Source organism: Myotis nattereri (assembly GCF_964212035.1).
Source record: "Myotis nattereri genome assembly, chromosome: 16".
In the NCBI taxonomy this organism is placed as follows: Eukaryota; Metazoa; Chordata; class Mammalia; order Chiroptera; family Vespertilionidae; genus Myotis; species Myotis nattereri.
Window position 1 is genome coordinate 34,412,973 of NC_138091.1, and position 144,179 is coordinate 34,557,151.

Consider the following 144,179-nt stretch of genomic DNA (forward strand, 5'->3'; position numbering starts at 1 on the left):
GAAAAAAAAGAAAAAACAAACAAAACACAACAAGCAGTTTGGAAGCATCAAAGCTACACATCCTGGAGAAAGAATGAATACCAACTGACAGTTAACTATACCTGCTACTTAGCAAACAATTCTTTCAAAAGTATGGCCAAAAGCTTCAATTATGTTTTAGGCATGTTTACTGTTGAGTATTTGCATTAGAAGGAGCAGTCAAGTGGCAACAGTTATTATTTATAAGGTTGCAGTCTCTGTACTCAATCTTCACCATGTTATGAACGCTTCCCAAACAGCCTAGGAGCAAAAGTCTTTGTCAATTTTTATTTTAAAAAATGAAAGCATATTGGGATTACTATGAAGCAACAGTGAGTTCATTCTTAAGCAGAGACAAAACTTTGATATGGTAATAAGGGTCCTAATGCTTTGAGCAAAGTCAGCTTTAGGGACCCATAAGAATAATGGTCTAAGAAACCATTTGGCTCCATTAAACTGGATGCAGAAGTGACAGACCACCTGTGTGGCACATGAGTGTTGCAGAGCTCCCTGATGCACCCAACTTGAGTAGCACCAAACTTTAGGAAAGACTGGATAAGAGAAATGAAAGTCAGAGAGGATGAGACCAAAGGCCTCTTTTTAACATTACTTTGCTGAACTTCCAGAAAAATCTTTTAAGTTGATCTAGGCTTCCTTACACACAATCCTACCACATGAGAAAATTTTGTGAGAGCTATTGGTTATTGTGAGATAAATTTTCTTTTCTTCCTTGGAGATATTTTTTTTTAAATTCTAGAAATTATGGTGACATTTACCTCTCTAACTTATTCTAAACATTCCACACTATAAATTATTAGGGTATTATTCTTCATTAGAACCATAAATAGCATATTAAGTTATATCACTAACAGAAGATGACAATCTCGTTTCACAATCTAGAGTATTTGCATTAAATCAAAGCGCTTGGATTTACAGAAAACTACATTAAAGTAGTGATAATAAGGGAAAACTGCCAATAATGATTTTTTTTTTTTTATAAAACTGGCTGCCACTTACATTATAATGCTGCGATCCTAGGTTCCTAGTATCAAGTTGCTTTACCACAGAATAATGAGCTAAATTCAGCTCAAACTGAATGAGGCCTTAAGTCATTTGCTTGATTTTATCCTAGGAAATGTTCTATGTGCACAAAACCCAAAAATATAGATTAAAAAAAAAACTTCATATGGAAACATAAGTTTCAAAATATTTATTGAAAAACAATTTACCATGACATTCCTATACCACAAACATACCACAGGACTCTAAATAAGCAACAAAAGTATACAAAGCCTATCCTGAAAATATCTTTGGAGGTATTAAATATATAGGCCCATAAGGATAGAGCTGAGTAAACTTAAAAATGTTAGTCCTTGGTCACACAGACTATTTGGTAATTAATAAAGAGGTGCCTCTTGGCATTAGATTGCAATTAACTGGGAGGGGGGAGGTGCAGGTGTGCTAATGTACTCGTTTAGAAATTAAAAAGAAAACAATTGAATACTTAGGTTTTAAAATCATGTAGATATAATCTTAGGATCTGGGCTTGCGTAATCTCATTAGGTACCTCCCCCAATCAATCCCCTCCTGGGGACTTAAAAATACTGGTTCATAACTAACAAGACTGCAAGTAACAGTTTTAAACAAGGTTATATTTGGGAAGTTCAAAAAAGTGTTTAAAATCAATTTATCGGAAATCTCCAATTAATTTTTCTGTATTGAATGTGACAGTTTAGATATTCACCCCCCCCCCCCACCTCCCACCCCAACATGCATATTAAAAGAAAACCAAAATTCAACACCCATCCACTCACCCATAGACTACCCCAGGCAGTCAGCCAGGGATAACATCTCTAACAGCCAAGTCATGGACCCCTGAAAATAGGGGGGAAAACCCTGATTCTTAACTATAGAGGCACCAAATAGGCCACTATAATAAGAACTGAGGTAACAGCAAAAGACCTTTTTGTTCCTTGGATTGCTACATGTCACACTTCTCAAATTTGAATATTAACCTCAACATTAAACAACCTGACTTATAAAAAAAGTCAAAACCCAATAAACAGAAAAAAACAAGTTAGTGAAATTAACATATTAGGGCATTTTTCCATTTGACTCTTGAATTTCAAATAAAATGACCCAGGTGCACTAATATGACCTAGCTGTACCATCTTTACCATAAAAATAAAAGATTTCTAAGACATGTTTATTTGGGGCATTCATTTTTCTATTAATCCCTACAAACCATATAGTAACCTAAAATTCTCATCCGGACAAGAGAAATTTCATGACTCTTAGCCAGTATATTTGTTAACCGCACTGATTATTAGGGTAACATTTAAAATGAGGGGGATGGATGCAGCAGGTATTATAGACTTTCTTGTGGCATTGCCATTTGTGTACCTTGACTGAAGCTATGCCACTTAAATTGCCAAGTTCGGTGTCTATTACATGAATATAATTTTTGCATTATCACTTTTCATTATACATCTAAGTGAAATCATTCTACTGATAAAGGTAAATGCAGGGGCTAAAATAATAATCTAAAGCCTCTGGTCCAAATAACCCTTTAACCCTTCCTACATTAGGCTGGTCCTTTTTAGATCATCCTGGTCCTGCTAGCAAATGTTGTAAGAGCATCTTGCATTCTTGTACCAAAAGAAAAGAAAAACCAAGAGTTAAAACTGCTGGCCTGTTAGCTTTTCTATTACTTACAGATCAACACTGGTCCAGTACAGATGAATCTGATAGCCCTTGCCTTGTAATAGAGCTCTGGAGTGGCTGTATCCACTTCTCTGGGTCAGGTGGCCAAACCCAAGTCAGGATGTCCCTCTTCTACTAGTACTTCTGTTAATTTTCTATACTGCATATAAAGATTTTCCCCATGAAATTTCTTTACAGTACAGTATTGAATACCTCCATAAGGAAGAATTATATGTTAAAAAGTTGTTAAAATCATCCTTACATAATAAGAATGCAACTCTTAAACTCTTAAATAGTTTTATTAGGGGTTCTTTTTTCCTTTCAGGCTTTCTGCAAAATTATTTAAAAAGAAAAAAAAATCCTGTTGTTTGTTCTACTAAGTTGAAAATATGGGCCAGACTACTTATACATGCGGTACATGCGGAATATAACTGAATATATGCTTATACCTACGGACACTCTGCAAGATAGGGATCACCCAAATAGGGTCAATGGACTGGACCAGTGTTTCAATGCAAATTCCAGCCCCAAAAAACAACATGGTTTTGATTTCACAGTATGAATTCCCTGGAATCTGGGAAAAGGTATATTAGTTAACTGAGGTCATGCCTCAGCAGCTCGGTCCCTCAGCATGCTGAGAAATCAGAAAGGACTGCACCACTTCTTCAGTGGACTGGGGGCTGGTATTGACGTCTTCAAGAGCATCGGTCACTGAATACTGTCGATCTCGCAACCGGTTCCAGTTAGACAGAATATTGTGATATTCAAACACTTTCTCGTAATTTCCAATGGAGTTGTAAAGTTTAATGAGACCTCGGTAATCATATTCTAGTCCACTATAGCCTTCACCAAAAAGTTTCTTCCCTGAAAGTAACAAATAAACAAACAATAACACACAAAAAGAAAAGAAAAAGCAAGTTCAAATAAGGAAATAACAGTTTCTACAAGACAACACTAGTTCAGTTCTTTAAATAGGGTGGCTTGGTTTTATTCCCTTAAAAAGAATAAATTCATTTCTTGCAGCAGTGCTTACCAACCCAGTCCTATCCAAAAGCTATCTCTGAGACTTTCAAAATTTTTTCTGCCTAAAGCAGTTGGTTTCAACAGAATAAAATTTCACAGTTTGAAAGACTGATTTGAAGAGATCTAAAAGTAAAGAATAATAGCAGTATGTTCAACGATAGAAAAATACATATGTACAAGGCTAATCACTGTAGCACGCTTTATGATTGCAAAATACTGGAAACAAATGAGCTAACCATAGTATATCCACTCAGTGTTATATTATGCATCTGTACACAAAGGAGGAAGCTCTTAGCTCTCTATGAACTGAAATGAAGCAACTTATAGGGGATATTGTTAAGTTTAAAAAGAAAAGCAAAGTACAAAAATACTTATAGTATGCTATCTTTGTGTAAGAAAGGGAAAACAAAATATTTATGTATCTGAATATTTGTGCATAAAGATACACAGAAAGGGTAAATGAGAAAATAATGAAACAGGTTACTCATAGCAAGTGGGCGAGAAGTGGGTAGAAAAATTTAGGGGGATATCACACATCTATGAACATATCTTTCTATATATAGTTCTAACTTTTAGGACATTAATATTTCACATACTCAAAAAAATTTAACAAAGTAAATAAAGATGCGGAAATGTTATACAAACATAAACAAATGAACCTAATTATGTATAAAATGAGTAACTTACACTGACTAGGTGGGGTGGGGAAGAATAATAACCCAAGTAAATTTTGAAATATTCTAATTATGCTAAAAAAAACACTAAAAAATTATTGAACTCTAATTAGGAGGTTTGTTTTTCATAGTACTAAAGGTTAACAATTCTAAAACTACTTTATGTGTATTTTAGGGCTGAGCAAGTAAAAATACTACAGATAATGGGGAATCCACACATACAGAGATACATGATTTGACAAAGGTAGCACAGCAGAGGAGAGAGGACAATCTTTTGAAAAAGTGGTCCATTGGAGTGCTGTCCAGTGCACCAGAAAGGTTGTGGGTTTGATACCCCCTAACCTAGGCTGTAGATTTGATCCCGGTCAGAGTGTGTACTGGAGGCAACCAACCTATCTCTCTCACATCAATGTCTCTCTCTCTCTCCCTTCCTCTCTAAAAAAAAGTCCTTAAAAAAAAAAAAAGGTTCTGGGTCAACTGTATATCCACATGGGGGAAGGTAAGGAAAAAATTTGATCCCTACCTCGCACAATAAAAACAAAATCAACTTCAGTACTATAGATCTAAATGTGAAAGGTAAAATGAAGTTTCCAGAAGATAATCTTCTAAATGAATATCTTCATGGCTTTGGGGTAGGAAACATTTCTTAAACAGAATACAAAAGATGTTAATCAAAAAAGAAAAAAAAAACCAATATATTCGATTACATTAAAATCTAAAACTTCTGTTCTTTGAAAGGTGTCATTAAAAAACAAGCAGTAGAGTGATCTGCAACACATATAACCAACAAAGGACTTGTTAAATCCACATTATATGAAAAAAACTTCTATAAATCAGTAAAATGACAGAGACGTCAATATAAAAATGGAGAAGTTGCCCTAGCTGGTTTGGCTCAGTAGATAGAGCATCAGCCTGCAGACTAAAGGGTCCTGGGTTTGATACCAGTCAAGGGCACATGCCGGGGTTGCAGGTTGGATCCCCAGTAAGGGGCATGCAGGAGGCAGCCAATCGATGATTCTCTCTCATCATTGCTGTTTCTATCTCTCTCTCCCTTCCTCTCTGAAATCAATAAAAATATATTTTAAAAAAAATGGAGTTCTAATAGGCACAACATTAAATGATGATCACAGTATCTTATTTTCTGATATATAAGTCCAAACTGGAAACAATTCAAATATTCTGAAAAGCCATTAACAGTAGAATGAATAAATAAATTATATACTTATCTAATAATATATTATTATAGCACTGGAAATTAACAGACAATAGTGATCTGGAACAACACAGATGATTTTCATTATTCATGTTCACCAAAAGAAGCCAGAAATGTATCTATATATACAAAAGCCTAAGCGAATTTTATAACCAGTTGCTATGACGTGCACTGACCACCAGAGGGCAGACGCTCAATGCAGGAGCTGCCCCCTGGTGGTCAGCGTGCTCCCACAGCCAACCTCCCCCTGGCTGGTCTGCTCGATCAGACCTGATAGAGACTAGGTGAGATGGGCCCCAATGGGCCCCGATCACCAGCCAGGCCGAGGGACCCCACCTGTGCATGAATTCGTGCACTGGGCCTCTAGTAAATATATATTATATTAGAGGCCCGGTGCACAAAAATTTGTGCACTGGGGGGGGGGGGTCCCCTCAGCCTGGCCTGTGCGCTCTTGCAGTCTGGGACCCCTTGGGAGATAACGACCTGCTGGCTTAGGCCTGCTCCCGGGTGGCAGAGGGCAGGCCCAATCCCTAGGTACAGCCCCTGGTCGGGCTCAGAGCAGGGCCGATTGGGGAGTTGGGGTGCCGGCCCCTGTCATGCACAGAGCAGGGCAGATCGGGAGGTTGCAATGCCACCCTCAGTCACGCTCAGGGTAGGGCTGATTGGGGGGTTGGGGCACTGCCCCGTCACACTCAAGGCAGGGTCAATGGGGAGGTTGTGGCACCACCCCCTGTCACTCACAGAGCAGGGCCCATCAGGGGGGTTGGGGCTTGGTACCCTGTCACGCACAGAGCAGGGCCAATCAGAGGGTTGAGGAGCTCCCCCCTGTCATGCACAGAGCAGGGCCCATCAGGGGGTTGAGGAGCTCCCCCCTGTCACTCACAGAGTAGGGCCAATAGGGGAGTTGGGGCACCGCCCCCTGTCACACACAGAGCAGGGCGGATCAAGGGGTTGGGGCACTACCACTGTCACACTCAGGGCAGGGCCGATGGGGAGGTTATGGCTCTACCCCATCACACACAGAGCAGGGCCCGTGGGGGGGGTGGGTTGGGGCGCCGCCCTCTATCACCCACAGAGCAGGGCCGATCAGGGGGTTGGGGCACCGCAGCCTGTCACACACAGAGCCGCAGGGCGATCAGGGGGTTGGGGAGCTCCCCTCTATCAGGAACAGAGCAGGGCCGATCGGGGGTTGGGGTGCCTTCCCCTGTCACGAACAGAGCAGGGCGGATCAGGGGGTTGGGGCACTGCACCCTGTCACACTCAGGGCAGGGCCAATGGGGAGGTTATGGCTCTACCCCGTCACACACATAGCAGGGCCCGTGGGGTGAGGGTGTTGGGGCGCCATACCCTGTCACACACAGAGCAGGGCCGATCAGGGGGTTGGGGCGCCGCAGCCTGTCACACACAGAGCTGCAGGGCGATCAGAGGTTGGGGAGCTCCCCCCTATTAGGCACAGAGCAGGGCTGATCAGGGGGTTGGGGCGCCTTCCCCTGTCACGAACAGAGCAGGGCTGATAGGGAGGTTGTGACCACTCCCCCTGTCACACACAGAGCTGCAGGGCAATCAGGGGGTTTGGGCGCTGCCCCCTGTCACGCTGATCCGGGTGCCAGGAGGCCTCTCGGCTCCACTGATCCCGGTGTTGGGAGGCCTCATGGCTCCGCTGATCCCAATACCGGGAGGCCTCGCGGCTCCACTGATCCCGGTGCTGGGAGGCATATTACCCTTTTACTATATAGGATAGACGCCTGGTGCATGGGTGGGGGCTGGCTGGTTTGCCCTGAAGGGTGTCCTGGATCAGGGTGGGGGTCCCCACTGGGGTGCCTGGCCAGCCTGGGTGAGGGGATGATGGCTGTTTGCAGCTGGTCACACACCCTTCAGGGTGGGGGTCCCCACTGGGGTGCCTAGCCAGTCTGGGTGAGGGGCTGAGGGCTGTTTTCAGGCTGGCGGGTGACTGAAGCTCCCAACCGCTCCTTTTTTTCTTTTTATTCTGGGCCAGCTTTAGCTCTGGCTCCAGCCCTGAGGCCTCTGTTGCTGAAAGCAGGTATCTGGTTTGTTTGGGTTCTATAATTGAGATACTGTATCAACTCCAGCTCTGAGATCCCGGGTGCTGAAAGCGGGTTTCTGGGGTTTTGTTTAGCTTCTATATTTGTTACAATGTTTCAAACTGCAAGCTCAGAGGCCGGCAAGGCAGACGGGGAAGGTTGCAGTCCTTCGTCACTGAAGCAAGGAAGCCTCATGTTCAGTTCAAGCTGCCTGGCTGCTGGCCACCATCTTGGCTGGCAGTTAATTTGCATATCGCCCTGATTAGCCAATGGGAAGGGTAGCGGTTGTACGCCAATTACCATGTTTCTCTTTTATTAGATAGGATGATTCCATTAATACCAAGTTAAAAAACAGGTAAACCTGATCTATCATTAAATCCAGAGAACAAAGAGGGTAATAATTACACAAATACTTTAATTTTTAAAATAACTATTTTTGCCTATAATTGACGTTGTGTCATACTTCATTCTGGTTTCAACATCAATAAATCATGTTTAGTAAAATGTTCCAGATGATTTTTGGGAGGTTTCAAGAAAAATTTGGAAGCTCTAAACTCATTTAAATCTTGGTAAAACACTTCCCTTATATAATATATAAGATATGTTGATCTCTAATCAACTGACCAAGATAATTATAAAATAACATACCAATGGCTATAGACCGTAAATAAAGTTTCTCAGCATTTTCATACTGATTCATGTCATAATTATATAAAGAAGCCAGATGTCCCACTGAAAGGGCAACTTCATAATCTTCTTGACCAAGAAGTTGCTCTTTAATCTGAATTGCTTTGATATGCATTTCTTCAGCTTCCTGGAAAAAAAAAATTAAGCCATATAAACCATTAGAGTGTGCTTTGCCTTATGTCAACAATTCTTACCCAATGAGGAAGATTCTTCTATGCTCAAGAGATTTTATGGATGTCATAAGGTAATCAGATCAGAGAATATACTACGCTATTCCAAAAGTTAATTATGGGAAGCATTAACAGTTTGGGGAAGCTCTGTACATAACCTAATGATAGTAATAGTGTTCTATGCCAAAAATAACTAGAGAAAACTTGTCCTGGTAATAAAAAGTTAGAAGAAAATACCATTAAGGCATTCTAAAATGAAAATTATTTCTTTCAGTTAACACACTCTAAAACTTAACTGAATCTTGTGAAGCTTAAAATTCCATGGTAGCATGTTAAATTTTTTAAAAAATATATTTTATTGATTTTTTAACAGAGAGGAAGGGAGAGGGATAGAGAGTTAGAAACATCAAGGAGAGAGAAACATCAACCAGCTGCCTCCTGCACACCCCCCACTGGGGATGTGCCCGCAACCGAGGTACATGCCCTTGACCAGAATCGAACCAAGGACCCTTCAATCTGCAGGCTGACGCTCTAGCCACTGAGCCAAACCGCTAGGCTATACAGAAGTACATTTTATTTTTTGGAGTTATGATAATTTTTATTATGACAAATTAAACTCAGGTTAATTGAGGAATAAACAGATTGAGTTTCAGGTAAAAAATAAATGTCTTAGGCAGGTGTTCCTATCCTTTCCTCATTGTGACCCTAAAATGGACATTTAGAATTTATAACCCAAAATTCCAAAAGGGAAATTCAGTAAATTTTATCACTATGATTAATAATACTTGCAGAGATATAAAATTACCTAACAAACTGCAGCTGGGTCAGAGAGACCCAGAACATCCAAAAGAAGGCTCAAGGCACCACAGCAGCTTGCATTGCTTCACAGCTAGGCCTCATCTGGGCACCTCCAAACCCCAAACAAGGAAGAGGAAACTGCAGATCTCTCTGTAGCTCCTGCTGGGTAGCCTCAGGCAGAGGCTAAATTAGCACCTCCTTAGAGATCCAAGAGCCTGTGTACCCAGTGGTCAGAGTGGGACCATCCAGATTATAACTCCTCAGATCCATAAGGGACACACTCAGGGGGCAGACTCAGTGAGCACCAAAGCCCCACTGAAGCAAGTCTTGCCCCATAAGGGTATCTTCAGCACAGAAGTTCTCCCACTGCAGACACAGCTGATTCTCACAGACAATTGGCCTGGAGGTCAATTCCTTCCAGTGATACCAACTACAATCAAGGCTTAACTACAACAAGACTGTGCATACAGCCCACAGAGGGGTGCACCAAGACTGTCCACCTCAGGTAATTGGGGAGGCTGAGCCACTGGGCCCTATAGGACACCTAGCACACAAAGCCACCCTATCAACACAGGGAAGCAGCCAAAATGCGAAGAAAAAAGAAACAGATCACAAATGACAGGAATGGAGGAAAGCAAACTACTGGATATAGAGTTCAAAACCACGGTTATAAGGTTTTTCAAGAAGAATAGCAAGAACCTACAACCAAGATTACTTTATCCAGCAAAGCTATCATTCAGAACTGAAGGTCAGATAAAGAGCTTCACAGATAAGAAAAAGCTAAAGGAGTTCATCACCACCAAACCAGTATTATATGAAATGCTGAAAGGTATTCTTTAAGAAGAGGAAGAAGAAAAAGGTAAAGATACAAATTATGAACAACAAATACATATCTATCAACAAGTGAATCTAAAAATCAAGTGAATAAAAAATCTGATGAACAGAGTAAACTGGTGAATATAACAGAATCAGGGGCACAGAAAGGGAATGGACTGACAATTCTCAGGGGGTGGGGGGAATGGGTGAAGGGGGTGTGGGAAGAGGCTGGACAAAAATCATATACCTATGGATGAGGACAGTGGGGGGGGGGGCAGAGGGTGGGGTGGGAACCAGGTGGAGGGGAGCTATGGGGGGAAAAAAGAGGAACAAGTGTAATAATCTGAACAATAAAGATTTATTAAAAAAAATACTTGCAATATCTGACATTTCTTGCATACCCACTATGTGCTAGGCGCTCTGCCACTTGCTGTACTCAACCTACCTAAAAACTATGTTTTAAGTAACTATAACATGCATATTAGCCTTTAGGGTTTGATATATTTCTTATTTTTCCAAGATCTGAATTTTTGAAACATTTATATTTTGACTATGTTGCTTTATACTATATTATTTTCTCAAAAATTTTCCAGTTATTTTTATTGTAGAAAGTATTGCATATATCCCCTTCCCCCATATATTTTCTCAATTTTAATGAAATATGGTATGAATAAGATAAATGTGTACTTTATTATTTAAGATTACTGAAGATATATCATTTAAGATTATGCTTTATTACTTTAGATTATTCAGAGAAAGAAAAATATAGTAAAACACATTTCTACCTTAAATTTTCTCATTGACTGATAAAGTCTTCCAAGGTTTCCATAGTGTTTTGCAGTCTGGACATTGAATTCCCCAAAAGCTTTTTTAGCTAGTTGGAGTGAAGAAAGGTGCAAATCATGAGCTTCTTGAAGCAGCCTCTGTTCAGTTTCTTTATTATGACAGTCGATTGCAATCTCCTCTAAAATAAGTGCTGAATAAGAAAGCAATGAAATTAGTGTACTTTCAAACCATCTATCAGAGCTAATCTGAGCATATAATTTAAAACTAAATGCATATGTACGTAGATACGGTTTAAAACTAGTAAGAAGAAAGTATTCCAGTCCACTGGGGGGGGGGGGGGGCGGGGGAGGGGGAGACACAGTTTGGGGAGGGTGTCATTCAAATTTAAGAAAAACAATGGTGTTTCAAATTATTTGCAGAATTAATTATTGTACTAGAATGTTATACATTGCCGGTATGAAATATATATATATATATTTTAAATGTTTAAAAATAAAATAAATGCAAACTAAGAGGGGGGAAAAAACCCCATTTCAGAATTAAGGTAAAATTTATCCAACATGCATGGAGTTACCACATGGGTGACCTAATTATGTTGGCAAAATAAATGCCTTAAATGCTTGGTAGTGATTATAGGAAAAGTTAAAATAAAAAAAGAAGGTGGTATTTGTTAAGTCTTGAAACATTAAGGATAATGTGACATGCAGCTGAAGAATCCTGCACTATAAAGCTGAAGGCATGTGAAAAACTCATCTTCGGTTTGCTATCCATGTTATTGTGCAATAATCCTTTGTGTTATACATGAATGAATGCATGTAAATGGAGGAAGAGATGGGGGTAGACATTCTCGCTTATTAACAATGCTATATGAGAGAAGCAAACAACCTTTCATTACGAATCACTGGAAATTACTTTATTTGTTGTTTTTAATCCTCACCTAAGGATATTTTTCCATTGATTTTTTTTTTTTTTAAAGAGAGAGTGGAAGAGAAAGGGAGAGACAGAGAGAAATATTGATGTGAGAGAAACACATCGATTACTTGCCTCCTGCACCTGCCCTAACCAGGGCCCAGGCCAGGGAGGAGCCTGTAACTATTAGTAAACCGAGGTATATACCCTTGACTGGAATCGAACCTGGGACCCTTTGGTCCACAGGCCGACGCTCTATTCACTGAGCCAAGCCAGATAGGGCTAGAAATGACTTTAAAACAGTGAATCTGCTATCCTAGTATATAGATACAGTCTAATCCTAAGCACTACCCCTGGAGAAATAAACAAATATCCTTATTTTGTACCATATATCATCAATTAAAAAATATCAAAGACTAGACATCAATTACAATTGACAGTTAAAGAAATCTATACAGACAGACAGACAGATAGATACTGAAGACTAAATTACAAAGGGTACCTTTCACCCTCTTTGAAGAAGCCAAAAGAAGATGATCTTCAGGTAGGATGTGGGTAATGATACCAATAGCTCTTTCTGCATGAAATCTGCAATACAGATAGATATATTCTGGCATTTCTTCCCCACCCCTGCTTCCCTTTCAGGCTTTCTTACCTCCCTCTCTCTTTCTTCAACACCAAGTCATCAAATTAAACCTTCAGAGCCCACCATTTAGACAGAAATAAGCAATACAGATAGATAAATATATTCTGGTATTTCCTTTTAGTTAAAAGTGATTTAAGCATTTTTTAAAAACACAATTTATAATACTGAGAATTTCTAACACTATCTATAGTATAGAACAATTATTTGTTTTTTTTCGGTTTAAATTTCAATCTGCTTGTGAACTGAACTTTTAACATCCAATGGATTCCCATCTCCCTCAGAATAAACTATAAAGTTATTACTACCTACAAGACTCAAAATGATCATTTACTGGGTTACCTCGCTAACCTCATCTTCCACCATTTTCAAAAACAACACTTCCAGTCAGTTTTCTGAATATGCAAATCATGTTTTTACCTAGGACTCTGAAATACTCTTCCCTTGAATATCTACATGGCTCACTCCTCATTGAAAAGCCTTTCTAGCCTATACAAAAGTCCCTAAATAATCTATAATTACTCTCTAAACTCCTAGTTTACTTTATTCTTCACAACATGCATCCTCACCTGATAGGTTTGGTTATTTGTTTATGGCCCATCTTATCAAGCAGAAGGTAAGCTATTTGTCTATCTTATCTGTTAGTTTCTTAAAAAAACTCGAAGCTTTCTATCTCCATCTTCCAAGTTATCATTATTTTCATTACATTAAATGTCTTCTAACTCACTGTCTATTTAATTGTGTCTAATACACCAGCTAACTTATCTACTGAGTTTTAATGTCAATTAGCATTTTCTAAATCTAGCTATATTTTCTTTTTTATAACAGCTCTTATATTAAGACATAATTCATACCACATAATTCACCTATTTAAAGTGTACAACTCAACAGTTTTTAGTATGTTGACAGAGTTGTGTACCCAGCACCACAATCAATTTCAGAGTATTTTCATCACCCCCAAAAGAAACTCTGTGCCATTAGCAGTAACCCTACATTTTCCTTCAACCCCTTAGCCCTATGCAACCAACCACCTTTACTTTCTGTCTCTATAAATTTGCCTATTCTGGATATTTCATATAAGCATAATCATACAAATGTTGTTCTTTGTGACTGGCTTCTTTCACTTAGTTCATGTTTTTCAAGGTTCATCCATTCTGTAGCATGTATCAGACAGATGTTTTGTTTTTAAATCTGCCTTTTTATTTCTTTTGTTTCCCCTCCAAAATATTACTGATTCCTTCTTTTATATCAGGGTCAGCAATTATTTTCTGTAAAGGGCCAGATAGTAAAGATTTTAGGTTGTGTGGACCACACATGCTGTCCCAACTACTCAACTCTGCTGTTGTAATGTGAAAGCAGTCAGAGGATACTTAAGAGAAGGAAAAATGCTATGTTCAAATAAAACTTTATTTTGCCTGCAGGCCATAGTTTGCCAACCCATTTATATCTTTAATCATTTAAGAATACTTACTTTATATAATATCAACCAAAAAGTTCTGTTAAGCAACGTTCTTAGGATCCTAATCCTGTTCATTATATCTACTGACTCTCATTCGTAAGGAAATGTTGCTCTACTTATTTTTAATTTAGAATGGTGAGTTGAGCTGAGTCTATGGAAAATCTATATGGTTTGGTTTGAGGGTTATTTCCAAGAGTTTTACATTTTCTCCTGAAAAGCATCCCAAGAGAACTAGTAGTTTCAATGCTTTTCTCAATTTGAGGGTTCCTGCATGCATGATGCCCAAACACAAGAATGCTACATGTCTGTAGCTATAAATATCCCTTTGAGGAATTCATGACAAGTTTCCTTGTAATCTCTCTTGCAAGTGGGCAAAATTTTTTTCCCAGTCTATCCTTTCTCTGAGAGTAGTAGCCTTGATCCTGGTGGCTGCAAGTGAAGATTTCATTTCCAACTCACAGCTTACTGTAGGCTAAATGCTTTGTCTCTTAAACCCAGGACTGCTGTTCAACCAAGATTACAGGAATTTGTAAGCTTTCCCACTACTCCAGAGCAGTTATACCATAGTTTGGATTTTAGTCGATTATTTAACTTTTTGGATTTTAGTGCATTATTGGCCCATGGAGACTTCCTTCTTCTCTTGCAAGATCATTTATGCATTTTAAAAAATAATTGTTTTAGTCAGTATTTCTGTGTCTTCTGAACAAGAAGTTTTTAGGTTAAGTTTGCAATTTAGCCTGAGGCTACTACTATATTACAAGCAAAATTATTGGAGAAAATAATTTATATTAAACCACAGAAACTCTAAATTGGTATGATTTTAAAGTGTCAAAGACATTTTAGGCATCATATTAAAGCTCCAGGAAGACAAATTTAATGCACAAAGTACATTAAATACTACTGTATTAGGAAAAACAAAACAAAACAATAGCAACAGCATATAATCCCTCATGAAAAGGAACATGGAACTTACAGTGCATTGTCAAATTTCCCAGAACTATATTGGTGAACATAAGAAGAATAAGCCAAGTCTTCATGAGCTGTTGCTACATGGATATTTTTGCCACCAAACACCGACTGCCGAATGTCAAGGGCTGCCTGAAAAGTCATCAAAATAATTGATAATACTGTAAATCCTTAGAAACCACTACTCAGTTAAATTAAGCATCCTAGTAATTTAAATATATATCCCATATACTTATCCCATCAGTTTTTAAGTAAAGTCCTTGCTGCCTTTAAATCACAATAGAACATAAAAGTTACCTAGGAGGCTTGATTTTCTGAAGACTGAGTCTGACTCAAAAGGCAATGGCTTGCCCTGACTGGTTTGGCTCAGTGGATAGAGCATCAGCCTGCAGACTGAAGGGTCCCGGGTTCGATTCCAGTCAAGGGCATGTACCTTGGTTGCGGGCACATCCCCAGTAGGGGGTGTGCAGGAAGCAGCTGATCAATGTTTCTCTCTAATTGATGTTTCTAACTCTCTATCCCTCTCCCTTCCTCTCTGTAAAAAAATCAATAAAATATTTAAAAAAAAAAAAGGCAATGGCTTAATAATAAAAACCATTCATATGTCTTGAGAATCATATCAGTGTGTTTTTCTATGTGTCTTCTCAGAAGTGAACTATAAAATGAAGGATACCTTGTCCAGAACCATGGCAAAAACATAATTTACCTGAGAAAGATTCAGATAAGGCCTAAAATAGCTTTGTCTCTATTGACCCTCCTTGCTATTACAAAAGCAGCTATGACTTGCCTAAATCAACAAGGACAAGCCATAATCTGGACAAATGAAATGGAAGAGTGCTCTTTAATATGAGCCCACAATCCACGACTCTTTTCCTAGACGATTCTCTTCAATTCCTAAAACATTAACTTGTAAGCTTTCTAGATATTAGTCAACTAATGGTGTGCCTAATTAAGGAGGGGCTCAGAAAGTTATTTTTTGAGAGTAGTTTATACACTGAAAACAAGTACAGGTCAGCAAGTCAATTTAGGTTGAAAGAAAAAAAGTGTAACCATTAACATACCTGATAAATTGCAACAGACTGACAGATATTATCTACATTGAGTAGGTAGAACCCATAATCTAGCAGCGTGTCAGAATATTTTGGGTGTTTGGATCCAAAATGATCCCTATAAAAAGATACAAAACTATTAGGATATCAAGTAGAGACAGATAATTTGAAGTGGTATTTTTAATAACAATCACCTACCGTGCCAAATACACTGCATGTTTAATTAACTGTTCTGCCTTCTTAAATTCACGTTTTACAACACAAGCCTAAAGATAAAGCAAAAAATTATTAAACAACTCTCAGTGTGTTAAAATAAGTATAATTTATATATTCAAACTATAATGGTCAAAAAGAAAAAGCACCTTCAAACATAAGTAGAAGTGTTCTATTTGTAATTCTTTTCTTTCCAACTTGAAAATTATATTATACACAGATCTAAATATATCCTGGAAAATTATAAAGATTAAAATTTTGATAGCCATGCCCAATACAAACCTGCTATAACAAAGCTACCTTACAAAGTTGGTATACTCCCATCCTTCCTTATTATTAAAATAAAATGATGTGGGTAGGGCTCACCATGTTATTTTCTAGGGTACTTATTTATATTCCTGCTCTAGACTAGCTTTACAACTATCTTATCATTTTCATCTGACAATTTTTATATGCAAAGAATTTTTAGTTTTCCTTTTACTTCTTAAAATATTTTGATTCATGAGGATAGGCAGTAGTTTTAAAACTCTATCATTTGTATACAGAAATAAACATCTTGAACATCTATTTCATTGTCTTTATATTAAATATATGCCCTGGCCGGGTAGTTCAGTTGGTTAGAGCATTGTCCCAAATGCCAAGGTTGAGGGTTTGATTCCCATTCAGGGCACATATAACAAACCAATCAATGCATAAGTAACTGAAACAAATCAGTCTTTCTCTCTAAAAATCAATAAAAATATATACATACATTTCACAGAAATTGTACTCTTCCAAATCTATAATTTTAGAATCTGTATTCTAATTGACAGTAAAACCAACCAAAATGTAATATTCAAAACTGAAAAACCTATGAGTATAGATTAGAGCATATTTGAAATGTACATCAATGCTTTTAAAGCCTCAGTGCACCAAAGCAGCAATTTTTGTTGTTGTTGTTAGTTTATATCTTTTATTAACCCATATACAATTACTTTTCTTCTGGTTTGTTGAAGCAATAGATCAAACAACATTGGCCACAACAGTGTCTGTCTAAGTGGCTAGCCATAAAAACTCCAGCACCACATTCATGTGAAGGGCATTCCCAATGAGGGCGACTGATTTAGCCATTCCCATTCACTTTGTAGTATTTCAGGACAGCCAGCTTAATCTTTCTCTTATACTTATTCTTCTTGGGAGTGGTGTTAAAGATTTCTTCCTTTTCTTATTAGCACCACGACCAAGTCTCAACAAAAGATGAAGAGTGGTCTTCTTTTAAATGCTGTAGTCAGACAAAGTACATCTGTCTTCCAGTTGCTTGCCAGCAAAGATCAGTCTTTGCTGATCAGTAGGAATTCCTTACCCTGGAACTTGGCCTTTACATTTTCTACTGTATCCAAGGGTTCAACCTCGAGAGTGATTGATTGGGTTTTCATAAAAATCTGCATCTTGGCAGGGATTCCACCACAGATGGTGAATGAGAAAGAAAGAGTGAAGTGCAGGCCCACAGGGTTTCCCAGTTCAAAGCAGCAATTTTAGATATTACTAACTGGCCTCAAAGAGTTAATGCATTTATTTACAGAATAAAAAGAAACTAAAGGAAAAAAATCACATATGTATTGCCCACCAGGTCAATTATAGAAAGCTGACATACTATGAGACTACAATACTACGACCAAAAGATTTAATACCTTTAGGAGAAAAGTAATCAAAGCCTATACAGCTGTGGCATAAGAGTTCAGGTTATTGTAAAGGTTAAACACACACACACACAAAATAAATTCAAGCAGAATAGCATCAAAATACTATTTCAATATGTACTTAAGAGAGCTGATTATAAAAATAAAATTTTTCGCCCTAGCCGGTTTGGCTCAGTGGATAGAGCGTCAGCCTGCAGACTCAAGGGTCCCGGGTTCAATCCTGGTCAATGGCATGTACCTTGGTTGCGGGCACATCCCCAGTAGGGGGTGTGCAGGAGGCAGCTGATCGATGTTTCTCTCTCATCAATGTTTCTGACTCTCTATCCCTCTCCCTTCCTCCCTGTAAAAAAATCAATAAAAAAATATTAAAAAAATAAAATAAAATTTTTCACAAGTTTTCTGTGAAATCAGATTTCTAAAACTGAGAAGAATGTAAACTTAGAAAATAGATTTTGTTAGTGCACAGAGTAGGCAATACCTAATTTGTTAAGTAAGTGAGTTAAGACAAATTTAAAGTTTGCTAAATCCTTTAATTAATTTAACATTATACTCACCTTAGAAGCTTGTCTTAAAACATCCACCACAACTTTGACTGGTAAGCCTGCTGTGATTTCTTTCATTGCCTCAATGCACCATTTGTATGCCTAAAGAAAAAAAATTTATAAAATTTGAAAAATTTAAAAATATTCTTTCTTCAAATTTTCAAGTACTTGAAGAAGAACACACAAAATATTTACACTTACAATTTTTTCTAAGGCTAAGTTCTTTGGATATATAACACATATTCAGGAAATCAGAGCCATGTTCTCTTCTCTTTGCATATACTATTCCCTCTGCCTTAGAATACATTCCTCTTTCCTCTTAACCCATCTAACTTATCTCTCAAGTTTCAGTCCTAGACTAGGTTTCCTGTACTTTCCTTCTCCTACTGTAATGCTTACTATTTAATTGGGGGGGGGGGGCATATATTTTGTTTTATTTTTTGTTGTATGTATTGGGATAACATTGGTTAATAAAATTATATAGGTTTCAGGTGTACAGTTCTGTAATACACCATCTGTATATTGTATTGTGTGTTCATCATCCCAAGTCAAGTCTTTCATCACCATTTATCCCCCGCTATACCCTCCCCTACTTCCTCCCACCCCCCTTTTACTCTAGTAATCACCATGCTATTATCTGTGTCTATGAGCTGGTACTATTTTATATCTTACTTGCCTATTTACTTATTTATTATTTTTTTAATATATTTTATTGATTTTTTACAGAGAGGAAGGGAGAGAGATAGAGAGTTAGAAACATCGATGAGAGAGAAACATCGATCACCTGTCTCCTGCACATCTCCTATTGGGGATGTGCCCGCAACCCAGGTATATGCCCTTGATCGGAATCGAACCTGGGACCTTTCAGTCTGCAGGCCGACGCTCTATCCACTGAGCCAAACCGGTTTCGGCCTTACTTGCCTATTTAGTTGACTGCTTCCTTTATGCCAGCTATTGTTTCAAACACTTTATGTGTACTAACACATTTAACTGACACAACAGCCCCATGAAATATGTAGCATTTCTATGGAAAACTGAAGTGCAGAAAAGTCTAGATACCTACATACTAGCCAGGCAGTGTGCTACTATCTAGGTATCTAGTGAGGAACAAAACATAAAATGACACTCCTCTCCTAGTACTTAGTGGGAGAAGGGAAAAAAAAGCAAAATAAATTATTTTGGACAGTAAGTTCAAAGAAATAAAGAGCCTGGCCGGTGTGGAACACTGGCTGAGCATTGACCTATGAACCAGCAGGTCACAGTTCGATTCCTAGTCAAAGCACACGCCCAGGTTGTGAGTTCAATCCCCAGTAGGAGGCAGCTGATCGATGATTCTCTCTCATCACTGATGTTTCTATCTCTCTCCCTCTCCCTTCCTATTTCGGAAATCATTAAAAATCAAACAAACAAATACTAGTAAATAAATGAAAAATAAAAAAATTTCCTTACTAATGCCATGACCCTTTAATACAGTTCCTCATGTTGTGGTGACCCCCAACCATAAAATTATTTTCGTTGCTACTTCATAACTGTAATTTTGCTACTGTTATGAATCGTAATGTAAATATCTGATATGCAGGATGTATTTTCATTGTTACAAATTGAACATAATTAAAGCATAGTGATTAATCACAAAAACAATATGTAATTATATATTCAATATGTGTTTTCCGATGGTCTTAGGCGACCCCTGTGAAAGGGTCATTTGACCCCCAAGGGGGTCGCGACCCACAGGTTGAGAACTGCTGTTCTAGATAGAAACTGCTTCATCACATGGAATTTTGAGCAAATGCAGACATAGTGTTAAGCAGAGCAACAGAGATTCCCCAAGACAGGCTGTAGCATGAGCATAAAATAAACTTGCATTGTTCCAATCTACTGCTATTTTAGGGTTATTATCTCAGTAGAGCCTAGCCTACTGTAACTTATATCAGGCTATGGTGATAATTCATTTCTGCTAACTTAGAAACTATATTCTCAAGATTGTGTACTTTTCTATAGTTATCACTGACAAATGTATTTATATTTAAAAAAATAAACTATCAAAATTACCCAAGAAACATCTATAAGCATTCCTCATGAAACTGCTGAGAGCTGCAAACACCATGAATAAGGCACAGTATAAAACCCCAATTAAAATACAGAAAAAAAAATTACAGTCAATTAAATGGTAACTGCCTAATAAAGAAAATGGAAACTGGTAAATAAAAGGTACTTTGTTCCACTGGCTATATTAAGATGAGCCTGTGGCTGAATATGGGAGTAAAGAATGGCATGATTTGAATCACTCTAGATAACAGAAAGAACAGAGTGCAGTTCTAGAGGGCAGTATAAAAAATAAGGATAAAAAAATGATAAAAGAGGCACCAGAGATAACTTGAGTTCCTATGTAGAAATATAAAAAATGGTGAGGCACCTGAATAGCTTTTTTTTTTTTAAAATATATTTTATTGATTTTTTTACAGAGAAGAAGGGAGAGGGATAGAGAGTTAGAAACATCGATGAGAGAGAAACATCAATCAGCTGCCTCCTGCACACCCCCCACTGGGGATGTGCCCGCAACCAAGGCACATGCCCCTGACCGGAATCAAACCCGGGACCCTCCAGTCCGCAGGCTGACGCTCCATCCACTGAGCCAAACCGGTTAGGGCCTGAATAGCTTTTAAGATAGGCACTTCTAATACTTAAACTGTTATTATTTACCCCTCTCTCATTTCCAGTAAATTAGGCTATTCACACAAAGGCGTTCTGTGAATGGATTGGTTGTAGGTGTATGAAAATCTTGGAAAGGGTCCAAATTCTATGCCTTGATTGATATTGATTGATAAGCTATGGAACAGACATTGCACACAGGGGTAGCAAAACAATCCATCAACAAAACTAATTCAGCAGATAGAGGAGAGCAGCATCAAAAATAATCAGAAGAGTATACATAAACCAGCTGAGAAATTGCAGGCATGCTGATAAGAATTTTAGATTTTTATAAATGGCTTCAGTGTCTTCTTATATAGATACTAGAGGCCCGGTGCACGACATTCGTGCACTCTGGGGCGGGAGGGAGGGGGGGGTTTCGGGTTCCCTCAGCCTGGCCTGTACCTTCTCACAGTCCACCCTCTCGGGGAATGTCTGACTGATGGCTTAGGCACCCCCCCCCACCCCCCTGCCACCGGAGCAGGCCTAAGCTGGCAGTCGGACATCCTTAGCGCTGCTGCAGAGGCGGGAGAGGCTCCTGCCACCACCACTGTGCTTGCCAGCCATGAGCCCAGCTTCTGGATGAGCAGCACTCCCCCCTGTGGGAGCACACTGACCACCAGGGGGCAGCTCCTGCATTGAGTGTCTGCCCTCTGGTGGTCAGTGTGCGAAATAGCGACCAGTTGTTCCGCCGTTCAGTCAATTTGCGTATTAGCCTTTTATTATATAGGATTACAAACAAGAGGAGCATTGGAGTTGCTTAATACCACTTTATAATTACTCTAGAATTTTCTAGTTTTACTTCTAATTGCAATTTTCCTTTAAATATGGAATATATATTTATATTAATGGGGCAAAAATCAAGATAGGAATAATTTTAAAATATAAAAGCTAACTGACAGCATGAAATTATTCTGATATTCTTCCATAAATAAAGTAACCAAGTTAATAAACAGATCACTTCTCAACTATGTATTCATTACCCCTAAAGCATTAATTTAGTAGTATAAAGCCAGGTGTGAAGCTATCTGTCTCACAAGGCAGGGGAAGGAGCAAAACAATGCAATAAAGTATAAATAAAATCTAGCTTCCCATTGAAATGAATGCCTTCAAATTATGAGAGTTCACCCAGAGTTATACATTCAATAAAAAGCATCTACTTGCCCTAACCGGTTTGGCTCAGTGGATTGAGCGTAAGCCTGGGGACTGAGGGGTCCCAGGTTCGATTCCGGTCAAGGGCATGTGCCTTGGTTGCAGGCACATCCCCAGTAGGGAGTGTGCAGGAGGCAGCTGATCGATGTTTCTCTCTCATCGATGTTTCTAACTCTCTATCCCTCTCCCTTCCTCTCTGTAAAAAATCAATAAAATATATTTAAAAAAAAAAAAAAAAAGCATCTACTTGAAGGTCTATTTAGCAGAGCATGCCCATCAAAATAACTTAGGTGAAATACATTTGATCAAAATAAAAACAAAAACAAAACAAGCCCTAAATCACACGTTTATATTGAAAACCCATCTCACAGAATTTTTAGCTGATTTAAAATATTTCATTACAAATGTGTACTGCTTTAAGTAAACCTAACATGTGAAAATGAGATCTATTAAGACAAAAATATATGATTTATCCTCTGTTTTAGAAATATTTACCAGTCACAATGAAATATACTTCAAAATACTCACCTCATCATAGTGACTTTTTGCAAACAGAAGGGCACACAGTTCTCCATAGAGTGCAGCTTTGTTTGCTTGCTGGCCATGTTTTGAGAGTTTATCCATGTATGTCTGAGCTAACTTAAATGTTTCTTCACCCAAATGATATTTACAGTTTCCATTTCGCACATGAAGCAACCTGCAAAGTACAAAAACACGCCTCTATTTTTTATATTTCCAGTATGGTTGACCTGATAACCTTTACAGATCACCAATGTAGCACCCAAATGAGTTAAAGTAACCAGATACAAGAAATGAGGCAGCATTAGAAAACAGCTGTCTGGTCCAAACTGGCATCTATTAATGAACATGAAGTATATGCTCTTCCCAGAAAGCTACCCATGATTAACCTTGTCCAACTTTGATTCCTTATATTCTCTAAATATTTTGCATGCTTTGTTTACTCAGCATGTACTAAATCTACCTACATCTAACTTCAAACTCTCTGTGTTCCAAATCTAAAAGTAATGCAGTCTCATTATAAAAAATTTAGAAGACAATGAAGAAAATAAAAATCAACATGAAATACTTTTACCTATCATTACCTTCCACGAGTCTTCTGGGAAAAATGAGCCCAAGTCCAGGATAGGCGAGACAAGCCCTCACCCAGTTGGTAGATAAGTAAAACTCAAGCATGGAATCAGTTACCTTAAGCAGAACAGGACTTTAACAGGCCTCACTTTCAAATGTTCTCTAGCTCTTCCAAGAAATACAGCACCCTCACGTTCAAACACATAGTTATCATTCAGCTGGTTATCGTGGCAGTCTGCCATCCTCCACATTTCTAGACGAGACTTTAAACCAGCGGTTCTCAACCTGTGGGTCGCGACCCCTTTGGCAGTCGAACGACCCTTTCACAGGGGTCACCTAAGACCATCCTGCATATCAGATATTTACATTACTATTCATAACAGTAGCAATATTACAGTTATGAAGTAGCAATGAAAATAATTTTATGGTTGGGTCACAACATGAGGAACTGTATTTAAAGGGCCAGAAGGTTGAGAACCACTGCATTACAACGATTCAAGAAAAAAAAAAATCCTTGAAATAAAAAGACTTGGTATTGGAAATATATATTTCACAGTTATTCAAATGGTTAAATAAGGTTAAACCCAGTCATAGGTTAATTTATAGAATAAAAAGAACAGTGTTACCTCTCATTGCTACAATACCAAGAATTGCATTTCCAGCTTTCACAGTAGGCATTTCCCCTAAGAATAAGGTTCTAGAAATTATTTAATAATTGGCACATGGTGGGGGTAGAAAACAAAAGATTTCATGCCAGAAAAGCACACCTTGGTAATTTCTCCAGTCCATGATGGTTGTCTACTGAAACAAAAGGGCAGAAACTCTTCAGGATCTGTGTGTCCATCTGGGCTTACATTAAGTAGGATGTAAAGGCCCAGGAACTTTTGAACCAACTGAGGATCTAATTTTGCCTCAACACTCAGCCTAATGAAAAGACAAGTTAAGTTCTCAAGGTCATTCAAATATGGCTCTTACTATGTAAGCACAGTATTTTGTTATTATTTTTTAAAAATTGATTTTACTTTTTAGAGCAGTTTTATATTCACAGCAAAAACTGAGCAGAAGCTACAAATATATTCAAGCGTCTATAGATATTCAAATTCAATAAAAATAGAAGATTATATATTCAGTAAATTGAGCAGACTTTAAGTAACTTAGGGAGTCAAGTTTCTATGACTTTTTTAAACTTTATTTTTATTTCCCTTTAGTTTTGTTAAAAAATTCTTGTGAAGAAAAGTCAAATTGGGGAACAGAGAGAAAACCTATATAAAAAGCGCTAAAACTAAATGTTATATGTGCAGAACAGATAAGGAGAGTAAAAAAGCAGAATTACTTCTACATATGCTTGTTTTTCCTTTAAGGACATATGTTTAAAGAATATATATTTAAAGAAAACTGTTACACCCTAGCAGGTTTGGCTTAGTGAATAGAGCGTCGGCCTGTGGACTGAAGGGTCCCGGGTTCGATTCTGGCCAAGGGCACATGCCGGTTGCAGGCTCGATCCCCAGTGTGGGGCGTGCCAGGAGGCAGCCAATCAGTGATTCTCTCTCATCATCGATGTTTCTATCTCTCTCTCCCTCTCACTTCCTCTCTGAAATCAATAAAAAAATATACTTTTTTTTTTTAAAAATAAGAAAAGTGTTACGTATAAGTAAAATACTAATCTTGTCATGGACGATTCTAGAAGTGTAAACAGAGCAAGGGTAAACAAAAATAATAACACCCAAGAAAAAAGTATATTTCTTTTCCTAGCACCCCATGCCTAGCACAGTTCCTGGTATATACTAGGCACTTAATAAATATTTGTTGAATGAATGAACAGACAAGTTCTCTGACAAAGCAAAAATATATACAGACAGTCTGGTTCATAATACTCAAATCTAAGCTAAAATAACTATAGCAAGTTAACTATATTTTGGGGATGAGAGACAGGAAGCCAGACTAGTCAAACTCTGACATATAAAAATCATGTCACAGGTTAATTCAAATAGTGATGTACGCTTAGAATCTGAGTTAAAACCATAAAAGCTACTAAATACCATGAGAGCAGGTAATTGTAGGATCTATTCCAACTTACCTCACACAACATTCTACTGCACGAAACCAATGAAGCATCTCATCATGTAGAGTACATAACTGAAGGCAGGACAGAAAAACTTTCTCAGCATCACTGTACCAGCCTGCATCAGAAAGAAAGCCACCTGAAGGACAAGAAAAACCGTTAACTCTTAGATAATTTAATAAATCACTTGATGCCCTAGCTGGTTTGGCTAAGTGGATAGAGCATCAGCCTGAAAACTGAAGGGTCCCGAGTTTAATTCCGGTCAAGGGCATATGTCCTGGTTGCAGGCTTGATCCCCAGGAGGGGGTGTGCAGAGGCATGATGATTCTCTCTCATCATTGATGTTTCTATCTCTCTCTCCTTCTCCCTTCCTCTCTGAAATCAATAAAAATATTTTTTAAAAATACTGTCAATAGTCTTAAACGGTGTCAAAGTGTCTGAGTTAAGAAAATAATATATTTTACTCATATCCATGTTTGATGTTTAATTAAAGCTACATGTAATCAAACAAATATTATTTTAATTGTAGAGAAGTATGCTTGAGAAAACTTTATGGCCCTCACCAAGTGACTGAATAACATGGTTATTATACATATTCATACTCAGCAGCCTCTACTCACCATCCACACAGATGTGTAGTGCTGCTTATTAACTACTAGAGGCCCGGTGCATGAAATTCGTGCACGGGGTGTGGGTTGGGGGTGTCCCTCAGCCCAGCCTGCACCCTCTCCAATCTGGGACCCCTTGAGGGATGTCCGACTGCCTGTGTAGGCCTGATCACAATCCAGGACTGCTGGCTCCCAACTGCTCCCCTGCTGGCCTGATTGCCCCTAATTGCCCTCCCCTGCCAGCCTGGTCTCCCCTGTCCTCCCCTGCTGGCCTGGTCCCCCCCGCCCCAACTGTCCTCCCCTGCAGGCCCAGTCACCCCTAACTGCCCTCCCTTGCCAGCCTGGTCACCCCTAACTGCTCTCCTCTTTAGGCCTGGTTCCCCCAACTGCCCTCCCCTGCAGGCCAGGCCTGGTTGCCCCCAATTGCCCTCCCCTGCAGGCCTGGTCGCCCCCAACTGCCCTCCTCTGCAGGCCTGGTTGCCCCCAACTGCCCTCCCCTGCAGGCCTGCCCTCCCCCGTCCCCCCCCCCCAGCTGCCCTCCCTGCAGGCCTGGTCCCTCCCCAATTGCCCTCCCCTGCAGGCCTGGGTCCCCCCCAAGTGTCCTCCCTTGCCGGCCATCTTTGACCACATGGGGGCGGCCATCTTGTATGTTGGAGTGATGGTCAAATTGAATATTACTTCTTTATTATATAGGATTGTCTTTCAGATTCAAATAAACCTTTTTAGATTCTGTTTTATGACACTGGAAACTAGATTTGCCAGCTGAATTCCCATAGTCTCTGTCAAAAGGATCAACTAGAGTGGTAGAGGAGGAACAAGAGACACTCCTTCCTGTTTGCTTCCAGTTTCTGTCAGCAAAGCCCCTGCTGACAGCAAAACCCCAGAGTAATGCTCTTTACTCTGGTAATGGCAATTCATTCCAATAAGCCAGTTGTAGTTACAGTTTTCTAATACTTGCAGAATTAGATTCACAGAACTCAGGTCAGAGACACCAGCACCAGCCAGTTAGGTCTGCTCCTAGTGATCTAAGTTCTAGACCCATAGGCCCCACTTCTCAGTGCTCTGAGGCACCTGTAGCCTGGCAGTATCCCAGCTCTTAAGGCACCTTATCAACCTTCTAAATTTTAATAATTCCAACCCCAGCTCTTGGTTCCCTAAGCCCTAAGTGTGGTAGTTGATTCTATTTTTAAATATGTATTTTTTATTGATTTCAACGAGAGAAAGAAACATCAATGATGAGAGACAATCATTGATTGGCTGCCTCCTGCACATCTGCATGCCCCGTTATTGAGGATCAAGCCCGAACCATGGGCATGTGCCCTGACTGGGAATAGAACCAGCAACATCCTTGTGCATAGGTCGATGCTCAACCACTAAGTAACACAGGCCGGGCTCTGGGATGAAGTTTTTTCACTGTTTTGGTCATTTTAACATTAAAACTGATCATATGGCCACACAGGCCGGGCATATATAAATGAGTTTGCTAGGACTTGGCTCTTCTCCCAAGGTAATTCTTCAACCTGGCTCACTTCAATGGCCATATTGTTAAAAGTGTTTATGGAGATAACAGAGGACCTTAATGAATACTAGCCTGCCTGCTTTTCACATTCCTTGATATTAAATTTTTCCCACACGTTTTTCCCACATGACCATCTAAGATTAAAGGAATGTCAACCTTAACATTCATCAAGATCACAAATGCTCTATTGTTAGAGACATTCTTTAGTAATAATTCTTTGTTGCAATTTAAATTCCACAGGACTATGGAAGGATAATTGCTGAGGGTTCTTCACAGAAAAGAATGTTCTGAAGTTCCTCCAGTAAACTGTCTATAATCACTACACAGAATTATTCTAAGATTGAAGGAAATGACCATGAAAATTTGCTGGCAAAGAAAGTGTATGTGCACTGTATATGTATATGTGTGTGTGAGGGGAAGGGGGAGGGGGACGACGACCATGCACTTATTAATGTGAGAAGTTAAAAATGAAAGGTATTCTGTGGTGATAGAACAGCTCAGTATCCTGATAACAGTTATAACTGCACAGAAACACATACCACACACACACACAATCATGCATGTAATACAAAAACTGGTGAAAATTAAAGAAAGTCTATAGTTGAGTTAACAGTATTAAACTAGTGTCAACTTTCTGGTTTTGATATTGTCTGTAAATCTACAATCATTTCAAAATATAAATTTTTTTTTTAAAGAAAGTAAGAAGGTATCAACAACTTTAATAATTGCCTAATGGTGAAGACCTGGGGTGGGGGTAGGGGGTCAATGGGGGGAAAAAGGAGGGACATCTGCAATACTTTCAACAATAAATATACATTAAAATTTTATTTTGCCTGAAACACTTATCTCAGATTTGCTGAACACCATGTTATACAAACATTAAACAATATTTTTTATATATAAGATGTCCCTCAAAAAATGTATACACTTTAACAGCTGACAGCTTAATTTTGAAAATGAAATGTATTTTAACAAATATTGTCCTTATAATTATTCTAAGTGTATGCATACATTATTTGGGATACTCTATATATAGCATACAAAACCTCAAAATCCTGTTTATGTTGTCAGTATAACACTCCCACGAAGATATTTAGAATTACTCTCATTTTAGAGATGGAAAAACTGAGGTCCCAAAAGAATTAAGTCCCATGACCCTGCATACAGTAAGCTGGTGAAAGAGGCTGGTGGCTGCATGACATGGTAGAAAGATATGTGCCTGGAAATCATTTAGACACAGGATTCTAGTATGTAGGTAGTCCATACAAAACATAGTACTGCCGAAACCGGTTTGGCTCAGTGGATAGAGCGTCGGCCTGCGGACTGAAAGGTCCCAGGTTCGATTCCGGTCAAGGGCATGTACCTTGGTTGCGGGCACATCCCCAGTGGGGAGTGTGCAGGAGGCAGCTGGTCGATGTTTCTCTCTCATCGATGTTTCTAACTCTCTATCCCTCTCCCTTCCTCTCTGTAAAAATCAATAAAATATATTTAAAAAAAACAAAACAAAAAAAAAAACAAAAAAACAACAACATAGTACTACTACTAGCTATGTGAATTGAGCAAGTTACTTTACATTTTTTTAGTCCGTTTCCTCATTTGTAAAATGCTATTAATACCAATACTGGAATGTCATGAGGATTTAGAAAGACAGCACTTAAATGGCTAGTATAGTGCTTGGCGCAAAGTTAATGTTCAACAAATCACTCCTACTTTTTCTGATGTTTTTCTCACAACCTCCTTTTGTAGACTTTGGGACTATCCTGGGAGAATCCTTTATTGTTAGCAGGTTTAATTATGAGTTATGTCACAGAACAAAACACTCCTCTATTTTACCATTACTTACCTAAAACAAAGCCCACTTGAATGGCTTTTTCCTTTACTGCAGCATCTGATTCTGCTATATAGGAGCACCTTCTGCTAAATGAGTAGGCTAAGACTGAAGCAACTTTCACACCATGATCCATCAAAGCCTGGAAACAATGATGAAGCAAATGTCTGAAAGAGAAGGAAAAGGTTATTTTATAAAGGTAATGTAGTTTGTCTTTTCAGAAAGTGCTAGCTTGCTTTTTAAAAATAATTGTATAATTATTTTCCAAGATGAAGTAAGAAAAAAAGGTTTTTTGCCTTAAGAATTATGAAGCCATAATTCACAATTTAGCCTAGTATCTTTAATCAGTGAATCACTCAGTGATCCTGTATGGATAAATTTATGGCAATAAAGAATAAAACTAACTTTTAACATCAGTTTTAAAAACCAAATTGGCTTCTAATATAATGATAACCCAATTTACAAAATGAGCAATGATAAGAAAAAATGAAATATTGCCTTCATGTCAACATGGATGATCTTGAGAATATCATTCTAAGCAAAATAAGACAGAAAAAGTCAAGAACCATATGATTTCACTCATATGTGGAATATAAAACTGAACGCAACAAATGAATAAGAAAAACAAACAAAAACTCAGACAACAGTATGGTGGTTGCTAGAGGAAAGGGGGATGAGGAATAGCAAAGCATAAAGGAAAGGTCAAATATATGGTGACGAAAGATTTGACTCTGGATGGTGAACATACAATGTAATATACAGATGATGTGTCATAGAATTGTATACTTGAAAACTATGTAATTTTATTAATCAATGTCACTCCAATAAATTTAATTTTTTTAAAAAGAGCAATGGATTTCAATAGTTCTCCAAAATATACAAATGGCTAATAAGCACAAGAAAAGATGTTGATCATTAGTCATTAGGGGAAAGCAAATCAAAATCATAATGATATACCACATCATATCTGCCAGAATGGCTATAATAATTTTGTTTAAAAGTAATGCTAAGCCCTGGCTGGTTTGGCTCAGTGGATAGAGCGTTGGCCTGCAGACTGAAGTCACAGGTTCAATTCCAGTTAAGGGCACATGCCCATGTTGTGGGCTCGACCCCCAGTAGGGGGCCTACAGAAGGCAGCAATGAATGATCCTCTCTCATCATTGATGTTTCTCTCTCTATGTCCCTTCCTCTGTGAAATCAATATGATACACACATATATATACCCATATATGTGTGTGTATGTATGTATATATATATGGAGTAATGCCAAGAAAAAAAAAAGTAATGGCAAGGATACAGAAAAATTAGAACCCTCATACATTGGTGATAGAAAGGAAAAATGGTATAGCTGCTGTGGAAAACAGTTTATAGGTTATTCAAAAAGTTAAACATAGGGCTGTCATATGTTTATAACTAGTTATATACAAGAGAATTAAAAACATGTCCACACCAAATCTTGTCCAGGAACATTCAATTCATAGTAGCATTATTCATAATTGCCAAAAGGGGGAAACAACCGAAATGTTCATCAGCAGATGATTAGATAAACAAATCCATATATCCATACAATGGAAATTTATTCAACTATAAAATAGAAAAAAATACCAATATAAGTAACAACATGAATGAACCTTGAAAACATTACAGGAAGTAAAAAAAGCCAGTCACAAAAGACTATATATTGTATGAAATGTGTACAATAGGTAAATCCAGATACAGAAAGTAGATTATTAACAATAGGCCAGAGACTAGGAGTAAAAGGAAATAGGAAGTGACTGTTAATAGGTATAGGATTTCTTGTGAGGTAATGAAAATGTTCTAGATAATGGAGTCACTGCTTTGCATAAAGAGGGAAAATGTCAACTATGTGCTTTTATTTTCACAAATACAGGGTGGTGCAAAAGTAGGTTTACAGTTGTGAGCATGCAAAACATAGTTTATTTTTGTATTATTTATTAATTACTAAAGGCCCAGTGCATGAAATTCCTGGTGCACTGGTGAGGGGCGGGGGGAGTCCCCTCAGCCCATCCTGTGGCCTCTTGCTGTCCAGGAGCCCTCGGGGGATGTCCAACTGATAGGCTTAAGCCAGCAATCGTTCATCCTTAGCACTGCCGCAAAGGCAGGAGAGGCTCTAGCCGCTGTGCTTGCCAGCTGTGAGCCCGGCTTCTGGCTGAGCGGCGCTCCCCTTGTGGGAGCATACTGACCACCAGGGGGCAGCTCCTATGTTGAGCGTCTGCCCCCTGGTGGTCAGTGCATGTCATAGTGACCAGTCATTCCACCATTGGGTCAATTTGCATATTATTAGCCTTTTATTATATAGGACTGTATTATTTTTCATACAAACATCTGTAAACCTGCTCTTACCCTACCCTGTATATTAAACACTTAACAAGGGATCTGGACTTGGTGAAAGATAACCTGAGAGATGGAAGAGAAATATTCCACTATGTCTTTAGAATGGCCATGTTTAAAATTGCCTATCAACATTAAAATTCCAGAAAGCTAAACTTTAGAGAATGCTTTTTTAAAAATATATTTTTATCGATTTCAGAGAGGAAGTGAGAGGGAGATAGAAACATCAATGATGAGAGAGAATCATTGATTACTGCCTCCTGCATGCCCCCCACTGGGGATTGAGCCCACAACCGGAGCATGTGTCCTGACTGAGAATTGAACTGTGACCTCCTGGTTCATAGGTATCATGATGCTCAACCACTGAATCACACCAGCTGGGCTACAACTACTGAGTAGCTCCCTTGGTTAGTGTAGTCCTGATATGTCAAAGTTGCAGGTTCAATCCTCAGTCAGTGCCATACAAGAATCAACCAATGAATGCATAAATAAGTGGAACAACAAATTGATGTTTCTCCCTCAAAATAAATAAAAATTACTTAAGTTTTTCTATAGCCTTCTTTTACCAAAATGTAGTTCTCATCTATAATTATATTTTAAACTATGTTTTTATTGAGAAAGAGGGAGAGGGAGAGAGAAACATCAATAGAGAGGAACATCTATCAGCTGCCTTCTGCATGCCCTCTACTGAGGATCAAGCCTGCAACATGGGCATGTGTCAGACCGGGAATCAAATCAGCAACCTCTTGGTACATGGTATTACACAAAATCAACTGAGCCACAACTGCCAGGGCACATGTATTATTATTATTTTTAATATATTTTATTGATTTTTTTACAGAGAGGAAGGGAGAGGGATAGAGAGTTAGAAACATCGATCAGCTGCCTCCTGCACACCCCCCAACTGGGGATGTGCCTGCGGCCAAGGTACATGCCCTTGACTGGAATTGAACCTGGGACCCTTCAGTCCGCAAGCAGATGCTCTATCCACTGAGCCAAACCGGTTAGGCTGTATTATTTTTTTATAGACTAATTTAATTAATCAACTAACCAAGAAGTTTATCTACATAGTTAACACAGAGGTTTGTATTTTAACGTTATCCTTAAAAAGTGAAATCATATGAATTATATACTTAGTCTATCATCCCTCTCTAAAATAAAAAAATCCATGAGGAAGCCCTAGCCATTGTGGCTCAGTGGTACAGCATAGGTCGAGCATTGAAAGGTTTAATGTTCAATTCTTGGTCAATGGCAGATACCTGGGTTGCAGATTCATTCCCCAGTGGGGGTGAAAGAGGGAAGCAACCAATCTGTTATTTCTCTCACATTGATCTTTCTCTCTTTCACTCTCTTCCCCTCCCTCCCTCTTTCCCTTCCACTCTCTCTAAAAAATCAATGGGAAAAATATCATCGAGTGAGGATTAACAAAAACAAAATAAAACAAAACAAAACAAACAAAATCCATGAGGAAAAGATGTCACTAGATCTTTTTCACTGCTAAAACCCCAGCATCTAGAATAGTACATGACATATGCTGAGCATTAAACAAGAATTTGCTGAACAAATGAAATAACTTCACAACTTCATATTAGAGATTAGCAGTATTTTATAAAACTATATTCTTGTTTTCCTAGAAATGTGGGTTGGGGGGAAAAAAGAAGGCATTTAAAGCAAATTTAGGGAAGAACACTAAAGAGAACAGTAAGTACAATCAAAAGCCATGTCACCTATACCTACACGTGGCTCCTACTACATGTGAATAGCCACAATGGGGAAGATGAATTTGGTCTCCCTTTTTTGAAAGCAATGGTGGTATTAATGGCTTCATAACAATGTGACTGTACTTAATGCCACTGAATTGCATACTTAAAAATAGTTACTATAGTAAAATTTAGTTTATGTACAGTTTACCACAATATATAAAAAAAAATAAGTTTACCTTTTATCCAGAGCTCTCAGTACTTTAGCAAAAACTTCCAATTCACAAAATTCACTGCCCAGTTGACATAAGCGTCCCTGTTGGTAAAGCTGAAATAAAAAAAAACAACAAGGAGATAATTAAAATTTTTTAATTTAATTTTAATCTCTACTTTAAGAATACTTATGAAGCCCTAACCGGTTTGGCTCAGTGGATAGAGCGTTGGCCTGCGGACTCAAGGGTCCCAGGTTCGATTCCGGTCAAGGGCATGTACCTTGGTTGCGGGCACATCCCCAGTAGGGGGTGTGCAGGAGGCAGCTGATCGATGTTTCTAACTCTCTATCCTTCTCCCTTCCTCTCTGTAAAAAAATCAATAAAATATATATTTTAAAAAGAATACTTACGAATATAATTTGATGAATTTAATGAATACTACTCAAAGTTGGTATGATTACATAGTAATATTGGGAAAGATGCTTGTGCTAAGAGAAAAGTAACACTAAATAAACAAATTTATACAATTCATATAAAAGCATTTTAATAGTTGTATCTGATTGTTAGAAATTAGTTATATGTATATGATATATGTAGACTCTAAAGAACAAAATATATAAACAAGACAGAAACAGACTCATTGATGCAGAGAACTATTGGTTCCAGAGGAGAAGAAGGTTGAGGGGCTGGGTGAAAAAGGTGAAAGGATTAAGAAGTACAAATTGGCCCTAGCTGGTTTGGCTCAATGCATAGAGTGTCGGCCTGCGGAGTGAAGGGTCCCAGGTTCGATTCCAGTCAAGGGCACATGCCTGGGTTGCAGGCTCGGTCCCCAGTGGGGGGTGTGCAGGAGGCAGCCGATCAATGATTCCCTATCATCAGTAATGTTTCTGTCTCTCTTCCTCTCTGAAATCAATAAAAACATATATTTTTTTAAAAAGTAGTACAAATTGGCAGTTGCAAAATAGTCATCGGGATGTAAAGTACAGCATAGGAAACATAGTCAATAATCTCTATATATAAAAGCCTAACATGCTAAGGGTCCAACAGTTTGACCATTCAACCAGTTGCTATGATGCACACTGACCACCAGGGAGCAGACACTACAACTGGTAGGTTAGCTTGCTGCTGGGGTCGGGCTGATCAGGACTGGGCGAGATGGGCCGGACATGCCCTGAAGTTCTCCCTTGGTCCCTCCTCAGCCCTGATCATGCTTCGGTGGGGTCCCTCGGCCTGGCCTGTGCCCTCTCGCAATCCAGAACCCCTTGGGGGATGTCGGAGAGCCAATTTCGGCCTGATCCCCGCAGGCCAGGCCAAGGGACCCCACTGGTGCACGAATCCATGCGCCAGCCCTCTAGTATTATAATAATTATGTATGGTGCCAGGTGGGTATATGAATTATTGGGGATCACTTTGTAAAATATATGATTATCTAACCACTACACTGTACACCTGAAACTAATATAATACTGAATGTTAACTGTAGTTGAAAAATAAAATAAAAAATTAGTATTTGTAAAACAGTATCAGGTACATGATTAAGTAATACAAAGTGTTATGTATATATTAAATAAACATTAAAACGTCTTATAGAAAACCGAAGGCAATTATTGCAAGGGCAATGCAGGAAAGCCCCAAACCCAGAGAAATAAAGATGGGGATAAAAACCTTTCCAAATCAATTCAAAATTATCACAGGCAAAAAGTGAACAGCTTAGTCTTAACATCTAATTAGCATATAAATAATTTAGACTAATTCCTCAAAACAAAAATTTATAAAACTTTAGAGAAAGATATAAAAGAAACTGAGTCCAGCTCTAGCCAGTTTCGCTCAGTGAATAGAGTGTAGGTCTGCGAACCAAAGGGTCCCGGGTTCAATTCTGGTCAAGGGCACATGCCCCGGTTACGGGCTTGACCCCCAGTGGGGGGTGTGCAGGTGACAACCGACTAATGATTCTCTCTTATCATTGATGTTTCAATCTCTCTCTCCCTTTCTCTCTGAAATCAATAAAAATACATTTTTAAGTAATAATAATAGAAAGAAAGAAAGAAAGAAAGAAAGAAAGAAAGAAAGAAAGAAAGAAAGAAAGAGAGAAAGAAAAAGGAAGGAAAGAAGGAGGGAGGGAGGGAGGGAGGGAGGGAAGGAGGGAGGATCATATACACAATCTATGAAAGTTGTGTGGCTCACTCACATTTAAAACTGTTACCTCTGAGTCATTATATAGCAAAACCTTCAGAAATGAAAAGGGGTTGTTATCAAGAAAAAATTACCATGATACATAAAACAAGTTTCAGAAAAATTTCAGTAATATAATTCCACTTTTTGTAAAATATATTTTTATTGATTTCAGAGAGGAAGGAAGAGGGAGAGAGAGAGAGAGAAACACCAATGATGAGAGGGAATTATTGACAGGTTGCTTCCTGCATGCCCTCAACTGGGGACCGAGCATGTGCCCTTAACTGGAATCGAACCTGGGACCCTTCAGTCAGCAGGTCTACGCTCTAACCACTGAGCCAAACTGGTTAGGGCAATATAATTCCACTTTTGTTTCTAAATTCTATATCTACCATTACATATGCATAAGTTTTTTTAAAAATCTGAATGATATTCAATAAAATGTACATCTATGGTATAGGATTTGTATATAAAATCTTTTATCTCCACTCTCATCTTTCATCTGGATTACAGCAAAGGTCTGGCAGAACTGCACTCTCCATTACTCCTGTTGGCCCTGTAATCAATTGTCCACACAGCAGCCAAACGATCTTTTCAAAAAAGTAAATTATTTCATGCCATTTCTTTTAAAACCTTTCAGTGGAACCCTCAAAGTGAACAAAATCCAAAATATTTAATGTGGCCTTTAAGTCTCTGAAAGTATCTGATCCTGCCTATCTTTCAAATCTCATCTTTTACCACTCTTTCTCCCTATCCCCTACATTCTTGACACATTAGCTTTCTCTTAGCTTTAGCTCACCTCATGATTTTGCACACATACTGCTGCCTCCACATAAAGCACTGGTGCCATGATTCTTTACCTGGTTAATTTGTAACTCATCCTAAAGGTCTCAACTAGGATGTCACTTAATTCCCCAATCTAAATTCTGTTCCTTGTTATACTTTCTCATGATTTTTCCTCCATAGTAAGTAGCATCAAGACATGAGTGCACACATGCACTTAAACAATAATTTGTTAAACATGTCACTCCAATACACTCTGCACTCTATGAGGTGACCGTTGTCACCACTATATTCCCAATACCTATCACAGCGTCTAGTGCTTAATATACATTGATTATTTTCTGAATGTATAATCAAAATGGGCAGAGGTCTACTTTGGATGGAACTCAGAACCTAAGGAAAAATAATCCAAGACAGTCTCTACTCTGGAGTTTATCATTATTTATTGAAATTGCCCCAATTCCTCTGATGAATCTGACACTAAGAGAAAAACCCTGATTTCACAGTTACTTACTGTCTCCCCAAGTAGACTAGACTGTAAGCACCTTAATGAGAAACATTTACTAGGCAGCCTTCTGCCCTATCTCTACAGTACTCTATATAGAACAGTGCTTATGCAATAAACTGAGAACAAATTTGAATGCAAACTTAATAACCTAGAGTCATGAAGAACATAAAGTGCCCGTTCCTAAATGAAAAAAATCAAGAACAAATTTTAAATAATAGCTGCTTAAAGTTACAGAGAAAAGCAAGTGTTTCCTATTTTTAACATCAGGTATTTTATCAAGTACCCTGGCATTTTCATTACATGAAACTCTTATCTTACTGAACCTGTTTTATCTCTGTAATTTTCACATCAAAGGCAAAATATTATAGCTAGGAACATCCTACTTATTTGTTTTTATTAACTTAATAAATATCAGGAACATTTGTGTAAAGCACTGTGCTAGGTACTGTGGATATGGTGATGACCAAGGTCACCACAGTAATACAAAGTCAGTAGGAATTGTTCTTTCATCTCAAAAATTTTAGAATCTGTCAGAGTAGAAAAACAATGTTCACAGATTATACAGTAGAGGTAGGTAGAGTATTTTAGAAACATAATAAAATGCTCACTCCAAGGATAAATTTCTGTTGAATTTTGAAGAGAGAATCATTGATTGGCTGACTTCTGCATGCCTCACACTGGGGATTGAGCCCATAACCTGGGCATGTGCCCTGACTGGAAATCGAACCGTGACCTCCTGGTTCATAGGTTAACACTCAACCACTGAGCCACGCCAGCCGGGCAAATTTCTTGCTTATTAACATTTGCATTTTAATTTCTCAGCTGCTTTACCCTCTGTCATACTTTTCTTTTTCAATACAACTGAACAACATGATTTTTCATATCTTGCAGGGCAAACTGCTTTGATTATTGGCAAATAAGCCAAAGGTTTAAGTGGACATGTTCATTTCATTAAAAAGCACAAGAAACAGTTAACTTACTAAAGTTTAAATATGCTGTAAATTTAAATATGCTGTCCACTAGATCCACCATCCATTAAATAAGAGTTTCCCCCACTTCCAATTGTAATGTGAATGAATTTATGTCCAATACCCAGATTCTTTAACTCTATTGCTCACTTGATGTGTTAATGGTTTAATTTTCAAGATAGCATGATTGTGTTAATTGTGGAAGATGCTACCATGATATAAATGTAAGGTTAAAACAAAAATCTAGTTAGATGTAAGATCTAACCAATAATGATAACCAGCCATATCCAACTCATAAGTAATCTGTAAACCTGAATAGATTTCTCAGCTTTTCTTAAAGCTTCACTACCAATGTGGTGAAAATTAGAAGTATATCCATGAGACAATAAAGGGTAGTATGGTTATAAGAAACACATTCTATATTCTAAATAATCAACTTTAAAACATTTGTTTCCTCTCATTTCAGAATTACATACATTTTTAGAAAAATTTAAAAATCTAGAAAAATTTTATTTAAAAAAAGTATTCATTTGATTTTACCATGAAGAGAAAAATCACTGTTGCCCTGGCCAGTGTTTCCCAATGGTTAGAGCTCTGGCCAGCACACAGAAGGGGGGGTGCGGGAGGCACCCAGTTAATGTGTCTCTGTCATATCAATATTTCTATCTTTATCTCTCTCCCCCCGTCTCCTCCTCCTTCCTTCCCTTCCACTCTCTGAAAACCAATGGAAAAAATATCCTCTGGTGAGAATTAACAAAAAAAGAGAGAGAGAGAGAGAGAGAGAGACAGAGACAGAGAGACAGAGAGAGAGAAAATCACTATTGCTGTGGCCCGATGGCTTGGTTGGAGCATCATTCCATACACAAAAAGGTTGAGGGTTTGATTCCCAGTCAGGGCACATACCTAGGTTGCAGGTTTGATCCCTGGTCAGGGCACGTACAGGAGGCAACAGATCAATCGATGTTTCTCTCTCCCTTCCTCTCTCTCTAAAATAAAAAATCAATTAAAAAATTATATCCTTGGGTGAGGATTAAAAAAAGAGAATAATCACTGTCAGCGTAACGACACATTTCTTTTCAGTCCTTTTTTTTCTTATTTGCAGTTTTGAGTATGTTACATAAACTTTAATCCTTTGTTATGGAAGTTAAAAACTTATTTCCCCATTACACATCTTCAAGTTATTAAACTTGGTTCCAAAACATGTTTTTGAAATTCTGATGAAGCCTACATTGAATATATAGTCAGAAAACCCTAAATTTTCCAATCTAGTAACAATATCTCTCTTCAACATTTATTAAAGACTTTTGGGTTTCTGTACATCTCCTTTTAGGATTTACTTTATTCATGCTTTCTGTTGTTATTTTAAGTAACATATATTCTTTCCTATACTGCATGTAGAAAAATTTAATTTTAATTACAAATGTGTAATCATCCCCCTCACTGAAAATCTCATTGCGATAGCTTTTCAGTTGATTTTGCTGGCTTTTTCTTTACTCTAACTGTATTTATTAGCACTTCAAGAATATTGAATATGTAGTTTACAGTTCCAGAACTAAGTCTGAAAGCCCTTACTTAAAAAAAATTTAATAATATTGATAATAGAAGTTATCTTATTATTGTACTGATTTTAATCAGAATGCTCTAAGTGTCTACAACTAAGTATTTTTGTTTAGGTATGTGTATTTAAATTACCTTTTGAGTAGATGTATATTTAGAATGTCAATGTGTATTCCTTAAGTACAATGGGAGAAAACTAAGACAGTTTTCCTCTGTCCTATTAATATGGTGAATTACAGCCCTAACTGGTTTGGCTCAGTTGATAGAGCGTCGGCCAGCGGACTGAACGGTCCCAGGTTCGATTCCGGTCAAGGGCATGTACCTTGGTTGCGGGCACATCCTCAGTAGGGAGTGTGCAGGAGGCAGCTGATTGATGTTTCTCTCTCATCGATGTTTCTTTTTTTTTTTTAAATATATTTTATTGATTTTTTACAGAGAGAAAGGGAGAGGGATAGAGAGTTAGAAACATCGATAAGAAAGAAACATCGATCAGCTGCCTCCTGCACACCCCCTTCTGGGAATGTGCCCGCAACCAAGGTACATGCCCTTGACCGGAATTGAACCCGGGACTCTTCAGTCCATAGGCCGAAGCTCTATCCACTGAGCCAAACCAGTTAGGGCTCTCATCGATGTTTCTAACTATCCCTCTCCCCTCCTCTCTGTAAAAAATCAATAAAATATATTTTAAAAAATATGGTGACTTATATGAAGAGACTTGCTGATTTGCACTTGCGATTATTTTATTTAGAACTTTTGCCTCACAATTCACGTGAGGTTTTCTAGAGACTTTCTTTTTATCTTAGGTCTAGGTATCAGTATTATGTTAACCTCTTTTACTGTTTGTTTGTTTTTTAATTGGAAAGAATTAGGTTGGTCTGGAACAAGCTAAATAAATTATCAGCAGCATCAACTGTTCTTTGAATAAACTCAAGTATCTGAAGGTGGTGGGAGTTTTTGTTTGTCTGCTGAGGCATGATCACTTTTCCCTTAGATTGTCAAATAAAAAAATGACAACAGCTAATACGATAGTCATCTGGTCTGAATAAATCAAAATTATACCTATTTTTTGGTCAGGTCAGCAAAAATTCTATTTTTTGGTTTGCTACTGAATTTAGTTTATGTGTGCCATGAGATGAAAAATGTTGAAAATTGCTGGTGTAAGGTAAAGTCATGATATCTTTTTTTCCTATATGGATACCTAATCGACTAATAACATTTATTTGATTTTCCTTTCCCCATTGAATTGCTTTTTCATAAATTAGGTGACAATATATGTGTCAGTCTAGTTCTGGACTGTTTTGTTCCACTGGTCTATTTGTCTATCATATGCCAATACCATATTATCTTATTGTTACAGCTTGATATTTGGTAGTTTTAGTCCTCCAGATTTTCTTTCTTCTTCATTACTGCTTTGGCTTGAGACTGTATTTTATTTTTTCTTAATCCTCACCTGAGGCTATTTTTCCCATTGATTTTTTTTTTTTTTTAGAGTGGAAGGAAGGGAGGAGGGTGAGGAAAGGGGAGCGGGGGGGGGGGGGGGGGAGAAACAATGATATGAGAGAGACACATTGATTGGTTGCCTCCTGCATGTGCCGATTGATGCCAGGGATTGAACCTGCAAACCAGGAACATGCTTTGACCAGGAATCAAACCCAATACCCCTCGGTTCTCATTCTAACCATTGGGCCACACCAGCCAGAGCTTGATACTGTATATTTAAAAATATATATATACATGTTTTTATTGACTATAGAGAGAAAGAGAGAAGAAGAGATGGAAACATCAATTGGCTGCCTCCTACTAGCTCCCTACTGGGGATCGAGCCCATAACCCAGGCATGTGCTCTGACCAGGAATCAAACTGGTGACTTCTTGGTGCATGGGACGACACTCAATCCATTGAGCCACTTTGGCTGGGTGATACTCAATTTTAATTTGTCTTTCAGTTGAGCATCTTTTTTTTTTTTTTTTAATATATTTTATTGATTTTTTACAGAGAGGAAGGGAAACGGATAGAGAGTCAGAAACATAGATGAGAGAGAAACATCGATTAGCCGCCTCCTGCACACCTCCCACTGAGGATATGCCCACAACCAAGGTACATGCCCTTGACCGGAATTGAACCTGGGACCCTTCAGTCCGCAGGCCGACACTCTATCCACTGAGCCAAACCGGTTAGGGCCAGTTGAGCATCTTTTGATGTTTACTGGCTATTCATATTTTTCTCTTCTATGTGCTGGCTGTTTAGGACTTCTGGAAGTATGCTGATTGTCCTTTATGTACTCATTAGTGATAGATCTTTCTGAATTAGGAAATTCACCTCTTATCTGTCATATACTGTCATTTGCATAGTTTCTTCCTAAACGTGCTTATAATTTTTTATGTACTCAAAAGTACCAATTTCTTTTTTTCCTCCTAGGTTTTGAATTCATACTTAGAAAAGCCTTCCCCATGACAAAATGGCATTCTAGTATTGGCAAGACAAAGTAACAGAGGACTTCACCTTTTATAACATTATTTATTTTTATGTTTGACATTTTAAAATTTTGTAAGTTACCTTAAAAATAATGTCTTTAAAGAAATTTCATGCCAACACCGGTTTGGCTCAGTGGATAGAGCGTCAGCCTGCGGACTGAAGGGTCCCAGGTTCGATTCCGGTCAAGGGCATGTACCTGGGTTGCGGGCACATCCCCAATAGGAGATGTGCAGGAGGCAGCTGATCGATGTTTCTCTCTCATCAATGTTTCTAACTCTCTATCTCTCTCCCTTCCTCTCTGTAAAAAATCAATAAAATATATTTAAAAAAAAAAAGAAATTTCAATCATTTCCCACTACGAGATACTGACTCAATAATTTATTCTGATTCTTTTATGATTTCATTTGCCATATTTAAGTCTTTAACCATCAGGAATTCATTTTGGTAAACAGTGTAAAGTCCAGGTCTAACTTTTCCCCCAAACACTCAGTTGCCCAAGGTATTTTTATATGTTTCCCCCACTTATTTATAATATAGCATCGTCTCATAGCTTGATCACATACTAAATTCTTAAATATCCTTTGGTTTTTATCTTGACTGTCTACTTTGTTCTTTTTTAAAAAATAAATATATATTTTTTATTGATTTCAGGGATAGGAAGGGAGAGACAGAAACACCAATGAGAATCATCAACCGCACCCCCTCCCCATGCATTCCCCCTTCGGGGACTGAGCCCGCAACCCAGAAATGTGCTTGAAGGGGAATCAACCATGACCTCTGGGTTCACAGGTCGATGCCAACCACTGAGCAACATGGGCCGGGCTAAATCTTCCCAGCAAGATATCTAATGCTCCTGTCTACTATGTTCTACAAATCAATCTATCTCTGTTTTTGTGACACTGCTACACTGTTTTAAAATATGTAGCTTTCTAATATAATTGACTGTCTTATAATGCAAATCTCTCCTAAGTATTGTGCATCTTCAAAATTTCCTTGACTCATTAATTTTCATGTAATTCTTCCGGATAAATTTTGTATTTAATCAGCTTCCTATCCTATCTAATAAAAGAGAAACATGGTAATTGGCATACGACCACTACCCTTCCCATTGGCTAATCAGGGCAATATGCAAATTAACTGTCAGCCAAGATGGCGGCCGGCAGCCAGGAGGCTTGAAACTAACATGAGGCTTGCTTGCTTCAGTGACGGAGGACTCCAACGTTCCCCGCCTGCCGCTGCAGGCCTCTGAGCTTGCAGTTTAAGAAACATTGTAACAAATATAGAAGCTAAAGAAAACCCCAGAAACCTGCTTTCAGCCAGCCCGGGATCTCAGAGCTGGAGTTATACATTGTTTCAATTATAGAACCCAAACAAACCAGATACCTGCTTTCAACAGCAGAGGCCTCAGAGCTGGAGCCAGAGCTAAAGCTGGCCCAGAATAAAAAAAAAAAAAAAAGATATAAAGGAGTGGTTGGGAGCTTCAGTCGGCCTAAAAACAGCCCTCAGCCCCTCACCCAGACTGGTCAGGCACCCCAGTGGGGACCCCCACCCTGAAGGGTGTATGACCAGCTGCAAACAGCCATCATCCCCTCACCCAGGCTGGCCAGGCACCCCAGTGGGGACCCCCACCCTGATCCAGGACACCCTTCAGGGCAAACCAGCCAGCCCCACCCATGCACCAGACCTCTATCCTATATAGTAAAAGGGTAATATGCCTCCCAACACCGGGATCAGCGGAGCCGTGAGGCCTCCCGGCACCGGGATCAGCGTGACAGGGGGCAGCACTCAAACCCCCTGATTGCCCTGTGGCTCTGTGTGTGACAGGGGGCGGGGCCACAACCTCCCTATCCGCCCTGCTCTGTTCGTGACAGGGGAAGGCGCCCCAACCTCCTGATCAGCCCTGCTCTGTGCCTGATGGGGGGAGCTCCCCAACCCCCTGATCGCCCTGTGGCTCTGTGTGTGACAGGGTGCGGCGCCCCAACCCCCTCCTCCCCCCCCCCCCCGCCCACAGGCCCTACTCTGTGTGTGACAGGGTAGAGCCATAACCTCCCCATCGGCCCTGCCCTGAGTGTGACAGTGGCGGCGCCCCAACCCCCTGATGGGCCCTGCCCTGAGTGTGACAGGGAACGGTGCCCCAACCCCCCTATCGGCCCTGCTCTGTGCGTGACAGGGGTTGGCGCCACAACCTCCCCATCGACCCTGCCTTGAGTGTGACGGGGTCAGTGCCCCAACCCCCCAATTGGCCCTACCCTGAGCGTGACTGAGGGTGGCATCACAACCTCCCAATCTGCCCTGCTCTGTGCATGACAGGGGAAGGCACCCCAGCTCCCCAATCGGCCCTGCTCTGAGCACGACCAGGGGCTGCACCTAGGGATTGGGCCTGCCCTCTGCCACCCGGGAGCAGGCCTAAGACAGCAGGTCGTTATCTCCCGAGGGGTCCCAGACTGGGAGAGGGCACAGGCCGGGCTGAGGGACCGCCCCTCCCCCCCGAGTGCACATATTTTTGTGCACCGGGCCTCTAGTATCCAATAAAATCCTGAGTCTGATTCAAATTGTGATAAATTCATACCTTAAACTGAGATGAGTTGACATAGTATAACCTTTCCATTTAGATCAGTGATTCTCAACCTTGGCTGCACATTAGAATCACCTGGGAATCTTTTTAAAATCCTGATTTCTGGGCCTCATCCTCCAGAAATTCTGTTTCTTTGTTATGGGGTGGGGCCACAACATTAGTAACAAAGAAACAGAATTTCCGGAGGATGAGGCCCAGAAATCAGGATTTTAAAAAGATTCCCAGGTGATTCTAATGTGCAGCCAAAGTTGAGAACCACTGATCTAGATACATGATGTGGCTCAGTGGTTGAGCGTCGACCAGTGAACCAGGAGGTCACAGTTCAATTCCTGGCCAGGGCACATTCCCAGGCTGTGGGTTCTATCCCCAATAGGGAAGCGTCCGCCTGCAGACTCAAGGGTCCCAGGTTCAATTCCGGTCTAGGGCATGTACCTTGGTTGTGGCATATACCCAGTAGGGAGTGTGCAGGAGGCATCTGATCGATGTTTCCCTCTCATCAATGTTTCTAACTATCCCTCTCCCTTCCTTTCTGTAAAAAAGCAATAAAATATATTTAAAAAAATTTTTTAAAGATACATCATATGGCAGGCTATTTATGTTCTTCTGTGCCCCTCCCTTATAAAGTTTTCATTTTCAATTTATTAATCTTAAAAGCTCTTTATATATAAAGAGTTCTTTAGCTGTCAAATATGTTGCAAGATTTTTTTTCAATTTGTTACCAATCAATTTTTAAATAATCAAATCAGTTGAGACAACTATATAGCTATACAACAGAAATATACCCAGAAAAAGAAAAAATAACTCTAATACAAAATCAGACATGAATTCGTATGGTTTTCAGCATGAGACTTACAATAATTTTTAAAAAATCATTAAGTTTAAGACTGAAAATAATAAATAGAACAAATTAGTAAAACACTTCACCCAACCAAAACTTAACTATGGCAAATATTGTAATTGGGAAAGGATATTAAATATACCATTCGGCAATTAAAATGAAAAGGAAATATCATACACTTCATTCTTTAAAGAACCCAGCCTCTCATTCTAGTTGCCTTTACTTGGTATACAGTTTTACAATTCCTTCTATTCACCTCATCCACTTTCTATACCTAAATGGTTTAGTGTCTTTGAGTAAAAACCATTTAGATTCAAATACATGACTTTGTAGGGTATTACTTTTTATTGACTCATCTTTACCACCTGTCAATTTTTTTTTTAAAATATATTTTATTGATTTTTCACAGAGAGGAAGAGAGAGAGATAGAGAGTTAGAAACATCGATGAGAGAGAAACATCAATCAGCTGCCTCTTGCACATCTCCCACCGGGGATGTGCCCGCAACCCAGGTACATGCCCTTGACCGGAATCGAACCTGGGACCTTTCAGTCCGCAGGCCGACGCTCTATCCACTGAGCCAAACCGGTTCTGGCCTGTCAATTTTTTAAAACATATTTTTTAGGGGGTCTCTCTTTGTTTTTTAATTAAATCTTTATTGTTCAGATTACAGTTGTTCCTCTTTTTCCCCCCCATAACTCCCCTCCACCCTGTTCCCACCCCCCCTCCGCCCTACCCCCCCCCACTGTCCTCATCCATAGGTATATGATTTTTGTCCAGTCTCTTCCCGCGTCCCCCAAACCCCTTTCCCCCCCAAGAATAGTCAGTCCACTCCCTTTCCATGCCCCTGATTCTATTATAATCACCAGTTTATTCTGTTCATCAGATTATTTATTCACTTGATTTTTAGATTCACTTGTTGATAGATGTGTATTTGTTGCTCATAATGTGTATCTTTACCTTTTTCTTCTTCTTCCTCTTCTTAAAGGATACCTTTCAGCATTTCATATAATACTGGTTTGGTGGTGATGAACTCCTTTAGCTTTTTCTTATCTGTGAAGCTCTTTATCTGACCTTCAATTCTGAATGATAGCTTTGCTGGATAAAGTAATCTTGGTTGTAGGTTCTTGGTATTCATCACTTTGAATATTTCTTGCCACTCCCTTCTGGTCTGCAAAGTTTCTGTTGAGAAATCAGCTGACAGTCGTATGGGTACTCCCTTGTAGGTAACTTTCTTTCTCTTGCTGCTTTTAAGATTCTCTCTTTGTCTTTTGCTCTTGGCATTTTAATTATGATGTGTCTTGGTGTGGTCCTCTTTGGATTCCTTTTGTTTGGGGTTCTCTGCGCTTCCTGGACTTTTAAGTCTATTTCTTTCACCAGGTAGGGGAAGTTTTCTGTCATTATTTCTTCAAATAGGTTTTCAATATCTTGCTCTCTCTCATCTTCTGGCACCCCTATAATTCTGGTGTTGGTACGCTTGAAGCTGTCCCAGAGTCTCCTTACACTATCTTCGTATTTTTGGATTCTTCTTTCATTTTGCTTTTTCGGTTGGGTGTTTTTTGTTTCTTCGTATTTCAAATCTTTGACTTGATTCTTGAAATCCTCTAGTCTGCTGTTGGAACTCTGCATAATATCCTTTATTTCAGTCAGTGTATGCTTAATTTCTAGTTGGTCCTTTATCATAACCTTGAGGGTCTCACTCGATTTCTTGAGGGTCTCACTACATTTATTGGTGGTTTCTAGAAAGTTCTTGAAAAACCTTAAAAGTGTGGTTTTAAACTCTATATCCAGTAGTTTGCTTTCCTCCATTTCTGTCATTTGTGACCTGTTTCTTTGTCTCCGCATTTTTTATGCTTCCCTGTGTTGATAGAGCAGCTTTCTGTGCTAGGTGTCCTATAGGGCCCAGTGGCTCAGCCTCCCCAATTACCTGAGATGGACACTCTTGGTGCACCCCCTTGTGGTCTTTGTGCACAGTCTTGTTGTAGTTAAGCCTTGATGTTGTAGGTATCACTGGGAGGAATTGACCTCCCGGCCAATTGTCTGTGAGAATCAGCTGTGTCTATGTTGGGAGAACTTCTGTGCTGGAGACACCCTTATGGGGTAAGACTTGCTTCAGTGGGGCTTTGGTGCTCACTGAGTCTGCCCCCTGAGTGTGTCCCTTATGGATCTGAGGAGTTGTAATTGGATGGTCCCACTCTGACCACTGGGTACACTGGCTCTTGGATCTCTAAGGAGGTGCTAATTTAGCCTCTGCCTGAGGCGACCCAGCAGGAGCTACGGAGAGATCTGCAGATTCCCCTTCCTTGTTTGGGGTTTGGAGGTGCCCAAATGAGGCCCAGCTGTGAAGCAATGCAAGCTGCTGTGGGGCCTTGGGCCTTCTCTTGGAAGTTCTGGGTCTGTCTGGCCCAGCTGCAGTTTGTTAGGTAATTTTTAGGTAATTTTCAGACTGCAAAGGGCCAGGGCATTCATATGCAAAAGCCTCTGCCACAGCTTGGGAGGGGGGGGGGGCGGGCTCTCAGGGAATCAACAGGGCGGAGCAAGCAGCTATGGCTGATCCTCAGCCCTGCCCTAAGGGGCCCCGCGTCTCAGTGTCCCAGTAATCGCTGCAAGCAATCCCCCCCCCCGCCCCCCCCGAGAGAAAGCCACCCTCGAGTTCCGAGTTCTGCCCGCTGCCAGACAGTCCAGTCTCTCCCTGTATGAGTCTGGGTCCCGAGAGACTTACCCAGAACTGGAGTTCAGAGCAGTCAGGGGCTTGTGACTCCCTCCCGATTCAAAAAGACAGCCGCATCCTCAGTCTCCAGCCCCTGCTGTGTGCTCCTCCATACCTCTACACTTCCACACATCCTCTGAGTCTCAGTGTGCTTTTCTCTTTCCTTCTAGTTGTAGAATTTCCACTCAGCCAGCCTTCCGGTGGTTCTGGATGATGTCCATTTTGTCTTTTAGTTGTATTTTTGAATTTGTTGTGGGAGGCAGCAATTTCCGGTGTTTACCTATGCCACCATCTTGGTTTCTCCAAAACATATTTTAGTGAACTTCCCTTCCCATATACCTCAGCAGCCATTTCCAACTTGTTTAGCTTTCCTACATAAAAATCAGCACTCACCCTTACTATTAGATGATCATATCTCTTTATTCATGACAACCATTCTTTACAAATTTACCTATGTTGATACTTTATGTCCTTAACTCTTTCCATCTGATTTTAAAGGAAGAAATGGTCTTTCCCCAATCCAATTTATAACTGATACCTTAATTTATGCAACGGGAAGGAAGGGGCAAGACTCATAAATTAATGTTCTTGCTCATGGATTCTGCTCCACAATTTATTTCTTGCCTTACTGAAACATTTATTTAACTTCTTACTGTTTTGGTTTCTGTCAGTCAGCCAATACAGATATTTAATTTCTTCCATTAAAAAAAGTCCCTTCACATTTTACTCTTTGTACATTTCAACACCTATCTCCCTGCCCATTTTAGGAGCAGTCAGCATGCCTACTTTTTCACCTCCCATTCATTCCACAATCCCACCTCCTAAAGCTTTATGTGAAACTGGACCAAAACAATCAAGGATGGGGGCCATAGCTGGTTTGGTTCAGTACATATCACGTCCAAAGGGTCCCGGGTTCAATTCCAATCAAGGGCATGTACCTGGGTTGTAGACTCCTCCCCGGAGCAGACCCTGTCAGGGTTCATGCAGGAGGCAACCAATCGATGTGTTTCTCTCACATCAGTATTTCTCTGTCTTTCCCTCTCTTCCACTCTTTCTCTAAAAATCAATGGAAAAATATCCTCAGGTGAGGGTTAAAAAAAGAGGGGGGGGCGGGATGAGGGAATTTTTGGTTCCACAAATACTATAATTTTGTCTATGACTATGCCTATTGATGGAACTTGGGACTACTAGAGGGATCTAATTATGACTTTCTTCTTGGCTCTAAACTGAAAAAAATGCAACTATAAACAGTAAGACCCTTAAATTTTTCACAAATTGGGCATGAGATGACTATCGTATATGTATTAAAATGCTTAGACTCATATTTATGTGTTGATACACTGTTTAAAATAAAAATTCATTCTTATACTTCCATTCGAACAAAGATTGAAGTCCAGGAATTGATTTTCACTCTAGCTATTTCTATAAAAAGCTAATAAAAATTAGTTCTATAATGTCTTTCATAAAAACAATCTACCTCAAGATGCAAAATCTTTCCAAGCAAGAAAGCAAGGTCTTGGAGGAACTAAATACGTACTAGGTATGAGACCTTGACTAAACTACTTAACTTTCTCACCTCACACAAGGTTATACCCTACTTTGAGGATTAAACAAGATAACGTGTAAAAACACAGTTCCAGGTACATGTTAAATACCTTCCTTCACCTTAGCACAGTGCCATACTCCCAAGAGACATACAGCTATTAAGGGGTAAAAGTGTCCCAGAAAGAAGCACAATTTTTTAAAAACATATTTTTATTGATTTCAGAGAGGGAGAGACAGAGAAACATCAAGGATGAGAGAGAATCACTGATCGCCTGCCTCCCGCACACCCGCTCCTGGGGACCGAGCCTGCAACCTGGACATAGGCCCTTGACTGGAATGGAACCAGGGACCCTTCAGTTTGCAGGCTGATGCTCTATCCAATAAGCCAAACCAGCTAGGGCAAGAAGCACTATTAAAACTTTGTGGACTACGCAAAACAAAAAATGTGGCAAAAGCATCATCTGTTCATACTCACTAATAATAATCTTCAAATGAAAAACTTCAATTAGAAGCAAGGTACTAGAAGATATCCAAGTATTTTGAGGGAACTCAATTACTAAATGTACTTTGATGAAATTTCCAATGATTTTTCTCTAAAAGTGTAAATGATTGCATATGACTTAATAAAATGGACAGAGTAAGTACACACACAACGTTGAAGCTTCCCAGTTGAGAAAGACAACTCTAACTCATCCTTCCCTGGGAGTTATGAATCTTAAATACACACTATTTCCTTAGATATACACAATAGTCAATATATCAAAGGGATGTGGAATGAAGGAAGGTCTCCCCCTCCCCCATAAGACTATGAATGAGCAAAATGAATCTTCTCCAAACATTTAGGGGGGAAAACATTTGAAATTTTAGAATTGGTGTAAAGCAGTTGGCTTTAGTAGAATGCAGCAATTCGGCTGCTTTCTGAAAAATTATTCTGGGGTGGAGAAAACAGGCAATCTTCCCAATAAAACAACTGCCATAAAACACCAAGCATTTACAAGAATATACACATCTGTTAAATATCAGTTTACACTGTCCCAGCCAACTTACAAAGCAAGAGGAAATATTTAAGGTCTAAGAAATAAATCATACTCTACTTTAGGTCAAATTTTGTATGGGTGTCTACTGGAGAAATAGGTGTTTTCCACGCCAATTCAAGGCAAGAACTGAATAATAACTCCACTGTTCAAATTCAAATGTGGGGAGGAGAGGAAAAGGGAGACTCCAAGTCCATAAAGTTCTCCTCTCTCTAAAAACACTGCAAAAATTGTCCACGTCTAAAAACTCTTACCCTTGAAACTCCTTGGAGAGTGACTTGCAGACTTTTTGTTGAGATTTTTGAGGGGGAGCGATTTAGGAATGCTGCAAGATTGCAACTTCCAAATACATGAACATAATTTAAATTCTAAAGCTTTTTGTTTTAGGAAAGATCCCTCCCCCTTTCTCCTTTCAAATAGTTTATCAACACTCCCATATTAATAAAACTCCCAATTTAACTCCAAGAATACACGAAAACCAAAGCTTTAAAAAATAGGTGAATAAGGCACACGACTGTTTCCAGTTAATTCCTCAACTCCCTCTCAATGAGGATGAGAAAAGAGAAATCAAGGAACACGAAGCAAAAAAAAAAAAAAAATACTTGGGCAGGAGGGAGGAGAGAGGAAAAAAAAAGTAGGAAGGGGGTAGGGGAGAGGGGCTGGGGGAGGGGAAGCACAGCAAAAAAGTCCAGCTGATGCTGACCATTAATTGGGAAGAGGGTGCAGAAAATATCCCGAAGACACAAGCTAGACGAGGAGGAGAGGGACGCAACAGAGCAAGTCCACGCGAAGGCCTACCCACGGGGGCGCCGCATAGGAGGGGACGCCAAAACGGGGGCTCCTTTGGAAGAGATATCCATCAAGGCCCAAGAGCTGGAAAGACAGAGAATGTGGAGATCGGGTGTCTCTACACTGGCAGCCCCGAGACCGCACCAGATGTCTCGGGAGGCCATCCTGCTCCGAGGGGTAAGGGGTTACCGCGGGGGTTCGCAGACGTGGAAGGGGGTGCGGCCCCGCGGGTTGCGGCAGGAGAGGGGAGAGCAGGCCCAGGGCCCGTACCTTGTAGTAAACATCGAACTGGATGTTCTCGGGCAAGGAGCGGATGTCCCGGCGGGAGCGGATGTAGTTGTCCACGACAGCGGAGATGGCGGTGTTGTAGAGAGTCTCTGGGATCCACTCTAGTTCCACGGCCGCCATCTTCCTTCCCTCCTCCTCCGCCGCCTCCGCCTCCTCCTCCCAAAGGCCCCCGCCTCCCTCCGTAGCGAACCCCTCGGCGGCCCCGGACGATTCCGAGGGGCGGCGGCAGCCACGCGGGCACCGGGCAGAAGGGCACGGCCGCCCTGGCTCCTCGGGGGCGAGGTCAGGGGCAGCGGCGGCGGGCGGAGGGCCCGGGGAAGAGCGGGGCAGGGACCTGGGGACGACGGGCCCAGGCCTCACATTCCGGGTTTGAGAGAAACCCGGGTTCCGTCCTAGCGCGGATCCCTGCAGGGGCGGGGCTGCGTGTGCGCCGTCATGACGTCAGCGCGCGCCGACGCGCTGGAGGGCAGGAATGCGGCAGGCGGAAAACTTGGAAAGAGCAGAGCCGCGATCCTTACCACAGGGAGCGTCCTTTCCAGGGGCCGCAGTCGGGTGGACGCCGTGCGCTTTTGCACTGGGATGAGTTATTCCAGGTTTTTCACCCGCACGTTCCTAGTCAGTCGGACGCATCAGTCTCTCTTCAGCAAAACCTGCCTTAGACTCTGACCCTTTCGTGCCTCAGGTAAAAGTTTGGATCCTCTTCTCACAAAAATGCACAATATGAGTACATTGAAAAGTATGCATTCAGAGCATTCACATAACCCTAGAAACCCTTCCTTAGACTCCGGTCCCTAAGCCAAGGTCAGAACTTTTGGTCCAGGAACTAGGGGGTCAGGATGGAAGGGAGATTTGAATTTCATTGTATAACCATTCGCACTGTTTGAACTCCCCCCGACCCCATTTTTAAATATATTTTGTATTGTTGATAGTATTACAGATATCTCCCATTTCCTCCCTCTTTGCCCCCCTTCTCCCAACCCCTTCCTACCCCCACCCCCCAGGTCTGCACTACCCTATTGCCCGTGTCCATGGGCTATGCATATACGTACGTGAGTTCTTTGGTTTATCTCTTCTTGTCCCACCAACCCCACATCGAGGTATGCCAGTCTGTTCCATGCCTCCCTGCTTCGTGACCTTAAAAAAAAAAAATTCTAAACAAATTTTAACAAAAAGAACTCTTGCTTTAGAAGATTTTGGTAGGAAGGTTAGCCTGATTATGGAATTAACAAATAATGGTGCGTGGCCAACTAGCTCAGTTGGTTAGAGCGTCTTCCCCATAGGCCAAGGTTGTGGATTCCATCCGGGGTCAGGGCACTTAGAAGAATCAACCAATGAACTCATAAATAAGTGGAACAATAAATTGATGTCTCTCTCTCTCCCTCCCTCTCCTTCCCTTCTCTCTCTCTCTCTCTCTCTCTCTCTCTCTCTCTCTCTGAAATCAATTTTTTAGAAATACAAATGCCCAGTTACATTTTAATTTCAGGTAAACAATGACAGTTTTTTTAATATGGTTATGTTACATGCAGAACTTTTATCTACCCATTCTGAGTCACACTATAGGCTTGAACCCCAAGAACTGGTTGAACAGAGAAACCAGTGGAAACTAGGCCATTTTTATTGTGGACCACCCTCAACTGAGGAAGAAATGTATTTCCTTGTACCCTAGGGAATTAATGAATCCCAGCAGAGCTTGGATATGAACTCAGTAATTATGTAAATACTGGCTTTCATGTTTTGGATGGTAGCATAGCATCTGAGTTTTTAGTGGTCAGAGCCAGATCATAAAGATGCTTAAATGTACTGCTGATAGCCTTGGACTTTATCTGAGAGATGATAGGAATCCTCATAGGATTATAAGAGAAGTAAAAGGATCAGAGTGTTGGAGGTCTAGAATTTTGCATTGCCAGCTGCAGAAGGATATAAGGAAGAGGCCTGCTAAACGGTCATGGCCGCCTATGCATTTTGGTAGACAGAGGTCCTTTGTATCACAAAGTTATTCTTATAGTCCACCAGATCCTCTTTTAAGCCTTGACTACTGGTAGCCTCAAATTTAGCAGGAGGCCTGGCACCATAAGAGCTATATAAGACATGAACTGGGACCAGAAAGAATTCTGAGAATCCTAAGAGGCGATACACATTGTGACCATTTTTATATTGCATTTTCTCCCCTCATCAAGGTGTACCTTCCTCTCACAATCTGGTTGAATTGTGTCTACTTCAACAAATAGAGTATAGGAGAAGTGATGCTAGGTCAGAAAAGGACATGTAGAGTCCACCGTGTTCTCTGGAATACTCACTCTTGGATTCCTGAGCCACCATGTAAAAATTACCCCGAGACCATCATGCTCTCAGAAAGCCCAAGCCACATGAAGAGACTACTAATATACTAATATACTACTATATATACTAATATACTACTAATATATATAAGCACTCTGGTCAACAGTCTCACCTCAGGTACCAATTGTTTCAGTGAAGAGACCTCCCATGATTCCAACTCCAAGATGTTGGCAGATGAGGGACCAAGTGTATCATGAAGCTGAGACAAGCATCCATGCTCTGCTCTGTCTGAATTCCTGACCCACAGGGCCATAATAAAATGGTAGTTCATTTATTAAGGTTGGGGTGGTTTGTTATGCCATAATAGATCACCAGAACACCCCATTCCAATCCCCTAAAGTTTTCAGGAACCCATCATTTTAGAATGCATTTTGAACCTATTTCTTCTTTGGGCTACGTAATACTAAGCATATGAATCTGTTCATGAAAATGATACAATTCATAACCTGTAGTGGACAGTTTTCTTTTTTCTTTTTCTTTTTTTATTGTTTTATTGCTTGAAGTATTACAAAGGGTATTACATCTGTGTCCTTTTTTCCCCCCGCCCTTGACAATCCCCTGGACAATTTTCTTAACTTTCTGCTACACTGTTCATAAGAGTGAACTGCCTAAACATAGAATATCAAAATGGAGACAATTTAGGATTTTTGTCCTAAATTTGAAGAGTCCTTTTCAGAGGCCTCCAAGTCAAAATCCACGTATTCAACACCCAACCACAGACCAACAATCAATCAGATGGACCTCATAAACAGTCGTTAAAGCACGCCTATCGCACCATACACCGTATAGACAAAATGACTGTTCTGTAACTTTAAGCCATTAAAGAACAGAGCAGGGCTTTGCCAACAAGTTCTTGTCACTTGGGGAAACAATGCACATAGAAAATCTGGTTCAATTTTCATCTCTTAGTACCATTACCCATATTTGCAGAAAACTTAAGAATTTCCTGAGTATGTTCATAGTTACTGTCCATCTTGTCTTGGCCCCTTTAAATTCACCCTGCTTGCTACACGTGGCATTCTGTCTCCAAATTTAATCCAGACTGCTATCTATCTACTGGTATGTTCCCCCTCTTCTTGATCTCTACTGTTTTCATAAACATACATAACACCCCCATGTGGTCCTAAGAAGCAATAGTTAATATACCCTTTCATTTGCCAGTCTTTTTGCAAATGCCAACTTCATTTATAGATGTTTCTTCACAAGTTCAAATAGACATGTACTAGTATAAGGATGTCTATCTTACCACATATACATCTTGTTTATGTTTTAACATACTAGTTTTAAAATGTGGATAGTAACCCTTCCCCCCAGTGAGGCAGCAGATAGAATAGTTCTATACCCATTTGTTTTAAGTTAGAGAACACAGAAGAGGGAAACAAGGAGCCTTTTCTTTGCTTTTGCTTTTCAAAAGTCTAGGCCCTGAAGGGAAACGGAAAGAACACTTATGCAAAGACAATACCAGTAGATTTGATAAATAGAGCTTCCCCATCCCTTACACCAGCCAGTTTCCCTGGAAAGGAGGAAGAAGGGGGAAAGCCCAAAGTAGAAAGTATAGGAATATAATTATAGAGGACATACCTTACACCCTGCTCCTCACTACCACTATCCTTCACCCTCTGCATGGGTCCTAGAGTAGGAATGAAAAAAATAGATATATTTGGGAGCATCTGAGTGCAGAGGGTTTACTTTCATAAGTAGAGTCCAGAAAGGCAGTACGAATGAACAGTGGGAACAGCTGCCTGATAGGCCCACGCGGATGGGTCTTTGATAACATCACAGGCCCCCCAGCATGATATGGGAATAATAGAATGACTGTCTTTAATTACCTGGGGGAAACCAGCATCTATGAAGGGCTTTGAGTTGCTCAGAACAACAGAATCATTTCTGTGTGCCTGAGAGCCTTAGTCAACCTCCCAGAAATGGCTGCTGACAGCCTGTCACAGGGACTGATAGTTCCAATGTATCAGAGAGTACCTTCAAGGATGGAGACAAAAATCTGTCAAGAACATCTTAAGATTCAAAAGGAGAAAAGTATACCAATGATAAGCATGGACCAATTTTGGTCTGTGGACCACGTGACTCAAAATTCAAATTCCAGGAATAGAGAGTCTGATTGGTGAGGTTGGACCAGGAAAGACAAGGCAATATAATTGACTATTCACCAAGATTATTACATACAATAGGAAAGGGGTTGTTACCTAAGAGTTGGGGGGGGGGGGGGGAGGAATCAAGTGGTGTTACCAAAAGATGAGGTCAGGGATGTCTGGCAAGCAAAAAGTACAGATGTCTCCCAAAGCTGAAGTCACCAAGTGTATTTACTGGGTCAAAGACACAATACTTTAAAAAAGTATTTACTAAGGCATAACTTATACACAATAGAAGTCATACATGTTAAGTATACAGGTTGATAACTTTTGACAAATATACACATTTATATTACTTACCATCCCAATCAAGGTGTACATTACCCATTTCTCCAGAAGTTCCATGGTGTCCCTATGTAGTCAATCTCCACAACTGCCCCATCTCAGGCAACTGATGTAATTTCTAGTATTATTATTTTTGTCTGTTTTAGAATTTTATTTAAATGGAATAATCTAATATTTTTAATATTTTATTTGTTACTAGCTTCTTAGCTATTAGTTTTTCAGTGTTTTCTCTAAGGCTAATAATATCTATTCTTAACTTATCAGAGTCTACTTAGAGTCAATACTGTATCTCTTCCCACTTCCCACTTTCTATTTAACACTTATCCTTACTTATCTGACACTTGCTGCTTCACAATGAAATAAATTTCTAGCAAATAAAAATTTACAAATAAATTTCAGAAAGGAAGGGAAAGGGAGAGAGTTCAGAACACTGGTTATAAAGATGCTCAAGGAACTTAGTGAGAACTTCAACAAAGAGCTAGTAAGCATAAAAAGACATAAAAACCATTAAAAAAAAGAACCAGTCAGAAATGAAGACCAATAACTAAAATTAAAAATGCAATAGAACCCTAGCTGGTTTGGCTCAGTGGATAGAACTTTGGCCTGAAGGCTGAAGGATCCTGGGTTCAATTCTACTCAAGGGCACATGCCAGGGTTGCGGGCTTGATCCCCAGTAGGAGGCATGCGGGAAGCAGCTGATCAATGATTCTCTCTCATCATTGATGCTTCTATCTCTCTCCCTCTCCCTTCCTCTCTGAAATCAATAAAAATATAATAACTAGAAGCAATTAACAGGAGATTAGATGAAACAGAGGATTAAATTGGTGATTTGGAAGGCAAGGTAGCAGAAAACATCCAAACAAAACAGAAAAAAAAAAAAAAAGAAAGGATTAAAGAAATGAAGATAGTGTAAGGGACCTCTGGGACAACATTGAGCATAACAACATTTGCATCATTGGGATAACTGGAAGAAGAGAGAGAACAAGGGATTGAGAACATATTTAAAGAAATAATGACTGAAAAGTTCCCTAACCTGGCAAAGAAAATAGAAACTATTGGAAAAGAGAAGCTCTCTTCCTCTACTGTGACTCACATCTAACAAATAGAATATGGTGGGAATGATGCTATGTTACTTCCGAGGACATAACTTTCATTTGACACTCTCCTTGAATCATTCATTCTGGGGGAAGCCAGCCACCATGTTGTAAGGATACTCAAGCTGCCCTGTAGAAAGGACACCAAAGAGAGGACCTGAGGCATCAACTCCTCCCAGAATATTCCAAACCAATTCTGTACTGAATTTTTAATTTTATTTTTTTAAAATATTATTGATTATTTTTACAGAGAGGAAGGGAGAGGGATAGAGAGTTAGAAACATCGATGAGAGAGAAACATTAATCAGCTGCCTCCTGCACACCTCCTACTGGGGATGTGCCCACAACCAAGGTACATGCCCTTGACCGGAATCAAACCTGAGACCTTTCAGTCCCCAAACCGACGCTCTATCCACTGAGCCAAACCGATTAGGGCTACTTTTATTTTTTTATTCAGTCTTCATAGAGACTGTCAAAAATTGCCAATGCCAACTATATGTCAAGTCATCGTGATGGGGTATTGGGAAAAGTTTTCAGTTAGCAATAATCGCATGTTGAATAAACCTCATTGGCTATGATACTACCACTGTACAAAAAAACACTAAGTACTTAAATGTAAAAACTATATAGCCCTCCATTCTTCCCTCATCACACTCCACAGAAGTAATTATTGTTAAGCAGAGTAAATATACTTCTGTACATTTATATAAGCAACTGAAACTCTTGTTGCTGGTGGGAATATAAATTGGCCTAATCATTTTGGGAAATTGGCAGCATCTACAAAAACAATATACACATAGAAACACAATAGTGTTACTTCTAGATATATATATCCAACAAAATAAAGACATACGTGAACTAAAAAACATGTAAATGAAACATTCACAGATCTTTATTCATAATAACCCCAAACTAGAAACAACCCAATTGTAGAATGGATAAATTTTGTATATTTAATAAAAATGCCAGATAGCAACATAAATGAACAAACTGTAGCAACATTCAATGTGAATATATCTCACAAAAATCATGACCAAAGAAGCCAGACAGGATAGAAAATATACTGAATGATTACATTTATTTAAAGTTCAAGACAGGCAACACTAACTTATAGAGATAGAAATCAGGAAGTGGTTACCTCTGGAGAGGACTAGGAGAATACATTAGGGGGCTCTGGGCTGTTAATGGGTGTAAGGACTTTGTGATAATTTATTAGGTTGAACAATAATGCAGTAAAATGATATTGATCTCATTATTTTTCTTTTTAAAAAATATATTTTTATTGATTTCAGAGAGGAGGAGAGAGGGAAAAAGAGATAGAAACATCAGTGATGAGAATCATTGATCATCTGCCTCCTGCATGTTCACTACTGGGGATTGAGCTCGCAACCTGGGCATGTGCCCTAACCTAGAATTGAACCATGACTTCCTGGTTCATAGGTCGATGCTCAACCACTGAGCCACACCGGCCAGACCTTAATCTCATTATTTTTAATGGCTCCAGAGTCTTCCATTAGAGAGATGTTTACCATTTTATGTAAATGTTTCCCTTTGGTTTAGATACTTACGTTGAACTTAGGTATTTATTCCCATTATATTGCTGTAATGAACAACCTTGTACATATATCTTTTTCTATTTCTATGAATACATCTGTAAGGTACGTTTCTAATAGAGCTACTAGATGCTTTAAAAGGAATACACATTGTAAAGGTTGATGGGCATTGTCATATAACCATGCCAAAAAAAACCTGTACAATTTGCATTTTCACCAACAAGATGTGATTGCTTAATTTCCATAACGTGGAAATTCATTGGGTGTAATTGATCTTTTATATTGCTGCCTCTCTAGTAGGTATAAACTTTTTCTTACTGCTGAATTTATCTGTACTTTTAAATTATTAGTGAAGTTGAAAAGCTTTTCATGTTATTAGCTATTTGTTTATTATGTTTTATGAGCTGCCTATTTACATTTTTGTCCCCCCCAACCCAGGGAATGACTTACTTCTAATAATATATATTAAGAATATCAACCCTTTATGAAGTGATGCAAATATATTTTTTCTGATTTGTCATTTGTATTTATGGTGATTTTTATTTAGCCTATGAGTAAGTAGCTTAAATTTTTATGTGTTCAGTTTGTGTTTTTAATGTTTTCTAGTATCTCATCAGACTTGCAGTCCTGTAGGAAAATTTTTCAGAATTTGTTCTGTGCTGATCATTTTGTATCATTTTTTTTCCTGGAACACAGTGTACCCTTTGGATGTTCCAGGGGAGGAGATCAAGGTAATGTCAGACTAGTCCTGCCCACACATCCTGGGCCGGCCTCCCAGACACTGGTCTAAAGCAACTAAGACAAGTAGTCTAGCTCCTCAAGGTCTCTATGAATGCCTCTTTCATACTGGTCTCTAAAGCTTTGAAATGGGTCAAAGCAGAACATTCACTTTTTATCCAACAGCCACATTATATACTACATGAAATCTCACACCTTATTTCCCGCTCAATTAAACTTTCAAATCTTATTTATTGGATGACACCACCCAAATAATACTATGCCAGCTATTTTTTAAAATCATAACATTTGAAATTTAATAGAATGGTCTCTTTCCCTTATATTTGGAGAGAAATTGATATTTATTTCCAAAATAGATCTCCCCCTTCTTACTCCCAAAGAATTAAAATCCCCAAATTTCTCCTTTCCCAATTCTTACTGAGGGCTCTAACTGGAGAGGTGCCAGCTTATTGTCAGGGTTCTTTCTTTGACAATTGCAGCTCTATTCATCTTCCACTAGGCCCACTGTGGACTTGCCAGCTTCTCCCAGAATATTCCAAACCAATTCTGTACTTTTCCTGAATTTTTACTTTTTTTTTTTATTCAGTCTCTATTGAGACTGTCAAAAATTGCCAATGCTGACTATATGTCAAGTCGTCATGATGGGGTATTGGGAAAAGTTTTCAGTTAGCAATAATCACATGTTGAATAAACCTCATTGACTATGATACTACCACTGTACAAAGTTTTTTTCCTGAGTTTTAGGACACACAAAAATGTTTCACCATAAGTCCCTACTCCACAAAACTTCATTTCCTAAAAAATAGCGATTTTCAATAATCTAAAGCAATCTAAATCCACAGGTTAGGTACCAACATAGCAGAATTTGAGCACTGTTGGGGTCAGTGAAGAGAGTTCAAGAAAGAGCTTGTTTTAGATTTACTGTAAGTCTTATCAGTCCATTCCGTATACTCAGAGCACACCACCTGTTGAGTTAAAACTCAGTTGGGAGGCCCTGGCAGGGTAGCTCAGTTGGTTAGAGCATTGTCCCCATATGCCAAGGTTGTGGGTTCAATCGCCAGGGTACATATATACAAGAATCAACCAATGAATGCATGAATAAGTGGAACAACAAATCAATGTCTCTCTCTCCCAAGTTAATAAATAAATTTTTTAAAAAACTACCCTGCCCAGCTTGGCTCAGTGGATAGAGCGTCAGCCTGCGGATTGAAGGGTCCCAGGTTTGATTCCGGCCAAGGGCACATGCCTGGGTTGCAGGCTTGATCCCCAGTGAGGGGCATGCAGGAGGCAGCCAATCGATGATTCTCTTTCATCATTGATGTTTCTATCTCTCTCTCCTTCTCCCTTCTTCTCTGAAATCAATAAAGAAATATATTTTTAAAAAAACAAAAACAGAAACCTCAATTGGTAAGGGTGGTGTGGCTCCAGTGGTTGAACATTGACCCATGAACTAAAAGGTCACAGTTCGATTCCCTGTGTGGGAGGCAGCCAATTGACAATTCTTTCATCATTGATATTTCTATCTCTCTCTCCCTCTCCATTCCTCTCTCTGAAATCAATAAAAACTTTTTTTTTTTTTTAAAAGAAACTCAATTGGGATAAGGTCCACAATAAGAAGTTGTGACATTAACTTTCCAGGGCCTGAGAGGAAAAATTTACCTTGCATATAAACTTCCACTTTGCAGACAATAGCATCCGAATTACTTTTCTCTCTTTGCAAAAAGAAAAATAAAAATAAAATTTGTCATGGCTATTCCAGACAAGTAAGCTCCCCACAACCCCCGTTCATTATCCAACTTCTTTCATGGCGAGCAGTAGCAGCTCATCTCCCACTACAGAAACCAAAGAGGCAAATCTTTCCTTCGTCTTTCCCCTTCTCAGCAGCCAGAACACAAGGCCAAACAAGTGCTCCTACTCAGAAATTTCAGTGAGTGATGAAAAGATGAAGTGATGGTCAATTCATTCACAAGAGGTGCTGCAGTGGCATTGTCTTTAATGGAGAGAGAGAGATAGAGATTGAGATTTTGAGAGATTGATTTGTTGTTCACTTGTTTATGCATTCATTGGTTGCTTCTTGTGTGTGCCCTGGCAGGAGATGAACCCACAACCTGGGTGTATTGGGACGATGCTCTGACCAATTGAGCAACCCAGCCAAGGCCTTTCACCAATTTCCTGTACTTTGGCTTTTTCAAGGGAGATCCAGCTACTTCTAAGATTACTACTTGACTTCTCCTTCGTTAAATCTTTTGGGGTCCCCGCCATCCTCCCTGAAATAGTAACAATTGATAGGCGCCTATTTTCTAATACTGTTATGTATGAGTAAAATTTTCTCTTATGTCCCTTTCACTTAGAAGAGCACAGCCTTTCTTTCTGGAGAGCCCCTCTCCTCCCTCACGTCCTGATAACCCCTAGTCTGCCCTCTGCCAATTCCTTATAAAATCTACTGAATAGACATTATGGATCTCTGAAATCCACAAATATAAAGGCTTATCTAATGGTCACTCAGGATTCCTATTCTTTAAGGGGAAAGTAGTGATGGTGTATTGCATTAAATTCCTTTGGATTTAAAAATAGAAAATGCTACATGATAAGAGACAAAAGAGAAATTAGATGTTGAAGTAGCTTACAAATCTTGGAAAAAATAGTTATCTTTTCTCCTCATTTTGACCATTTTTAAGCATGCAACTCAGCAGCACTAATTATAATCACTATATTGTGCAACCATCACCACTATTTCCAAAACTTTTCATAATCCCAAACTGAAAATCTATACTCATTAAGCAATAGCTCCCCATTCTCTCACCCTCCCAACCCCTGGCAACCTCTATTCTACTTTCGGTTTCTATAAATATGACTATTCTAGGTACCTCATATAAGTGGAATCATACACAATCATACAATATTTTTTCCTTTAGTGTCTGACTTATTTCACTTAGCATGTTTTCAAGGTTCATGTATGTTGTTACATGTATCAGAACTTCATTTCTTTTTAAAATATGCTTAAAAATATTTTTTTAAGATATAAGGGAGACGATGCTGAAGTAATATCCATTCAGGGAGTTCATTGTTTGCATAAAATCACGGGTGATGAGATCAGTCACTCCATTTTAAGTCCTTTTAAATGAAATGCTGTCCTTTTACAGATAAAAAAGGCAGGTTCGGAATGGAAGTAAGGCCATGTTGCAAACATTGGGGCTCTTTTAATTTAGGATTGTAACACTGCTCTGATTAAACAATTTAACTATAAAAACGAAAAGATATGCATATAAGCATAACCAATGGACACAAGACACTGGGTGGAGGAGGCCGGGAAAAGGTCAAGGGGGAAAATAAAGGAGACATATGTACTACTCTTTGTAATACTTTAAGCAATAAAACAAAATTTAAATAAATAAATAAGTAAAGTTACCACCAAAAAAAGAAGAAAAAAAAGACTTCATTGTAACAACCCAAATCTAACTTAAATTGGTTATTAAATAAATTTTGAAAAACTAAAAAAAAAAAATAAAAATAAAAACAAAAAGATAGAAGGGGGAGAGAGAGAGAAAAACATCGATGTGAGAGAGAAACATTGATTGGTTGCCTACCGTACACATCCCCACCACGTACTGAACCCTCAAGCTGGGCATGTGTCCTAACCAGGAATCAAACCAGCAACCTTTTTGTGTATGCGACAATGTTCAACCAACTGAGCCACACCATCCAGGGCAGAACTTAATTCCTTTTTGAATAATATTCTATTGCACACACATATTGAATAAACAAATCATATATATACACACATACCTGGTATATCACATTTGTTTATTCATTCACCTTTAGATGAACGTTTGGGGTGCTTCGAGTTTGGGCTATAATGAAGGATGCTGCTGAGTACAAATATCTGTTTAAGTTCCTGTTTTCAATTTTTGTGGGTATATACCCAGAAGTGGACTTGATGGATCATATGGTAATTGTATGTTTAATATTTTTGAGGAAAATATTAATACTGTTTTCCATAAAGTCATTTTTAAGTAACATTTATTTTTCACTGATTCCTTATGTGATCTAAAAAATAGTTTTTAAATGTGATCATATTGGAAAATTTAGAATGGATAAAATAAACTTACTTTTTTCCCATTTTTGCAAAAAGAAAATTGGGATTTTGTTAGGAATCACACTGAATCAGTAGAACACTTTGAGTAGTGCTGATATCTTACATGGGATGACTTTCCATTTATTTAGGTCTCTAATTTCATCCAGCAATGTTTTATAGTTTCAATATACAAGTCATGCATCTCCTTGGTTAAATGTATTCCCAAGTAGTTTATTCTTTCTGTTGCTATTATAAATGAAATTCTTTTCATTTTTTTTAGCTTGCTTTTAATTAAGAGTGTATATATACAAGCAATTTTTATTGAGGTATAATTGATATATAACATTAGTTTCAGGTATACAGCATAATGATTTGATATTTGTATACATTGATCCCCACAATAAATCCCTATACTAGTACATAGTTACAATTTTTTTCTTATGATGAGGACTTTTAAGATTTATTCTTTTACTTTCAACAATAAAGATAAATTTTAAAAAGATTTACTCTTGCTCAGCCAGAGTTAGTGGTTGAGCATCAACCTTTGAACCAGGAGGACACGGTTCGATTCCAGACAGGGCACGTTCCCCCAGTTGTGGGCTTGATCCCTGGTTGAGGGTGTGCAGGAGGCAGCCAATCAATGATTCTCATCATTGATGTTTCTATCTCTCTCTCCCTCTCTGAAATCAATAAAAATATAGTTTTAAAAAATATTTACTCTCTGTAATACCCTTTGTAATACTTTAAGCAATAAATTAAAAAAAAAAGAAAAAAAATATTTACTCTCTTAGCAACTTTTAAATATGAACACAGTATTATTAACTATAATCACATGCTGTATATACATCCCCATGACTAAATTGGAATTGTTTTTTTAAATTTCCTTTTTATATTGTTCATAGCTAGGGTCTGGAAATACAACTGATTTTTGCATGTTTATTTTGTATCCTGAAATTCTACATATAAGATTATACCATCTGCAAATAGAGAAAGTTTTACTTCTTCCTTTCCAATTTCGGTACCTTTTATTTCTTGTATAACTGCTCTACCTAGATTGGAAAGAATAGATACTAGAACAGCCCAGGCACTTCACAGAACTTCTCTTTAGGATGTTTTCATAAGGTATTTTCATTCTAAATTGTTGCTACATGTCTCCATTCAAGATTGCAATTCTTGGGGAATAGAACCTGTACATGCCCATGACCACTGGTGGCCTACTTTCTGTGGGTGAGGATTGGCCTATCATTGACATATGCCTTTTCTCTGCCTAGAGGATGAGTCTGCTACCTGAAGAAAGTGATGGCACAGATGCCAAGCCGGTAAAAGCAATAAGTACTTCAGTACTGGAGGATCCACAAACAAACCTCCCATCTAGTCTGCATAAGGTTGATTTGTGTGTCTGTTTTCTTGCTGATTCGCTAGAGGTAACTTGGTACTTTTCTGTCCATTCAGGGTAGGTGAGGATTTCTGTGAGGCAATAAGCAAATTCTCTGTTTTGGATCAAGGCATTAGAACTAATGCCCAAGAGAGAAGCGGAAGCTCAGGTACTCCTAACCAAACAAAACCTGCCTGCTCGCCTCAGAAAAATCAGGATCATCAAGTCTATCCTATTCTAAGACCTGGAACCCAGATGACACTAGAGTTTCACTGAGGAGTTTCACAGAAATCTCTCTTACATCCTCACGATATGTAATATCTTTGTTTTCTACTAACAAGTGTCCTCAAAGGGCCTGGTTTCTTCAGAAAGGGAATACCCTCTCTGAAACTGGATGTCAACTTTATAACTTTGCATCATTCCCTAATTAGGCAAGAGCGAATCTTGCAACATAATTTTCTACATTCTATTGTGAAATGCCCCCTGGTGGACAGAACTAGTATGATTTCCATTATAATAACGAGTCATATAAGAAAATCACTGAGGATAATAGAGTGAGCCCAAACCTCCACTTGGTTCCACTCACCATACAAAACAGCTAAAATGGCCATTAATGACTCCAAAGTAATTTTTTCTCTTTTCTCTTGTCTTTTCTGCTTCCCTCCAAATTAATCACAATACAGTTATTAAGAGGAAAATATTTGTTGTTCCAATTTATGTTATCATACTGTGCAAGTTATTAGCTATTATGATAGTAAGATATTTTGGGAACGTATACAGAATAAAGGTTCAGGTGCAAGGTAATGATGGGAAGTTAATAATTAGCATGCCCACCCACCAACATCATAGAATACTCATATCCAACAGGAAAATCACTAAATTAAAAATGCTTCATATGATATGAGAATTCAGTAGGTGCCTTCTTATTCACAAAAAGTATAAAACTTGACTGTTTCTCAACATCCATAAGAGTAGCAATGAAAATATCTGAAAATCTTTTAAACAAAGGTAAGAAGCATTCCTTGACCTCAAGTCTTTTTAAAAAAAAATATTTTTATTGATTTCAGAGAGGAAGGGAGAGGGGGAGAGAGGGAGAGAGATAGAAATATCAATGATGAAAGAGAATCATTGATTGGCTGCCTACTGGGATTGAGCCCGCAACCAGGGCATGTGCCCTTGACTGGAATCAAACCTGGGACCCTTCAGTCTGCAGGCCAAAGCTCTATCCTCTGAGCAAAACCAGGGTGACCTCAAATCTTTTAAACAAAGGTTAAGAAGCATTCCTTGACCTCAGACATAGAACACTTATAGACAAGATCCTTGAAATCTTCTCTTGAGAAATGTCAGAGTAAAACTGAAATCTAATTTTTGGTTTTAGAAGGAAAATTTACCTGAAACTTATGCAAGTATTTGAAACTCCATATTATCTGCAACTCCACCTTTACTGAGTCACATGACAGCCCTTTATAGCCCATTTCTCTTTCTTCCCTCCTATTGCTCTCTCATAGATTTAGGGAAATTTCTCCCTCTCTGCCAAACAGGAACTTCACATTTGAATTCAGGCAGCGGTTCTCAACCTGTGGGTCGCGAACAATGAAAATACATCCTGCATATCAGATATTTACATTATGATTCATAACAGTAGCAACATTAAGTTATGAAGTAGCAACGAAAATAATTTTATGGTTGGGGGTCACCACAACATGAGGAACTGTATTAAAGAGTTGTGGCATTAGGAAGGTTGAGAACCACTGATAGAGGAAGCAGCACAAACACTCATTACAAGTTATCCTATCTAATAAAAGAGAAACATGGTAATGGCGTACGACCGCTACCTTTCCCATTGGCTAATCAGGGCGATATGCAAATTAACTGTCAGCCAAGATGGCGGCCGGCAGCCAGGCAGCTTAAAACTAACATGAGGCTTGCTTGCTTCAGTGACGGAGGAAACCAACGTTCCCCGCCTGCCTTACAGGCCTCTGAGCCTGCAGTTTGAAACATTTTAACAAATATAGAAGCTAAAAAAAACCCCAGAAACCAGCTTTCAGCAAGCTGGGATCTCAGAGCTGGAGTCAGAGCTGGAGTTATACATTGTTTCCAACTGAAACAAACCAGATACCTACTTTCAGCAGCGGAGGCCTAAGAGCTGGAGCCTCAGAGCTAAAGTTGGCCCAGAATTAAAAAAAAGAAAAAAGAAAAAAAGGAGCGGTTGGGAGCTTCCATCACCCGCCAGCCTGAAAACAGCCCTCAGCCCCTCACCCAGACTGGCCAGGCACCCCAGTGGGGACCCCCACCCTGAAGGGTGTGTGACCAGCTGCAAACAGCCCTCAGCCCCTCACCCAGGCTGGCCAGGCACCCCAGTGGGGACCCCCACCCTGAAGGGTGTGTGACCAGCTGCAAACAGCCATCATCCCCTCACCCAGGCTGGCCAGGCACCCCAGTGGGGACCCCCACCCTGATCCAGGACACCCTTCAGGGCAAACCAGCCAGCCCCACCCATTCACCAGGCGTCTATCCTATATAGTAAAAGGGTAATATGCCTCCCAACACCGGGATCAGCAGAGCCATGAAGCCTCCTGGCACCGGGATCAGCGTGACAGGGGGCAGTGCCCAAACCCCCTGATCGCCCTGCAGCTCTGTGTGTGACAGGGGGCGGGGCCACAACCTCCCTATCCGCCCTGCTCTGTTTGTGACAGGGGAAGGCGCCCCAACCTCCTGATCAACCCTGCTCTGTGCCTGATAGGGGGGAGCTCCCCAACCTCTGATCGCCCTGCGGCTCTGTGTGTGACAGGGTGCGGCGCCCCAACCCGCCCCCCCCACCACGGGCCCTGCTCTGTGTGTGACAGGGTAGAGCCATAACCTCCCCATCGGCCCTGCCCTGAGTGTGACAATGGCGGCGTCCCAACCCCCTGATCCGCCCTGCTCTGTGTGTGACAGGGGACGGCACCCCAACTCCCCTATCGGCCCTACTCTCTGAGTAACGGGGGGAGCTCCTCAACCCCCTGATTGGCCCTGCTCTGTGTGTGACAGGGGGGAGCTCCCCAACCCCCTGATCGACCCTGCTCTGTGCGTGACGGTAAGGAGCCCCAACCCCCCCGATGGGACCTGCTCTGTGTGTGACAGGGGGCAGCGCCCCAACCCCCGGATTGGCCCTGCTCTGTGCGTGACAGGGGGTGGCACCGCAACCTCCCCATCGACCCTGCCTTGAGTGTCACAGGGGGCGGTGCCCCAACCCCCCAATCGGCCTTACCCTGAGCATGACTGAGGGTGGCATTGCAACCTCCCGATCCGCCCTGCTCTGTGCATGACAGGGGGCGGTGCCCCAACACCCCAATCGGCCCTGCTCTGAGCCTGACCAGGGGCTGCACCTAGGGATTGGGCCTGCCCTCTGCCACCCGGAAGCAGGCCTAAGCCAGCAGGGCGTTATCTCCCGAGGGGTCCCAGACTGCGAGAGGGCACAGGCCAGGCTGAGGGATCCCCTCTTCCCCCGAGTGCACAAATTTTTGTGCACCGGGCCTCTAGTGTTATCCATAATGTGCACAGCCTCCTGCATTCACACAGCCTTTTAGATCCCCTAAAATATGCTGGAGCTGCTGGTGGTTATCCAGTTCTCTAAAAGATACTCAAATTCCCAGCTTGCTTTCACTAATCCCAACTGAAAGCACAGCCTTAGGCAGCTTCAATATTGTGAATAGGTGGTTATTGTTTGAAAATGCACTGGGAATAAGGCTTTTCCCCCTGCTGCTGAGCTGAATTCTGAGTCAAATCAAAGAGATAGTCACCACTTCCTAAGAATAGAGTTTTTCCAGAACTACAGGTTTGGATAAAATGTTGACTGTGCTCTGAGGATGTTGCTTTTAACTGAGCTCCACAAGAGGTCAGTCCTTCCCATTGGCCATGAGACTGCTAGCTTTTTGTGACTACCACGAAACTGAGCTGGGTGGAGTGGGAGGGTGGGTGGGAATAGAATCTCATCAAGTTGAAATATCACAGATCCCACTTTCTAACCAAAGTTCAGTGGTTGCTCTTGGATAGATTTTCAATTTGTTCTGTGGCTTTGGTTAATTTCCAAAGGTCCAAAATGGTTGATTTTCATTGTTTTGCCAGTATTTTCATGTTTTTGTGGGAAGGCAAGGTCACTGCGGTCCTCACTCTGCCATTCTGGAAGTTGATCTTTAGGCAAGCACACTCCTTCGGAAACACGGTTCTTCTCACATATCCTGCGTCTCTGCAGCAGCGTATTTAAAGTTTGTCCTGCTTCTGTCAAACTCAGGTCAGACTGTGAGTCTTCATCACACTGTGATTTAAACTTATTCTGATGTGGAATGTCCCAGTTATCTTAAGGTGTATGAGTCTCTTAAATGAATGTTCCAGGGGTTACTGGAACATAATTCATCAAGAGCATCCCATTAGCTTGCTGTGCAATACAAAACTGCTTACTGATAGCAGCACCCTGGACGGAAGGTGATAACTTGAGCACTGTTAAGTTCTCTGTACAAGTGCCCTGGCTGGACCAAATCCTAATAGATTCTTCGCTTTCTGTTTTTTAATCCATCTTGACATCCATCATTGCTACCTGTGGAAATGGGAAAAGCATCATGAGCTAAATGGGATGCGTTGCTAATCCTTTCTACTTAGCTCTGGATCTTTCACCTGGCATCATTTATATCTTTTAAAAAAATATATGTTTTTATTGATTTCAGAGAGAGGAATAGAAACATCAATGATGAGAGAGAATCATTGATTGGCTGCCTCCTGCACATCCCCCTACTGGGGTTCAAGCCCTAACCAGGAATGGACTCATAACCTCCTGGTTTATAGGTCAATGCTCAACCACTGAGCCACACCAGCCGGGCAGTCTTTCATCTCTTCACTGCTGTACCTTTTTGGGTTTCCCAGGGGGTAGTCTGACAAAAACTTTTTGTCATTAATGAGTTTTTTAAACAGAAAAACTAGTATTTAAAAGATATTGAATAAAATACTGAAGTCCTTTATAAACATAGATTCTTCAGACCTTTATGTAGTTATCAGAATACTTTTTATAGTTACTTCAGTTGATATTTTGAAAAATTGTATATAAAACAATTGCTGAACATTGGAAGATTTTAAAAATTCAGTGCCTGGCACATTGCTTTATACATAATAAGTTTTTGTAAAGATCTTTACATGTTCTTTTTCTTTTTTTAATATATTTTTACTAGAGGCCTGATGCATGAAATTCGTGCAAGGGGCTCGGCCCTCGCAGCCACAGCAGCTTGCCTTGGCTTCGTCCTGAAGATCATCCGGAAGGACGTTCAGGAGGATGTCCAGAAGGTCGTTTGGCTGTCCGGTCTAATTAGCATATTATACCTTTATTATTACAAATTGATTTCAGTGATGAGAAGAGAGGGAGAGAGAGAGAAATGTCAATGATGACAGAGAATCATTGATGGGCTGTCTCCTACATGCCCCACACTGAGGTTCCAGCCTTAAACCCAGGCATATGCCCCGACTGGACATGAACCCTGACCTCCTGGTTCATAGGTCAATGCTCAACCACTGAGCCATGCTGGCCAGGCTAAATTTTATTTTTCAATTACAGTTTACATTCAATGTTATTTTACATTAGTTTCAGGTGTACAACACAGTGGTTAGACAATCCTATACTTTACAAAGTGGTCCCCCGATATTTCCAGTACCCACCTGGCATCACCTACATAGTTACTGCAATATTATTGACTGCATTCCCTAAACTCCCCTACCTTTAGTGAGTTTTTTTGTTACCCTCCAATGATTTAGTGTAGGTGAAAGAAATATACACCTCGTCATCTATCTCCACACAACTGATTTAAATAATCAAAGGAAAATTAACATCAATAATAAAAATATATAACAGTAATGAAAAGATGGAAGGAAGACATAGATACCACAGTCGTAGAAGAGTTTCTGCTAGATAATGAAAGGCTAAAACCCATATATGTATAATTTCTAAGAGAATAATGCTGCATCATCAAAACTAAGTAAAGGAAACCCTGGCAGATACCTACTACTGACTACTAATACGGTAAATAAAAACTCCTAGAAAAAGCTGGCTTGTGGGTTTTTTATGAGGGATGGGACCATTACTACTTGGAATCTCTTTGATGCTACAGATTCCTGAAAGCAGTTGCACAGAGTTTAGGAAAGAAAAGGAGGCCATGAAAACAGAAAAACCTGTGGAGGAATCTTTTCCTGACCATACATCTCCTTAGAGCAGGTAACTCACCTCAACACTGGGAGAACTTTTCTTATTTTTAGAGGCAACTGACCCCAGGAGGCCACTACCTTCAAGTCAGCTTATAAAAGTGAGGAAGGAAGCCATATACCAAAAGCAGCAGCCAGGCCAAAGAGGAAATCAGACAGCAAAACGGTTACCTGTGGCGACAATGTGAGCAAACACAGTGAAAAGACCTTCAAGACAAACTTCTGGATAAGCTGACCCATGACTCTGACTTCCTCCCAACCCCGTGCAGGATGCTGAAATCCTGAACTGATTATTTAAACCCACATAATGAGGGACTCCAACAGCAGCCAAGTCAATAGTGAGGGACCCAAGGATAATAAATGCACAATATTTTTAGTCAGTATTACATCTGTTTAAATAAGGTTTTTCCTTAAAGGGCAAGAAGGGAAACATTTTAGGCTTTGTGGGCCAAGAGACACAGACAAGGCTATTATGCAGGTACTTGTATAACCATCACTTAAAAATGTAAAAAACATTCTTAGCTTGTGGGCTGTAAAAACAAAACAGGTGGCTGGCCAGATATGACCCATGGACTGTAGTTTGCTGATACAGACTCAGCCTCACTCAGATATGAATGAGGCAAAATGTTGGGTGTGTGACTTTTATGCAAGGTAGAAGAAAAATGTAAACACAGCATACACAAGAGATAGCTATATAAGATACTTTTTGGTGATGACAAAAATCCAATTCAAACTAGTATTAAGTAAAAATTATTGTTAGCTCAAATAACTGAGAATGGGTGGGTGGATCTTTTTTTCCTATCCCTTCTCTCAGCCCTTCTCTATGATTCAGTCACTTTCATTCTGCAGATGCAAATTAAAAGAAATATGTATTTTTTGGAAGGATTAAGTGAAAGATTTGGGAGAAATAAAATGACCAAAACTGCCCTAGCCGGTTTGACTCGGTGGATAGAGCGTCAGCCTCCGGACTAAAGGGTCCCAGGTTTGATTCTAGTCAAGGGCATGTACCTTGGTTGCAGGCACATCCCCAGTAGTGGGTGTGCAGGAGGCAGCTGATCGATGTTTCACTCTCATTGATGTTTCTAACTATCTCTCTCCCTTCCTCTCTGTAAAAAATCAATAAAAGATATAGTTTTTTAAAAAATGACCAAAACTGAAAGATGTGTACATTGAGAAACTAGTCAAGAGTGAGCTGCAGAGTGAGTAGCTCTGGATTTAAGGTGGGTTGAGGTGATTGGGGAAAGCTTGGGATGATATTAGAGAAGAGAAGAGAAAGCAAATCAACCAAAGACAAGAAATAAGCCCTAGCTGATTTGGCTCAGTGAGTAGAGCGTTGGCCTGTGGACTGAAGGGTCCTGGGTTCAATTCCAGTCAAGGGCACATATCTCAGTTGCAGGCTTGGTCTCCAGAGGGGGAATGCAGGAGGCAACCAGTCAATGATTCTCTCTCATCATTGATGTTTTTCTCTCTCTCTCCCTCTCCCTTCCTCTCTGAAATCAATAAAAATATCTATTAAAAAATACAAAGACAAGGAATAAGGTCTTGAGTATTATCAGACCTACAGATCCAGAAATTTGTAGCAGCACTTATCCTCAGCATTCCATCCTCACAGCATTCCTCATTATCCTTGGTATAGGGGCAAAGAAGACAGCACAGGATTTATTCTAGAGATGGTGCTTTAAGGTTGACAGAAGGTATGTGAGGGAGGTGACTGCTCCTGAGAGAGTAGTTGAGGTGTTAAACCACAGAGGTCAAACTAAAGAGTGAAGAGAGTGAGGCAGTGATGGGGCTGAAAGGTAATAACTATATATATAAAAGCCGAGCGACCTGAATGACGGAACGACTGGTCGCTATGACACACATTGTGGCAGCTAACCGGCCCTATTGGGGCCCTGATTGTCCCCCCCCCCCAACCTCCCACGACCCCTCCCTCCAGCTGGCCCTGCCCCCGATCAGACCCCCACCCCAGTTGGGAGTGGGGCTGGCCAGGCCCCACCCGTGCAGGAATTCGTGCACCAGGCCTCTAGTATATGTATATTACAGTAATAAGAGTATATGTGTATTTTTGCAATTCACAGGAATGGTCACCTAGAATTATGAATGAAATGGAGTGGCTTTAGAATCAATTTAATCAGTATGTCACAAGTGAAATACTATGACAGCACTGTGCTAAGTGCTTACTACATTATCTCATTTAACTCTTCTAACAACTCTGTTGTCCCCATTTTACAGGTCAGAAGCTACAGGTAAGAGAAAATTTGTGAATGTTTCCCCACATCCCCCATGGTTCAGGGTTGAGGATCTGGAAGAGGGGCTGCACGCAAATGAAAGAGATGAAACGAGAAATAATTTGGAAATATTGGGGGCCAGGCAGGCAAGCCCAACTCAAGGGAAAGGACTTCTACTGGTGCCCAGGCCTTGCCAACCTTTTATTCAATTTTGGATACACATGTAGCTCTTAGGCAGGTAATTGCTGTAACAGACAGACTGTCTTAAAGGTCAGTAAATATTAGAAGGATTTACTCTCAGACTATTTGATCAGGAAATAACTTGAGCCCCCCTTGTCTGGACTAGACAATCGATGCATAACTCTGGCCCTTGCCATGGGTTCAAGGTTCACCAGCGTTCCAGGATCCTTGTTTGCACTTCTCTGATAGTGAAGACAATGGGTGGCTTCCTGCAAAAATTCACTCAAATTTTCACAGTGGTTTGTGGTGAGGCAAGATTAGAAACCAGAGTCTCTCATTCTAGAGTCTACCCACTCATAAATGCTATGCCATTCTGCCTTTTAAAACCAATTGAATTCCTAAATTTCTACATCAAAGCACATAGTCAACAAGAGTCAGACTTGGAAATTTCCAAAGCAAGTGTTTCTAGTTAACAACCAAAGGAAAATTTAATTCTTTCACCACACCACATAATTTCCTGGTCAAATGCTCTGGATGAATTAATTGCAAAATGTTCCAAATGTAACAAAACAAATTTACTTTTTGTATGGTGTTATGAAGGGTAATAAGCCGTCACTTAATATTTACAGTTCCTTATCTCATCATCCCCTCCCTTCCTCTCAGCTGATGATTTCACTCCTACTTCAGAGTGAAGATATAGGCCAATGGGCAGTAAATTCTTCAATTTACTCAGCCTCAAACCTACAAACTTACCTGCAACCCTGTCCATCTTTGCCTTTTCCTTATTTTCTCAGTGGTAAAGCTATCTTTCTTGTAAGGTGATTTTCTCTATTTAAATCCTAAATCAATGGTTCTCAGAGTGTGTTAAGTGGACTAGCAGCATCAGCTGCACCTGAGAACATGTTAGAAATGCAAATTCTTGCCCTAACTGGTTTGGCTCAGTGGATAGAGCGTCGGCCTGCGGACTGAAAGGTCCCAGGTTTGATTCCAGTCAAGGGTATGTACCTTGGTTGCGGGCACATCCCCAGTAGGAGGTGTGCAGGAGGCACTGATCAATGTTTCTCTCTCATCGATATTTCTAGCTCTCTATCCCTCTCCCTATCTCTCTGTAAAAAATCAATAAAATATATTTTTTTAAAAAAGAAAGAAAAGGTAACAGAGGTAGTTGTTTAAAAAAAAAAAAAGAAAGAAAAAGAAATGTAAATTCTTGTGCTGTATCCCAGAATCAGAAACTCTAGGAGTGGGGCCCAGCAACCTCTGTTTGGACAAGCCCACCAGGTGAGTCTGATGCACACTTAAGTTTGAGAATCTCAGGCCCCACCCCAACTTACTGAATCAGAATATGCATTCAATAGAATCCCACAGGTGATGACAAGATCCCCCAGGTGATTCACAGGCATATTAAAATTGAGTAACACTGCTCTGCATGCATTCGCTTTTCAAGGACCATCTCATTTTTCCCTCTCTCTTTTGGATCTTTCCTGTCAGCATTTTAAAAATTATCCTGTCTCTTCATTGTGTAAAAGAGTCCCTTGACTCTTTACCTTTCTCTCTTCTTCCATTTTCTCACTTTCCATTCATAGGCAAGTTTCTTGAATGACTTGCCTATACAGTACTATAATCAGGGTCTCTTGTGGTCCCTACTACTCTACTGGAACTTCTTGGGCAAAGGTAACAAATGATAACAATGGAAACAAAAGGATAAATGATAACAATGGTAACAAAAGGATAAACCAAATGATGACCTCTTTACAGCATTTGACACTACTGACCATGTTTGATTTCTTAAAATTCTTCTCCTCGTGCTTTTGAACAGACATTTTTTCATCTTCTCCTACCTCCCTGGCCACTCATTATCAGTCTTTCTCTGATATTTACCCCTCCCACACCTAGCTAGAGGGCTTCAGAGGAGTGGGACTGTTATTTTTAAAATAGAATTTCCCAGTCTCCACACTCTTGACATTTTGGGCTGGATAATTCTTTGATGTGGGGGCTGTCTTGTGCATTGTAGGATGTTTCGTAGCCTCCCTGACCTCTACCCACCAGATGCCAATAGCAACCTCTCCCGAAGATGTGACAACCAAAAATGTCTCCAAATATTACCAGTGTCTTTTGGGGGTGAGGTGGGGATGGGGATGCAGGATTGCTTATGGTTGAGAACCACTGGTCTGAAAGTAATCCCATGTGTCCTAGTTCTGATAAGTACTAAGAGCTTTGCTGAAGGTTTTTAGAAAAGTACTTTGTTTGAGAAAGAACTATGGAAAGACATTCCTTTTTCCCCTACCACCTGTGGGAAACATGCAATGTTTATTGCTACAGGCAGGCATCCTAAAACTCTGGATGAAGAAAGACATGGCTCTCATGACATCACTGAATCACCGGATCAACCACTCCTAATGTTTGCCCTTCCTCTGGATTTAATCTTGAATAATATATCTTCCAAACTTGCTTACTCATCTTGTTTCCTCCTGTTTTTCTGGGGCGGTTCTGCAAGACACAGGTGGAACTGTGCCTAGCTCAAGGACTAATCTGGGAAGCCCTGGTTCTGAACAAATGAAGAGATTGATAACCAAACATTTCTAGAATACCAGGGATTTTATCACAAAGATAACCCCTTTTATAGATCTGACTTGCTTCTCCTAGTGGCACATTTTATTTCCTGTCCCCATCTCCACTATACTAATCATTGCCAATCAATTTTCAATACTATCTGCATCCATGAATGCCTAATTTTTTCTAATCATTGCCTTCACTTTAAATCCTGGATTTAGAAGTCAGAGGAGACAAACCCTTTCTTTATCTGCTGGATTACTAAAGCAATTCCTTCTACTTTTGAGTAGCCAAGCAAAGAGCTGGCTCAGCAGGACTGAGCTGGTTGAGCAGGAAGGGCTACGTTACTAACAGATACCAGCACTGGTGTTTGAACTCCTTTAGACAACTGTCCCACAGAATATTCCTCTGGTATTCATGGCCATTCTTCAAACTAGAAAACTCTGGTTGATTAATATGGCCGTTCCCTCCCATTTCTCTGTGAATACATAGAGCAGCTTGGGGGCAGGGCTTTCCCTGGAGCACTATTTGAAGAATGTCCAGCTGTGCCTGACCTAAGCCAACCTTTTCAAGGGATAATGAGAGCTTGGGGGACTTTCCCCACAATAGACTTTGTATTATGTCTACAGCGTATGTCTCTAGTGTGTTTTTTACAGAGCCTTAGAGAAGGAAATGATATCTGAGTAGGAGATTGTGTCTCTTTCGCTATGTGTGCGCTATACCCTCAAAGCAGGAAGACGACTATAGTGGATTTATAAAGTTATAGACAAGTTGTTGGCCTTCTGTTTTCAGATAGTGATTTCCAAAAAGTGTTTTAAATATTTTTTTCCACTTGGGTCAAAAGAAAGACACTTACCGTATTGAAAGAAATGCAAAACTAAGAGCAGAGGATGTTTAGGATGACTCCTCCCTTACCAACGCCCCCCCGCCCCCCCCAAGAATCTTCATTGATAAAAACAGAAATCTTCTAGTCCTCCTCAATAGGGAACTGGGAATGACCTGTAACTAGTACGGTTGGTCCTGTTTGTTTGGACTCTGAACTATTCTGCATTATTCTGTTTCAGTGTTGTTCTGAGATTTCTACTTATTCCTTTTTAATATGTCCTAGTTTTTGCTTACATAATACGACCTTACCTAATATTTTGCAAAAAATTTTCCTGGAGATAATAAAGACATCCAGATGTTATGAGTACACAAACTCAGGTCTGCATGCAATATAAATCTATTTTGTATAATTACGTTTAGTACTCCACCAAGTTAATGAAAATTTCATTTTAATAAACTAAATGCTCTTTCAAATAATTCCAATGGGCTGATCCCAACAGAGTCTCCCATATGTACAGCTTTACTTAACCTGAGCAGTGAAAAGGGCAAATTGTCATAAGACATCACTCGTGTGACCTGGCATCCACTGAGATTGCTTTTTCTGCTGCTCCTCATGACACCTTAGGGTACTGTAGGGACCATGAGACTCCTCGGATGCATCTTCCCAAATCCCCACCAATTACAGTTGATATACAATATTATATTAGTTTCAGGTGTACAACATAGTGATTAGACATTTATATAACTTACAAAGTGATCACTCCAGTAAGTCTAGTACCAACTTGACATCATACATAGTTAATAAAGATTATTTATGCTGCAAGTGAAGAAAAATCTAAGACAAAGTGGTCTCATTAGAAAGGAAAACTGAAAAGACTGTAGGTAATTTCCAGGGATGGTTATGACTTGATTCAAAGTTCAAATAATGTCACCAGGACCTGTCTTCCAAAATATTCTTCCTCTTAGTGTTAACTTCATCTTTAGGCTGGTTCCCTTTCTCCTAGCAGAATGGCTACAGTAGTCCCAACTTCACATTTGTAGGTACTAAGTCCTGAGGTGAGTCTCTTCCAGTAGACCTGTTCTTAGGAGAAGCTTTATTTCTCCCAGGAGCCCCAGCAAACGTCTCCTCATATGTCATTAGCTTCTGATCAGATGAGTTTATTAATGATCCCATCACTAAGGCCATAGAGATAGAATACGTTGACTGGCCTACACCAATCTGGGTCCTCTCTTAGGGCTGGGTTTGGGACCGATTCTACACAATGACATAGCTTCAGAGTGAGGGAGAAAGGGAGTGATTTACCAGAAGAAAACCAATGTATCATTTTACCAAATGAACAGTGAATGAATAATGGACAGGAAAAAAACAAAATGTCCACTAGAGTATCAGAACATATTTCATTTCATGTTAGTTTGTTGTATGTAAGTAGGCAGAATAAGCTATATTGTTCTCATCACAAAGATAGTCATTTCCCATAAATTCTTTGACTTCACCTCATTTTTCATTAAAGCACTTCCAAGAACAATTGCACAACAGAAGCTCTTTCTACCAGACATCACTTAAATAAATTACCTAATTAGTGCTCTCCATCGCCTCTAAAAAAGACACTCTGATGCCCAGTGCATGCTGAACCTTCGGGACTAGACTTCAATTCTCCGAAACATCCTCACATACTACTGCTCCCACATGTTGAGTCAATGCTGGTTCACAAACCTGTTTGTTGGAGTTGTTGTTTAATTACATATTTAATTAAATGTTGCATAACATCATAAACTGTGAATAAAGGAAAATGTCAAAGTTCTCTCTTAATTTAAATTGAATGCTTTAGAAAGGTTTAATAAAGGCAAAGCGATGGAAATAAAAAGACCTATGAATTGGATGTGAGTGAGACTACTGTAAAAGATTGATGATGGATTGGGTATGTCTTAAAATCCAGGAGGATTATGCATTGAGAGCACTGTGCATATGATTTTAAATTCTTAACCCACTTTAAAGAAGTCAAAACTGAAAAAAATAGGTGATATACTGTTGATGTGGTTTATGGAAAAAGGAGGGATGCTGAACTCCAAACAGTTGACTCATATTCAAAGCAAAGGTCTTGCCCTACATCAAAAGATTGGGAAATGAATACATGTTAATGTAAATTAAAGTGTTTAAAGTACAAATGTATATGTGTGGTGAAAGCTATAAGTTACACAGAGAAGTCAATGAGCAAGAGAATTGGAATTTTGGTAATTAGGGGATAAGAAGTGGATAGTTTAGAAAGGTAAGGATGATGGAGGCCAGACTATAGGAGAGTAAGGTGAAAAATAAAACTGAGAAAAATCAAGAAGCTTAATAGAAATAAATTATTAATAACAACAATAAGATATACCATCTGAGTGCTTATTATGTGTAAACACTATTCTAGATATTCTCCATACACTCTAAAAAATATTTTTATTGATTTCAGAGAGGAAGGGAGAGGGAGAGAGAGAGAAACATCAATGATAAGAGCATCAGTTGGCTGCCTCTGGCATGACCCCTACTGAGGATTAAGCACGCAACCCAGGCATGTGTCTTTGACTGGAATCGAACCCAGGACCCTTTAGTCCACAGGTTGATGCTCTATCCACTGAGCCAAACCACATAGGGCCATACTAGTACACCTTTTTTTTTTTTTACAACTTAGGTATTAAGTATTTTGTGCTAAGTTAAACAGCTAGAAAATAAAATAGATTTTGCTGTTAAAGCACATGTGAGAGGTGGGTGTGTGCAGAAACTCAGGATTTTTCTGAGGAGATTATTCTGCAGGGAAAAAATGATTAAAGAACAAATGAAGTTATTAAGTGTTCTTGTTATTTGGCCAATACTCATTTAAAAATACAAGCTTTCCCTCTTCAAATAGGTGATTTAATAAATAGTTCACCTTTAAAAGTCAATTCTGAAGTCCCTTCTACTAGTAAGTTCACTCAAGTCCCACAGACTGGAAGAAGGAAGAAAATGTGAAAAGGAAAAAAAAAAATGTTATGCCTTACAGCTCATCACAGAGGAGGCAGTAAGTGTTCTAAAATAATATGCTCTGCCCTGGCTGCTGTGGCTCAGGTGGTTGGGCATCATCCAGTACACCAAAAGTTTGCTGGATTCTAGTCAGGGCACATGTCCAGGTTGCAGGCTTGGTCCCCATGGAGGGCATGCAAGAGGCAGAGTATTCATTCTCACATCAGTGTTTCTCTCTCTTTCTCTCTCCCTCTCCCTTCCTCTCTCTCTCTTTAGAAATAAAAATGAATAAAAACATACAAAAATCAAACATTTTAAAATAACATGCTTCTACCCTAGCAGAGAAACCAACATTATCTTGTTGGCACCTAAAAAAATATGCAGTGTTTACATTATACTAGCTTCTTTCTTAAAGGAGGTCTTCTATGATTTTATCTCTATTTCTGAAGGGCACACTATTTGGGGCTTAACACCTTCTCCAACATAAAAATAGCAAACAGTAGTGCTGAGGGAAACAAAAGTACACCATAATTCAAGGGAAAAAAACAACTGCTTTCCCCCCAATTATTTAAACAAGTAACTGTTATTTAACTTTTCAGAAAATGAGAAAAAATGGAATTTTTCATTAAGGAAAAGCAATAAATTCAAGAGTGGGCCAGATCTCTTTAGAAAAAAAGGCTAACGTAAGTGTACAAGTATCTGAAGAGAAAAGGTATAAATATTATTCCCACATTAATGACTCCAAAACCAGTTATCTGCTGAAAACATAACAGATTGAATTTCCATGGCTAATTAAGAACATATATTGCCCTGGCCAGTTTGGTTCAGTGGATAGAGTGTCAGCCTGCAGATTGAAGGGTCCCAGGTTTGATTCTGATCAAGGACCCATGCCTGGTTTGTGGGCTCAATCCCCAGTAGGGAGCGTGCAGGAGGCAGCCAATCAATGATTCTCTCTCATCGATGTTTCTATCTTTCCCTCTCCCTCTCTGAAATCAATAAAAATATATTAAAAAAAAAAAAGAACATATACAGGTTTGACACCTTTGGGACTCTGGTAGCAGTGATTCTAATTTTGTGTCTCTTACCAGTTTACATTTGCACACAATAAATGTGACAGAGGTAGCCAGATAAGACTGATTATTTTGTTAAATACTCACTGAGTTGGAAAAACAACAGGGTCAGAGTGAAGACAGGGTTACAGAATTTAACCTTTTGACACACATTAGCTCAAAGTTCTAAATACACAGGGTTGCTCTAGTAGATGAACAATGAACTGCTACTTAGTAGATGTTACTGATATTTTCTAGCTATGGGAAGAAACAATAGAAAATTCATTACATTTTTATTTTGCTTCTAAAATTAATTCTTATAGTGTATGTTTGAAGATTTTGAACTTGATAGTTAAAAGCAAGAGATGATTCCCAACTCAACAAATCAATGGATAAGAATAGCTAACTCTTATAACAGGCTCGATCCCCAGTTAGGGGGTGTGCAGGAGGCAGCCGATCAATGATTCTCTCTCATCACTGATGTTTCTATCTCTCTCTCCCTCTCCCTCTCTGAAATTAATAAATATATCTTTTAAAAATACAAATAGTAACTACCATATGACTCAGCAATTCCAACTCTGGGTATTTATTTCCTGAAGAAAAAACAAAAACACTAACTCAAAAAGCTATATGCATGCCCTGGCTGGTTTGGCTCAGTGGATAGAGCGTCGGCTTGCGGACTGAAGGGTCCCAGGTTTGATTCCGGTCAAGGGCACATGCCTGGGTTGCAGGCTCGATCCCCATTAGGGGGCATGCAGGAGGCAGCCGATCAATGATTCTCTCTCATCATTGATATTTCTAGCGCTCCCTCTTCCTTCCTCTCTGAAGTCAATAAAAATATATTAAAAAGAAAAAGCTATATGCACCACCAAGTTCATTACAGCATTATTTATAATAGCCAGGATGAGGTAACATACTAAGTGTATATCAATGGATGAATGAATAAAAAAATGTGATATGTATGTGTGTATGTGTCATGGGCATGCTTCAGCTGCAAGACATGGGGTTTTGGTCTGTTATCTCTGAAAAGTAACTCAGCATTTTGTTAAACAGGATAAGTTACAAAATCAAGAGTTTGTTTTAACCATGTTAAATTGAAATGTCCATCAGACATCAGTGTGGAGCTGTCAAGTCCTCCAGTTGCATATAGAATTTGGGATCCAGGTAAAGTTTAGGACTAGAGATATAAATTTGGGAGCCATCCCCAGATAGTTTTTAGAGCTATGGTCCTGGATGGTGTTACCTACAGAGAGTGTGTAGGTAGAGAAAAGAGCTCATGGCAAAGCCCTGGGTACTCCCAACAATCTAAAGTCAAGCAGGGGCCCTAGCTGGTTTGGCTCAGTGGATAAAACATCAGCCTGCAGACTGAAGGGTCCCAGATTTGATTCCAGTCAAGGGCACATGCCTGGGTTGCAGGCTCGATCCCAGTTATTGGGTGTGCAGGAGGCAGCCAATCAATGATTCTCTCTCATCATTGATGTTTCTATCTCTCTCTCCCTCTCTGAAATCAATTATATATATATATATATATATATATATATATATATATATATATATATATATCGGGGAAAAATCAGGGAAAATGAGAAGGGGTAGTCAGTCAATGAAGTAGGAAGAAAACTAGTATAGTGTGGTCTCATAAATCAAGAGAAGTTTCAAGAAAGAAGCACTTAAGTGAAATAAGCCAGTCAATGAAGGAAAAATACCACATGATCTCACTCATTCATGGATAATAAAGACCATTATAAACTTATGAACAAAAATAGATACAGAGGCAGAGCTGCCTCAAACAGACTGTCAAACTGCAGCGGGAAGGCTGGGGAGGGGAGGGGGGCTGTAGGGGAGTAGGAGATCAACCGAAGGACTTACATGCATGCATATAAGCATAACCAATGGACATAAGACACTAGGAGTAGGTGAGGCAGGGGATTGTCAAGGGCTGGGGAAAAAGGAGACATATGTAATACCCTTTGTAATACTGAAAGAAAGAAAGAAAGAAAGAAAGAAAGAAAGAAAGAAAGAAAGAAAGAAGCACTAAATAGATGTTATCTCTTCTCGGTGTGTTCAGTGGTTGAGCATCGACCTATGTATGAACCAGGAGGTCACTGTTCGATTCCCAGGCCAGCAAATGCCCAGGTTGCAGGCTCAATCCCCACCTGGTCAGGGGCGTGTAGGAGGCAGCCAAGCAATGATTCTCTCTTATCATTGATGTTTCTCTCTCTTCTTCTCCCTTCCTCTCTAAAATCAATAAAAATATATTTTAAAAAAGAAAAAAAAAGAAGCAATGGTTTAACTTGCAATTAAGTTTCAAGAAGGAAACAATGGTTCCACTTTCTGCTTCATTTGGGACAGAAGTTAGTAAAAACAGGAAAGTCATCATTAGATTTGGAAACAGAGAGGTCTGGTTATATCATAAAAACAGTCTTAGTGACATGATGGGGATGGTTTCTCGATTGGATTGGGTTAAGGAGAAGTTATGAGGTAGTAATTGGAAGCAGCTTCCAGATAGAGCCAACTCTTTTTTTAAAAAAATATATTTTATTGATATTTTACAGAGAGGAAGGGAGAGGGATAGAGAGTTAGAAACATCGATGAGAGAGAAACATTGATCAGCTGCCTCCTGTACACACCCTACTGAGGATGTGCCTGAAACCAAGGTACATGCCCTTGACCAGAATCGAACCTGGGACCCTTCAGTCCACAGGCTGATGCTCTATCCACTGAGCCAAACTGGTCAGGGCTAGAGCCAACTCTTTGAAAAGTTTTTCCTGTTAAGGGGAGCAGAAAAATGGGATAGGATAGGTGTTAAGGTACTTTTTTTTTTTTTTTAAATATATTTTATTGATTTTTTACAGTGAGGAAGGGAGAGGGATAGAGAGTTAGAAACATCGATGAGAGAGAAACATCGACCAGCCGCCTCCTGCACACCCCCTACTGGGGATGTGCCCGCAACCAAGGCACATGCCCTTGACTGGAATCGAACCTGGGACCCTTCAGTCTGCAGGCCGACGCTCTATCCACCAAACCAAACCGGTCAGGGCGTGTTAAGGTACTTTTTATAGTTTTTGTTAAAATAGAAACTTGAATATGTTGTACACAGATGGAAATGTCCCAGTAGAACAGGAGAAATTGATGAAATAGGAGCAAGAAAGGGTAATTGGTGGAGCAAAGCTCACAAGAAGGAGACAGGATAAAGGATCCAGAACACAAATGGAGGGATTGTCTTTAACAGTAATAGCAAAGCCACTTCACCATGATGAGGAACTGAGAAGCTAGGATGGGTGTTGGATGGAAAATGTGGAAAAGCCTATCTAATAAAGAGGTAATATGCAAATTGACCATCACCCCAACACACAAGATGGCCGCCCCATGTGGACACAAGATGGCTGGCAGGGGAGGGCAGTTATGGGCTATCAGGACAGCCAGGGAAGGCAAGTGTGGGGGGACCAGACCTGCAGGGGAGGACAGTTAGAGGTGACCTGGCCAGCAGAGGAGGGCAGTTGGGGGAGACCAGTCCTGCAGGGGAGGGCAGTTAGGGGGGACCTGGCCAGCAGAGGAGGGCAGTTAGGGGTGACTGGGCCAGCAGAGGAGGGCAGTAGGGAGGAACAAGGCTTACAGGAGAGGGCAGTTGCATGGGGGACCAGTCCTGCAGGGGAGGGCAGTTAGGGGCAATCGGGCCAGCAGGGGAGCAGTTAGGCATCTATCAGGCTGGCAGGCAAGCGGTTGGGAGCCAGCAGTCCTGGATTGTAAGAGGGATGTCCGACTGGGATCAGGCCTAAATGGGCAGTCGGACATCCCTCGAGGGGTCCCAGATTGGAGAGGGTGCAGGCTGGGCTGAGGGCCACACACTACCCCCCACCCCCATGCACGAATTTCATGCACCGGGCCTCTAGTATAAAAAATAAAGTGGCTGAGAAGTGACAATAGTGGAAGAAATTAAGACAGTGAGCCATGAACAAATGAAGGGGATCTTATTGTAGGGCATTACCAAGGATCTTATGGTAGCGCCAGTTGGCATTAACTTTAAAAGAGCTTGGGTTTTTGAAGGAGGAAGGAAGAAAAATGATTTGGAAGCAACATGAGGAGCAGGTTCTAAGATAAGAATACCTATGAGAGGGAAAATGCTCTTTGTACTTGATACGTTGCTAGGGAGGTGGTTTTGCTAGGTGATCAACCAGTTTTCAGTTGGAACAGGAAGTTGATGAGAACATCTAGAGGTGAGGATAAAGGGGAAATGACTGAAAACAAATGTTGAAATCTAAAGTGCAGAATGAGATGCTGAGGATGGTTGGGGTAATAAAAGTAGAGGGTGGCATGGAGACGCTAATCGGGTAAATGATGGATGACCTGGAGCTACTGGTTGTGATTGAGTGACAAGGATTATAGTGATGAAATTACCTTCCTGTAAGCTCTAGAGGGGGAGGCGAGGTGGGTAAATTGGTTAAGATGAATAATACAGAGCTACACAACACAAACTGTTCTCTCTTGCAAGTCTTGGGGTATGGAGGCTACTGGGTAAAGTTGCTATTTCATTTAGAATTTTTGCATTTGTAGTTATAAAATATGATCTAAAGATTTCCTTCTAGTGTTACAATTGTTAGGTTCTGATAACAGGATTAGGATCATATTTCAAAAAGAAGCTGGGATTTTTTCCAAGTAGTTTTACACTCTGGAACTACCTGGTCTAGTTCATTTTGGTGTAGGAGATATCCTTGAGAACACTTTTATTTATTTTTTAGAAATATATTGTTATTGATTTCAGAGAGGAAGGAAGAGGGAGAGATAGGAACATTTATGATGAAAGAGAATCATTAATGGGCTGCCTCCTGTGTGCGACCTGACTAGAGCCTGGGTGGAGAGGAGCCTGCAACCGAGGTACATGCCTTGACCAGAAACGAACCTAGGACCCTCTGGTCAGCAGGCCAATGCTCTATTCCAGTGGTTCTCAACCTGTGGGTCACGACCCCTTTGGCTATTGAATGACCCTTTCACAGGGGTCGCCTAAGACCATCCTGCATATCAGATATTTACATTTCTTTTCATAACAGTAGCAACATTACAGTTATGAAGTAACAACGAAAATAATTTTATGGTTGGGTCACAACATGAGGAACTGTATTTAAAGGGCCAGAAAGTTGAGAACCACTGCTATTCACTGAAAATAACCGGCTAAGGCTAAATGTGTTTTTAGTGATTTTTTAGGGAGAGAGGAAGGGAGAGAGAGGAGAGACACCCTACATGATGGTAGAAATATCCTGAGTTTTCTAACCAGGACACAAACAGGATTGCCTCCCTCAAGTCCCAGTTACAGACACACCACCCAAATCAAGTTTAAGAAAAACTTTAAAAAAAGGAACAGTTGATTTTTAGTGGGGGGGCAGGGGTAGAAAAACGTAGATGTAAAAGCGCAACATCATGGGCTGCCCCCTGCACGCCCCCACCGGGGCAGCAACCCGGGCACAAGCCTTTGACCAGAATGGAACCCGCAACCTCCTGGCGCCCGGGAGACGCCTAACCTACTGAGTCACACCGGCCCGGGCAAGAATGACACACGTTTCCCAGCCTGTACGCAAACGATCTAACCAAGTGGGGTTTCCCGCCATTTCACTTCAAGGACTGGAAGGGCTTTCCCCCTAGATTCGTGGGAGACCCGAGCCTACACGGCTTTCCCCCGCCAGGCGAGCGGCGGAACGCCAAGGTCAGTAGGGTGCACTACGATCCCGGGGACAGGGCAACAAGGTGACAGACCAAACTGCCCAAGCGCCCGGCTTTCGCGGATAAGTTGGGAGGGCGGAGGCGCCCACTGCCAGGGGTAAACGAAGCGCCTAGTGCGTAACCCCGCGCCCGCGCTGGGAATGGGGAGCGCGGCCGTTGAAGGGCGGAGCAAGGGCTGGGGGCGGAGGCCGGGTTCGCTCCAACTCGAGCCCGGATTGGCCGGGCCCTGAGAGCCGAGTGACGACAGCCGGGGAGAACGTCCGATTTGTGTGGTGGGCGCGGGCGGGCGGAGGAGGCGCACTGCGCAGGCGCAGCGCCTCGGCTCCTGTCGGCCCAGCGCTCGCGGACAAGTCCCGACAGCGCGCGCCCCCGCTCCCGCGCCGGGACCGCCCCCTCCCCCTTTCGGCGGCGTCGAAGGTAAACAATAGTTGGCCGGTGACCGCGGAGGGCTTCTCCCGCCGCCGGATTCGGCGGACTGCGCGGTATCGGCGGGACCCCGGCCGGCCGGCCATGGCGGGGCTGTACTCGCTGGGAGTGAGCGTCTTCTCCGACCAGGGCGGGAGGAAGTACATGGAGGACGTTACTCAGATCGTGGTGGAGCCCGAGCCGACCCCTGAAGAAAAGCGCTCGCCTCGGCGGTCGTTCTCGCAGCCGTCACCGCCGGCTCTTCCGGGCGGCGAGGTCTCGGCGAAAGGCCCAGCGGTGGGGGCCCGAGAAGCTGGCGACCCTGCCCCGGACGCGGGGGCCTCGCCGGCTCCCGGTCGCGGCTGCCGCCGCCGCTCCTCGGTGGCGTTTTTTGCCGTGTGCGATGGGCACGGCGGGCGGGAGGCGGCACAGTTTGCCCGGGAGCACTTATGGGGTTTCATCAAGAAGCAGAAGGGGTTCACCTCGTCCGAGCCCGCGAAGGTTTGCGCTGCCATCCGCAAGGGCTTCCTCGCCTGTCACCTCGCCATGTGGAAGAAACTGGGTAAGTTCCCTGGCTTGTGTGGGCGCCCGCCTTTTCTGCAGGCGGTTGGGGGCTTTTAGGGCCCCGGCCCCGCGCGGGCCCCGAGCAAAGTGCACATGGGTGGACATGAAGGCTCTTGGTCTGATAGCACTTTCCGGGGTGGAAGTCCGGGCAAACAGAGTGGCCTTGGGAAGGGATTGCCGTCTCCCCGCAACCGCTCCTCGCCCGGTTTCCACCCTCTGCGGATCCTTGGCAAGCCGTCCCCCTCTCCCTCCTCGGCTTCGCTTTAGGTGGCAGCCGGCGAAAACGTGTTGGAAACCTGACGCCAGCTTTTGGCCAAAAGATCAACTGAAGATGGGCTGCTCTCTGGGCCATGCGATGGGAGCGGGAGATGGCAAAAACTAGGGCACCCCTTTCGAGTCTGTCATTACTTTGCTTATGAAGGACTTGTCCCTATCGGTTGCCGCCGCTCATGGTGTCGGTTCTCCAGATTGACCCCAGGTCGCGGGTGGTTGGAGTAAACTGTTGGCTATTTTAGGAAGGCGAAGATGTAATCATCCAGTCTCTCGAAAGGAATTCGGTTTTGCTTGTAGGATCTCGATGCGTGGACTGCTTATGAAAAAAACAAAAGCGCGGGGTGCATTGTTACATATTAAACTGTTCCCACGTTAAATCCTGCCAGGGCTTTGAAAAAGTTCAGTACACGTTTTGTGGGTAGTTGGCCTTACCGGTGCTAGTTGTATGCTGCCAGGTAGTTCTCCTCAGTTCCGACTGAAAAGTCCTGATAAGTTGTAATAGCTTGTCAAAGTAGCAAGAGATAAGGAGGATTTACCCTTGTGCTAAAAGGAAATAGAGACCTTAATATCTAAAAATTCGATCTATTGTAGTTTTAACTAAGCGTTAAATGTTTTCTACAGCAGTCAGTGTCTCTGTACCCAACGTATTATATCATGCAGAGTTATAGTTGCTTTAACATTGCTGTGAATGAATGGCGTGAATCTTTTTTAGAGACAATACGTCATTTTAAAAATCCTCTTGTTTTTGGTAGCATAATTTATCTTTAGCAGAGGGCAGAGACATAGTGAAGAGTGTAAAGATTGGTCAAATACAGAACATTTTAAAAAGGTATAGTCATAGAATTGTAGATTAGCTTCTTTGAGTCTGTTTCCTATTTACCTGGCTTTCTGCCAAGAATAATTTGATTGACTCATAGAACAACCAGTCCGCCTGTTGGAGGCGTTTCCCTTCGAATCCCAGAGGCCCCTATTATGGATTTGTTTTGTTTTTGTGTAGGCAGAGCAGTGCTAAAAGCACTGCAGTATATTCCAGAAATATGTCATTATGTTGTCTGCAGTGCTACCAGGAGTGGACAGCGAGACAAGATAGCGGAAGATTAAACACAAAGAATTATTTGAGTCCTGTTTATATAGCAGTACACTTGAAGCAGCATGAATTTGCCATATGTTTGAACTGAAAGGATAAAGTATAAACCCAGTTACTTGAACATTTTTTAATAAAGCAGGGACCATGCTGTTGAATGTGAATGTTTATTGATGTACATTTACTTTTGAATCAAGCTTTCAGAGCCTTATGTACCAGATAAATGCTTGCTTCATGCCACAGCTAAACCTTGTACTCCACCCCCAAAACTTGAATAAAAAAAGAATATGCTGAGTATTATGGAAGTTTTCACACAGGAGATGCAGGTTGGGGAAAAAAAGTGCTTAAGTCTCAAATTCATGGGTGGGTCCTCATTTTCTATAGAATAAACTACATTTTATAATGTACAGGCCAAGCCCTTTCCAATCCAACTTCAGGCTCCCTCCCTATTCAGTTTTATCTCTTGTACACATTTTTATCACAGTCTACTTCTCTTTTATCACAGGGTACAGTGAAATATTCCATTTTATTGAATTCCCTCCCTCTTCCCCAAAAAACTGAAAAATATACTCTTCAGTCTCTAAGTCAGTATGCTTTCTTCTGTGAAAAGTTATGTTTCTTTTAAAATTAAACATCCATCCTTTATTTCTACTATTATAATACCCATTGGGCTATAGCAATGGTTCTCATATACCTTACAAAGTCGTCCCCCCTTCCAACCTGGCACTATACCTTGTGATTACAGTACTAGAGGGCCGGTGCATGAAATCTGTGCATGGGTAAGGTCCCTAGGCCTGGCTGGCGATCAGGGCCCATCGGGGCCTCTGGCTGCCAGCTGGGGCCTCCCTTCGTTCCACGCTGCCCCCTGGTGATCAGTGCATGTCATAGCGAATGATAGAACTCCTGGTCTCCCAGTTGAACTCCCACGGGGACACTTTGCAGATTAGATTTTTATATAGATAGATTATTGACTATATTCCCTATGCTGTACTTTACAGTCCCATGACTATTTTGTAATAACAATTTGTACTTCTGAATTCCTTCACCTTTTTCACCCAGCCTCCCAACTCCCCTCCCCTCTGGCAACCATAATTCTGTTCTCTATGTCTGACTCTGTTTCAGTTTTGTTTGTTTATTTAATTTGTTATTTGTCTTTCTCTGACTGACTTATTTCACTGAATGTTGTGGCAAACTTTTGCTCTGAGAATCCCAGAGAGCTTTTATGTGGCCTACATTGATCATATTTACTACAGTATATGAGAAATTCAAATTGAGAAATTAAAAAAATTATTACTCTAGTACAAAAATAAACTTAATATATTTTTAAGTGAATCATCACCCTTCCCCCCCAAAAAATATTGAAATATTCTCATATCCACTTCTGCATTCAGTCTGTTGTACTATCTTATCTAGTTGAAGCATATAAAAAAAGGGAGCCTTCCCTAGCTGGTTTGGCTCAGTGGATAGAGCATCGGCCTACGGACTGAAGGGTCCCAGATTCGATTCCAGTCAAGGGCACGTGCCTGGGCTGCGGGCTTGATCCCCAGTAGTGGGTGTGCAGGAGGCAGTCGATCAATAATTCTCCCTCATTATGTTTCTCTTTCCCTCTCTCTTCCTCTCTGAAATAAAAAATATATATTTCTTTTTAAAAAAGGAAAAGGAAGCCTCATCCTATATAATAATGCAGTAATATGCAAATTGACCATCACTCCAACACACAAGATGGCCACCCCCATGTGGTCAAAGATGGCCGCCCCCATGTGGACACAAACTGGCTGCCAGGGGAGGGCAGTTGGGAGGGACCAGTCCTGAAAGGGAGGGCAGTTGGGGGTACGAGGGCAGTTTGGGGGAACCAGGACTGCAGGGGAGGGAAGTTGGGGGGACCCAGGCCTGCAGGGGAGAGAAGTTGGGGGGAACCAGGCCTGCAGCAGAAGGAAATTGGGGGGAACCAGGCCTGCAGGGGAGGGCAGTTGGGGGCAACCAGGCCTGCAGGGGAGGGCAGTTGTGGGGGGACCAGGCCTGCAGGGGAAGGCAGTTGTGGGGACCAGGCCTGCAGGGGAGGGCAGTTACAGGGACCAGACCTGCGGGGAGGGCAGTTGGGGGCGACCAGGCCTTCAGGGGAGGGCAGTTGGAGGGGGACCAGACTGGCAGGGGAGAGCAGTTAGGGGCAACCAGGCCTGCAGGGGAGAGCAGTTAGGGGTGACCGGGCCAGTAGGGGAGGTCAGTTAGAGGCAATTATGCAGATCTTCTAAATATTTGTGCATTTTATACAATAGCAAAATGTCATATGTGGTAATATTAGGCCTGCAGGGGAGGGCAGTTGGGGGCGACCAGGCTGACAAGGGAGGGCAGTTAGGGGTGACTGTGCCAGCAGGGGAGGGCAGTTAGAGGCGACCAGGCCTGCAGGGGAGGATAGTTAGGGGTGACCAGGTCTGCAAGGGAGGACAGTTAGGGGTGACCAGGCTGGCAGGGGAGGGCAGTTAGGGGCAATCGGGCCAGCAGGAGAGCAGTTAGTCATCAATAAGGCTGGCAGGGGAGTGGTTGGGGGTGAACAGGCTGGCAGGCAGATAAGCGGTTGGGAGCCAGCAGTCCTGGATTGTGAGAGAGATGTCCAACTGCCCGTTTAGGCAGTCGGACATCCCTCCAGGGGTCCCAGATTGGAGAGAGTGCAGGCTGGGCTAAGGGGTCCCCCCCCCCCCCTGCACAAATTTCGTGCACCGGGCCTCTACTACACAAATATATTAGGGAAAGGAGAAATAGTTTATTCATTTTTTTTTAGATAATTATGGGTATTCTATACTAGTTTCTTAAGGTTAGTCAAAATGGAATCTGAAACCTTATGAATGAACTTTTTGTCATTTTACATTAAAATCCATTGTTTTCTCTTGTAAGATTCAAAATGAAATTTACCTGTGTGACATGATGTATTAGTCAATTGGAAAATATTGGGTCTCTGAATTATGCAGATCTTTTAAATATTCGTGCATTTTATACAATAGCAAAATGTCATACATGGTAATATTGCTGGCTTCATCAGAAAAGTTTTTTTTTCCATTTATTTTTTAGTTACAGTTGACATTCAATATTATTTTGTATTATTTTCAGGTGTACAGCATAGTGGTTCGACAATCATATGCTTTACAAAATGGCCCCCTCCTTGCAACCTGGCACCATACCTAGTTATTACAGTACTAGAGGCCCGGTGCACAAAAATTTGTGCACTCGGGGGCGTCCCTCAGCCCAGCCTGTGCCCTCTCGCAGTCTGGGACTCCTCGGGGGATGACCACCTGCTGGCTAGGCCCCCCCCCGCCCAGGGGATTGGACCTAAGCTGGCAGTCAGACATCCCTCTGGCAGCCCAGGAGCCCTCAGGGGATGTCCACTTGCCAGCGGGGAGCAGGCCTAAGCTGCAGCCGGACATCCTTAGCACTGCTGAGGAGGCAGGAGAGGCTCCCACCACCACCGCTGTACTGGCAGCCGTCAGCCTGGCTTGTGGCTGAGCAGAGCTTCCCCTGTGGGAGCGCCCCGACCACCAGGGGGCAGCTCCTGCATTGAGCGTCTGCCCCCTGGTGTTCAGTGTGTGTCATAATGACCAGTTATTCCTAGTTGTTCTGCTATTAGGGTCAATTTGCATATTACCCTTTTATTATATAGGATAGAGGCCTGGTGCATGGGTGGGGGCCGGCTGGTTTGCCCTGACGGGTGTCCGGATTAGGGTGGGGGTCCCGCTGGGGTGCCTAGCCAGCCTGGGTGAGAGGCTGAGGGCTGTTTTTAGACTGGCCACACCCCCTTCAGGGTGGGGGTCCCCGCTGGAGTTCCTGGCCAGCCTGGGTGAGGGGCTGATGGCTGTTTGCAGGCTGGCCAAGCCCCCCAGTGGAAACCCTCACCCCATGAGGGTGTGGCCATCCTGGATGAGGGGCTGATGGCTGTTTGCAGACTGCCACGACCCTCAGCCACCCAAGCTCCCAGTGGAGGCTGGCAGGAAGCAGGTATCTGGGATTTATATATCTTCTATAATTGAAACTTTGTTGCCTTGAGCGGAGGCCACAGCCAGCCAGGGCAGGTAGGAAGCTTGGCTTACTCCATTGCCAAGGCAACCAAGTCTCCTGCTTGCTCCAGCTCCGTGGCTGTTGGCTGCCATCTTGGTTGGGTCAGTTTGCATATAGTCACTCTGATTGGCTGGTGGGCATGGCTTGGGCGTAGCGGAGGTGCAGTCAATTTGCATGTTTCTCTTTTATTAGATTAGATTATTGACTATATTCCTTATGCTGTACTTTATATCCCCATGACTATTTTATGACTACCAATTGGTACTTCTGAATCCCTTCACCTTTTTCTCCCAGCATCCCAATCCTGCCTCTCCTCTGGCAACCATCAGTCTGTTCTCTGTGTCTGACTCTCAATTTTTTTTGTTCATTTATTTTGTTCTTTAGATTTCACATATCAGTGAAATCATATGGTATTTGCCTTTCTCTGACTGACTTATTTCATTGAGCATAATACCTTCTAGGTTCATCCATGCTGTCACAAACTAAGACTTCATTCTTTGTAGTATTCCATTGTATATTTATACACCAACTTTTTAATTCACTTGTCTATTGATGGGGAGTTGGGTTGCTTCCATATCTTGGCTATTGTAAATAATGCTGCAGTGAACATGGGGGTGCATATATACTTTCAAATTAGCATTTTGTCTTAACCAGATGCTGTTCATTTTATAATTATTCATTAAAGTGTATACTTATGTTTTATGGCCTTTTCAATATGTGTGCTATGTTATGTTTCACAGTTTGTTTAAGTTAAAAGAAAATAAGGCATCAATTTTGTAGTCATAGATCATAGCAGACAGTTCCCTAGCCCATCCAGTTCTATAGTTTGGTTATAGACATCATTCTGAGAAGCTCAGCCTAGCTTCAATTATTTTATGGGTTAAGTATAGCTTTTGCTAAAATTTAAAAAACAACAACACATTTTTGTTGATTTTAGAGAGAGAGTGAGGGAGGGAAAGGGATAGAGAGGTAGAAACATCGATGAGAGAGACACATCAGTCATCAGCTGCCTCTTGCACACCCCACACCAGGGATCGAACCCGCAACCCAGTCATGTGCCATAACGGAATCGAACCAGGGACTTTTTGGTTCATGGGTTGATGCTCAACCTCGGAGCCACACCAGCAGGGCTAAAACATGTTCCTTTTATTAGTAAATAAGCTAGTATAGATTCTTTTTTCTGCAGTTAAGAATTTAAAATAAAAAATCTATTATCACAATAAAGGTAAGTGAGGTAAGTGAGGTAATCTCCCGTAAAGGGGGGTTAAGCACATTTAGAAAACAAATACCTACAGTATGCAAGTACTTCAGCTGTTTGCAAAAAGTACCGAAAACAAAATGGAAAGGATAAAAGAAAAAGAGCTAAAAATAAAAAGATATTCAAAGACACAATATGAACATTATTTAAACCACATTTTGGTCAAAAGCATTATGTACAAAGAGATATGCTTCAAAGATCTAAAAATACTGAATGTGTTCCCTATTCATTTGAAATGTCACCTTTATCATTTGCTACATTTGCCTCAGATCTATTTCTGGATTCATCCTACTCATCTATTTATGGTACTTAAATAGCGATTTTAAGTATGCCTCAATTATTTCAATATTATCTTAAGTATTTTTCCAGATAAACTTTTGAAGCACCTTGCAAAATTAAAAAAAAAAAAAAACCCTGTTGAAGTTCTTATGGGAACTGCAGTATATTAGTTATAAAGTAATTGACTTCTTTAAAATTTGACATACTTAATTAGTCTTCCTTGTTTCCTACTTTACATTTGAATCTTAAATTATTTAAAAATGACAAAACTAGGAGCATATTAAAAAGATAGTATCAGTATATGAACTCTAACTTAAGAAAAGTATAGTAAGAAAATATACATGTCATTAAAACAAAGACTAATACATTTTTAAAAAAATTTATGTTTATTGATTTCAGAGAGGAAAGGAGAGGGGGAGAGAGGTAGAAACATCAATGAGAGAGAGAATCATTGATTGGCTGCCTTCTGCACACCCCCCCACTGGGGATTGAGCCCACAACCTGGGATCGAGCCCTTGACCAGGAATCGAACCCAGAACCCTTCAGTCTGCAGGCCGATGCTCAATCCACTGAGCCAAACTGGCTAGGGCCTAATACATTTTATAACAAAAATATAACATTTTTGAATGAAGTAAAACTATTCTAAATAGAGAACATGATAAATTTAAAACTTGGGATACTTATGTACCAATTAACATACAGTAATTTAACTCTCAGGAGGTAGGTACTATCATTATCTCTATTTTAGAGAGGAGGATACTCTGGCACAAAAGTTTTACCCAAAATCACACAGGTAATAAGTGGAGATGCCTGGGATTCAAACCCAGTCAATATATCATACTGCTAATCATTATGCTAAGAGTTCTTACAGAATTCTAATGCCAAAGTAAGTATCTACACTAATAAAAGAGAAACATGCAAATTGGTGTCACTCTGCTACGCTCACCAGCCAATCAGAGCGACTATGCAAATTAACCCCACAGAGATGGTGGTTAATTTGCATACGCAGGCACGAGTGAAAACTGAAGAGGCTTGGCTTCTCTGCTGCAGCCCCAGCAGAGAAGCCAAGCCTCGCTGCGGCCGGACCAAAGGCCTGGGTTCCGGGTGCCAGAGGAAAACCGGTGCCTGCAGCCAGGGGAAGGAAGGCCTATTGCGCGAATCTTTGTGCAGTGGGCTTCTAGTGAAGATATAAAAAAGCCTTTAGGAAAGCAATTTGAAAATGTTATTAACAATCATCAAGAGATTATCTTTAGCCCTAACCGGTTTGACTCAGTGGATAGAGCATCAGTCTGTGGACTGAAGAGTCCTGGGTTCAATTCAGGTCAAGGTCATGTACCTTGGTTGTGGGCTCGATCCCCAGTGGGAGGGCATGCAGGAGGCAGCTGATCAATGTTTCTCTCTCATCAATGTTTCTAACTTTCTATCTCCCTTCCTTTCTGTAAAAATCAATAAAATTTATTTTTAAAAAAGATTATCTTTAACTAAATAATTCAGCTTTTGAGAATTTTTTTCTTAGGAAATAATCCAAATGAAAGAAAAGGCTATGTTGCTTTTATTTGAGCCCTTATTTATAATTAGAGGCCCGGTGCATGAAATTCATGCACTGGGGGTTGGGGGGATTCTCTCAGCCCAGCCTGCACCCTTTCGCAGTCTGGGTACTCTCTCACAGTCCGGGACACCTCGGGGGATGTCCACCTGCCGGCTTAGTCCTGCTTCCAGGAATCGGGCATAGATATTATAGTGCACACTTGTCCAGCACCCATTCACCTTCTATTGGATTTGATTCATCCCAGAGGTTAAAGTCTTTCAATGAGTGTCCACCAGTTTCTATCACTAGAACCTCAGAGGTATCCTTCTCTCTATTTGACACCTGTGAACTACCTAATGTCCTTCCAATAAATTCCCAAGTTCTTTTCCCTATTTAATGTAGATTGAGTCAGTTTGTGTTATTTTCAAAGACCTGTAATACAAAACTAGTTCCAAAGGGTAGGTTGCAGGCAAGTGCTCCTCAGAAAAATGTAAGTCATGGAATCAATAAGAGGTAGAAGGCATCAGGACTCTCATTCATATTCAAGATGGTAAGCAAACAGCCCATGTATGGAGTGGTGAGATAGGGCTGAATTCATCAATAAAGAAAACAGTAAGCAGATAGTCTGCTGTCAGCATACTAGTTTAGAACTGTGGTTAAAACTTTTCTGGTCAACTAATGCAAACACTTAGGCAAACACTGGCCTAAGACCCCATATAACTCTTAGAAACAACAAATAATTTGATATGACTGTTAAGAACTGAATTTGGGGGACAGAGGAAGAAGAGCTGAATTGTGTCCCTCCAAAAAATGTTTTGTTGAAATCCTAACACCTAGTACCTCACAATAGGACCTTATTTGGACATAGTCTTTTTTGTTTGTTTTTTTAATTCTCACTCGAGGATATTTTTCCATTGATTTTTAGAGAGTAGAAGGAAGGGGGAGAGACAGAAAAACATGGATGTGAGAAAGACAATTCGATTGTGTTGCCTCCCACATGTACCCCTACAGGCTACTGGAATCGAACCTGGGACCCTTCAGTCCTTGGGCTGAGGCCCTATCCACTGAGCCAAACCAGCTCACGCAGGAATAGGGTCTTTACAGTGATAATCTATAAAGTTAAGATAAAGTCATTAGGGTGGGCCCTAATCCAATATGACTGGTGTTCTTATAAAAAGAGGAACTTTGGCCCTGGCCAGTGTGGCTCATTTTGTTTTAGTGTCTGACAATATACCAAAAGGTCACAGGTTCAAAATATCTAGGTTGCAGGTTTGGTTCCCAGTTGGGGCGCATACAAGAGACAACTGATTGATGTTTCTCTCTCTCCCTCTCTCTAAAAATTAATGAACATGCCCTCCTCGGGTGATGATTTAAAAAAAAAAAAAAAAGAGGAAATTTGGACCCAGGGACACACAGGGGAAGATGATATGAAGACACATAGGAAAAGATAGCCATGTGACTAGAGTGAGAAGTCTACAAGAGAGTAAATACCAGGAATTGCCAGTGAAGGGGAAGAGGCAAGGAATGATTCTCCCTCAGAGCTTTTAGGTAGAATATAGCTAATGGACCTGCCACTCACCACCTTGACTTTGGACTTCTAGCCGTCTAGAACTGTGACACAATACATTTTTGGTAATTTGTTAAGGCAGGTCTAGAAGACAAACACAATGATATAGAGCAGAGGTTCTCAACCTGTGGGTCGTGACCCCTTTTGCGGTCTAACGACCCTTTCACAGGGGTCGCCTAAGACCATCCTGCATATCAGATATTAACATTATGATTCATAACAGGAGCAACATTACAGTTATGAAGTAGCAACGAAAATAATTTTATGGTTGGGTCACAACATGAGGAACTGTATTTAAAGGGCCAGAAGCCCAAACCGGTTTGGCTCAGTGGATAGAGCGTCGGCCTGCGGACTCAAGGGTCCCAGGTTCGATTCCGGTCAAGGGCATGTACCTTGGTTGCAGACACATCCCCAGTGGGGAGTGTGCAGGAGGCAGCTGATCGATGTTTCTCTCATCGATATTTCTAATTCTTTATCCCTTCCCTTCCTCTCTGTAAAAAATCAATAAAATATATATTAAGGAAAAAAAATAAATAAATAAAGGGCCAGAAGGTTGAGAACCACTGATATAGAGGAAACAAAAGATTTGGGGAGATAGGGATCTTTTATTAAATCTATTTATATGCATATAACTCCCACTTACCTAACCCAAGAATGGTTTAGAAGACTCTTCAAAGTTCTTCGGGTAATCTCTTCCCACCCTCCCCCCCCCCCCCTCCAACACACACACACAGAAACTTTTAAATTTGATGGTAGTACAACTTCAAAGTAATTTTTTTTTATATGGCTAGTCCATTCTTTTGTCTTTAGGAAATCCTTCCCTACCCTAAGATCATGACTGTACCTTCCTATATATTTTCTAAGCATTTTAGTTTTTCTTTTCATGTTAGGCCTTTAATGTACCTGTAATTGATTTTTTGTGTTTGGCATCAGGGACCCAAAGTTGTTTTTTTCTCTCTCTCTTGTCCTAATTCCAGTTATTAAATGTCTATCCTTTCTCCATTGTTTGTAAGTTTCAAAATATGCACGGGTCTGTTTTTGTACTCACTATTGTGTTCTGTTAGTCTACTGATTTACAGCTTTTCCATAAAAGTCTTGTTAGGGCTATGTTAGCATTGTCCCTGGATATACAGGGGGCGGGGGCAAAAGTAGCTTTACAGTTGTATATGAAACAGTTTGTTCTTGTGTTATTATCTTTTTTTTTTATATATATATATATTTTATTGATTTTTCACAGAGAGGAAGGGAGAGAGATAGAGAGTTAGAAACATCGATGAGAGAGAAACATCGATCAGCCGCCTCCTGCACACCTCCTACTGGGGATGTGCCCGCAACCCAGGTACATGCCCTTGACCGGAATCGAACCTGGGACCCTTCAGTCCGCAGGCCGACGCTCTATCCACTGAGCCAAACCGGTTCCGGCCTTGTGTTATTATCTTAATACAACTGTAAACCTACTTTTGCCCCATTCTGTAATGATGAAACGATTAATTCAAGTCCTTTAATAGCTTTCAAAATATTTTTTAAAAAATTTTCCCAATACTGCCCTAGCCAGTTTGGCTCAGTGGATAGAGTATCAGCCTGTGGACTGAAGAGTCACGGATTCGATTCCTGTCAAGGGTACATGCATGGGTTGTGGGCTTGATCCCTCGTAGGGGGTGTGCAGAAGGCAGTCGATCAATCATTCTCATCTTTGATGTTTCTATCTCTCTCTCCCTCTCCCTTCCTCTCTGAAATCAATAAAGATATATATTTAAAAAAATTTTCCCAATGCTAATTAAAATTTTATAATGCTAACTCAGCATATGATACATAAACTGTATTGGAATAAAACATAAGTTACCTGGAAGAGTAAAATATTTTATTTCGTATTACAGCAGAATGGCCAAAGACTATGACGGGTCTTCCCAGCACGTCAGGGACAACGGCCAGTGTGGTCATCATACGGGGCATGAAGATGTATGTAGCTCACGTGGGTGACTCAGGCGTGGTTCTTGGAATTCAGGATGACCCAAAGGATGATTTTGTCAGAGCTGTGGAAGTAACACAGGACCATAAGCCAGAACTTCCCAAGGAAAGAGAACGAATTGAAGGACTTGGTGGGAGGTAATCATTATGCTGTTTTGTCTTTCCTCTCTTGGTCTATTTAATCCTTTTCTGCTTTACTAACCAGTTTGTCCTATTTCTCCCTTTTGATGAAGTGATTTTTCTCAGTATTATATGTTTTTAGTTTGCCTGATAAAGTACCCATGTGCATTCATATTTATCTCATTACTTTGAATTGACTTTTATTTCTGATAATGGCTCCAAAGGGAAATATTTTAGTGGAATTCAAGTAACAACATATGCAAGGATTTATTTTTTATTGTTTTATTTTTTGCAAGGATTTATTGAAGACCTTTTACATGAATAATGATCAGCATGACCTTCATAATTTGAACTGAACAGCCCTTAGAGTTCCAGAATAGAACAGTTTGATCTTATTTCAGGAATAGAATTTTGTTAAAATTAACCTTCAGTTTTTTCTTTGATTTCTAAGTCATGTGCTGCAAACCTTTCTTCTTATTTTCTTTTCTGTATTTTAACTTACTGTCTCAATGTGTGGTCTATAAACTATGAACTGAAATTGACTTCAACATGATATTTTTATGATACAAACTAAAATGTAAGATTATTCTAAAGTAATGAGGAATAAATAGCATGAGAAAACTAAAAAATTATTCCAATACTTATTTGTAACAATGGAAGGCCTAAGGCAAGTTAAATGTTTTCTAAATAATAATTATAACGAAAGCCTTATAATATTATTACTAGCCTCTCTTTCTTGCTTTTAGTAAATCAAAAGTCTTTTTCAGAGTAATAATAAACTAAGAAAAATAATTAACATTCTTAATTATAAGGAGTTCAAAACATCAGTAAGAAAAACACCCTCCCCGCCCCCAGATAGGTGGATAATGGAAAGGAAGTTTGAACAACAAAAATACAAAAGAGTAGTAAACATGAGAAAAAATGTTTAACATTATTGAAATGAAACTCTATTTCCTTCTGTTGGGTTAGCAAAGATTAAAAAACTGGAGAGGTACTCTTTAATATTTTTGTTGAAGTGGATCTCCTGTGGGAAGGATTTTAAGTTGGTAAAAACTGTATAGAATATAATACCTATCACTAGCTTTAAATGTTTATTTTTTTAAAAAGAGAGAAAAAAATGTTTATAGACGCAGTAATTTCAGAAATCTACTCTAAAGAAGAAATCTGAAATGTGGACCAAAATATATGAAGAGTTATTGATTGCAGGAATGTTTAATGACTGTTAATGGCTGGAAAAAACTTGAAGGCCCAATAGCTGGAGAATGGTTAAGCATATTATAACACATACTAATAACAATGAATATGATATAGCTATTTAATGTTTATAGATAAACTAGAGACCCATTGCACGAAATTTGTATACTGGTAGGGTCCCTAGTGGCTGCCAGCTGGGTACTCCCTCCCTTCCCCCAGCCAGCCCCACCCCCTGGTCAAACTCTCGGACAAATGCCCAGTCGAGGGGACAATTTGCATACTATGCTTTTATTATATAGGATTTTAAAAAATCAATTATATTATGAAAAATTTTAAGCATAATTAAAGGTAAAGAGAGTATTCTAATGAATTCTCATGTATATGAGGTATTTTTAATAATAGAATGCCTATAGGTAACAGAATAAGCAGCATATAAAATGATATAGTGTAATCTCAACTACGCTGAGAAATAAGAATAGGATAGAAATATACTAAATGTTAAAAATTTTCTGAATGATGATTTGCTTATGTATATATGCATACACATACTTTTTTAGGTAGAATAAAATGATGTTCTATAGAAGGCTCTCAACTACTATTGTCCCATAGGCCACTCAGTTCTCTTCCACCTACAAGAAACTAATATTACCGTTTATTGTTCAATAGAGTGATATTCCTATACAATCAAATATGAAATTATACCATGTATGGATGTACTATCATTTATTTAGTCTGTTGAAGAATATTTATTTCTAATTTTTTGTTATTACAACACTATAGTAAAGCGAAAAATTGACTGCCTCCTGCACATGCATCTTTTTGTACAGTGCAAGTATCATTTGAAGGATCATTTCCTAGAAGTGGTATTGCTGGGCCAAAGAGGAGTATGAGGGGCGTGCAGGAGGCAGCCAATCGATGTTTTGTTCTCACTTCAGTGTTTCTCTCTCTCCCCCTCTCCCTTCCTCTCTCTCAAAAAATCATTTAAAAAATATAGCCCGGCTGGTGTGCCTCAGTGGTTGAGCTCGACCTATGAACCAGGAGGTCATGGTTCGATTCCCAGTCAGGGCACATGCCCGAGTTCCGGGCTCAGTCCCTGGTGTGGGGTGTGCAGGAGGCAGCCAATCAATGATTCTCTCTCATCACTGATATTTCTCTCTCTCCCTCTCCCTTCCTCTCTGAAATCAATAAAAATATATTTTAAAAAAATATATTAATATATATATATATATATGACTGATTCCTGACGCACATGAAACTCACTTGAGGATGGGAAGCTACAGAATGGCTCCTGGATTTCTGTAAGACTCATTGCTGAAAACAACATGATAAAAGCTGCCTGCTCTCATACTGTTTCCTGTTCTGTATCCCACAAAATTAAATGAGCCTGGTTTCATGCTATAATATATTTGATCCTTTGAGTGTGAAGGTCAGTCTGTATGACACTTTGTATAATACTGCTGGTAGTCATGCAAAGTGGGCTTTGCAATTGCAAATTGAATTCATGTATGTATTTGGGTTTTTTTCTGGGCTTTCTATTTTTTAAAAAATAAAGTGTTATAAGAATTTTAAAAATATATATTTTATTAATTTTACAGAGGGAGAAAGAGATAGAGATAGAAATATCAATGATGAGAGAGAATCATTGATCTGCTACCTCCTGCACACCCCACGCAGGATCGTGCTTGCAACCTGGGCATGTGCCCTGATTGGGAATTGAACTGTGACCTCCTGGTTCATAGGTGGACGCTCAACCACTGAGCCACGCCAGCCAGGCTTACTTTTTAAATTGAGGCTTTATTATAGTTTGTAACATGGGTAGGCCTAATCTCTTCTCATTAATTTTTAAAATACATTTTTCTTGCCTATTTCTTTATCTTGCTATCTGAACTGTTAAATTACATTTTCTTTGATTGTCATAAGTTTTTTTTAGAGTTTATGTTTTTTTGTCTTATCTCTTAAAATACCATCTGGATAATTGGACAGATGCTCTTTGCTATTTGGGAGCAGGTGTCTTTTTGCATAAATTGAGCTGTTTTATTATAAGTCATTTCCTCCTTTCCCTCTGTCTCACCCTAGGCAACTGGCCAGTGCTCTGTTTTTCCAGCCTTCTGTTGCTGTCAGTCAGCTCCCTGCATATCAGGCTGTTCTTTTGTGTATGTCTTTCGATGGTACAGGGTAATGGTGAGGAGTGCAATAAAAGCAGCATTTCTTCTAACATTGCTTTGTTTTTTTTATTCCAAATTTAAAACTTCATTTTAATCAGTACCATTATTTTGTCTTTTCTTCCTCAGAAATATAGAGACCATAATATTTTTTAATATTAAGTGTTAAGAGAGCTGCTAGTATAGTTATATTGGAAGCAATTGGTAGCTACTGTAATTACTTAAGTATTAAGTCTTATTTTTAGGGAGCAGGTTTAGGAAAGACCAGTAGGGCTTAAGGTGTTAGGGAGACAGAATGTAGGTATCTCTTTTCCTGTAATTCTCATGTTTCATAGATTTTTTTGAATGATAGATTTAGTCTTTATTCTCTGATTTGCTTTTTAAATTTTTTTTTATCTTTTTAAGGTGTTTTTTTTTCTTCGCATTTGCTTTTGAAGCTCAGCATTGAATAAAGCATAAAATAATAAAATGACTGCCTTTGATATTCTCTCTTACTCTTGTTAGGACCTAGAACAATGTTGCTTTTAGAATTGTGAATTAAACTAAAAAGGGATAGTAAATTAGCAACTCTCTTTAATTTCTCTTCTATATTAACATTGACATTGTTTTTTGATCATTCTGTACTTGCTTCATTCCTTCCTTGTGCTGCCTGGTATAGTAGCCACTAGCCACATATGGCTGTTTAAATTCAAGTATAAATTAATCAAAATTAAATAGAATTAATTCAGTTTCACATTTGCAGTGCTCAGTGGGTACACATAGCTTGTGACTACTGTATTTGGGCAGTGCAGGGTAAACATTTCCATAATTGCAAGAAGTTACATGATACAGCTGCTGAAATCTCCTGGTTTGTCCTTATCAGATGAGTTTGTTTTCTACTTTAAAAAGATGATTGAGGTTCTCCTTCTGCATTTCATGGGTGTTTTTTTTGGTTTGTTTGTTTGATTTTCTTTTTGGTCAGAGGAAGATTGTTCTTTTCTCATTTATAAGGTTTATGCCTTTATTTTACTTCTCTTAGGACTTTTTCCCCATTTATTTCTTCTCTCGCTAGTATTTTTATCCCTTTGAAGTTAGAACAGAGATATAAAAACCATAGAGGATAACCAGATGGCTGCTGCTGAGGTGTACACCAGGCATTTCATAGTGACATTTATTTGGAGGTGGTGTCCATTATTTGTCCTGTCTTCAGTTTTCTATACCTTGAAGCCAGTTTAGTTTAAGTGCTCATCAAGTTTAGGGAAATAAGAGTCAGGCTACTCAAAGCCAAAAGAGTAAACTAATAAGAGACTCATATATCAGAATGTTATAGTACTTGTTAGTGAGAAAAATAACAAGTCATCTGTCTTTGACAGCCTTGGGAATGAATCATTATGATTAGCATGTGTCTGTCAAATGGACCTAATATTGTTTCTTGGAAATACTCTTTGCCATTCCACACCCCAACTTTTCTAGCCTTCCAGACGAACATTTGTCTTCTATTTATTTTTTAAAAAATTCAGGTAGATTATGGTTAAAGTGATTTAAGGGTCAGCTTCCCAATTCAATAATATAGCCACAGGGTAGAGAGACCATCTCTATTGGTTTATTTTCCCATCTCTATTGTTTTCAGTAACATTTTTTGTTCCAAGACTTATTTCCATGTTTTAGGCAACCTAGAGTATCCTAACTCCTAGAGTTACTAATTACAGATTTCTGTTGCTCCTATGCCAAATTTCTAGGATGGTTTTTCTTATTCTGTAACTCTGAAATCTACATTTTTGCAGATCTGTTTCCAAAGTCTAATCTTACACTTCTGATTATAGAAATATCTAACTACATAGATATTTCTATTGAGGTATTTACTATTAATTCCTTAAATAAAAATATTAAAAATTAATTTCTGAGTACCCTCAAATCCCTCAAAAACTATATAACCTTTTCTTTGTAATTTCTTTTATCACTATTTAATTCCTCTCATTTATATCCTCTTCTTCCTCCCATTCATTTTTTTTTTTAGTTATCAAGTTATCTTGCCACACCCCCCCCTTTTTTTTATGATAGCTACTCATTTTTCTTCCCATTACTACCAGTCCATTCTGCTTTAGTAATCTTCAGATTCTCCTCTTCTTAACCTACCCTACTTTATTTTTTCCTTTCTGAACAGGAACTTTGGCTTATGCATCTTTTTTTTTTCTTTTCTTTTTTTTTTTTTAACAAAAACCCACAACTGTCGGACCAACTGGCTTATGCATCTTTGTACCTGAAACAGACAAGTCGTTATTTTGTGATAATATAATCTGATTTTATTTGTGATTTAACATATAGAGCCACCTTAGTTGTTATGTTTTAATTATATAGAGTATTTATGTGAACTCTGTTTTTTAGTGTGATGAACAAGTCTGGGGTGAATCGTGTAGTTTGGAAACGACCTCGGCTCACTCATAATGGACCTGTTAGAAGGAGCACAGTTATTGACCAGATTCCTTTTCTGGCAGTAGCAAGAGCACTTGGTAAGTACAGCTTACATTTGGTGAAATCATATTGGCTATTCTACAATATATGGTAGCAAAATGAAAAAGATTCTAAATCCTCATTAACACCTAAGTGAGGGGAAGGTTAATGTATAAATTTCAATGCCATTTACCAGGTGTACCGATTAATAATTTGGATTTTGTAATCAAAGAAAACACGATAATTTCAAGAGAAACATCAAAAGTGCTTTATTCAATGTCCATCCCTAGCTACACATTTCCCCCATCTTTTAGGTAATTTGTGGATACTGTCCCAATAGAACTTTTCTTGTTTTGAGGCAAACCATTCAGAGACCCAATTTTCTACTTCTTCGTACGTTTGAAGTGCTGCTCAGAAAGTGCGTGTATCATCAATTGGAACTAGTGGTAATCTGAAAGAGCAAGATCTGGTGAATACGGCGGGTGGGTTAATACTTCCCAGGCAAGATCTTTTAATGTGTCTTTAACTGGTTTTGAAGTGTGTGATGGTGTGTTATCATGAAGCAAAATTACTTTGTCGTGTCTTCTGGCCCATTCTGGTCGTTTCACGATCAAAGCGTGGTTCAAATTGATTATTTGTTGTCAGTAGCGATGAGTATTAACGGTTTCACTTGGTTTTAGAAGCTCATAATACACCACACCTTCCTGATCCCACCATACGCAGAGCATTGTCTTCTTTCCAAAGCAATTTTGTCTTGCAGTCGATGTTGATAGTTGACCTGGATCAACCCCTGATTTTGTGTGTTTGGGATTCTCAAAAGAAATCCACTTTTCATCTTCAGTCACAATTTGATGCAAAAAAGACTTTCTTTTGTGCCGTTGAAGCAATAGTTTTTAAAAATATTTTTTATTGATTTTTTACAGAAAGGAAGGGAGAGAGATAGAGAGTCAGAAACATTGATGAGACAGAAACATCGTTCAGCTGCCTCCTGCACGCTCCCTACTGGGGATGTGCCCCCAACCAAGGTACATGCCCTTGACTGGAATCGAACCTGGGACCCTTTAGTCCGCAGGCCAACGCTCTATCCACTGAGCCAAACTGGTTAGGGCTGAAGCAACATTTTACTGATGACTTTTCAGTTTTCCATTTGTCTTTCATTCAGTTGATGTGGCACCCATTTTCCGTCCTTTAAAATCTTTCCCATTGCTTGAATGATCGGAAATTGCTGGAGCAGCATTTAATCTTTCTGCAAGTTGTTTTTGAGGTTGACAAGCACCTTCTTCCAATAATGCTTGTAATTGTTGGTCTTCCAACTTTTTCGGTTGACCTGGACATTCTTTGTCTTTCACATCGAAATCATCACGTTCACAAGTATCTTGAGATGGAGCATGTTCACTATAAGCTTCCCGACGTATACGGTAACTTTCCGCAACACTTTTCTTCAAAATAAAGTAATGAATTAAAACTTCCCAGAAATGCCCTTTTTTTGGCACAAAATTTGACATTTTTAACTGTAAACATATCTTTGATGTTAACACCTTCACCAAATTTGACATATGAAGTTTTGAAGCTTGCTGTCAATACAACAAAATAGCATACATATCAAATCGCATATATATCAACATACATGTTACTCCATCTATTGAAAAAAATATGTATTATTAACCAGTACAACTGGTACTCTTCGATCATGAATCATATTCAGTGTTTTGCTAACTCCCATCTATACTAGGGAAGTACATGTATGCTTGATGTTACCCTTAAAATTTATTTCTAAATGTTCTTTCCTACTTAAAACCTTTATATTTCTCTTAAGGGTCTTTAAAGCTCTTTTTTTGTTTTTTAATATATTTTATTGATTTTTTTACAGAGAGGAAGGGAGAGGGACAGAGTTAAAAACATCGATCAGCTGCCTCCTGCACACCCCCTACTGGTGATGTGCCTGCAACCAAGGTACATGCCCTTGACCGGAATGGAACTCGGGACCCTTCAATCCGCAGGCCGACGCTCTATCCACTGAGCCAAACCAGTTAGGGCTTCAAAGCTCTTTTTTAGGTAGAAAAGTAAATTGTCCATGATAAAATAAAAATACTTGCTTTCTGGCCCACCTTGTATTGTAAGGAAAGTTAGAAGATTGTAGATATAAAAGTCTTAATCTTGGATGTGCTAGTTAAATTTTATTCTAAAATTTTTTTTAGTCTTAGAAAACATCCTTTTCCCCCTTCTCTCCCTCTTTTCTCTAACAGACACTTAAATACTGACATTGTGTTAGATTTTGGTGAGATATAACAAATACACTGTCTGCCCTCATGGGGCAAGACTATGTAGTTGGAGAGACAGGCAATAAAGAAGTAACTTGTAAATGAAATAATTATAGGTTAGAAAATACAATGAGAGAAAGAAACAGGGTCCTGTGATAAGGAAGAATTTAAAAGAGGACAACTATTTTAGATAGTGTGATGGAAATGTTCCTTTAGGAAGTGTTACTTTGGCTGAGATATAATGACTGAGAAGGAGCTTGGGGTTTTTTATTTGTTGTTTTTCTCACCAGATCATGGTTTATTATAAAGGAATATAACTGAGGAACAGCCAGATGAAAGAGATGGTATAGGGCCGTGGTCAGCAAACTGCGGCTCGCGAGCCACATGCGGCTCTTTGGCCCCTTGAGTGTGGCTCTTCCTAAGCCTTAGGAGTACCCTAATTAAGTTAATAACAATGTACCTACCTATATAGTTTAAGTTTAAAAAATTTGGCTCTCAAAAGAAATTTCAGTCGTTGTACTGTTGATATTTGGCTCTGTTGACTAATGAGTTTGCCGACCACTGGTATAGGGCAAGGTATGGGAAAAGGGCGCAGAGCTTCCATACCCTCTACAGGCGCCACTCTTTACCAAATCTTCATGTGTTCACCAACCAGGAGGCTCCCTGAACCCCATAATTTTTTGAAAAGAGGCTATTCTTGTGAAGAGCCTGTTTAAGAATATTCAGGCATGGATCCTGAATTAGGAAAGAGCTTAGCATGTTCTAGGAATTATCAAAAGGTTGTAGTTAATAAGGCACATGTGGGCCACATCGTGACAGGTACCAGCATTCCAGTCTAAGTGCAGTACTGGGAAGCATAGAGAAATGTTAAACTAAGGCCCTGGCCAGTGTGGCTCAATCCAGATTAAAGGAGGCCAAAGAAATGTTACAAGTAAATGCTATCCCTGATTCTAGGCTGGATCCTATAAAGGACACTATTAGGCCAACTGATAGTTTTTGGAATATGGATGGTAGACAGTAGATTAGGCAGGTATTATATTAGTGTAAATTTATGAAGCTGATAACTCTGCTGAGAGAGCGAAGTAGCAGCTACAGTGTGTTTTTATGATCTAGTGCAGGGGTGGGCAAACTTTTTGACTCGAGGGCCACAATGGGTTCTTAAACTGGACCGGAGGGCCGGAACAAAAGCATGGATGGAGTGTTTGTGTGAACTAATATAAATTCAAAGTAAACATCATTACATAAAAGGGTATGGTCTTTTTTTTTTTTTTTAGTTTTATTCATTTCAAATGGGCCGGACCGGGCCGTAGTTTGCCCACAGCTGATCTAGTGTCATTGGTGACACTTCCTCATTTTATTTGGTAGCACTGTGTCACTAAGTCTAGCCCGCCCTTGAGTGGAGGGGAATTAGGTCTACCTCTTTAAAAAAGAGTATCAAAGAATTTGTGCACACATTTTAAAAACACACAGTTACCCCTACTTCATGATTGTTCATTCATTCACCAAATATTAAATGCCTGCTAGCATTCTAGTCTAAGTGTACTGTTCTGGGTTCTGGGGATCCCACAATGAACAAAACAGTAAAAAATTTCTGGACCTGTAGAATTTAGAATTTACTCTATTTCTAGAAGGGGGAAACAGATGATACACTAAAATAAATAAAAAGAATGTAGATTGACTCTAGTCGGTTTGGCTCAGTGGATATAGAGCATCGGCCTGATACTGAAGGGTCGCAGGTTCGATTCTGATCAGGGGCACATACCTGGGTTGCAGGCTCGATCCCTGGCGCCTGTCAGGGCACGGACCTCTGGGCATGTGCAGGAGGCAGCCATTCGATGTGTCTCTGACATGGATGTGTTTCTTTTTCTCTGTTTCTCCCACTGGCTCCCACTCCTGTGAAAAATAAAACGAAATGTTGTGGGGGTGGGAGTGCAAATTTAAAAGGGATTGTCAGAAGTTTGGAAAGATGACATTTGAGTAAAGAGATGAGGCATTAATACCTGGCGGTGTCTTGGGCAAGATCATTTAGGCAGAAGGAACAATAAATGAAAATGACCTTATTACTTAGGTCTTTAAAATTTTTTTATTGAAATTATTGGATTGATTTAGGATATTTTCTCCTTAACTGAGCATTTTAAAAGGTGGAAGTTGCCATTAACCGATATAGCAAAGACTAGACCATCAGTTATAAGGGATTCAGTACTTTAACAGTATGTTAAATGGTGATGTCCAGTTGGCTCTGGCTATGAAATTGACCGTAGGTAAGGTTTAGGCTGGAGATATCAATTGGGAGCCAGAGCATAGAGATAATGATGTTCAAAGGCCTGTGACTTAAGGAGGTCATCAAGAGATTGAATGTAGATAGAAACGGGGAAAGAGTCAGTGACTGAACCCTGAGATACTATCACTGTTAAGAGTTGGGGGTATGAAAGGAGTAACAAGGCAAAACAAGACTGAGAAAGAGCAGCAAGTAAAATAGAAGGAAATTCAGGAGAGCATGTCCTGAAAGTTAAGTAAGAAAGTGTTTCAAGAAGGTATTTTTTAAAAACATTTTAGAGAGGGAGAGATTGATTTTAGAGAGGGAGGGAGAGAGAGAGAGAGAGAGAGAGAGAGAGAGAGAGAGAGAGAGAGAGAGAACGAACATCGGTCGGCTGCCTCTTGCACGGCCCCCACCAGGGATTGAGCCTGCAACCCAGGCATATGCCCTGACTGGGAATCAAACTGGCAACCTCTTAGTACATGGGTCAATGTTCAACCAACTTGAGCCACACTGGCGGGCTCAAGAAGGTATTTTGTTATATGTCACTTTTACCTGTTATGTGTCAGTATTTCTAATACTGTTGATAGTTCAGGTAAGGGGAGACTGAGAAGTGACCATTGAGTTTAGTAGCAATGTGGAGGTCCTTAGTGATTTTGACAAGCTATCTTTTGGTAGGATAGTAACACTCTAGTCATTATTGGAGTTGGTTCAAGAAAGAGCAAGAGGAGGAAAACTTGATAATAGCAAATTTAGACACTCTTCCTAGTTTTATTATGAAGGAAAAGAGAGAAATGAGGCTTTAGCTGGAGCAGAAAGTATAGGGTCAAGAGAGAATTTGCTGCTGTTGTTTTAAAAAGGGAAAGAATAGTAACAGTTGATAGGAAAGATCTACTAGAACAGTGAAAACTTCATGTAGGAGGTAAATGGTAATTGCTATAGTAATGACCTACAACATTTGAATACAACTTTGTAAATAAATTCATGAAAATGAATGAATATTTAAAAAGACTTGTATAGGAGAGATGAAATTGTTTTAGTTATGAAAAAATGGCTTCTGTTTTTTCTCTTGAGTTTACTTTCTATCACATTTTCTCCTAAAAAATAATAATACCCATTACATTTGAATATTTAAGCCAAAAATGATTTGTTACATTTTTCAGTCCTTATTCTGGCACTTGGGGAACATTTTTAAGGAAGAAATTTTAGTTTTCTTTAACTTGTTGCAAGATAATACTTATTGGCCTAAATTAAATGATAGTATTTAGCACCATTATTATGATTTATGGCTATTTTCTGTTTTTATTTGTGGAAGAAAACTTTACTTGTAAAAATGGGTACCATTTGAGCACTAATGATGAACATAATTTACTACAAATGAAGCAAAGGAGCCTCCTAGTGGCTGCCTCATGGAATTGTATGTGAGTCTCAAATCATTTATTCTTTTTTTTTGTAATATATTTTTATTGGTTTCAGAGAGAGAGAGAGAAACATCAGTGATGAGAGAGAATCATCGATTGGCTGACTCCTCCATGCCCCCTACTGGGGTTTGAGCCTGCAACCCGGGCATGTGCCCTTGACTAGAATCGAACCTGGAGACCTTCCATCCCAAACTGACACTCTATCCACTAAGCCAAACCAGCGAGAGCCATTTATTTATTTATTTAGTTAGTCAGCCAGTTAGTTAGTTAGTTAGTTAGTTGTTGACACTATTATAGATTTTTATTAAGGGCAGTATTTACCAAGCACATAGTCTTTGCCCTCATGGAAGCTCACAGTTTAAAGAAGGGTAGAGGCATTCATCAAATGATTACAAAAAGAACTTAAAATTATGAAAAGTGCTTGTAAAAAAAAAAACAAGTGCTTGCAGATGTGCTAAAGAAAATTTAAAACGGGGGTATTTTACCTAACTGAATATGTCAGAGGAATGATGTTTGAGCTGAGGCCTGAAGAATTACTAGAAATTTAGAGAGGAAGAGCCCTGTTAGTGTTGCTCAGTGGTTGAGTGTCAACCTATGAATATGAACTAGGAGGTCACGGTTCGATTCCAGGTCAGGGTGTATGCCCAGGTTGCTGGCTTGGTCCCCAGTGGAGGGCTTGCAAGTAGGCAGCCAATGATTCTCTCTCATCATTGATGTTTCTATCTCTCCCTCTCCCTTCCTCTCTGAAATCAATTAAATATATATATATATATATATATGTATATATATATATATATATATATATATTTTAAAGAGGAAGAAAGTGTTTTCTAGGCATAGGAGCGGAATTTGTGAATAGCTCTGTGATATGGGAAGTATGGTGAATAAAAGGGACTCTAATGAAGGCCAGGGTAGCTGGAACAGAGATAAGGGAATAAGAGGCATGGATAAAATGAGAAAATAATGCATTTTTATAGTCTGGATATCTTAAGAACAAGAGTAAATTATTGCAGAGTTGGAGTGAAAAATATATTATTAGATTTTTGTGTTTTTAAAATTATAGCAAAATACATATAACATAAAATTTAATGTCTTAACAATTTTGAATGTACAGTTTAGTGGTATTAGGTACATTTACATTGTTGTGCAGCCATCACCCCACCCATTTTAAATTTGTGTTTTTAAGAGATGGGTTTTGGTTGTAGTTTTTTTTTTGCTTGTTTTTTTTTTGGCTGTAGTTTTGAGAATGGATTACCAGTAGGTGAGGTAATAGTTGCTGGAAAGCTCTCCATGGAAAGCTACTGACAGAGGAGGTGGGGTGCTGAAATTCATTAGGGGCACAGACAACTGGGTGCCATGTGTCACAGGAGTAAGCAGAGAACATACTGAAATCAGAAGAAAGGCCTTTCTCCTCTGGTGTTCCTCCAGGGTCCCTACTGGAGACAAAAGGGAAATGACCATTGAGCAAGTAACCAACAATATCTGCCACAGGGCCCAAGGCCCCTCCTTTAAGTATGTATGGGAATGACATTATCCTATTTTAGTTCAAGCCCAATTCTGATCCTATTCATTTGATCTCACATGGATGTTTCTCTCTCTCCCTCTTGCTTCCTCTTTCTAAAAATCAGTTTTAAAAAACCTTAAAAATTCTTTTGGGATTCTGGTTTGAATTACTAGTGCGTTCACTTTATAAGTTATTTTTTGGAAGGATTAACATTTTTATAATATTAAGTCTTCCTTTCTATGAATATAGTTTATTTCTCCATTTCTAAAAGGAATCTAATTGTAGAGTCTTTTCCATAAAAGACTATCACACCTTTTGTCAAATTTATTTCTAACTACTTTACATTTGGTTCAATGTTGTAACAGAATTGTTTAAAATTTTCTGTTTTCTATTTCTTGCTATTGTGTAGAAATACACAATTGACTTTTTAAGAAAATCCTTACCCAAGGATATTTTTTTCATTGATCTTTAGAGAGAGAGTGGGAGAGGGAAGCAGGGGAGAGACATTGACTGGTTGCTTCCCACGCACACCCTGACGGGGCCTGGGATCGAACCTGCAACCGAGGTACATACCTTGACCAGGAATCGAATCTGTGACCCTTTGGGTCCATGGGCCAATGCTCTAACCACTGAGAAAACTGGCCAGGGCTACAGTTGACTTTTTTTTCTTTTTCTTTTCTTTTTTTTTTTTTTTTACAGAGAGGAAGGGAGAGGGATAGAGAGTTAGAAACATCGATGAGAGAGAAACATCGACCAGCTGCCTCCTGCACACCTCCCACTGGGGATGTGCCCGCAACCAAGGTACATACCCTTCACTGGAATCGAACCTGGGACCTTTCAGTCCACAGGCCGACGCTCTATCCACTGAGCCAAACTGGTTTGGCTACAGTTGACTTTTATATATAGGGTTTGTATTTAACAACTTTGCTAAATGTATCTATTCTGATAATTTATCTAACTTTTTTTGTTTCCCATGTAGAAATAAAATCATTTGCAAATAATGATAGTTTTATTTTCTCCTTCCTGATTTATATATCTGATTTATTTTTATATCTTACTCTCCTGGAAAGGATCTCCAGTATAATATTGGAGGAGAAGTTGTGGTAGAAGGCATATTTTTGTCAGGTTAAGGGAGTTACCTTAAATCTCTATTTTGCTAGGAAGCTTTTTTAAAATACCATGAGTGGATTTTGAATGTTATCAAACACTTTTCTGCGCCTATTGAAATGAACATGTACATTTTCTCCTTTAATCTGTTGATGTGATACTACTATTTTGGAAATAATACTTCTTGCTGCTTCTGCTCTCAGGTGATTTGTGGAGCTATGATTTCTTCAGTGGTGAATTTGTAGTGTCACCTGAACCAGACACAAGTGTTCACACTCTTGATCCCCAGAAGCACAAGTATATTATCTTGGGGAGTGATGGGCTTTGGAATATGATTCCACCTCAAGATGCCATCTCAATGTGCCAGGACCAAGAGGAGAAAAAATACATGATGGTGAGAAGTGACTCAGTAATTTGATATTATTGTGTATACATTGTTCTGGTGCTTTTTGTTTACCTTAAATAGATATTTGCATTGGCCTGGCTTAGAAGTAAGCAAAACATAGCTTTTGCAGCTCATTAGTGGGACAAGGCAGGAAATATATAAAACCTAGGTAGCAAAAGACATAACCACTGACTTCATTATGAATAGCCCTCAACATAATGACCTTTGAAACCTCACCAATTCTCTTTTTTTTTAAATCGAGATATATTTCACACCCTAACACTTATTTACCGTTTTAAAGCATATAATTTAGTGATTGTTAGTATATTCTCACTTGTGTAACCATCACCACTATTTAATCCCAGAACATTTTCATCAGTGCTTCTCCCTAACAAAACCTCTCCTTCTCCCTTCCTCTCTCTGAAATCAATTAAAAAATATTTTAAAAATAAAATAAAAAAGGACACAATATTAGTGGGGCTCAGATAATCAGCTGAAACGTGAGCTGAGGGAATTGGCTTATACAGATTTTTTTTTTATGGAGCTTTGCTTGGGAGGGAAATATAGAGGCATACTGAGAAAGTGAAAGGTAAAGGAGTTCTCGGTGAGCTACCGTTTGGACAATGATGAAACATGTACTGGGGAATGTGTTACATGAATTAGAAATTAATGCTGCCTTTTGTCATTTGTGAGGTGCATGTTTTTTCATGAGAAATTGAGAAACAAAGGCAGTATTTAAAAAATCATTACAAAATGATACTTATCTTGGGGATGCAAGATAATAAGATTTTATTTATTTATTTTTTAAACACAGTTTTATTGATTTCAGAGAGAAAGAGAGAGAGATAGAAACATAAATGATGAGAGAGAATCATTGATCAGCTGCCTCCTACATGCACCCTACTGGGGATCAAGCCCGAAACCTGGGCATGTGCCCAACTGGGAATTTAACCGTGACCTCCTGGTTCATAGGTTGATACTCAACCACTGAGCAACACTGGCCAGGCTAATTAAGGTTTTAAACAAAGCAGCTGAGAAGAGTTATTTGCCGTTTGCCATGTGTCGAAATACTGTAACATGCTTAAGATTAGACAACACCAAGTAAAGATGTTTCCCTATTTTTTTTTCAAGGAAAGGATAAAAAAACACAACCCAGTTATTTATCCAGTTTGAATATATATACTTCATGGATACAGATGACAACCAAATGACTTATAGTATATTATAGATAATATAAATATTTTATATGTAATGCTTAAAGAACTAAATAGTACATCATATAGTATACATTATAGTATATTATAATACATTAATATGTTTGTACTTAGAGTATGTTAATATATTTTATTAGGTTACATAAAATAACATTAAAATATTTTTCCATTTGTAGTTCATGATGTATTTCCTTTTCAACCAATTCCACTCATTTTCATAATTCAGTTATGTCTAGGGGTACTTTTGAAGACATGTAGCCCTACTTTCTGGAGCACATCATTTTCATTTCTGTTCTCTGAAACTTAGCAATGATTGAATCCATGTATGACGCTGAAAGTTTTCTTCCAAACTACATTTATTTGCATAACATGAGGTTATTTAAGTTTTTAATTTTACTCTTTGTTGATTTTTTATATCTATACCATAACAACTTATTGTGCTGCTTTTTTTTCTCCTATGCATGACACTGACCATTTTAAAATATATGTTTAAGGGTCATTTATAATTCCTTGTCTCTGAATTTTGTTCATATTCTTTGACAATTTTATTTTGGGTCATTGTCTTTGATTTTCAGAAGCTCTTATTTTAGGAGGAAATTGGCCCTTTACAATGAGTTTTTTTGTGATTTTTTTTGGCCATACTTATTTCATTTGTGAGTTGTTTATAATAACTTGATGTTTACTTTGCTTTTCAGATAACTTCTATATAACTTTTCTTAATAACTATATGTAACTTTTCTTCCCACATTTGCTACCAAAAAGATAAGAATACAGGTGAAATTTAACCACAGAATAAGCTTTATTTTATTATTTTTTGAAAATTTAGAATAGTATGATTTTGACATAGTTTTAGGATGTATGGATAATGTTTGAACTTTTGAAAATTTAGTTTAGGTCATATTGAACATCAAATTTTTAATTTGATACATGTGTAGTGGTGACTAAATTTGAGTGGTTGACTTCTGTCTCCTTCTTTTAAATATAGGGTGGTGAGCATGGACAATCTTGTGCCAAAATGCTTGTGAATCGAGCACTAGGCCGCTGGAGGCAGCGCATGCTTCGAGCAGATAATACCAGTGCCATAGTAATCTGCATCTCTCCAGGAGTGGGTAGTCAGGGAAATTTCACCAATGATGATGAGCTCTATCTGAACCTAACTGATAGTCCTTCCTATAATAGTCAAGAAACCAGCCTGCGGACTCCTTCCCCAAGTTCTACACCACCAGTCAAGGTATATAGTTCTATAGTATTTAAGTTGTTTTAATAGACAGAGTTTCTTTGGTTAGTGTTACTTGAAAACAGTTTCCAGATTTCTTATATAATAAGACTTTGGATTTGAACTAGTCTCAAGATCCTGGTGAATCTTTGTCATGTAACTTATTGTCAGTGAGCCATCTTTGCACCAATACGTACTTATTATTCTGAATGCCAAATGTGTGTACAGCACCTAATAGAAAGTTGGTTAGATATGGCCCCTGAAGAATATTAACAATATTTTAAAAATATTAAATCTGGGTTGAGTCTAAGTAGTGGACGCAGTTGCCTGTGCTAAGAGGTGCAATGTATTGCCACAGAATGCCAACAAAAAGAGAAGGAATAATCTGAATTTAAAGACACAGCACAACAGAAATTCCTATAAATAGTGTTAACTCTGAAATTGTCCCATTGTTTTTGCTGTTTGCTTTTATAAAAGAATACCATCTAACATCTGACATTGTTATACAAACTAGAGCAATATGTTTTATTTCTATAAGTGTGTTGAATAGTACATTTTTCTTGTGACTGAATTAGTGACATGATTATTTGGTAGTAGGAAGCCTTCTGTCTACAGAACTCACTGCTGCCCTGTCTTGTTGCAAATCCTTTTTCTATAATTTAAGCAGGATGAACTCTTGTTCAATAATTACTTATGACTAGATACAGTTTTCTGTGGTCAGCTAGAACATGCTTGTGACCAGCATAGGTATTGGAATCAACCCAATTCAGAGGGATAAACTCACATACAACTTTTGTTTTAGATATTATTGAAAGTCATATAATATACAGTTTGACTGTATACTATTCTAGAACAAAAACTGTCTTGTTATCCTTTCTCCATACTGGTACTTTGAAATAAGGTTGCTGCCCATCATCTAGAGTGTTAAAACAGGTAAGAAGTATTGAGCTTTCAATTAACTGTGCAGTGTAAAATAAATGAATCAATGACCTCAGAAAGAAAAAGTATCTTGCCCTAGCTGGTTTGGCTCAGTGGACAGAGCATTGGTCTGCGGACTGAAGGGTCCCGGGTTCAATTCCGGTCAAGGGCACATTCCCGGGTTGCGGGCTCGATCCCAGTGGGGGCATGCAGGAGGCAGCCGATCGATGATTCTCTCTTCATTGATGTTTCTATCTCTCCCTCTCTCTCTCCCACTCCCTTCCTCTCTGAAATCAATAAACATATAGATGTAGATATAGATATATATTATTTTTTTTTAAAAAAAGAAAAAGTATCTATATATATATAAAAGCCTAAGTGACCATTATGACTGGTCGACCAAATGACTGGTCGACCAAATGACTGGTCAACCGGTCGCTATGATGCACACTAACCACCAGGGGGCAGACGCTTAATGTAGGAGCTGCCCCCTGGTGGTCAGTGTGCTCCCACAGCCAACCTCCTGTAGCCCGCCAACCTTCCACAGTCCCTCCCCCGCCGGACTGGGTGAGACGGCGCCTATCGGCCCCGATCGCCTGCCAGACCGAGGGACCCCACCTGTGCACAAATTTGTGCACCAGGCCTCTAGTAATCTTAGAAGAAGCAATCTATTTGGGACAGTACCAAATTAGGAACATGGGTTTCTCATCTTCAGTTTCCATTGGACCTAAAGTAAAAAAAAAAAAAAAATTTCCAGTAAAGCATGTTTATGGTTAGATTAAAATGCTTTTAGGTGGCTTCAATTTCCCTTTTCTTTTTTATTATAGAAACATTAAAGGGAACATTCTTTTTATGGATATGTTTTTTTAACATAGCACTCTTTTGAAAGGTGTTTACTCCTTGGGGATTTTATACCAGAGGAAGACCAGATAATATGTTCTCACTTACCATTCTATAAAAGGGTTTACTTGGCATTTTCAGAAAATATTAATCCCCTAGGTATGTTCAATAAAAAAAATTTATTTTCCTAGAAAAATGTGTGTGTGTGTGTGTGTGTGTGTGTGTGTGTGTATATATATATATATATATATATATATATACATATATATACACATTAATCCTTATTTGAGGATATTTTTCCATTGGTTTTAGAGAGAGAAGAAGGGAGGGGAAGAGACACAGAGAGAGAAACAATAATGTGAGAGAGCCACATTATTGGCTCGTTGGGATCGAGTCTGCAACTGAGCCACATCTCCTTGACCGGAATTGAATCCGGGACCTTTTAGTCCGCAGGCCGATGCTCGCTCTACTGAGCCAAAGCGGCTAGGGCAAGAATATATTATATTAATAATTTATTTGAGAAGAGAGGGAGCAATTGAGGGAAATGTTACATATTTGAGGGGGGGAGATAGTATTTATGCTTAAATTTCTTGAGAAACTGTAAAACAAATGATTTTATAAACCCTCACCCGAGGATATTTTTCCAGTGATTTTTCAGAGAGAATAAAAGGGATTGGAGAGACAGAGAGAGAATCATTGATGTGAGAGAGACACATCAATTGGTTGCCTTCTGCATGTGCCCAGATCAGGGCCAGGGATCGAGCTTGCAACCGAGGTACATGCCCTTGACCGGAATTGAACCTGGGACCCTTCAGTCCACAGGCCAACACTCTTATCCACTGAGCCAAACAAGCTAGGGCAAGACAATTTTATATGGTATTATAGTGGAAGATTGGGTTTGATAGGAAGAATGTTCTTATCTGTCTGGAGATGGGAGGATATTCTGAGTGTATGTATATCTAGAGCTGTACAGCTAAAGGAGTGGTACATATCTGAATCACCTGTGAAGCTTCTAAAAAACAATATATGAGAGCTTCTACATGATCTTCAATTATTTTTTGGAGAGTAGCCCTAGCCATGCTCAGTAGGGTGCAAAGCAACAATGTGAGTTTCCTTATGGCATAGTTGCTTTAATGTTGCGCTTTACATTCTCCACTCTACTAAATATTCAGAAATTAGACTATAGAAAGAAGGAAAAAGCCAAATTTGTCATTTATTCTAATGACACCCTTCATCTTCCCAAGGGTCAGGCTGAGTTCTAGGATAAGTGATTTCTTATTTGGTTTACTTTCTTGTTTTTCAGTCAATGGAGGAGGACCCTTGGTCAAGGCTGAACTCTAAGGACCATGTACCTGCCCTTGTTCGTAGTAATGCCTTCTCAGAGAATTACTTAGAAGTCCCAGCTGAGGTAGCTCGAGGGAATGTCCAGGCTGCAGTCTTACCCTCAAAAGATCTAGAGCCACTTGAAGAAAACTGCACTAAAGCCCTGACATTAAGGATACATGATTCTTTGAATAATAGCCTGTCAGTTGGCCTGGTGCCTACCAATTCAACAAACACCATTATGGACCAAAAAAATTTAAAGACGTCAACTTCAGGTCAAATGAAAGCCCAAGAAGTTGAAAGAACCCCTCCAGCAAATTTTAAAAGGACATTAGAAGAATCCAATTCTGGCCCTCTTATGAAGAAGCATAAACGAAATGGTTTAAGTCGAAGTAATAGTACTCAGCCTGCAAGCCTCGCCACAACCTCACAGCGAAAGAACTCTGTTAAACTTACCATGCGGCGCAGACTTAGGGGCCAGAAGAAAATTGGAAATCCTTTACTTCACCAGCACCGAAAAACTGTTTGTGTTTGCTGAACTGTATCTGAAAAATGGCTTTTTTCCAAATTTAGGATATAAGGCTCTTGAAGATGGTGCCGAAGTTGAACTTCTAAAAACAGGACAAAATAAAAATGGTTTGACTTTTTGGAATTCAACAGTTTAATCCTGGCCTTGTACTTGCTTGTATTATAAATGTGAATTTTATAGTTGTTAGGGTATATGTTGCTGTAAAATGTGTGTAAATTTGTATCCTTCACACAAACTCAGTCTCGTACTCTGATACACAGTAAATATAACAACAGGGCTAAAGGTTTTAAACTTTTAAAAATGCTTATTAAGTCACTTGTGATGAAACTATACAACTTTTTGAAGTAAATTATTAAGCAAACTGGAAAGTGATGTATTTTCATAGTGACCTGTGTTCCACTTAATGTTTCTTAGAGACAACTATCGTCTTTTAAAAATTATTTTTTATTTCTAATTTCATAATTCAGAACTAAATTTTTCATAGAAGAGAAGTAGCTGACTTTTAGTCTCTGTGTCCTGATTAAAATACTATGCACTATCTTTTATTTCAGTAACATTTTTCTAAAAAAAAAAAAAAATCATCAGATATACTCACTAAATCTTTGGAATAGAAGGCTTCTTCCCCTAAAAAAATAAAAAATGCCCCTCTCAGTTATCCCCAACACTCAGTGGCATTATTAGGTCTTCAAGTAGTTACCCTCTTCTAGTGTTTGCATAAAATATGTGTGAAGTTTTTCTTGCTATTTCAATAATGGATGGTGCTGCTAATTCCCAACATTTCTTAAATTATTATTTTATATATCATAAAATTTCATTGATTATATAGATATGTTTGTTCAGCTAATAAATCAGTAAATTGTTTGTGATATTGCTGGATTTTTATTGTTGGTTTTAATGATATAAACTTTCTGTTGTGCCGTACCATGCTTTTAGTAACTTAAAATAAATGCATTGTTCATTGAAACAGGCAAAATATCTTAACAGTAAGAATATGGTTAAGTCAGTTATGGCTTATAACATTTGATGACATATTGCAATTAAAAGTGAATAAAACTGTACTTTGGTGATGTAGAAAAAAACTAAAAGGAACTAATACTAAAGCACTATGTCATTTTAGTGTGGTGAATTGTTCTACAATGAGGAATTTTTAAAATTTATTAATTTAGGACAACATCTCATTGAAAGATTGAAGAGTTGATTATCTATATATATAAAATTCTAATATGCAAATATACCAAACGGCGGAACAACTGAACAGCTGGTCGCTATAATGTGCACTGACCACCATGGGGCATGCACAGAACATGGCGGGTATCGGCTGTGGCGGGATGGTGGAGCAGGTGAGCAGGAGCGCCAGACCAAGGCGGGGCACCTGTCACTGTCATCAGGGCGAGCCTCTGGTGGTTACTGAAAATTCTTTGCTCCCGCGTGCCACCATCCCGCCAGGCACTCGCACCTGCTGCTGGCACCGCCCCACTCACACCCACTGCTGGCTCTGGCCCTAATCGCTCTGTCCGGCAGCAGGTGCGAGCGGGGCAGACACCGTCAGCACATGGGAGCGGGGCTGCAGGTAGATGAGACTGGGGGCCACTGCAGGAGGGACTGGGCAGGGGTGCAGAGGATGGGCTGAGACCTGCTCCTGTGCCCACTGCAGCCTCGCGGCCCACAATTCCTTTCAAGGTGCATGAATTCCTGCACTGGGCTCCTAGTATACCTATAATATGCTAGGTACTGCATAATTGGAAGCATACTAGTTTTCCATAAGAAAAATAATTTGAGGACCAGTGGTCTGGGAAAAACATTATTTGTGGCTAGTTTTTAAAAAGGTATTTTGGGCCCTAGCTGTATAACTCACTGGTTAGAGCATCATCCCGATATGCCAAGGTTCTGAGTTTGATCCCTCTAAAAAAAATAAAACAATTTTTGGATCATAGTTTGGTTTTTAGATCTTTCAAGAGAGACATAGCAACTTACAAACATTTTTTAAGTCAATTTATTGTGAAGGGTTTTTCCACAAATTAGATCTGTAATACCATGTTAGCTGCCCAAAGTAGAAATTCAACAAATCTGAATGTATAGTAAAAGCAAAGAAAATCCGTTCAGCTATTTACCTTTTCTGCCAGTGGTTTTAAAGAGAATAATCTAATCCTGTCTATATGAAATTAAAATTTCCGTTTGACTAGAGTAATGGATTAAGTACTCTTTAATGCAAAAATGCCACAGCATTAATTCCTTCATAAATCACATTTTTAGTGCAATAGGGTCTAATTATATGCCATACTAGTAGTTATCTAATACTGGAAACATTTTTGCCTTGACACATATAAATGCAAATGCTAAAATTAGCTCTTTTCTGTATGTGTTCCTTGGGCTATGTTCAGATGTATTCTTTAAGGAGTTGAAGATGTTATGTAATCACAAATGTTTTAATGTTTCTATTTTTATTAAATTTTATTTGCCTATGTAACAAATCTGCATGATGGAAAATTCATGATGTATAAAATGTTACATAATGGAAAAACCCCAAGTCAGTCCCCAAGGCTCTCAGTATTTTTCCCCTTTTTGTGTATTCTCTCTGATAATCTATGCATAGACTGAAACTATGTGCTTACTGCTTAATCTTATCTTTTGAAGATTGTGTCCATAGCAGTACATTATAGAGCCTCATTATTTAGTACTAGAGGCCCAGTGCACGAAATTCATGCACTTGGGTGGGGGGAAGGGTGTCCCTCTGGGGATGTCCAACTGACAGCTTGGGCCCACTCTCCTAAGCTGGCAGTTAGACATCTTAGTGCTACTGCAGAGGCAGGAGAGGCTCCCGCCACCACCACCACTGCACTTGCCAGCTGTGAGCCCGGCTTCTGGCTGAGCAGCCCTCCTCCTGTGGGAGCACACTGACCACCAAGGGCAGCTCCTGCACTAAGCATCTGCCCCCTGGTGGTCAGTGGGTGTCATAGCGACCGGTTGTTCTACCACTCGTCCTATTTGCATATTAGCCTTTTATTATATGGGATTCTGTTTAGTCTATGGATATTTCACTTTTCCACTACTTAACTATGCCCACTAAGAGGAAAACACTATTTCTTCCTTTATGCACAGAATACTCTGACATAAGATGTATGGGTTTTCCTACACCAAGTAATTCTCTAATTTCTGCAGACACCAACTGGATGTCCTACAATTCAATTCAGTTCTGTATCTACCTGGAGTTATCGGAACCCACAAGTCAAGAGCTCAGTCTCAAAAGACTGCATCCACTTCAGATACCAATTACAAATCACATATACTTTTGGTCAAGTGGCTATAAGTCAGGGTTTCTACAACCCCATCCACAGGTTTGATAATTTGTTGGTAAGAGGCCTCAGTTCCTTGCCATATGCGCCCCTTCATAGGGCTTCTCACAATATATCCATTAACTTCCTTTTTCAGTATTTTGTAGAACAGGTTCTTGACCTATTTATCTCATGCCTTAAAGATTAAAATATGGTAGTTATGAAAAAAAAATTTTAGTTACATATTGCATAAAAATACCTCAAAATTTAGTAGCTTAAAACAATAACCCTAGCCAGTTTGGCTCAGTGGAAAGAGCGTTGCCCTGTGGACTGAAGGGTCCCTGGTTCGATTCCAGTCAAAGGCACATGCCCAGGTTGCAGGCTTGACCATCAGTAGGGGACATGCAGGAGGCAGCCAATCAGTGATTCTCCCTCATCACTGATGTTTCTATCTCTTTCTCCCTCTACCTTCCTCTCTGAAATCAATTAAAAAGGACAAAACATCTCTCTCTCTCTCTCTCTCTCTCTCTCTCTCTCTCTATATATATATATATATATATATATATATATATATATATATATATATGAATGAAACAAAGTAGAGCCCTGCCGGTGTGGCTCAGTGGTTGAGAGTTGACCCATGAACCAGGAGGTCACAGTTCAATTCTTGATAAGGGCACATGCCCAGGTTTTGCAGGAGGCAGCCAATTGAGGATTCTCTCTCATCATAGATGTTTCTTTCTCTCCCTCTTCCTTCCACTCTGCAATCAATAAAAACACTAAAAAAGGAAAAAAATGAACAAGGCAGAAACCACAATGTCTTTTGTAACTTAACCTCAGAAGGACCATGTTAATTCAGCTGCATTTTATTAGTCACACAGATAAATGCAAGAGGCAACGACATACTCTAACCGGTTTGGCTCAGAGGATAGTGTCGCCCTGTGGACTGAAAGGTCCCAGGTTCAATTCCGGTCAAGGGCATGTACCTTGGTTGCAGGCACATCCCCAGTATGGGGTGTGCAGGAGGCAGCTGATTGATGTTTCTAACTCTCTATCCTTCTCCCTTTCTCTATGTAAAAAAATCAATAAAATATATTTTTAAAAAAAGAGGCAACCACATGCCATGAATACTGAAAGGTGTGTGTCATTATTGGCCATCTTGGAGGTAGTCCATCACAATCTAGAAAGAATATAGGAGACCTTCAAGATCATCTTCCAACTGACTAATAAAGACAAAACATAGCAACATTTCGAAACTCAAATTGAAAATATGGTTTTGGAGATTAAAAATGGCGGCAGAGTAAGTGGATGCTGCATGGACATGTTCCCAGGAACAAACTGAAATTACAACTAAAATATAGAAAAACTGCCTGAATAATCAACAGAAGACTTGCTGGAGAGAACCCTGATACCCTAGGACCAAAAGTGGAGACTACATAGCAGATCTACTTAATACATAGTCACAAACCCAAGCAGGCAGCCAAAATGAGGAGACGAAGAAATAACCTCCAAATGAAAGAACAAAATAATTCTCCAGGAGAAGAGATATGAAATGGAGGTAAGAAATTTATCTTACCTCTGAATATAGTTCAGAGTAATGATGGTAAAGATGCTCAACAGCATGAGAAGAGATATAGTAACTATGAAAACAGAAATAATGACATAGCACCAATAAAGAACACATTGGAATACACAGCAGATTAGGGGAAGCTGAGGATCCAATCAGGGAATCAGAAGACGGGTAGAAAGAATATAGGTTTTTTAAAATATTGCATTCATAAGCTGTATACTAAGTTTGTTTGGGTAACAACATTAATGATGTTATTTTCATTATCTTGCAGATATTTGGATGATTAAATACAGGGGTGGGCAAATAATTATTAATAAATAATAATACAACTGTAAAGCTAACCCTCCTGTCATCATAAGTTACTTCAGATTTTAAAGCAGTCTTTATCCAGGGTTAAATGGGGACGGTAATATATGGGAAAGTTAGAATATGTTCTGGAGATCATTAAAAGAGTTGATGAAACTAATTTTTGGTCTTTGTCAATAGTTTTACTTTCTGGAATATTTAATTATAAATACCAGTTCCATATTTCGGGATAAATTGTTGGGTTTTGACATGTAATTTTTCCTGTTAGGGAATAGAGCATTATGGAGAACAAAAATGAAACAAATAATCCATTCTGTTAAAGAGCTTACATTTTAGTTACAGAGACAATAGAATGATACATTCATCAACAGAGAACAGTTACAAAGTAGTATTGATGTGTGAGAGACAAAGGGCAACTACGCTTCAAAATTTGCCTGGGACAGTCCTACTTTAATCTTTACCTTTTTTTTTTTTTTTTTTAGATATGTTTTTATTGCTTTATTTTTAGAGAGAGAGGAAGGGAGAGAGAAACATTGATTGTCGGCCTCCTGCAGGCCCTGTCTAGGCGTGTGCCCTCACCGGGAATTGAACTAGTGACCTCTCAGTTCATAGGATGACACTCAACCAACTGAGCCAGGGCACACTTTCCTTTTTAAAATATTTATTATTGTTGACAGTATTACAGAGGTCTCTCATTTTCGCCCCCTTTAGTCCCCTCCACCCAGCCCCTTTCTACCCCCCACAGGTCTTCACCAACCTATTGTCCTTGTCCCTGGGCTATGCGTATAAGTATATAAGGGACATATACTTATGCGTATATGCGTATAAGTATATAAGGTCTTGGGTTTATCTCTCTTTGTCCTCCCGCCTCCACATGGAGGTATGTCAGTCTGTCGTTTATATTTTTAAAAATTTTGGTTGATTTATTAGCAGTATTGTAACTGGACAATCAATGGGTCTATGGTGCCTGTCACTACTTGAGCCAATTAAGCAGAGACAGGGTTGAGTCATATATGAACCTTTATTCCAGTACTGCCAGCAGTATGGGGGAGCAGCAGGTCATTGACAAAAATCTGCTCTGCAGCCCCCCATAAGCCAGCTGCTTATATATGGTAAGACAAAGATTACTTGGGGAAGTAGGGATTACAGGCATGGGGAAGTAGGAGGCAGGGGTGGGACTCCATTGTTTTGGCAACATGCTGTTAATCTTCTCATAATAGGCAATTGAGTGAGACTGGACCCCATTCCAAGGTTAACTCCCAGGTCCAAGGTTGACTCCCTGGTCCAAGGTTGACTCTCAGGTCCTGAGGCCTACCATTCCCAGCCAGGTCAGAATGTCCTTTCTTTAACCAACACAAGTCAATATGGTTAACAGAGTGTGGACGAAAGGGGCCACATGCTGACCTGACAAGCTCAGGAGAGGCCTGCATGGCAGTTTTGCAGACTCGGAGACCTAAAATAACCACAAAGGATGGACTGAAATAAGACTTTAACTAAAAGCAGTTACGGTGGGCAGTTACGTCCTAGGCCAGTATCTTCACTGACAAGGTCAACCTTGACCGTAACTGAGCCTATCTGTCTTTTTCGTCTATGATAACACACCCTTGAAATGTCTGGGTAACTTGTGACTTCCTTGTATCTGGAGCCCCTGGGGCACAACCAGGTGTGCTGGGTCCCAGGACAGATACAACAATTTCCTTCATCATCATGTTAATTGTTCCTGCACCCACCTAAGTATGTGTCCATCATTTTACTTTTTATCCTATCCCAGAGGTTTCCCCGCTTCGCTTAATCCCACCTCCTTAATCTATCACCAATGAATTTCATGTAACTCACCTATGTTCCTCCTTTGATTGGAATGTATAAATACGGATGTAACCCCGCCATTCTCCGGAGCACTATCTCAATCCGTTGAGGTTCTGCTTCCTGGCATATGTCGACAGTTTGGCTCAAATAAACTCACAAAAATTCTTTACAGGTTTCAATGTTTTTTTTATGTTAACATTAATTGGCGTAGTCAGCAGGATTCCAAAGAAGCTCACCCGGGACCACCTTGCGGACTCGGGCTCGGTGCTAGGATCCAGCAAGGGGCCCATTGAGCCCCGCCGGCTCCCCGCCATACCAGGTGAACTTGGGTGAGTTGTCTCTTGGATCCAGAACCTTCCCTTCCTTTGGTCAAAGGTCGGACTTTAGTTGAGCTGTTTTAAAATCCTCGAGGTGGAACCAGGGTTGATAAAGACCCCAGGTTAAGGATTCACAGAACCAGGCTAAGGCAGGACTAGAGGAAAAAATGGGTGGCTGGTTTTGATTTCGGTTCTTTAATTGGTTTTGCTTTCTGAGAGTCTGAACAAAAAAGAAAACCTTTGCTGTATAAATGAGAGCTGAACTCGTTTAGCTCCGAAGATAAAGGGGCACATCCTCCCTCCTGCCCGATTCTTGGGTGTTCTTAAGTGACTAAGAACCCTTGTGGAGGTGTCAGTGGTTATACCTCAGGACGTGTAGGAGCCCCACAGGGAAATTCCAACTCAACTGTAATTAACTGACTGGCTCATCCCAGGGAGCGCCCATAAGACCTGGTAAACCAGCACCCCAAGCCCTTCTGGGTGTTTTAGACAGCCAGGAGAGAAACCGAGACACGTAAGAGGGTTGAATTGCGACATGAGGGGTGACAGCCTCATGGAGCTCAACCCATAAGCAGTACATTTTTGCAACCCACTACATAACACCCCTAGAAAATTTGCTCAGACTCTACAGATATTCAATAAAAATAAAGAAAATTAACATGGGAAATTGTGCCTCCAAGGCCAGAAGCTCCCGTGACCCCAGCCCTCATTTAATACTCCTGATAGGAAGCCTTTACTTGCAAGTACTTTACAGAAATGGGAAGATTTAGCTAGAAAATATTAACTGAGAAATGGCTAAAATGCAGTTTGTTTGGGGTACCTATGTTAATATTTTGCATGCAGAAATTAGAAAATGCCGGATCTGAAATTAAACTGAATGAGTACATGGAAAGCATATCTTGATTTGGAAATTAGAAGCTTCTAGAGAAAAGCATAGAAAAAATTTATTCTAATAAGATGGAAATTAATAAAATTTTAGAGACTGTCTCAGAACTATTCTGAAGTTAATGTCTACACCCTGTTTTTTCCTTTAGCCCATTGTTTGTTTGTTTGTTTGTTTTTTGAATAGTCCATTGGGAATATACTGAAATTCTAGAGAGGGTAAGTTCTGAACCAGGGACAAAAGACACTGCTTTGGTAGTTTCTAATGCTGGACATTCTCTGGTGTAAACTTTTAGTGTGTTCTGTGTGCCTATATAAGAGTATTGATGTTTTTGTGTCTTTGTAGTAGTGAAATAGGAAATTTTTTTAAAAATATATTTTATTGATATTTTACAGAGAGGAAGGGAGAGAGACAGAGAGTCAGAAACATCGATGAGAGAGAAACATCGATCAGCTGCCTCCTGCACATCTCCCACTGGGGATATGCCCGCAACCCAGGTACATGCCCTTGACCGGAATCGAACCCGGGACCCTTCAGTCCACAGGCTGACGCTCTATCCACTGAGCCAAACCGGTTTCGGCAGGAAAAAATTTTAAATGTCTTTCTATTAATCGTGACTTTGGGAAAAATATGCCATTTGAGTCATTTGCTGAAACTTCCCCAAAGCAGGATGTGGGGAAGGGAAGAAGGGAGCACATGGCGATCCAATATGGATGCCTCCTCCCAAGTATTTTAATTTAAAGTCTCCTTCTCATAATTGGAAAGTTTTACAAAATTTAAAAAATACGTCTGGGATTTCTGTTCATGTGTAAAGAGAAAACCTGGCTTGGAATTAATGCGTGCATCGTCCGATTTTGGACATTTAGATAGAGCTTTGAGCTGGCGTCTCTTTACAAATGTACAGAATAAAACCCAAGACTGATTATTTCCTAAGAAAAATGGTGAATTTTACCCAGGAAAGGAATACAGGCTGATTCTAGCAAAAAGATTGGTATTTTTCCATAATAAAGTGATTTTTTGAAATGTTAATGAGGTCTATTTCAAGTTAACTTTAAGACCTCCAAAAGAAAATTCGATAAAATTGTCTCTGTTACAAAAATTTGCCAAAGTAAATGCCTTAAAATAATAATTGGATTTGAATCTCAAGAATTATTTAAATATATTAATTATAAAAATCTAAGTAGCCTGGTAAAAAAACTGGCCCTTTGTTAATTAAAAAGGCTAGCCACGCCTTTTTAATGGAGAAAGGGGCTAGTTGCTTCCTAGGCAAAGAATTTCTCTACCAAATTCTTAAAGAATGTGATCAATTTAGACCAAACTTTCGTCAGCTGAAAACAGTTTTTCCCTGCGGCTGCGGATCTCGTGGCCAATTCTGAAATGTCCCCGCAGGCAAGCAACCAGCAAGAAACTATGTAGCTACAAGTTTGCTTCTTGACTTTCCCCAGAAAAAAATGTCGTTTTAAAGTCAAGGGCTGGGCTAGGCCTGTTTGCCAGCCTCAAGCGTTGTTTTCCAGAGCCGCTGGGAACTTGGGACCTTGGAGTTTACTGAATCAAATGATAAAAACTTATGTCTAGGTATTTTGAAGTGACATAATACATAATATTGATCTGAGTGTGCCTTGTACGAAATCTAGAGGATAGAATTGAATCTGTTGGTTGATTGTGTCTTGTATTTTTGAAGTTTATTCTTAAAAATGTTACTGATTGAGAAAGGCTAAATATTTGACTTGCCAGCTAAAAGTTTAAGGTTCGGATTGAATTGGGAGAAATTGTGTAGTTGTGGTAGCTAGATGCCTAGAGTGTAGAAATTTATTTTAGAGAAAATAATTTTTGCTTTCTCTGAAATAATTAGGAATTCAAAATATGCTGCTTTTTGTTCTGATTTTAAAAAAAAGAGGATTAACTCTGTGATCTCAACTGAAATTTTTAATACAAAAACCAGTTTAAATTTAATTGCAAAGAACAGTGTAGACAGCCACCACTTTGGGCTGCCTGACTTGACAACCGCCTTGATGGCCACATGGCTTGCCGCTCCCCTGGGGGCCACCATCTTGAAACAGCAAAGGCTAACCCCTCCCTTTGAATTAGCCAATCAGGAAAGACCATGCGCCTGAGCTCCAGTCAGGAGTAAGGGACGGGTCACTGGGTTGTTAAGGCATCTGCATCAGAAAGAACTTGCAGAGATTCAGAGCCAAGTTCAAACAGGAAACTCTGGCGGGGGGGGGGTAGCCTGTGTCCCATCAGGGACTGGGCAGCCAAGAGTCAGGATCCCCGTGGGGGCATCTGCCAGTGATGCTCTGGTATTTGCTTTTCACAGATTGGGAGTTTATGAATTATTTTCATTGCTGAATACACTGCTTACAGTAAGTCATGTGCCTCATTTTAAAATCTTACATATTTATATTATAGAAAAGCAAAGTTTTTTTTATCAAATCTATAACCATGCCACTTTTAAATTTTGTCATTTGTGGAAAGCTTTATTCTTTTTTTTTTTTTTTAATATATTTTATTGATTTTTTACAGAGAGGAAGGGAGAGAGATCGAGAGTTAGAAACATCGATGAGAGAGAAACATCGATCAGTTGCCTCCTGCACATCTCCCACTGGGGATGTGCCTGCAACCCAGGTATGTGCCCTTGACCGGAATCAAACCCGGGACCCTACAGTCCGCAGGCCGACGCTCTATCCACTGAGCCAAACCGGTTTTGGCGGAAAGCTTTATTCTGATGCATTTATAGGTATATTATCTGTTTGGAAAAAATCCATAAAAAGGACTCTGACTTAATCTAAATTGCAGGCTTGTAAGCAGGTCATATTTTTGAACTGGATGAAGATTTATAGAACTTCAAGGAATAACTGAATTCAAAAACTACTGGCAAATAATCAAGATAAACAAAAATAACTATGGGACTAAATCAATTGAGGATAATTATTCTTATGACTGTTTAAAATATTGTTGACTTTTAAATCTTTTGTTTCCCAAATATAAGGAAAAATAAAGAGCAGACATTCTGCATTGTAGGAACTAACAAATCGGTAACAGATTCATTTCGCAGTGCACTCCCGGGCGACGAAGATTTCAAAGATCATGGCTTACAACCAGGAGATTTGGTGTGTTGGAAAAGACACCAAATAAAAGACTCTCTCCAACTTCGTTGGAGAGGACCTTACCCGGTATTACTAACTGACCCATGTCCAGCTAAACTTAAAGGAGTTAGCTCTGGATTCACATTTCTCATTTGAAAAAGGCACCTGACTGTGAATGGACATCTACTCCTATCTCTGACACCCATCTCCATCTGCAACGGAGATAAGAGACTTTTCAAGGAAGAGAAACAGCTGAGGCCTTTCGAGGACGAGAAGTCGCTGACCACGGAGGCAGACAGCTATCCCAAGACGACGTCAACAAGGCCTGTATGCTCACAAACTGATATTGCTTGCCGTGGTGATTCAAAGTTTTTAATGGGGCATGTTATCTGTCTTTATTGTTTAAGTATGTGTTTTTGTTGTTTAAAATTGTTTAGCTAGTGAAATTTCTGTTTGTGTCTCTTAAAAAAAATGAATGTATTGCTAATCTGAGGAATGTTATTTACATGTCACCTAAAAATTAAGGCTAAGACTCCTAACTAACTGGAAAGTATAGCTTAGGTGTGATGGAGGAAGGTAAAGAGAAATACTTAATGGAAGGTCTGAGGCATGGTTATGCATTTTTGAAGGACATAGAAAGAAGGTTTGAAGGCTAATTTGAAAGTGTGAAATTTGTGAAGGTTGTGTATGTGATGAGAAGGAAGAGAAATGTTGAAAGAAAGTTGAATGCATGATAGGCCAGTAAGCTGGGACAAGTAGAATAGGGAAACTGAGCAGAAATCCTATCTTCCCTAAACCAAGGACACTTGGGAGTAAATGATTTGCATTTGCCTCCCTAAACAAAGGTTAAATAGTTTATGTCAATCCGATTAGTGTCATTTGTTGTCCACACCCAGGGACAAATGAAGTTAGAAAATAAGCCTTATTTTGATTAGTTCTTTTATTCAGGGGGAGCCAACCCGGTCCCTCCCTGCAACATGAGTAATAAAATGTATGCTAAGGAATTTTAAAATTGCTCAAACCTCACTGCCTTGGGTCCGGTTCTGCGTGTGTAAGAAGGGACAGAGTAAGATTTAGTAGCAGGAGTGAAGAGGCAGGCAGGATAGGAGCAGGCCAGAAGAAGCTGGCAAGGCCATCCAAACCACCTGGCCGCTATTGGCCAGAGCCGCCTGAGGCAGACCTAGCTCCCAGAAAATTCCCCTATGTTGTGTGTCTAGTTGTAAAGGGTGGAAAGCAGCATGGAGAACAGACACGACAGACTGTGAAAACTCATGCACAAACCCAACAATGGGAACGTGCCTGTACCCTAAGCCCAGGCCAGGCACTTACGGGACTCATATGGTTCCCCAGGAATTTGGAAAATTTTAGATGGGAAATGCGATCTAAGACGTTGTGTCTTAAAAGCCCAGGTGCCTCGATTAGATCCTAAGCTTAAATTCCCAGAGGTTCAACTGGCCGGCATAGGGACCATCCTCAATAATACTAGAATACTTCCAATGGGAAGTAGATGGGCCATATTTAAAAATGATAAACAATGGGAACCCATCTATCTCACTGTCTGATTGTGAAAATCAGAAAGGTGAACAGTTATGCCCCCAATCCATATGGAATACTGAATTCACCCAGTCCCGGCCTATTGTATCTACCCCAACAAATAACAATATCTGGTATATGGGAAAGGGAAGTGATTTTTACTATAATATCACCAAGTTTACATTAAATAATACTGGAATATGGTGTAAATACTGAAATTATAGGCAGAATAACTTTGCCTGAGGTTCATAAAACCTATGATAACATTGATACTGAAAAGCCAATGTATTGGGAAATTGAACTTAATCCTCCCCATGAAATCATTTCTATGGAAACTAACTGGCCAAAAGAAATTAGAGCTTCTAGATAATGAAATAGTAGAGTCTTAATTCATCTAGCCAAATGTGTCTTAAGGTACAAGTGACAGTGGATGAAGGAGGAAAACATATAATTAGCTTAATAAAAATTTATGATGATACATGTAAAGGGTTTTCCGGTTGCCTGAGATGCTTGTTACCCTCAGACTTTTTTCCTCGTCTAGTATTAGACATTTTCTGTTCCTAATCAATGTTGGTTTAGTATTGTTACTTTTGTTCCTGGTATGTAAATGTTATACTAGATGCGGAAAGACAAAACTTGACAAACAGCAAAAAGACTCGGATCATGGTGGCTCAAAAATTAGAAATGATCCAGACTATTTTTTTAACAAGGACATATAGGACCTGACTGCCTCCCATTTACCTGCCCTTTTTAAATAATAATAATTCGACCAAATGCCATCTAAGGTTATGGTCTTGCCCCATCCCCAGTGGTCTACCTGTTCAGCAAAACATGCTGACACTGAGACTTCCTAGGAATGAGCCTTCCTAGCAACATGGGATTCCATTATCCAACCAAAAGGTTGGTCATCAATGCGTCCTTTGGATTGATTTATGACCAAAAGGGGGATGTGTGAACGAAAGGGGCCACATGCTGACCTGACAAGCTCAGGAGAGGCCTGCATGGCAGTTTTGCAGACTCGGAGACCTAAAATAACCACAAAGGATGGACTGAAATTAAACTTTAACTAAAAGTAGTTACAGTGGGCAGTTACGTCCTAGGCCAGTATCTTCACTGACAAGGTCAACCTTGACCGTAACTGAGCCTATCTGTCTTTTTCGTCTATGATAACATACCCTTTTTTTTTTAAATACTTTTATTGATTTCAGAGAGGAAGGGAGAGGGAGAGAGAGATAGAAACATCAATGATGAGAGAGAATCATTGATCAGCTGCCTCCTGCATGCCCCCTACTGGGGATCAAGCCCGCAACCCAGGCATGTGCCCTTGACTGGAATCGAACCTGGGACCCTTCAGTCCGCAGGCTGACGCTCTATCCACTGAGCCAAACTAGCTAGGGCAACATACCCTTGAAATGTCTGGGTAACTTGTGACTTCCTTGTATCTGGAGCCCCTGGGGCACAACCAGGTGTGCTGGGTCCCAGGATACAACAATTTTCTTCATCATCATGTTAATTGTTCCTGCACCCACCTAAGTATGTGTCCATCATTTTACTTTTTATCCTATCCCAGAGGTTTCCCCCGCTTCGCTTAATCCCACCTCCTTAATCTATCACCAATGAATTTCATGTAACCCATCTATGTTCCTCCTTTGATTGGAATGTATAAATACGGATATAACCCCACCATTCTCCGGAGCACTATCTCAATCCGTTGAGGTTCTGCTTCCTGGCATATGTCGACAGTTTGGCTCAAATAAACTCACAAAAATTCTTTACAGGTTTCAATCCTTTTTTTTCGTTAACACAGAGCATGATTAATATTTACCATAACCATGGTTAGTCCCCAATATTCTATTTTTTTGGCCCTAACAGTGTCTCATTTCAAGGTTTTGTGGGTAGAATGATACATTATATAGCCACCTTTTTTAAAATCTGTTTTTCCTTGCCCTAGCTGGTTTGGCTCAGTGGATAGAGCATCAACCTGCGGACCAAAGGGTCCCAGGGTCGATTCCAGTTAAGGGAACATACCTTGGTTGCAGGCTCCTCCTCGATCCAGGCCCTGGTCAGGGTTCGTGCAGGAGGCAACCAATCAATATGTCTCTCTTACATTGATGTTTCTGTCTTTCCCTCTCTCTTCCTCTCTCTAAAAAATCAAAAAAATATCCTTGGGTGAGGATTAACAACAACAAAAAAATCTGTTTTTCCTTTTATTTGACTGAAAGTTAACATATTAATGTTCACCATAGTTCTATGTGAAATCAGATTATTTCACCACTGCTTAAATCATATGATTATTATCCAAGTGTTTTTGGTGGCCAGAGTGAGGCAATGGTTTGCTTGAGGTTAAAAAAGGAATCCCAATCCTATCTAAACAAATACACAATAAAATGTAAAGTGACCTTAACATTTTGTTTGCATATGTATGAACAGTTCCTTGACAATTCCCTGGGGACTGTAGGAAAGGCAATTTTATTTTTTATTTATTTATTTTTTTAAAAAATATATTTTATTGATTTTTTACGGAGAGGAAGGGAGAGAGATAGAGAGCCAGAAACATCGATGAGAGAGAAACATCGATCAGCTGCCTCCTGCACACCCCCCACTGGGGATGTGCCCGCAACCAAGGTACATGCTCTCGACCAGAATCGAACCTGGGACCCCTCAGTCCGCAGGCCAACGCTCTATCCACTGAGCCAAACCGGTTTTGGCGGAAAGGCAATTTTAGTCATTAGTGATTTATTATAGTGGACATTGTAGTAACATGTAGTAACATGTAGTAATATGGGATAACATAGAACTCTCTGACTTGAACTCTTTTATGCTGAAGATGAATTTGCTAGCTGGGGTTGCTCAGTCAGAAGAACAGATTGTTGAAAAGTTTCCCCAGGTCCCTTGACTTTGAAATTATTCATGAGCTGGCAATATGTACTAAGCACTCATATTCAAAAAATGATTACCATTCATTTTATTTTTTATTTGAAGGCTCATGAAAGAATCACACCATCTCTGCAGAGAAAAAAATGGAGGACTTAGAACTAGTTCATTGGTTAATTAGTAATTAGTTAATTTGGAGAAGTTTCTAACTGGTTCTTGTGAGGTTCACGGCGCAGGAAACTGCGTCAGAGACTCCGGCAGATTGGAGAATTTATTCTGCGCTCTCAGGCGAGGTCCACAGGTCTTGGGGTTGGGCCAGTGCAGTCGCGCCGAGAGGGAGTAGGGGCATTTTTTCATACAGCTGTTCAGTGAGGGCAGTGGAGCATGAGCTGTGGGAGTTCCTGCCGCGGGGGTCGTCACGGCTTCCAGGTGTCGTCATCTGTCTGGTAGCTGACCTGTTAGGAATTCCAGGGCGGGACCGTATCTGAGTCACCATCTACCTGGTGCACTGGCCTGTTATGGATCTAGGAAGGGCCCAGTATCTATATCACCATCTACCTGGGGAGGCATGCATCAGCTCCTGGACCCCCTTTCGACCTAACAGTTCTAAGAACTTTAAATTTATTTACTTCTATAAAAACCCTACAAGGCACATAATATTCTTTCTACAGTTTACAAAGGATGAAACCAAGTCAAAGAAATTCAATTGCAACTATTTACTGGTTGACAATGGGAAGCAGTAATATTCCTCTGACGAGTTTTCTTTTAAAGCCATTCCCATGATGATGATGGACTCCATTATATTTTTATTTCAGTCACTCCTGACAAACAATACATTTGAAGAAATAAAAAATATCTGAAATATAAAACAAAATGTGGAACGTTACCATTGTTCATCCTATCTGTACATGTCATCACTCAGTTGCTCAAGCTCAAAACACAGGCATCTTCTTTGATTCTCTCTTTTCCTCTATTCCCCATGCAATGCATTATCAAGATCTTTCAGTTCTCTTTTCCAAAATATTCTGAAATTCACAGCTTTTCACTTCTAGACCCCTTCTCCCACCTGGTCTAATGAAATAGCCTCCATACTTGATCCAGTGCTTCCCTTGTCCCTTCCCTGGCAAAAGTTTATTTTCTGTTTGGTAGGTAAAATGATCGTTTAGAAATGTAAGTACGATCATGACACCTCCTAGCTTAAAGTCCTCCAATTGATTCTCACTCTAAAATAAAATTGAAACTCCTTATAAATCCTGTACAAAACCATAGTCCGTCTGGCCATTGCTTACCTCTCCTAACTAGTTTTCTATACTACTTCACTTTGCTTAAACCATAGTATTTTTCTCGTTCTTACTCAAAATTCACTTCCTTCTTAGAGCCTTTGTATTTACTGAGCGTTTGTTCAATAAGTCCATAAATGCTATCATTGTCATACAGAAATGTAACTAACGAAACAACACCGGCGAGATTTTGATATCTTCCTTACGGGAGGCAGAAGGAGGGAAGGAAGGAGTCAGGTGTGGTCCATAAACATAGATTAAACTGAGATCACTCGCCGCGTCTCTCCTTCAGATCAACACTTCCTCAGCTTCTGGGCTGCCCACCACCCTCTACCAACCTAGCTTCCCGGAAGATAAACACATTTACAAGGGCGGGGCAGAAGGCGGGTTCGGAATGGATGAGTGGCCAACTAAAAGTGATTGGCAGCTGCCATGTCCACGTGCTTTGAGCTTCTAACCAGCTGTCGCGAGAATTCTATGTAAACAGACCAGTCCCCGGGTCCTCGGATTCCCAGCCTGAGGCGCTCAGGTGAGGTGCACAGGAGTCTGGGCGTGATGCTTTCTGACAGACCCACGAAGGTGCTGTCTGCAATGGAAAATACACATGTCCGTAATTCCTCCGGCCGGCGTTCGCAACCGAACTTGACACCTTGGTTTTACCCGAATTTACATACTGTTTTGTTTTTCCTCGAGCCCCAGCGGATTGGATAGTTTCAGGAGGCGGGTCCGCCTCTTTTCTACTTGCTGGTTGGCGAAGCTGACCTTTAAGGGCGGTGCCCGGCCGCAGGCAGCTGGCTTCTGGGATTGGCTAGAAAGGTAGTTCCGCTGAGGCGTGGTAGGAAGTGGTAGCCGTCAATCACGAGGGGACTCCAAACAGTGAGGCTTGAGCTGGAGAACAGCGTTTACCGGCGGGCGGCCGGTGAGAGGGCTGGCGGGGCTGTGTCTTTGGGGAGGCTTGGAGAGGACGAGGGGTAAGCCGCGTGAGTGGAGAGGGCTTGACTGGCAGGGATTCGGCGAGGGGGAGCTGTGGAGATTGGAGGGGGAGGGGAGAGAGGTAGGGCAAGGGGCCAGAGGGCGGCCGGGGGCAGCGGTGGCACAGCGTTGGAGGTGAAGTGGGTAGCGCGGTACGAGCGTCTTTCAGGAGAGTGGGGCCTGAGGCACTGGCCACGGTCGTCTTCAGGAGACAGGGCCCTCATAGGACAGTTCTTGGGAGGTTGTGCTTGGAAATGAAGGGTGGTGTGGGAATGAGAGGGCTGAGGGGCTGGAGGTGAAGACACCCATTGAGGAAGGGGTACCCGGGCTGGTTCGGGCGCAGGGTGTTTTGGTTGTAGCATATGGGACTCATCAGTTTCAAAGTTGTCAAATAAGGTGATAGAATGCTCCCTACTTAGAAGTGAGGGTTTTAGGGGTTTTCAAAATTAGTTCCAGGCTGTGGGCTCTCCTGAGCCCTGTAAGAGATATTTAATATTGCTGTCAGTCCTCCTTTAAACCTTAACCAAATACGCTCCATGCTCTTAAAACCTCCCTAAGGATTCAATTGCTTATTAGGGATGAGGATTCAGTGATGTGAGAGGAAAGGATAAGGGGCTTCTAATGTCATAAGTTTTTATTACTTATTTAGACTCTGGTGATTAGATTCCAAAAGCAGGGGGTTAATTGTTTTTAAAAATCTTGCTAATTATGACCATGCAGTCTTTTTTTTAATCTTCATTTTTTTAAAAAAATAAATATTTTTATTGATTTCAGAGAGGAAGGGAGAGGGAGAGAGAGAGAAACATTAATGATGAAAGAGAACCATCTATCAGTTGCCTCCTGCATGCCCCCTACTGGGGCTGGAGCCGGAAACCTGGACATGTGCCTGATCGGAAATTGAACTGTGACCTCCTGGTTTGGCGCTCAACCACTGGCGGGGCCATCCAGTCTTTTTTTTAAAGATATAATTGACATATATTAGTTTCATGTGTACAGCATAATGATTTGATATTTGTATATATTGTGAAACACAGTCAGTCTAGTTATGATCCATTACCACAGTTACAATACGCTTTCGTACAGATTACAACAGGCTTAGTTGGATGGTATTACCCTACTGTTCCATTTGGTCTTGAAATATTGTACCATGTGTATTTTAACTGTCTCAACATAAAATTTCAGTAAATTTTTAAATTTTGGCTTACATAGGTAGCACATTTGTTTTTATAAAGCGATCCTGCACTAGACTTCCCATCCATGATCTGGTTCTCTTACTTTTCTAGTTTATCTTAACAGTAGATCAAAGGGTCCAGCAAGAGTCATAGCTAGTTTTGTGGTTCTGAGGTTTTGTTCAAATAATAAAAAAAAAAACACTTGGTAATTAACCATAAACCTTTCTCCCTACTCCCAACAATGATTTTTTCTATTTTCTGTTCTGGAAACAGGTTTTGTGAATGAAGCTATGGCTACAGATTCCCCGAGAAGACCCAGTCGTTGTACTGGTGGAGTTGTGGTTCGCCCTCAGGCTGCCACGTAAGCAAATTTCAGAATAAGCCTGATGGCTGAAGAAAGATTATTCAGAATAGTGATGTAACACTCAGGTTTTCTTTTTGAACAGTGATTACTTTTGTAGAATCTATTTAATTTTGGCTTTGTAGGATGATAAATACCATTGCCAAGGTCAAACAAAAGGAATAATTGGAGGGTTAAGTTGATGTATTCAGCATATTTACACAGTACATGAAAAGCACTATGTAAATCTTAAAGAGTAATGTTTTTTCATAGTCCAGGTTTAACAATTAGTGGGTTATTAAACCATTTGTTGGATCAGGACTGTTATTCAAAAAAGAAATAGAATTAATAGAAAATAGAGTTGAGAGTATTGTTTTATGGCACATACAGAGATATAGCTGTTTACTAGATTGTGATGTAAAATGTATTTCTTACACTAAGACAGTGATGGCGAACCTTTTGAGCTCGGTGTGTCAGCATTTTGAAAAACCCTAATATAACACTGGTGCCGTGTCACATACAGAAATTTTTTGATATTTATTTTATATATTTAAATGCCATTTAACAAAGAAAAATCAACCAAAAAAATTGAATTCATGTGTCACCTCTGACATGCGTGTCATAGGTTCGCCATCACTGCACTAAGATCCCAGCCAGAAAGTTTTTTTTTTTTCCCTAGGTGAGGATTTATTTATTTATTTATTTATTTATTTATTTTTTTAATTGCTTAAAGTATTACAAAGAGTATTACATATGTCTCCTTTTTCCCCCCGTCCTTGACAATCCCGTCAGCCAGAAAGTTTTAAAGTCAATGTCATAAAGAGTACACGTCTATATTTTTTTATTTTTGTTATTGTTAATCCTCACCTGAGGATATTTTCCCATTGATTTTTAGAGAGATTAGAAGGGAAGGGAAGAGACAAGAAAGAAACATCGATGTGGGAGAGATACATTGATTAGTTGCCTCTCACACATTGCCCCCAACCAGGGCCAGGGACCTAGCTTGAAACAGAGGTACATTCCCTTGACTCGAGGCCCTTCAGTCTGGGAGCCTATGCTTTATCCACTAAGCCAAACTGGCTAGGGCTGCATTTCTATATTTTAAGCCTTCTTTGACAAAGCATATGAATACTTACTTAAAAAAATCCTTATGTTTATTGATTTTTAAGAAAGAGGAAGGGAAAGAGAGGAAGAGAGAGAGAGGAAGAGAGATACAGATAGAGAGAGAACCATTGATCAGTTGCCTCCCATATTCGCCCCAGCCGGGATTGGTGCCCTCAACCTATGTATGTGCCCTGGCTGGGAATTGAACCCCAAACCTTTTTGGTGTACAGTATGATGCTCCAGCCAACAGAGCCACCCAGCCAGGGCTATTATGTATACTTTCTAGGAGCATATAATCTAATGTGGTTTTAAGAAATGTATGTTAGAACCGGCTGGTGATCATGGTTGGATTTCCCAATAGGGGGCATGATGGGGTTGTGGGCTCAGTCCCCAGTAGTGGGCATACAGGAGGCAGCTGATCCATGATTCTCTCTCATCATTGATGGTTCTCTCTCTCCTTCTCCTTTCCTCTCTCTGAAATCAGTAAAAACATATTTAAAAAAGGAAAAGATATGTATGTTTGCGATCACTATAATCAATAAAAAAGATGCTAGCAAAATAGCATGAGAATGTAGAGTATTTTTGTGTGAATATTTTAGTATTTTAGATTTCAAAAGTTTTGTTAGGAAGCTAACATTTATAGTGTACTTCAAAGGCTGAATAGTGTTTGGGCAGTTAGTATCAAGGGTACATTTTAGGCAAAGGGAATTGAGTGAGAAGATGTGGGTAAGGCAAGCTATTTTCATGAATGAAACAGGAAAGTTGACTTATATGAAATAGGGTGAGGTGGACAATTAAGACCTTTCAATGCCTGGCTAAGGGGTTGAAACTTCTTTTCTGCTTTTTAAAAAAATATTTTTGATTTCAGGAAGGGAGAGGGAGAGAGAGATAGAAACGTCAATGATGAGAGAGAATCATCAGTTGGCTGCCTTCTGCTTGCCCCCCCACTGGAGATCAAGCCCACCACCGGTGCATATGCCCTGACCGGGAACTGAACTGTCATGACCTCCTAGTTCTGTTTTTTAAAATGTTCATAAGGGAATTGTAACATTTTGGATTATTTCCCTTGGGAAGTTTAGCATGTTACATAAAAAGTGCCTTCTCAGAATAACAAAAGTCTGTGGGTAATATGATATTTTACCACAAAACTTCCTTTTTTTTCCTCCTGCATTTCCCAAGGCTATATGTCTTTGTTAACTATGGACAGTGGCAATAAGCATGTTATTAGCTATGAGTTAGGTACTATTTCACTCTTCATTTTACAGGTGGAGAGACCACAGCAGAGAGAAATTAAGTAAATTGTTCTTTGGTAACAGCCAAGAAGGGGAACCTGGATCAAATCCAGGCAGTTTGTCTTTTATATTCAACATTTATTGCTTTTTATAATGCAATACATAATTTTTGTGGTTTAAAAAATATCTTCATTCAGTATTCTTTTAATAATGCTTGAGCATCAACTCCATGCCTAAGTACTGGCTTATAGATTCTGAAGGTATAGGTAAATATGAGAGATGGATTCCTCTCTGTAATAGAGTTTACATTCTAGTGGGGGAAACAGTGAATAAGTAAAGGTACAGTCATTACAGGCTTGGATCAATGCAGTGTGCTATGATAGAGAATGACAATGGGGAATATGACTTAAAGCTATCAGGGAAGGCTTCTCTGAGGAAATAACAGTTTAGGTGGAGATATGAAAGGGAAGGCTGAGAGTATGGGAAGGACTTTAGGTAGAAAGCTAGTGTAAAGGTCTTGATTAAAAGCTTGGTATAATCTAGGAATTGAAGTTGCATATGACTGAAGTAAAGCAAATTAAGGGAGTGGCAGAAAAATGAGTTTGGAGAGATAGGCCTAATCAAAATGTTTTGGGGTTTTTGGGCTTAATTAGCTCTGTAGGTATGTAAGGTATATATATATATATATATATATATTTAAATATATTTTATTGATTTTTTTTTACAGAGAGGAAGGGAGAGAGACAGAGAGTTAGAAACATCGATGAGAGAGAAACATCGATCAGCTGCCTCCTGCACATCCCCCACTGGGGATGTGCCCCCAACCCAGGTACATGCCCTTGACCGGAATTGAACCTGGGACCCTTCAGTCCACAGGCTGACGCTCTATCCACTGAGCCAAACCGGTTTCGGCTAAGGTATATTTTTACATAGGATTTAGGATCTCATTATATCCCTAAATGTAATTTTTCACATCTCTCTGGAATGAATTTGATTTGGTATTTTGAAGAAATTTTTTTTCTCTACTTTCTGACTTCCCATTTAAAATACTTTAGTGTCCTTGAGTGTTTTAATACTTTCCCATGTCTTGTATATGGCAAAAGTTAGCTGTAGAAAAATATGGATTCATTTTTCTCTATGCATGTAAGGGACTAGGTTCATAACCAATTTAAAGTGAAGGTCACTATATATGGAGTCATCTGCAACAGGTTTTCTTGGTCTAATTAGGGCAGGGGTCCTCAAACTACGGCCCGCGGGCCACATGCAAATACAAATATTGTATTTGTTCCCGTTTTGTTTTTTTACTTCAAAATAAGATATGTGCAGTGTGCATAAGAATTTGTTCATAGTTTTTTTTTAAACTATATTCCGGCCCTCC

The 144,179-nt window shown here is 40.0% G+C and overlaps 3 protein-coding genes and 1 long non-coding RNA gene across 7 annotated transcripts in view; 2 read left to right on the forward strand and 2 right to left on the reverse strand.

Annotated features, from left to right (window-relative positions):
* Window positions 1-1,213: 1,213 nt before the first annotated feature.
* On the reverse strand, window positions 1,214-52,247 carry APPBP2 (amyloid beta precursor protein binding protein 2). Its single transcript, XM_081108783.1, has 13 exons — window positions 51,827-52,247; window positions 33,631-33,719; window positions 29,355-29,506; window positions 25,400-25,523; window positions 22,762-22,930; window positions 18,403-18,492; window positions 16,155-16,222; window positions 15,969-16,074; window positions 14,915-15,039; window positions 12,342-12,427; window positions 10,930-11,120; window positions 8,322-8,487; window positions 1,214-3,585 (listed from the first exon to the last, which is right to left on the reverse strand). Exons 1-13 carry the CDS (start codon window positions 51,962-51,964, stop codon window positions 3,332-3,334), a joined length of 1,758 nt encoding a protein of 585 aa, XP_080964909.1. The 5' UTR covers window positions 51,965-52,247; the 3' UTR covers window positions 1,214-3,331.
* Window positions 52,248-87,213: 34,966 nt separating this feature from the next.
* PPM1D (protein phosphatase, Mg2+/Mn2+ dependent 1D) lies at window positions 87,214-121,913 on the forward strand. Its single transcript, XM_081108784.1, has 6 exons — window positions 87,214-88,167; window positions 100,083-100,311; window positions 106,014-106,138; window positions 114,833-115,023; window positions 117,214-117,459; window positions 120,506-121,913. The coding sequence occupies exons 1-6, from the start codon at window positions 87,711-87,713 to the stop codon at window positions 121,061-121,063; spliced, it is 1,806 nt and encodes a 601-aa protein (XP_080964910.1). The 5' UTR covers window positions 87,214-87,710; the 3' UTR covers window positions 121,064-121,913.
* A 14,863-nt stretch (window positions 121,914-136,776) lies between these two features.
* LOC308532986 lies at window positions 136,777-138,325 on the reverse strand. Its single transcript, XR_013997019.1, has 3 exons — window positions 138,188-138,325; window positions 137,422-137,557; window positions 136,777-137,156 (listed from the first exon to the last, which is right to left on the reverse strand). It is a non-coding gene; the product is annotated as an uncharacterized lncRNA (long non-coding RNA).
* A 488-nt stretch (window positions 138,326-138,813) lies between these two features.
* BCAS3 (BCAS3 microtubule associated cell migration factor) overlaps window positions 138,814-144,179 on the forward strand; it is a 472,069-nt gene continuing 466,703 nt past the window's right edge. For 2 of the 4 annotated variants that reach the window (XM_081108786.1, XM_081108785.1), the window contains exons 1-2: window positions 138,814-138,900; window positions 140,399-140,486. In XM_081108786.1, the coding sequence (XP_080964912.1) occupies window positions 140,416-140,486 (71 nt within the window). In that variant the 5' untranslated portion in view covers window positions 138,814-138,900; window positions 140,399-140,415. Of the gene's footprint in view, window positions 138,953-140,398; window positions 140,487-144,179 lie in introns of all 4 variants that reach the window. The other 2 variants (XM_081108787.1, XM_081108788.1) reach the window with 2 other exon arrangements.

Bases quoted from the DNA above. Each gene is read 5' to 3' on its own strand.
- APPBP2 (XM_081108783.1), bottom strand. From the start codon at position 51,964: ATGGCGGCCGTGGAACTAGAGTGGATCCCAGAGACTCTCTACAACACC. The intron at 15,040-15,968 runs GTATGTTAATGG...ATGACTTTTCAG, and splicing joins AGTCTGTTGCAATTTATCAG to GCAGCCCTTGACATTCGGCA. The intron at 12,428-14,914 runs GTAAGTTCCATG...TCTGTATTGCAG, and splicing joins GGGAAATTTGACAATGCACT to ATTTCATGCAGAAAGAGCTA.
- PPM1D (XM_081108784.1), top strand. From the start codon at position 87,711: ATGGCGGGGCTGTACTCGCTGGGAGTGAGCGTCTTCTCCGACCAGGGC. The intron at 100,312-106,013 runs GTAATCATTATG...TCTGTTTTTTAG, and splicing joins ATTGAAGGACTTGGTGGGAG to TGTGATGAACAAGTCTGGGG. The intron at 115,024-117,213 runs GTGAGAAGTGAC...TTTTAAATATAG, and splicing joins AGGAGAAAAAATACATGATG to GGTGGTGAGCATGGACAATC.